The 105,634-nt window shown below is 50.1% G+C and overlaps 5 protein-coding genes across 14 annotated transcripts; 4 read left to right on the plus strand and 1 right to left on the minus strand.

The window, feature by feature from the left end:
* Positions 1-3,005: 3,005 nt before the first annotated feature.
* Positions 3,006-21,615, minus strand: CYTH4 (cytohesin 4). 6 transcript variants are annotated; one of them, XM_075155905.1, is made up of 13 exons: positions 21,212-21,245; positions 15,217-15,299; positions 12,802-12,902; positions 12,479-12,545; positions 10,021-10,139; positions 9,559-9,639; positions 8,780-8,892; positions 8,159-8,307; positions 6,377-6,488; positions 5,870-5,946; positions 5,446-5,517; positions 4,442-4,596; positions 3,006-4,113 (listed from the first exon to the last, which is right to left on the minus strand). In XM_075155905.1, exons 1-13 carry the CDS (start codon positions 21,228-21,230, stop codon positions 4,041-4,043), a joined length of 1,221 nt encoding a protein of 406 aa, XP_075012006.1. In that variant the 5' UTR covers positions 21,231-21,245; the 3' UTR covers positions 3,006-4,040. The 6 variants fall into 6 exon arrangements, 5 of the variants coding, with proteins under 5 accessions (XP_075012006.1, XP_075011958.1, XP_075011973.1 ...); XR_012674452.1 differs by lacking the exons at positions 12,479-12,545; positions 12,802-12,902 and having other exon boundaries at positions 4,209-4,596; positions 21,212-21,615; XM_075155857.1 differs by lacking the exons at positions 12,479-12,545; positions 12,802-12,902 and having other exon boundaries at positions 21,212-21,608.
* An 11,618-nt stretch (positions 21,616-33,233) lies between these two features.
* RAC2 (Rac family small GTPase 2) lies at positions 33,234-43,890 on the plus strand. Of its 3 annotated transcripts, none has more exons than XM_075155837.1 (7): positions 33,234-33,452; positions 37,206-37,277; positions 38,936-39,053; positions 40,552-40,614; positions 41,326-41,485; positions 42,747-42,881; positions 43,368-43,610. In XM_075155837.1, exons 1-6 carry the CDS (start codon positions 33,418-33,420, stop codon positions 42,875-42,877), a joined length of 579 nt encoding a protein of 192 aa, XP_075011938.1. In that variant the 5' UTR covers positions 33,234-33,417; the 3' UTR covers positions 42,878-42,881; positions 43,368-43,610. The 3 variants fall into 3 exon arrangements, with proteins under 3 accessions (XP_075011938.1, XP_075011946.1, XP_075011928.1); XM_075155845.1 differs by having other exon boundaries at positions 43,439-43,609; XM_075155827.1 differs by lacking the exon at positions 43,368-43,610 and adding an exon at positions 43,628-43,890 and having other exon boundaries at positions 33,235-33,452.
* Positions 43,891-46,385: 2,495 nt separating this feature from the next.
* Positions 46,386-56,064, plus strand: SSTR3 (somatostatin receptor 3). Of its 3 annotated transcripts, none has more exons than XR_012674449.1 (3): positions 46,386-47,165; positions 50,161-51,950; positions 52,034-52,108. XR_012674449.1 is itself a non-coding variant. In XM_075155801.1 (3 exons), the coding sequence occupies exons 2-3, from the start codon at positions 50,216-50,218 to the stop codon at positions 52,258-52,260; spliced, it is 1,311 nt and encodes a 436-aa protein (XP_075011902.1). In that variant the 5' UTR covers positions 46,386-47,165; positions 50,161-50,215; the 3' UTR covers positions 52,261-56,064. The 3 variants fall into 3 exon arrangements, 2 of the variants coding, with proteins under 2 accessions (XP_075011902.1, XP_075011912.1); XM_075155801.1 differs by having other exon boundaries at positions 50,161-51,299; positions 52,034-56,064; XM_075155811.1 differs by having other exon boundaries at positions 50,161-56,020.
* Positions 56,065-63,357: 7,293 nt separating this feature from the next.
* On the plus strand, positions 63,358-65,868 carry C1QTNF6 (C1q and TNF related 6). The gene is made up of 2 exons (XM_075160748.1): positions 63,358-63,595; positions 65,321-65,868. The coding sequence occupies exons 1-2, from the start codon at positions 63,364-63,366 to the stop codon at positions 65,866-65,868; spliced, it is 780 nt and encodes a 259-aa protein (XP_075016849.1). The 5' UTR covers positions 63,358-63,363.
* A 14,283-nt stretch (positions 65,869-80,151) lies between these two features.
* On the plus strand, positions 80,152-93,203 carry IL2RB (interleukin 2 receptor subunit beta). Its single transcript, XM_075155921.1, has 10 exons — positions 80,152-80,437; positions 81,700-81,797; positions 82,107-82,233; positions 83,746-83,851; positions 85,025-85,133; positions 86,140-86,288; positions 86,705-86,876; positions 88,701-88,797; positions 90,635-90,719; positions 92,080-93,203. The coding sequence occupies exons 2-10, from the start codon at positions 81,716-81,718 to the stop codon at positions 92,905-92,907; spliced, it is 1,755 nt and encodes a 584-aa protein (XP_075012022.1). The 5' UTR covers positions 80,152-80,437; positions 81,700-81,715; the 3' UTR covers positions 92,908-93,203.
* Positions 93,204-105,634: the final 12,431 nt, after the last annotated feature.

The raw sequence follows: 105,634 nt of genomic DNA on the forward strand, positions 1-105,634 counted from the left end.
CCTGGGCTTCCTCCAGCCCCCCAGACTGGCCCTCCTTCAGGCTGGAAACAGGAGAAGTGAGCCAGAACAAGGCACAGCAGAGAGGCCATGGTGCCTTTGAGAGCCATCCTGCCCTTTAGCTTTGAGTTCTGGACTTTCTGTGCGAAATGCGTTTTCAAAGAAAGTTTTAAGAGGGAGGAAGTGCAGCAAGGGGTCCCCCACCCTCAGGTAACAAGTTGCTTTCCAGCCACAAAAAATAAGGGATAGGAGAATGGAAGAACTGCTCCTGTTGGTCCCACAAATCTGACTGCACCATTCAAACCAGCTCCTATACAGCGGGGCTGTGCTCCTTTCCATACAAGTGACTGATCCAGAGGGTATGAAGACTGGCTCCCATCCCTCTGAGGCCCTTGTAAAGCCTTCTGTTCCTCAGGTTTATGGAACAAGCTGGCAAACCTGTTGACCCCTCTTGGTGGCAATCCCTGCACTACTGTGGAGGGGTGAGGTGTGGGGACTCACAAGGTGTATCACAGAGGGAGTTGAAAGGCTGGCAGTCCCACGCCAGATATAACCCTGTTTAGCTAGCAGAAAAGAGCTGCTTGATTTTCCCTTTGCGCCGAAGGGTGTGTGACACACAGCTGAGCAGTTTCAGGCCTGCCAGGAACAGACCATATCTCAAATGGGTGCTCCCACCCCACCACTGAGCACCACTCCCGGCCAACTCACTTGCAGAGTCTTGCCTTCCCATAGGCCTCCATTTGCTCATGAGCTCCCATCACCAAGGGCATTCACCCCCTGGAAAAAGACAGGTTCAACTCATGCCCTTTGATCGGTTCTGAATCCATAATTCGGACCAGTCTGCCTCCGTTCGTACACTGCCCTCCACCTCCCAGTTTTTCTCTACCCTTTGCTGGATACCTAAGCTGTATTGAATGAGACTGCTGGCTCTCCTCACAGCTGCTCCATCTCTGTCGCTGCAAACAATTTCTAGAAAGCCTTTTAAAAATGTATTAGCCTTCCAAAAAGGAGCTGATAAACAGGGGACAGGAGGAAGGGAAGAAGGGGGAAGGAGGCAGGATACAGTGATGTGGTCTATTCCACACATCTGCAGTATTCTCCTCCCAGCCCTTTTATTAAAATAGATGGACATTTATTATGAAAATGAATTACTGGGTGTGCGCAGGAGTCCTTAGGCAGGCAGGGAATAAGTGTCAGTGTCTTCTGCGTGTATGTCTGTGTGAGCCACATACGCTGCCTATGATGAGAAAGAGGAAAACATCTACCAGATAGCAATCTGTCAGATTTAGTACCTGAAGGGCTCTGTGTGTGTCTGTGTGTCTGTGTGTCTGCGTGTATGCATTCATGTGTGTGATGCTGCGGTTGCCCTCAGCAAAGGGAATGTGTGATGGTGGCCAGCAACACATTCCCTGGTGGTGCCATTCTGGTTGCACAAGTCGTTCCTGTCATAAATTTGCAAGGACTCCAAGCATGGCTGTCAAAGCACACAGATAGGAGTGGGTGGTCAAGTTTTATAGACCTGTCCTGAGACACCCTGGCCAATACCAAATGCATTGGTATTCAGCAGGCAGGAGGTCAGGGATACCACTCGGAGAGGGCACATGTTGCATTGCTGGTGGGCAACGTTAGGTACCATTGTGTTCACAGCACTGAGGAGATTGGGGCATGGTACAGCAAGGAGTTTGGAAACGAATTTTCTGTGCTGGAGCCAAGGAAAGGCAATGGAAACTCAAAGTTACTGTCTCTCTCCCTACCTCATTCTCTAGGAGAAAGGAAACCAGGTCGATCTCCTTCTGACTCTTGAGGTTAGTTTCTTGGATGGAAATTACACAATTGCCTGTCTCTGTGCATTGTTTTGCCCCTCACAAGTTGTCCTTCCTACCCTGTCCCCGCTAGGAATAATTCTGCTCTGCAGTGCATGGGTATCTGGGGGAAGAAGGGAGAAGAATGGACATAGGCAGCCTGAAGAGAATTGCAAGGATTTGGGATAAGGAGGGACTGGAAAGAGCTTGGATAAACCCTGCTGTCATAAGAATGATCCAGGTAAACTCTAGGGAGGGCTTACCCTGGATTCTCTCACCCAAAGCCAGATTGTGGGTAGAAGAGAGACCCCAGGCTACATTTTGATGGTTTTTGTCACACAGAGCATGAGCCTGAGGGGCACTAGAACAGACATTTCTCACCCAAATCCTAGGCTCTGGGGCATCTTTCACCAAGCAAGTGGATATTTATATTTCTCTTACATGTATTGGAGATGTTGCCAAGATAAGGGGCAATATTCTGACTTCTCCTCCCACTGCTGGACATGACCCTGCCTCCCTGCATTGAACCCAAAGCAAGAGTGAATGTGTGTGTGAGCACATGTGCTCTAGAGCAGTGGGCAGCAAACTCAGTCCGTATCACATCAGTGACAAAGAGATTCAACGCAGGAGACATTTGCAGGCGCGAGCAGAAGAAAACCTTCACGTTCCTTCTCCGGGGTGAGCGCATGCTTCAACTCCAAGATACACTCTCTGCCTCTTGAAATTAATTCAACATTCCTGTGGCTTGGGCAAAAATAACTAGAATGAATAATCGGGCTGTGCTGGCCCCGCTGCAGATTGCCTGGTAGGTAGAGCCCTCTGCAGGAAGAAAAAAGGCAAGAGACTGAGACAGCACCAGTGTTTACTAGAAGAAACCCAAAAGGTAACAGATGAAATAGCAATAGCTTATCACGTCCTTTAACCCTGCAGGTGTAATTGTCCCTAGAAAGTCTCTGGCATTTGTCTCCGTGCTGTTCCCAGCTCACAGCGTTGCAGCTGCCTGCACCTTTCCCTGGTCCCGTTCACTACTCCTCCCTCCCACGCCGCCCAAGCGCTGCCTGCCTGTGCCACGCGCTCAGCCTGCCTGCAGTTTGGGTGCAGTGCAGAGCTGCGGTGGTGCTCAGGCTGCTTTGCTAGGCGCAGGAACATGCCACTCTTACCTCACATCCTCTGCCTTTATCACTAAAACGATCATGTCACCCTGAATTTTGGGCTTGTTTCAAGCACTTTTATTTCTTTCTTTACACAAGAGACAAAAAAACCCGGACTCCAGGTGAAAGCAATGTGTGAAGATGGGAAGGTCTCTGTGTGTGTCTGTGCTTGTGTGTGTCTGCACCTTCAATTTTTCATGCCTTCTGGCTGCAGGCCTTTACATACAAAGCCCAGGCCTCTGGGATGGTACAAGGAAGCAACCTTTGCTGGGGAGCCATCAGCCAGGAGGAGAGCTAGTGTTTGGGTTTCTTCCCTAGGGTGGTCCCTGTGGTGGTCCCTGAGTCTCAAAACAGAGAGGCAAAAGACCCAGAGCCGCTTCCTTGGTCCCACAGCCCCTCTACACTCAGTTACCCCTTATCTCCCCATCCAACACCTTTAACTTTCTAAAACCTATGACTCAGTTACAGAGCAGGGACTTCCTAGGATTTCAGCCCTCATGGCTATAGGAAGAGGTAGAGGGGTCTCTTCTAAACAGAGGGCTGCTTATCTTCCCTTGGCCTCTGGTTTCACGGTGAGGTCTCAAAGTGGTCCCTTCTCCACAACCACTATACATCTGTTCGTGGAAGAGAAATCTCTGGGGCTTTTCTGCTCTGCAACTGACTGGACCATGCTTGGCTGCTCTGAGAGCACCTACATGGTTCCTCACAGAAAAATACCCAGGCCTGGTTTGATGGTGGGAGGGGCTGGAGACATTCTGAAGACATTCTTGTCTCCTCTCAGATCCTGTCCTACATGCCTGGGGCTATATAGGAGAACCCAAAGGCCAGTTGCTGTTGAGCCTTTATGTTTGGACATGGGAAACGCCATGCCCATGATTCTGACAGTCCTCACTGTATTGCACCCTGCGCCTCTGCCTTCAGTTTGGAAAGGGAAGAAGCAAATCTGGCAAGTTGTCCTGTCAGTCATCTTCCTGCCAAGTGGGAGGCAGAGGGAACCAATACTCCCAAATTTCTTCACTGGAAGAGCCCAGCATGGGAGGGAAGCTGTCCAACAGCTACATCTTCCTGCTGTCAGTGACCAGATCAGGGCTCAGTTTTTGCTGGCAATCTTTTTCTTACGGGCAGAGACCAGATCATAGAAAGGATCCTGTGTGATGCTGGTCCTGAAAACAAGAGGAAATGGGAGCAAAAGTAAGAGGTTTAATGCTGGAGAGCAGCACAGGCAACATAACTGAACTTGCACAGAGACACCACTCACCAAATTGTAGGGCTGGAGATCTGCAGACCCACAGCAGAGAATTTAGCTGTGGCTAGAGATCCTCCAGAAGGGACTTTGAAAATCTTTGAAGTCAAGAGGTGCCACAGTTGCTAGACTGCAAACATTTCTTTCCACCCCCTTTTTCAAGCTCTAGTAGCCAAATAAACTGTGTGACCATTTGTCCCTGGGGCTGAACAAAGGCAAGATCAGGCCTCCAGTTCTGGTCTCCTCACCGTATTGCCTCAATCCACTCATCACGTTCTGCTGGTGTGGCTGCTGAGATCTTGTAGGACTGATGCTTGCCTTCAACCACCTTCCCATCCCCATCTGTTTTGCAGGCTTTGATCTTCTGCCCTTTGCAGTTGGGATTGAAGAGCTCAAAGCAGTTCTGTCAGAAAGGGAATAAAATGGAGCAGTAGAGGAGGACAGGGTGGACCAAGGAGACTATGCTGCCTTCAACCGTGGGTGACGGGCTCAGAGAGCTTCCAAAGGGGAGGAGAGCATTCTGTCTCTGAAATGCAACAGAGCTTTTCTTTCCTCACCCCAAGAATCCCCCTATGAGTTAGATCTCCAGGCCACCCCTCTTAGGTAAATACACCCCTCCTGTGAAGGACTGGACACTAAGACAGGGTTTATGGAGAGATAGAGCATTAACAGTTATCAGAAAACACCTTCTGGGATCTGTCGCTCTGCTCTACTCATGAAGATCTCTCCCCTTTTTAAGTAGATGCAACACCCTCTCTTCTGCCTGCCACCACACAGGTAGAAGGCACTTTTCCCAGAGTCATGACACCCACGAAGAGTGGGTATCCACAAAAGATGCACAGACAAAGAGTGTCACTTCCTGGGCAAGTTTCCTAACACCACAGCGCTGTCTGGTCTACATGTGCTGTAACTCATTATGGAGAGTCCTGGGGAGAGAAATTGAACACACATCTCCTGGTGCAAAACAAGTAGGGAGTCAGCTGTGTGCCCTCATCTCTGCCCCCCTACACACATACACACACAAAACCATACAATACAGCCAGCCAAAGGACAGCTCTCTGGTTCACACCAGATCTTCCCTGGTAAAATACAATCATGTTTAGATACCATCATGTTTAGATGGGGAGACAAGGCAGTTTGGAATGGCACCTTCACTCTGAGAAGCATGGTAAGAGTAGGGTGTGTGCACCCTCTCTTCCCTCTGACTGCCTGAGAGCCTGCGTTGGCAGACTACCAAGCAATGGAGACTTACTGGCTTTTTGGGATCATCCACCTTCCGGACCGATAGGTTCTCCAGGGGGATAATGCCCAGAGGCTCTTTGTCCTGAAGGCAAGGAAACATGAATTAACATCCAACATGCTCCCCACATCTATGTCACTAATTAGAACCTCTCTGCTTTCCCAGACGTGTGCCTTTTTGAGGGTGACAAGGGCAGTGTAGGCCTGGGGAGACCCCCTCCATTTACACAATGGGGAGCTTAATTAACAGGAGATCACAGCAATAGCTGCGGTGTCCAGCCTCTCTCCTCCTCAAGACCAGAGGTGAGGAAACAGCATAGGAGAGAAGGGAGGTCTGAGTTCAGTCTGGGAGCATAGCGTAGAAGAGAAGAGTTGCCCCCTAGCCTCTGCTCCCACCACCCAGGACACAGTTTCCCAACTGGGAGTTAAGCCTTTACCGTGGTATATTCAAAGTAGTACAGGCAGCTATCGGTCAGAATGAACCAACGGCGTTTCCAGGTTTTCACACGTCCTCCTAAAGGCAATGAGGTTCAAAAGCCATTAGTCACACATTTTGCTGTCCTTCCCATCCCCTACCAAGCTCCAGACATGCACACACAGCTCTCCCTATAGATCAGCCCCGAGGAGGCAGCCGTGGTGCTCACTGCTGATGTGATGCCGTATGGAGGACACGCACACACAGGGAGCCAATTTTCCTCTGATGGGGCTGGGAATGGGGAGGGGTGAGGGTTATCTTTTTGAGTCCCTTTTTGAGCAGACAGAGCCTGCAGGAGCTGGGAGGAGAGAGCAGGCGGCTGGTTTCAACAGCAGGTGTCAGCCTCACCCCACCGCAGCAGACAGGGAGGGAAGGACAGCGGAGATGCTGGCGGGTTCCTGGGGGAGATTTGTGGTGGGAGGCAGGCAGGTGGGGAATTCAGAGGAGCTAGGGGAATCCTCCTCCTTACCTAGTTTCAGGAGCCAGCCCTCACGGTTAGGGTTGAAGAAAGTATGCGTGAGGTCGTTCCCATCATCCTCTGGTATGGAGAATGGCTCGTTCTTTATGCTCTCAAACAGATTCTGCCCCAGAGCATTGGTGGGGGAAAGGGAGGTGGAAAGAGAAAGAAAGAAAGACAGTTTTCCGACAAAGCTTGTACACAACTCTCCTAGTCCATCCGGTTCATCACTCTGTTTCCACAGGGGCAGGTGGGTGAATGGGGAGAGGAGCAGGCAGTGAGCACTGGGGGTACAACAGCCCTCAATCTACACCTCACAGGGTCTCAAGGGGGATCACCAGCTCTTTTCTGCACCCTGTGTCAAAAAAGAGACACAATTTGGAAAGTCACAGACTCAAAAGTGTGCACCCATATCAAGAGAGGCTGCAGTGACCAAACCCAGCACGTCACACGAGTGCCGCTGTGGGTAGTACTAGGGCACTGCAGGGGGGACACACGACACGGCAGAGACTGCAGCCCCATTTAGGCCCTGGGTTGGTGGTGCCAAACACTCTGCTGAGGACTTGTATGTAGACACCAATACACACATCTACATGACCACAAGGAGGCACATTTCATAGAACCAAGGCTTTTGCACTGAGGGACCCACAGTGTGACATTCATAACAGCAGAGAGACAGGGAGGCAGTTACTAGCTTTCAAGGGATACAAAAATGCTGCTCACATCATTGGATTTATTACACAAATCCCAAGCCAAGAAAAAAAATTAAACTACAGGCTCCCTCAAATTGCCTGAAAGAAATGACACTCTGGAGAAAAATCTAAAGCCTTTACCCTGAGGGGATGCTGCTCAGCAAACCCAAGTGTGGGATGTAGGCAGCCTCTTTGACACAAGACACAAGTTATTATTCTTCACAAGGTTGGGTGAAGCTAGACACATGTAGGCAGGCTGCCCACCTCTACCTTGCCTCATAGGGCAGGTCCCATGCCTGCCGAGCCTTTGGGAAAACGGTAGCTCCAGCTTTGCTAATGGATGCGTTCCCTGTCTTTGTCTCCCCCTCTCTGCATCTTCATCCTCTGGGATCAGAGACACCATAGACCTGCTGAGAGCTTTACAGATGCTGGAAGAGATGCTGGAAGAGACCCTGACACTCATTTGGGGCTTGTTGGTTCTACTCACTCAAAGATATATCCTGGTGTAAGAGAGGTCAGGCACTGGTGTCCTGACTGATGTGAACACTGGAGTCAGCTGAGACATTTAGGTACGAACAAGGGAAAGGGATTCATAATCTGGGCCATGGTGACATTGTCTCACACACACAGAGACACACAAGAAACAGACAGTCCCCTTGTGGGCTAGGACTTTCAAAGCTGGCCAAAAAAGTCAGGTGCCCAGCTACCTCCCACAGAGGTGGGTGCCCCATTCACACAGCCTCATACCTACACAACACAGACACCTGCAGCTCATGTCTTCCTCTCTCACACAGTTACAGTATCTGTTCCTCTCTCACATGGACACACTTAAAAGCACAAACTTTCTTAAACTAATACTGCTATTCCCTGAATGTCTCCAGCCCCGTCTCTCTTGCTCCATGTCCTCACCAACAAGCATGTTTCCATGTTTTCCAGCTTTGCTTTTGTACATACTGCCCTCTTTCCTCACACAGCTCTTCCCCTTGTATGGCAGAAGGTCAGTAGGCCTGTATTACACTGAGACCTGTGGACCTTTGCTTCTCAGTGGACCCCAAGCCAGAGGGAAAAGAGGGACTGATGAGAAAATGGGAGGTCTTCTTACCTTTAAGAGCTCTTCTGGCAGGTCCCCTCCACTGTCAATGCCTCTGTTGATGGATACAAACCTTTCAAAGGGGGGTTTGTCTTTCACATTGGGGTTGTGCAGGCTGGTGTTAAGCATGATGATAGAGAAGGAGAGTATATAACAGGTATCTGGCAATGAGAAAGAAAACCAGGACGGGTGGCACTTGTCTTAGAAGGCACCGGAGTCACCGGAGAACAGCCTCATCCCCTCCACTGTAGGAGGAAAAGGGAGATGTCCCCTCTGCTAGTAGTAAGAGGGACAGACAGGGCTAGAGGAGAGTTGATCTCTTATGATGGAGGTGATTCCGTCTCCTCAGGGTAATGGGGCAAGTTGGGTAGAACTGGTCTGATAATGGCTCTGCCAGCAGAAAAGCTTCTACAGACCCATGTCTGTCAGTGCTATCCTTGCTGCGATGAGGTATACCTCATATGGGGCTGGGAGCACTTCTTAAGTCTATTGCTGGGCTGCCTCCTTCAGCTTAAGGGGAAACACCCACACTTCCAAGTGATGCCCTCTGTGCTTTGTGAATGGAAAAGGAAGCTCCTCTCTCTAGCAAACAGTGGAGCTCAGCTTTACAGGCCTTCTTCTCCCCATAACTACCTGTGGACTGGAATACTCCGGGGTTACACCTGCAGTACCAGTTGGCAAAGGCCTCCATCATCCGGTCAATCTTCTGCGCTTCCCCAGGCAGCCGGAAGCTCCATAGGAACTGTCTATCAGGAGCAGCATGCCAGAGAGTTAGTCAGATTGGGTGCAAGCGACATTTATCCCTTCCCTCAACCCATGGGACACTATGAAAATAAAAGAAGTCATCCCATCACACTGGGGAGACAACACAGTACATGAAGCAGGAGGTCTCCTCCTCTCTAGAAATTGCCTGGGCTCATCAGCCTCAAACACGCTAAAAGGAGGAAGCAGAACTAAACATCCTGGAAATCATGGCTCCTCTTCCCTAATGAGTGCCCTGCAAGGCAGCAGAGGCCTCAAGAGAAAGAGTCTTACCAGGAGGCTGGCCTATAAGAAAACAAGATGCCCTAAGACAGTCACTTTGTCACTGACATAACGGGCACTGTGGACAGACATGTTTCCCGGTGCAAAAAATAACTTGCCCCATCCCCCTAGCCATTGAAGCCACAGTGACGCACTTTGCTTTTCCCATCTTCTCTGCGCATGGCCAGTCCAGTCAAGGGGCCATGAAAGAGATCCCCCAGAAAAAATTGTTAACATCTCACAGAGCAGCAGTCTTGGAGCCAACACAAGCAGCAAGGCCTTGGGAAGCCCCATTTCAGCCCAGCAGGGCTTCACGACCTTCCTGGGTAGTAAGACCAAGTGGCTGAGCAGGCTCCTGTCCATCCCCTGCCTCCTGCATGCTCACTCACCTCAGTGCCTGCACCAGGTTGAGGTTGGCAAACTGGTGACATGCCACAAAGGCTTGGAGGATCTGTATGTTTATGGGGTCCCTGGGAGAGGATAGAAGGAAAAGGTCAGAAGACAGCTTTGACCCTGCACAGTTTGGATGCTCCTTGGTGTGATGACATGCACCTGGCTCCATCCCAGCCTCCACTTCCCCTCTAACCAACAAGAAGCCAAGATGCACACTCTTGTCTGGGAAGACTGACCCCATTACAGGCAGGAGGAAAGGTAGCCCATACAGCCAGCCTTAGCCACACTCCAAAGACCTGCCTCGGGGTGAACTGCCCACCCAGCCCACTGCAGTTTGAGGTATGTTCAGTCTTGGCACCTGACTGAGGTCTGCCAAGGGTCATCTAAAATGGTAGTTGAGAGGGGCCAGGCAGGACAGGGCCTCCAAAGGACCTCCTCATCCTGGCTGGGTTGCTCACCTCCCACCCAAGTAATCCCCAATGGCTGTCTTGTTCAGGCCTTCACCCTTGTGGAGGAATTTGGCGATCTCCTCTAGGTCTGAGGACAATACCTGGTGCTCAATCAGGTACTGGATCCCCTGGGGAAGCAGAAACAAGACAGTGAAGTTAGGCAGCTCTGTGGGCTGATAAGAAAGTAGGACCCCAACACGCTGATATCAGGCTTCCTTGGCTTTGATGATGTTGCCTCCTCTGTTACTCCCCAGCCCCTTCATGGGAGACCACAGCCATGTTCCTACCCTTATTCCACCCCTCTTCATCTACCTTGATGTGTCAGTCCCACTTCCATTTCATCCCTAGATTTGGATTAATGTTTCACTGGGATGGAAACTCAAGCAAACAAAAAAGGGCAATGTAGGTTAAAAGTCCAAAAGGCAGGTAGATTTAAGGCAAAGTCAGAATAGTTCATTTTAACATTTTCAATCAAAATATCTCAGTGTTCTTTTCCTAAATGTCATTTTTTTCTGAATTACCTTAAAGAAAAAAATGTTTGTTTAAAAAAAGACATAATCAAAAAAAGTACTCAGACAAAAATATGGGCTTGAGACAACTCAAAATTATTTTTTTCTAAATTTTCTTCTATGCCACAGAACAGAGAAGTCTGCTATCTTCTCAGCTCCATCCTCCCCAGCCAGTAAAGATGGAGTATGATTTTTATGGAATATAGAGGGTCTGAGTTGGACTGTATGAAGAGTCAACACTCTGTTTTAGAGGGAATTTCATGATTTTCAAAGTGACAGAAAGTTGAGGTTTTGTTCAATTCTTGGCAATATCTAAGAACACTGCAACTCTCCAGACCACATTGCAATTCTCCTCACAAAATACAATAAAGGAATGAAAATTGTTTTAGATCCATCAAAATGTTCTACTTCAACAGAATCAATTCACTTTGCCTTGTAATATATAAGAAACTATTTCTAAAATGCCCCAAAGAAAAAGCAGTTTCAAAAGAAGAAATTGAAATGTTTGTGAGATTTTTCCACACTGTTTTCCTTTCTTTTTCCCCAGACGGAATTTCAGTAAGATCAATTTAATTTTGCAAAGCATTGCAGTGATGATGTGGCTCCATTTTCCAGAAGAAAATGTTTCTCCCAAAAGGTTTTGTTCAGCTGGATTCCTAATGCTTACCTCCTCTAGCCTCAGGAACTTGCCCTGAGGTCTTGGAGATAGGAACCCATTTAAAGTATCAGCACTGCATGGATGAAGTGTAACCTTAGCAAGGAGGGGCAAAGAAAGTTCCTTGCATTGCAGCACCTGTCAGCCTATGGCATGTGGCAAAAGGGAAGCAATAAACAGAGATCTGCATATGCTTATTCTAAAGTAAAAACAATATAGGCACATAACATTTTGACCAGGCTGATCAGCATTGAACTAACAAAGTTAAACTGGTTTGGGGTCAGAACTAGTTCAGGTATTTCTGCACAGCATGGCACAGTGCCACAGAGAGAGATGTCTCTGGGGCCTCAAACCAAAGTCAGACGGAAAGACAAAATGAAACCTGCTCTCACACAGACTGTAAGTACTGATATCACTGCTCTGAGACAGCTCCCACTGGCAGAGGGATGTCCAGGGAACTGGCAAGCACCCTAGCTGTGGTGCGGACACTGGGAAAAGGCATCTTGAGGGTCTCAGCAGGGCAGAGGAGGAGGCATGAAAAGTTGTCGCTCGAACCAGCAGCCATCCAAGGTTCTAGCTGTGGTTAGCTGACAATGAGCAATCGTTCAGTCGCAGCTTGTGGTTTTCCTTACAGAGCTCAAAAGAAATGGTCTGCCAGTGAGAAGGAAGGAAGAGGAAACTGTCTTTCTCACATCTTCTCTACTTAATCATGATGATTTTAGAGCTTTCTGCAGAGGGCTGAAGGCTATGGAGTCTGGACCCCACTGGTCAGAGTCCCAGAAAGTGGAAAACCTGGATTCACTCCACAATCCAACCAGTACTACCAAAACCAAAACTACTTCCAAAATGACAGAGGCAGCTTGTCCTCTTCTGTTCTACATAAGCCAAGGAACCTGACACACTCTCAAACATCTCACCTTCTTCTTACTTCATCCTCCTCCACCACACTATGGCTAATTTTTAGCCTCTTATAGGCAAGAAGAGCTGGGCTGAAGGAGATTTGGCTCTCTTAACACATTGGCAGCGTTAAACCATCCTTCCTTTATTTCTCTTAGTTTTGGGTTGCATCTGATGGGATGGCCTATAGGCACATGATGGGGGGAGACAACACAGCTTCATCATATCAGAAGACCTTATTCAGGGACAGGAAGGAGGGTGCTACTAACTGGAGCCTTAGTGAGGTAGGAAACCAGCCCCACAGTCCCATGCCATGGTTCCTTTGACATGGGTGCAAGTGGATCAGTTGCCAAGAGAAGCTCTTCCTCCCAGCTTTCTCCTCATAGGTGGAATGAGCAAATCCTACCTTTGCAGGGTCCATGTTGAATTTCTTCCGGCCCAGGGACAGAATTTTGTCCCTCTGTGATAGTTTGCTGCAAACACAAAGAAAAAGAAAAGTCAAACTTAGAATAAAGGGCCACGTTTCAATTCACTCACAAGGTAACTCAAATATCTCAAGGGCAGATGTCTGACTATCCAGGAATAAAGAGAAATCTCAGAGGAGAGAATGGTATTCCTGTCCTCATTTCCCTGTCCTTGTTGTGATCCAAATCCCATTGGTGTTCTTGTTTTCTCAACATCAAGAGAGAGACTTTGTAAACAAAGGAATACCCGTCTTGTCCCACTTGCCTGGTCTGCTCCCTGGGATTATTGTCTGCTTCTTGCCTCTCCTCTGCATTTTGGAAGCACTCAATCTCTGAAAACACTTCAGCAATCTCTTCCTTCAGCTTCTGCAAAAGAAATATCAGGAGGATGAAGGTGATGGAGGGAAAAGCAGCAGACACATATAGAGCATGTCTTTCTTCTTCCCTCAATCATAGGAAAAGGACAGGTCAGATGGTCACAACCAGCCAAGGATGTCTATGAAATGGGCACTGCTCTGGGATGACCCTGCTGGATTCCAGATGAAAACAATGGGAGAGAGGGGCAGAAGGATGTTCTCATGTCTGTTGACGATCAAGGCTGGAAAATCAAGATTAGCCAGTGTGGAGAGTGTCAGAGAACTCACCCCCGTGTTGATTTCAGTTCCTCAAACAATGTCAGATTTGAGAGTCCTTCCATCGTGCCCGTTTCCTTCTAGCTTTTACTTTGCATAGCCCTGCCACACATCCAGGAAAGAGGAAGTGGAACCAGTAACTGTGAGGTCAATATGAACCTGAAGTGGCCACATTGTGAAACACAGAAATTTTAACGTACCTATCATTCAAATACCATTGAGCAGATACCTGTCTTTAGGTGGAGAAAGAAGAGAGTAGGAGTAAAAGAAGAGTAATCACCACCAAATTTTAAAAATCAATTGTAGAATTCAGTTTCCTTTAGGCCCATGACAGACCATGGCCTTCTTGGCTGGATATTCTGCGTTACCAAGGAAATGCAGATGTCTGTATCACCTTGCTTCCATCCTGCAGTTATGGTCCTCCTCAGAGCCAGAGTGCATCAGAGCTCTCTTCCAGGAATCATCCAAATTCTTCCCCATGCAAACCAGAATAGGCAGGGGAAGAAGGTTTGTTTTATGACAGGTCTTGCCTCAACAAGGAGTGACGATGTGGCTGGATGTATACACCCAGATAGAGAAACTAAAGTTCTCCAATATCCCATAATTTAAAAGACCTTCTGTATTTCAGTTTTGCTCTTCATTCTGTTGTGCTTCATCAGTCTCCAGAGCTGGGAGTGTTCCTTACTAAACTTTAGGTATTGCACAAATGTAACAAAGCCGTGATCTTAGCTCCTAAATTTCAAATGATTATCAGTTTTGTTATTTTATTCACTGCTGCCTTTTGGCAGTGTAACTGGCAAGTCTAGACCCATGCTCTCCCCTCCTCCCTCTCCCCCCACCAGACATCCCCCCAAATCTTTGCGTTAAAGGGTATTGCTAGATACTTTCTGAAGAAATCCACCTGGGAAAATGCGTCTGGTTCTAGGTACTCTTTCACCTAAATTCATTCTGCTCCATTGGACAATGTATACCCCATTGGTTAATGGCTTTGGGATTTAGAGCATGCGTCTGTGTAGTCTAGCAGTTTTTCTCTGTCCATAGTGGGTAAAAAATGTAGTATTCCTATTCAAGTATCCTGCCTCCTACAGTGCCCATTGCCTATTCTGAAAATGGAAGAGAGAAGAACCACACATAAGCAAACCCATATGCACATACATTCATAGCCTGTTTTGCAAGAAGGGATAAGACACCATTCTGATTTGCAGCAGAGATGGTAAATCTGGAAGCCTGAGAAGCAACAGGTAGTCTGGCTTGATCCTTTACACAAGGAAACACTGCACCTATTCCCTAGGCATCTGGACATCTTCATGTTGTGGGACAATCAGTGCAAGGCCAATGATTCAGTGCAAGAAGCTCTCTCAAATGGGAGACCACATTCCATGGTGATGGAGGCAGAACAGAATAGAAAGTGCACAGCACCATGCATGACTGTGATGTGATATCACTGACTGATTTCGAATCTGTCACTTTCAGACATTTTAGGAATCAGTGGAAAAATGTTTGTGTCTGCTAAAAGAAAAGAAGAAAAGCAAGTTCAACCACGGAAACTTGTGTGGAAGGTCCTGCCATCACACCTCTCTAAAGAGACAGGATCCTGCATGGAGGACTTGTTAGAGGTCCACCAACCAAACAAAAGTTTGATAAACACAGGGGGATGCAGCAGGTAACTAGGACTGATGTGTCATTAGCAGGTAATCAGTAATTAAAAATAATCATAAAAGCTGAGCCAGATCCCTGCCAGTACAACTTAGTAAAGTCATACTCATTTCCTTAATCCTAAATATGCAATTCCAGCTCATCCCTGCTAATGATATATCCCATTAGGGTAGTTGATGACTCCTGCAGCAGAGAGTACCACAGGTTGGATGTACACTGGTGGCAAATATGCCAGGGCAGCCTGAAGTTCAGCGTTCAAGTTGGATCATGCCGGAGCAAATGTCTCCTGTGCAGGAGCACTTCTGCTTGGAAATTATGTGGAGACACTTCACTCCTTGGTGAAGACAGTTTTAAGAAGGCTAGGCAGACAGGAGGAACAGGATGGTCCTTACCTTAATGTCCTCCAAAAGCTCCTGTCTGTGCTGCCTGATTGTCTCTATTTCAGCCTGTTCAGCCTCACTCAAGTCCGTTGACCCTGGAAGAACAAAGATGCCTGTGAGAATAGTTCTGGGGCCAACATATCACAGGAGAAGATGCTTCAACCTCTCAGCACCTATCCTCTCCTAGGGTCATGCCACAGCAACTCCGATTTCTGTGTTTCAGCATTTATGTTCCCTGCTGTTGCAGCCACTGCACCTCAGCTTTGCCCTGCAAATGGTTCTCAGTCCAGAGCGAGCAGCACAGACCCATATAACCCTCCTAGCAGCCAGCCGCTGTGCTGGTAGCCCTCTGATCTAACCCTGCAGCAACCCACTCTGCCTACTCAACTGATTTTACTTGCCGCAAGCACGATGAAGGGGTCTTACCAAATGCTCTTTGGTGGTTTTTATGTCAGTCATCTTTATGTACTGAAAAACTGTGACCTAAATACTTCATCAACATCCAAATCTCTTATGAAGAGTCACTGGCTTCGTGGATTGATCCACCACAGCTAGAGTCAGAAATGGCTTAAGAGAGAGAATAGAGGTTTTTCAAGTCTGAGGGCAGGGTCTGGGGGGATGAAAGCCTTCCTGAAGAAGGAGCATATGTGGGAGGCTCTTGTTCTGTCGCCTACAGACAATGCAGAAATATGAGCAGGCTTCCTTGTAATGTACAGGAAGTTAAACAGATACCAGCAGAGCCAAGGTGACCACAAAACGATTCATAAAAGACCTAGAAGAATTGGGGTGACAGCACTGCTGCTAAATATAATCCAGGTGAAGCACAGCCTCTTCAGCAAGGAGAAAGAGGAGGCTTCAGCCCTAGAGAGGCAAAGCAGATGGTGAGCCCCAGGAAAAAAACAAGGCGCTCACACAAGGCTGAGAGCACCCGAGCTCCTGGGAGGTCACTGCAGAACTTGCAGACAGGGTCCTTGCTACACCTAAACACTGCGAGACAAAGCTTCCCCAGGAAGCCAGGTCAGGTCACTGGATGCCCCGCTCCACTGTTTCATAAGCCAAAATCCCCTGGGCCTCCTGTCTTCCTGGAAAAAGGGGAAGTGGTGCCAGTTGCCTTGGAAATTCTCTTAGGGTGGATCTCACATGCAAAACAACTGCTATAAATATGAGCAGGGAAAAAAGGGGAAGGAACCAGCCAAGACAGACAGAAGGAAAAGGGGACAAGGGCAGTCATCTCAGAGCCCATATGCTTCTTTCCTGTCATGGCCACAACAGCTCAGAGAGACCTGCCTTCCCTGATCCTAATCTTTCCCCCATCCTCCCGGATGGTTGGGTTTCCATGTGCTAAGTCTGTCCTATTACTTTTCTCAGGCTGCAGCCTCTCTCCCGTCACTCCTCCCGCTGTTTTCAGGCATTGCATTCCCTGGGGAGAGACTGCTGAGCCTCTGGGAGTAAAGCACTGGGCAAGGAGCCAGCATGAAGCCAGGGCTGGAAAGGACCCATGTCCCCTCCCAGCTCTGCAAGCAGCCCTCGTGAAGAGCTGAAAGAAGCTGACTGATTGCTGAAGCCGGTCAAGAGGGGAGGAAAACCTGTGTCACTCAGCAGCTCGCACCAGCCAAATCTGTATGTGAGGGGAAAACAAACAAACAAGCAAGCAAGTAAACAAACAAAACCCAACCAAACAAAAAGAAACAACAACAAAAAAAAACATTCAGTGGCTTTGCTGCTTGTTAGGCGGTTGCTGACTTCCCCTTGAATGTCAGCCCTGTGCCCGTGAGCGGTGCCTGGGTCTTTCAGCTTATTTTCTGTCTCCTGCCATTCTGGAGTCTGCAGGAGATGAGGCCAGCCCTTGGGCTCCCCAGCTTTATCCCTTTCACCCCTACGGGGGCTGGTAATTGTGGAATCACTGGCGTGATTCCTTGACAAATTACCACTAAACCCCTTTGTCCTGTATTTCTTTCCACAAAAGCACCATAGCAGGACATACCCAAGGAACCTTCCCTTCCCTCACCCCATCAGCAAAGTCTGTGGTGTGGCTGGTTGCTTTGCTTCAGTCATTCTGTGTCTACTGAAGCAGCCTAAAGCATTGCAAAGAGACATGAGGCTCCCAGAGGACACCATCTCACTCACACAACCCACACTAAGACTGTAAATAAATCGGTCCCCCTTCCTCCTGAACATCTGAAAACCCCAATTCCCAAGTGATTTACCTGTCCAGTTTGTCAGAATGAGAAAAGTGTGGGAAGGACTGTGTGTGTGGGGAGGGCAGGGGAGAAAAAGCATAGGAGTCATGGAGAAGAGGAGGGAATCAAGGGATAAAAAAATGGGACAGGGTGACATAGTAAGGAAAAAAATGGATGGATCAAAGTTTCAGTGCAATTTAGATTGAGCTGCAGAAAGGGTCCTTGTAAGGTTTCCTAAGTTTCCTAAACACCTTAAGTCCCTGATTGCCTTGGAAAATAATTCTGAGGTCAGTTCCTGCATGTTACTCTGATTCCCTAACAGAAGTCCTAATGCTCTGCTCAAGCCTGTTTTGAGGCCGTTCATCAATGTTATTGCACACGTTGGGGTCTACAGTTAGGGGAAGTGAACACAAAAGGCTTGTTTGAGGAACCATCCACAAAAAGGCAGCGAAAGCAGCAGATGCAGCTGGGCAAGCAGCAGATGAGATAATGAGAGCAGGCTGCTTTGCCTTTCCTTCCCTCTCCACGTTGAGAATGAGCTGAGCCGGCGGGAGAAGGACACTCCAAGTGAAGCACCACCTGGCTCGCTCCAGATGCTTGCAATGGCAGAGGGAATTCATCCCTGCACCAGGGACTGAGGAACGGCTTCAGCCTCATCAAACTCCTCAGTATCACCAAGTTCCACTTCCCTCTAGGGCTAGGTCAGGACGCAGATGAAGCATAGCCCTGGTCAGGGTTCTCTGCACAGGGGGAAATTTCACCCTGATGAAGAACACCCCACAAAAACACCCACAGGTTTCAGAGGAATGCTGTCAGCCAAACCAACGCTGAAGTCTTCCAGTTCAGACACAAGACATAAAAAACTGGCTAGCATCCTCTCCGGAGAGGACATGAAGTTGCTGCTTGGAATTTATTTTCAGAGAGCTAATGTTGAAAGGAAAGGGCATCAGCATCTCATCTGTGGGGCTTACACCTGCTCTTGAGGTTGTTTCCCCACTCTCAGGGCAGACCCAGATAGAAAGACCTGCCCATTCTTCATGAATTGCCCAGGCTTGTATTTTTAGTGCTGTCACTCAAAACAGAACACAGACTTCAATTCCAGTTGTGGTGACTTATGCCCTCAGCCTCCCCATCTGGAGGGCAGGTCGGAGTTACCCAAAAGTCTGGGTACCCATGTGGCCAGCAAAGAGTACTGTGTTTGCTGGTCTCATTTCCCATTGCAAAGGGCTGTGCAGAGCTGCCCAGGTACTAAGTGAGGCTTTCAATCCCAAGCAAAAGTATATAAATAGGGAGATAGCTTTTGGAGCACAGAGATAAGTGGGAAGTGACTACCCAGGAGAGCTGGAAGGATGGACTGCAGAAACAGTAGGGGAAGGTTATGAAGAATGACTGCAGCTGTAGCACAGTTACAGACCATCCCCATGCTACCCACCCACAGTATAACAGCAGAGATTCAGCGGGCCCTTTTGCAAGGCAATGTAGGGCTCTGAGAGTGGCTGCTAAAGGATTTGGGCACCTCCACCCACAGCAACACACAAGCAGAGCAGCCTGATGGGCACCTTCTGCCTGGATGAGGTTGTCTGGTGGAAGAATTTCACCTGAAATTCCTTTTCTTTTTTGATATGGCTGCTGTGTCATCTCCAGCACAGACCACCACCTCCCCAGCCAGGTACCAGGTTGGTACCAGGCAGATAACAGGAAGCCTTCCAGCTCCTCAATTCCCTCCAGCCCAATCTGTCTCCCTCCTGCAGCCACTCCACAGTTCTCTTCCAGCTTGTGTCAGAAGAAAATCAACATGGACTTCACACAGATTTAATTTGCACATTCCAGCTATGGGGGGAAAGGTGTGAAGAAGAATTTATGTTGTCTCCTGGTCCCCTTATCCCACATGACAACTTACAGCAACAGGATAGCTTCCAGCCACTTTTGCCTATAGCTCTCACCCCACACATCCTAGCACATGATACCATGGTACCAGTCTGCTCTCCCATGCTTCACACGAAGATTTGGCATAATGGCTCTGTGGCCTCAACCAGACAGTCACTAGAGGATCCTGAAGGAAGCTGGAAAAGGACATCCACTGCAGGGACAGCAGTCTCCCCACAGACATACGTCTCATCTGCACGCAGCTGTGGCAGACAGGTACCTAAGAGGACCATTGTATCTCCAGGTACGAGTGACTTGAGGAAAAGGTGTATGTGCACCTCTGACCTTCAGGAAAATCATGCCACAATTGAGCAACTTTAAACACATCCAGTGCTCTAAAGCTCACTGGAAAACTGCATCTGGCTGCAGCCTTGGCTCCAAAGGTAGAGCAACATGAAACAAACCCACTTTCCCACCCAGCTGTGAAGTGACAGGCTGGGACTGAGCAAAGACATCAGCCAGAACCAGCACATCTCTTCAGGCATTGCCTGTCTCCAGGCTCTGCCTCTAGCCAGAGCTGAGCAAACCCGCATTGTCCCTGATCAGGATCTCATTGTGCTATTGCAGTGTGTAACTTGTAAGACATAATTAACTCGGTAACACATAACTTGAGTGAATGACTGTGTCAGAACACCAGTTCTGAGCGCCTCAGTTTCTGTGGGAAGCACACTCCAAAATAAGTAGCAAAACATGATGTACCCCCTGTCCTCCTGCCCAGCTTGTCCTGCAGAAGCTTTGTCTACAGTTGTTTTCAGGTGGTGAGGGCTGGGTGATCTGAAGAGACCCACCTCGACCAACATTCATAGCCAGATGCTGGCAAGAGCTCAGCTCCCATAGGTCCCACCTATTTCCCTGACAAGCAAGGCTGGTATGTGATTTGAGCGTGCCCTTTCCTTGGCTACCCACCTGGGAGCTAAACAGTGCAGAACTGTTGTTGAAACTGGGCACTGCTTCTTCCCTTCACTCTGTGCTCTATAGCCTATATGCAAAAGCCTGTGAGGACAGACAGCCAGACACAGCAGGGCCATTGCAAGACAACCCTTTTTCTTCCTGGCCCTTGTTCAGCCTATTCCCGTTCGGCTCTCCCTGTCTGCTGCCTTTGCACAGACACACACTCAGAGCTTCCTCAGCCAGAGGCTAGCAATGTTCAGTCTGGCAGCATGCCTTTCCCTGCTGAATCCCAACCACTTTATCTGCCACCTGCCAAAGTAGGAAATAAAACCTGAGATCTCTCTCGGTTCCTCAGATGTGGCTTATCTCCCCGCACCCACATCTGCCTTTTGAGATTATTTCAGGACCAGGCAGGCCCACCTGCAGGTCACTTGGAGTTGGTAGAACCCTAATACAGTCATTTACCTTTAACATGGACATAAGCAAGAGAGGCCCCAGCACCAAAAGCCTTGCAAGCGTGTTGCACTCGGATACCCAACTGCATGAGAGGCTCCGCAAAGGCAAACCAGCTCCTGGGGGTTGTAGGAAAATGCCACTGAGGAGCTTGCAAGCCATTCCAGAGTTGCATGAAGAGAAGCCAAAGCTTATAGGTGCTCATCCCAAGTGTCACATATACCCTTGATACCCCTGAGTCAGTTCTCAGCTGAGCTCAGGATCACCAGCACAAGGGACCACAGCAGCAGACACTCTCAGCACAAAGGCCATTCAAATCAGTGGGAAAACTTCTCCCAATGTGAAAGGAGTTTGCTTACGGGAGAGCAAGTAAAAAGAAAACCATGACTAATGCTGAAGGCTGACAAGCAATTAACTGCACCACCAGGGATCTTCCACCATCTCATTCCTCCAGCCACCAGCCACAGCATCCACTCTAGCTGCTGGGTGTGCTCTGCCCTGTCAAACTGAGTGCACAGCCCTCACAGAAAACAAGGCAAAAGACAGTCAATGCTTACCAGCAGCACAAAAGTCCATCCTGAAGAGTGCAATATATTTTCAACAAAAGTGTTGTTCCTCCTTGCCTTCTGCTTGTTCAGATGCTTCACAGAACTGAAACAACTTGGAGCCAGTGACCAAGATCGTAGCAGCATTAGGGGGGCGGGTTGCCCTGTGACTCCGCCCTTCCTCTCCTCGTCCCTCCGACCACATCTCATGAGCTTGCATCAGTGAAGGAAACTGTATGTGCATACCGCTATGATCTAACAGGGTGTCCTGGTTTTGCTGGGATAGAGTTAATTTTCTTCATAGCAGCTAGTATGGGGCTATGGTTTGGATTTGTGTTGAAAACAGTGTTGATAATACAGAGACGTTTTCATTATTGCTGAGCAGTGCCTACACAGGGCCAAGGCCTTTTCTGCTCCTCACCCCACCCCACCAGCGAGTAGGCTGGGGGTGCACAAGAAGCTGGGAGGGGACACAGCTGGGACCACAGGGATAGCCCACACAATATGACGTCATGCTCAGCATATAAAGCTGGGGGAAGAAGGAGGAAGGGAGGGATGTTTGAAGTTATGGTGTTTGTCTTCCCAAGTAAGCATTACACGGGATGGAGCCCTGCTTTCCTGGAGATGGCTGAACACCTGCCTGCCGATGGGAAGTGTGAAGGAATTCCTTGTTTTGCTTTGCTTGCGTGCGTGGCTTTTGCTTCACCTATTAAACTGTCTTTCTCTCAACCCACGAGTTTTCTCACTTTTACTCTTCCGTTTCTCTCCCTCATGCCACTCGGGGGGAGTGAGCAAGCGGCTGTGTGGGGCTTAATTGCCAGCTGGGGTTAAACCACGACAGTCCTTTTTGGCGCCCGACGTGGGGCTCAAAGGCTTTAAGATAACGACAGGTTTGATTGGAATGTGCTAGATCGAATTTATAGCTGTTACTGCTGTTTGGCTATTAATTGGCAGGCTTCTGTGCTTGCTATGGGGCTTGCTTGCCTTACTGTATATTAGAGTCTAGTGCTCGTTAGTGGCTTTTTGCTTTTGCTGCTTGCTGTACTGCTGTACTGCTTATCATCTGACTCTCCTGTGTCTGGGATCATTTTGATAGCAGCAATGGCGATGTGCCTGGGCCGGCAGCTGGCCAGGGCATCGCTGCTGTTTCTGTGCTGCTCTACTGGGCAGGCTGGAACTCCAGCGTGAACTCGAGTCGAAGGGACTGTGACCTGTGGATGAGTCCACGTGGGAGCAAGACACCCTGAAGCATCTGTGGCCATAGGGGCTCCTTGGCTACTTCTGAAATGCAAATCCACAAATGCATTTCCATCCCAGTAGCTTTTTGGGGAATCTCTGAGCAAACATCTCTGTTTGAAGGGACTGAAATGAGCAGTGAGAGGCTGATAGTACTTTGGGCTTTTGTCTGAGATACTCTGAGGAGAGAGGGGGGGAAAAAAAGGAAGTTCTTGATTCAGAAAACCCTTCTGATTCAGGAAGTGGTTTCATTTTAAAGGAAAGATTCTTCCTGTTTTAATTATGCAGGAGGTGGGGGGGGGATGAATGCTCCAAAACTGGAGGATGGTTGATGGAGGGGAGAAGAGAGTCTTTTTCTTCTTTTCCCTCCCTCACTGCCCACTAAGTGACTTGTACTCTAAGACTTGCTCCTTTTTTTTTCTGCTAATAAACTGTTTTTCTTGGGAAGCATTGTAAGTAAGGACAGAGTGAACTGAGGAGGAATTAAGTCCTCTCTCAGCTTAGCGATATTCCTGCCGGTGGGACAGCTGGCATTAGCAGGACAGTTTTGAAGGCACTTGTGCTGCTCTGTTCACCTGCAAGGCAGAGAGGTGCTCTTTTTCCTCCATCCCCTCCACATAGCCCCAGAAGGCTGTACACTTCCCCTTGAGTTGTATTTGGTTGCCATGTGATTTATGTGGTAGATCTCTGATGTAGGCAATGTGGGAAGAAAGAAGCATGCAGGAGAGCACCAGAAGAAGTGGTGATTGAATAAATAGGTCAAGGTAAAATTCAAACCAGGTGTGATGCCCAAACAGGGCTCTTGCCTCCTGTAACAGGAGCGAAGATGTAGAGTGACAGCTCCTCTCCATGCACGAACGCTTACCTCTGAAGCACTCTACAATCTTAACTCCCTGATCTGTTGCTGTACTCACAGCAGGCCTTGAGCAGGACAGCAAAATAGGTTGTCACGGTTTAACTCCAGCCAGCAACTAAGCACCACACAGCCACTCGCTCAGTCCCAAAAGCCGCGCACGCAAGCAAAGCAAAACAAGGAATTCATTCATGACTTCCCATAGGCAGGCAGGTGTTCAGCCATCTCCAGGAAAGCAGGGCTCTGTAACATGTAATGGTTACTTGAGAAGACAAACGCCCTCCAGGGGTGTACCTGCTCTGTCGTGGCCTTATCCATGGCCAAACACTTCGAGATGCTCCAGCATGACCTCATGCACAGCCACCAATGCTTCAAGGTGTACCTGCTGCAGCATGGACTTATCCACAGCCACAGATGCTTTGAGGTGTACCTTCTTCAGTGTGGTCTTCTTCAGTGTGGCCTTCATTGGGCCACAATCCCTTCAGAGGTATACCTGCTGTGGCACAAACATAACCATGGCCACAGACACTTCAAGAGGTACCTGCTCTGGCATGGGCTTATCCATGGCCACAGACGCTTCAGGGTGTCCTGCTCCCACGTGGACTCATCCACAGGTCACAGTCCCTTCGACTCGAGTTCACACTGGAGTTCCAGCCTGTCCAGCAGAGCAGCACAGAAACAGCAGCGATGCCCTGGCCAGCTGCCAGCCCAGGCACATCGCCATTGCTGCTATCAAAATGATCCCAGACACAGGAGAGTCAGACGATAAGCAGTACAGCAAGTAGCAAAAGCAAAAAGCGGCCACTAACGAGCACTAGACTCTAATATACAGTAAGACATGCAAGCCCCATGGCAAGCACAGAAGCCTGCCGATTAATAGCTAAACAGCAGTAACAGCTATAAACTTGATCTAGCATATTCAAATCAAACCTGTCATTATCTTAAAGTCTTTGAGCCCCACGTCGGGCGCCAAAAAGGACTGTCGTGGTTTAACCCCAGCTGGCAATTAAGCCCCACACAGCCGCTTGCTCACTCCCCCCGAGTGGCATGAGGGAGAGAAACGGAAGAGTAAAAGTGAGAAAACTCGTGGGTTGAGAGGAAGACAGTTTAATAGGTGAAGCAAAAGCCACACACACAAGCAAAGCAAAACAAGGAATTCCTTCACACTTCCCATCGGCAGGCAGGTGTTCAGCCATCTCCAGGAAAGCAGGGCTCCATCCCGTGTAATGCTTACTTGGGAAGACAAACACCATAACTTCAAACATCCCTCCCTTCCTCCTTCTTCCCCCAGCTTTATATGCTGAGCATGACGTCATATTGTGTGGGCTATCCCTGTGGTCCCAGCTGTGTCCCCTCCCAGCTTCTTGTGCACCCCCAGCCTACTCGCTGGTGGGGTGGGGTGAGGAGCAGAAAAGGCCTTGGCCCTGTGTAGGCACTGCTCAGCAATAATGAAAACGTCTCTGTATTATCAACACTGTTTTCAACACAAATCCAAACCATAGCCCCATACTAGCTGCTATGAAGAAAATTAATTCTATCCCAGCAAAACCAGCACACAGGTTCAGACTTCTACCTACCACTTTTCCATGAGAAAGCAAGCTACGGTTTGCAAGAGCGTTGCATGTGTAGAAAAATAAGAAATGACCCTCTGAGTTGTTATGCAGTCAGAGCTAGCACCCCTTGTAAACTCAGTTTCTGTCTTGAGGTTCTGGGCCACGTCACAGGAGAATTCACTGCCCCACAGCCCAGCCCAGTGTCCCAATTCCTGCACAGGGGCTGGGTCCAGCGTATCACCTCCAGTCCTTCCATCATTGTTTTCCACAAAAAAATTGTTTCAGCAGTACTGCAGCTCACATCAAGCAGACACACCAACCTAAAGCACTTCCTTGGAAGACCTAATCTTGCCTGCCTCAAAGGTAGGTGACATATATAGGCAGCTTGATCAGGGCTGTTCTTACACATGTGTCTGTGGGCAAGTCAAACCACAAGCACCCTGCAAACACCAAAATGGATGCCTCTGTGCACTGCAGAAGTACTCTCAGCCACTCCAAGAGAGAGCAGTGCAAAACCTGTACCTGTGTCTCTAATCCATACTTGCTTCATCTCTTAACTCCTTGATGCTTCCTTCTCCTCACAACCTTTCTTGCCTGTCTGTTGGAATCCCTGACTGCCCTGTTTTGAGACTTTACCTACTAATTCAGTTCAATGATCACCTCCACTGCTTGCATTCTCCTGGTTCTGGTAGCCTTGCTTTTCGTTGGCCTTGATGCGCTTTAAATGCTTTCAGTTATTTCAGCCAGAGAAGTCTGAATTGGAAATGCACTGTTAAAAAACTGCATATGTCTATTTCATGTAAAAATGAAACACCTGTGAGATGTTTTCTCATGAGGGTACACAAGAAGTGATCACATAACTAAACTAAGCCTAGAGCATGTACCATTCTTTTCAAAGTGCAGGGTAAGTATGTCTCCCTCTCCAGGTCCTTAATCTCCCACTCATTCACATGGTGCACAAACTAGTTTGGTTCCAGGCTTACCCTGGAGCAAAATAACTAGTTCCTCTCTTGAGGAAACCTAGACCCAGATGAGAGGTCAGTTTGCTTGAGCATTCCAGATGGGCAATACGGATCTGTAGTGAACTTAGGTGGATACCAACACTACCCCACACAGCAATGCATCTGGAAACACCCTTAAGGTAAGTAACACATGTTCTGTGGTCATGATATGAAAATACCATGAAAGGGCTACAACATAACCCTCTCATTATTTCAAGTGAAAAAGGTGGGGAAGAACCAAAGGAAAAAGCAAAGACAGAGAGAACAAAGGAGAACAAGGGAGAACAAAAGGAAGGAAGGAAGGAAGGAGGGAAGGAAGGAAAAAAGGAAAAAAGGAAAAAAGGAAAAAAGGAGAGGAAAAAAAGGAAGGGAAAAAAGGAGAGGAAGAAAGGAGAGGATGAAAGCAGGAAAGGTAGCAAGCACAAAAGCAAGCAAGAAAAAACAAGCAAGCAAGCAAGCAAGCAAGAACACGTAAAAAATAATTATGCCCCAGAGGCATAGAAACGTCAAATGGATCCTATGGGAGGTGAGATTTAAGTGCTATACAGTGTGGTCAGAGCTAGCCCATAGCCAGTGGCTCAGAGCACATGGGTTCTCCCACTGGTGTTGTCAACAAGGCCAGCATAGATACAGCCTATGACAAATACAGACTAAGCAAGGAGAATTTGACATGCAGCAAAAATCAACTTATGCTGAAAGATACCCACATCCAGGGGACTGACTCTTATATTGGGCACTGATTCTGGCATCTTCCTCCTTCTAGAGAAACCTGTGACCTATATATTAAAAAAACCCACTATGATGACTGCAGCAACATCTGGGAAAAGAGCAACCCAGATGAAATCAAGGGCATATCTCATCAAGGAATGCACTCCTTGGAAAAGCAGGAGACTGGAGGAAGAACCAAAGAACATTTTCTAGGTGATAGAGATTATTTCAATACGGCAAAGAGTAGAGCTGGGAATGGCCACTCCTTGCTCCAAGACATAGCTGGCTCAGAGGTGCAAAGAAAGTTCTCTTAGCTGTGCAAGAAGAGGTGTCAATAAGGGAACAAGAGGACTGGGATGGAGCGGGTGTTGAGGGGCCTACATAATATCAGGGTAAGTGAAGGAGACTGGGACAGGTCAGATATGTCTTGGGTTGGGATTTGGCCCTTTTCGTCCCCTCCTATCGCTCCCCTTCACATCCATCACCCCACAGGTAAAGCAGCGCTTCTCCTGTGCCTCCAGAGCCATTGGTAACAGGGACAGGAAGAAGCAGATCCCTGGAAATCAGCGCCTCTGATACACGACTGGGGTTAGATCCAGTGATTGCTTCTGCCATTGCACATCCTTCCCAGCTGTGGTTATCTCAGGCTGGGGCTGTGCAGGCAAGAGGTGGGAGTGTGTGCAGTGGGGTCATCCAGGCTGGTCCAGCAGTTCTCACCTCATCAAGCATGGGCAGATCAATACTCCAGGCTGCTCCCTGTGCCTCCTGTGCCACGAACCATTTTTTCTCCAGGGATGCTCCCTGACTGTGCACAGAGACTTAAATTGGAGTTAGAAATATCTGTTGTTCTGGTGGTCACAAGGGAAAATATCAAACCAACAGCGTGGGTGCACTTTTCTACTGCTTGCTATGGGTTTAAAATAATTGTGTAAATAAAAAGGAAATGTAAGTATTTCCTACTACTTTCAAGGGGATAAAGGCAGTGACAAAGTGCCATGTATTTCTCTGTGCTGAACATGTCAACTGCATTCACACAACTATCCACAGAGAGACAAAGTACAGGTCTGTACAAATTCAATAGCCCCTTCAGGAGATTTAGGCTGCCATTCATGTTGGGCTTAGGGATTGCAGTATGTCAGGAGAGAGTGTAGCACTTCTTACACGGTATTGTGGGGATTACAAGCTGCACAGACAGTATTTTGATGCAAGGTAAAACAGCAATAGAAGGAAGGAAAGAAGGAAGGAAGGAAGGAAGGAAGGAAGGAAGGAAAGGAAAAGACAATAACAGGATTTTTCATATAACAATTGGAATAAAATAATTCTTGTCCAGTGTGAGGAGCAACACAGACTCTGACAGCCAGAGCAGTAGCTCAGGATGCAAATGTGCAGGCAGTAAGTAAAGCTACTAGTGCAGAGTACCTGGAATAGCCTATTCTCAACTGCTTTTACTAATTCAAGGAACTGGAATCTATTTTAAAGGCAGAAAGATGGTGATTATAAAAGGCCACAGGGAAAAAAAAAAACCTCTTAAAAAGATTACAGGAGGGTCACTTAGAACCTGATGAACTTGAATGAAGGGCCAGAGGGATTTTTTTATCGGACTCAGAAGTGCAGCAAGATTGAAGCTTTATGCCTTTAAAAAAAAATGGTAGAAGTCAAGCAAAAGATTTTACTTTGGTAGTTCAGGAAATATAATTCTTGTAAAACAGAGTAGGTATAGATTTCCTTAGTACTCTAAACACCTCTTTTCACTTCCCTGATGCAGCCTTCCTAGAAGATACCATAGCTTACCAGTAAAGATATGTATTAGATCTGGTTTTACAAAACATAGTATATCTAACATCTGATAACGTATGAAGAGCGCTAGCAGGCAGGGGAGTCAGGTCAAGCAGTTGACACTCAAGTTAGAATTTACATGTGTAATCTCTAGTCCCTGTTACCTCCCCTCTACAACAGGCAGGTGAAAAATGTTGTTGAACCATCTGAGCACCTCGTGGGAAAGGATGCACAGTCAGATATTGATCTGTATTTATCACCATTAAGTAACAGAGTGGTATCAGTGAGATGGGGGTTGTCACTGGCTGAGAACAAAATGTCTGTAAGAATGGAAACCCATATCAGAATCACCAGGGACTTGCAGAAGTACAGAGAACTAGATAAGGCCAAGCCATAAAAAACCAGTATGATTTAGAGTCTGCGAGCAACTTCTCAACTGAGGGAAGTGCAAGTGTGAATCAACCATCACAAAGAACTTGATGCCCAAAGGTCTGTGCCATGGTCTTCTGCTTACCCAGGTACGCACTGGAGAAAAGGTGGAGGAGCTGAACTTGTTCCAGTGCTCCAGATAGGAGGATGGCAGTGGACCTGCTATTTTGCCCCAAACTGGAAAGGCTGAGAGCAGTCACGCTCTGAAGATAGAGGAGCCTCCATGACACAATGTATCAGGAATGGACCACCTGCCCCTGATTGCAGTAGGGCTGGTCTCCAGAAAAGCCGGTGAGTAAGACAGGTCCAAGGCTCAGTAAACACCATTTGCAAGCTGAGTTGCTTATGAGTTACGCTGCAAATGTAGGTAGTTTGTCTTCAGTAAGGCTGGATTGGAAACTTCATTTTTTTCCTAAGCTTTTGCTTGTCAGGGTAAATTTAGGCTACAGAAGCCCTTGGTATGGCCGTGTTAGAAAACAGACGCTGTATGGAGCAACTCCACAACCTCTCTAACAGGGACTGCAGAACATCATGGCCTGAGGTGCATCATCCCACTTCAGTTGTGATCTGAGCTTTGAATTCAGGGCAGGCTTTTCAAAGAAGAGTGGCAGTCAGTGAGAAACCACAGCAGTGAAGGGAGAGGGGGGCAGCATCAGGGAGGGGTGGGAGTTTTGGAGAAGAGAAGCAGCAAAGCAAGAACTAGAAGCAGGAGGCAGATGGTACGAAGCCGGTGTGAATAGGGAAGTGGGAAGATGCAAAAGGGGAATATAGCAAGTGCGGACAATTTGCAGCCCAGCCAGGCTGAAGCAAATTACTCTCTTCCCTGGTGGAGGCCCAGCACGCACAGAAAAGATCTCATGGCCACTCAGGATCGCCTGAGCGATAGCTCACATAAAATAAATCCTATCAGGGCCCAGGGTAATGAGAATACCTGCTGTGACCATGCCCTGTGTGTGCAAAGAAATGAGCCTCACGTTCCCCCCAGGAAAGAATTCCCCCTGCTACTCTGTCTGTGCCGAAGGACAAGCCTCCTGCTCAGCTCCTGCCCTCCTGTGCAGGGCTTGAAGTGCAAACATCACTTCTGAAAGAGCCCCCTCACCCTTTTCCCATCCTCCCTGAGGGAGCAGAACCCCACAGAAAGAGGGGGAGAGATGGAGAAGTCCTCACTGCTTTGGATTCTTATGGGTGGAAAAATAGTATCGTGCCTTTCCTCCCTTGCCTGCCATCCCACATGGGTGCTGTGCAAATCCAGCACAGATGGCTCACTCGGAGGTGACCCAGCCCAGGGCCCTGGAAGTCTCTCAGAGCAAAACTGTCTCACTGAGCAATTCTTTCCCATTAGCGTCTTCCTCAAACTCAGCAACAGGAACAAGAAACCCCGGATGGGTGCCTGCCTTCCCTTAGCCCCGCTGCATATGCAGAAGGAAACTCATGTCAAGAGCACCTCTTGGTGGTGTGAGAGGACATCAAAGCAGCAACAGATCCGTATGTGCTCAGTTAGGGGTTATGGGCCTATTTCCTGCAGTTTTCTTCCCTTTCCTGCAGCACGTACAACCGAAAGATTTTAATGTAACAGGTGCCTTTTGTTCTCAGAGTTATTACAATATGTGTTATTTGAATGTAATATATCATTTTTAATAATTTAAATATGATGGGAGGAAACACCCTAAAAGCCTTTATGTAGATCCCTATCATCCCTCTACAGAGGCACTGGTGAAGAAGGGATGTTTATAGATTCACAGCACAGACGTCTGACCTGGACAAGAACTGACTACCCATAGCAGTTGCAGGCAATTATCTTCCAAAAGTAATTTGCCCAGAAGAGGGTTGGAGATATACCTTCTTGCCAGAACTTCTGCAGCTCATTTTTGGCCATACAGAACTACAGTGTCTTTGACACGGGGCTCACCTCCTCCCTGACAAATTTTAACTTGTCTTCTTCCCCACTCCCTTCCACGTTGCGAGTCCACAAGCCCATATGCCAGACTACAAGGACAAAAGCACACACAGGCATTCAGCAGGTCAGTGGTCCTTGTTTGTCTGTGCCACCAGGTCCTACTGTGCCACTGACCTGTTTTCCATCCACTCTCCCTTAGCCTGAATCCCGTCCCTAGCCCCAGCATCCTCACATGGCTGTTACTCTGTCCCAGGTAAGACTCAGCATATTCTCCAGCTCTCCCCAGGTCTTTTCCCTTCAGTCCCCATCCTTCCCACCCCAGATGTTCACTCTCTTTCTTCCCACCTTGCTTCCTCCCAGACACATAAGGGTTATTGGAAACCTTCAGAGAAAAGATCTGGTGAAAATGGAAATTAAGCTGATTCCAAATGCAGTTTCAACAATGCCCTGAAAGGGGTTAGTCTCCTGCTTGCCTGTCCCAGGCTGCCTGCCTAACCTAGAGCTCCCTGAATCCCTACGGACGCCACCAGCTCCAGCTCCGGGGCCCTCACTTGTCACCCAGATGTCTCCCGCAGAGAGCTCTCAATGTGTCCAATTGCCCAGGGAGCTGTAATGGTTATTCTCCACCCACCAGCAGCATTCTCTAGAGCCAGATATACCTGCCTTCTCTTATGACTGAGTCCCTATCTCCTGGCCCACTATATTTTGCACATCCCTGCCCCTTCCAGCTCCTGCTGCTGCTCCCACTGTAACAGCCTTTGTCACTCTCCCTTCTGTCCCTCTCTGACCTGTATTCCCACGGCCTGTTCCTGCTCTTGCTTGCAGAGGAGTCAGTGGGTTTCCTTCCTCCCCCTTGCCTGCTACCCACAGAGGGAACACCTAGTACAGCTGGTTGCTTTGTGCTCCTGAAATAGCCGCAAGAGTTGAAAACATTCCACAGATCAAGGTTTCTGGGTTGTGGCCAGCGCTGAGTGATGGATGGGAGAGGTCTCCTCCCAAGCGGGTCAGTTGCAACAGCCTCCCGTGGCTGCAGCAGCGCAAAGGTCACCAACCTTTGGAGAAACACTTTCCCTCAGAGTTCCTTCCCTCAAGAAACCTCCCAGCTGAAAACCCACTATTCTTGGTCTAACTGGCTTCCTGACAAAGTTTGGAAATTCTAATTAATTCTGTGTCACTACATCTGTTCTTCTATAAAACGCATCTCCTGCCCATCCACTCATCAGTTCAGGCTGGATCACACAGATGTGCGCTCATATGCAATTTTCCAGGCTTAGCGTTGCATAGGAGGAGAAGGAAGGAAGAGAAGGCAGACTCTCATTTCGAGAAGGGAAAGGAAGGGGTAGAGCCTCCTGGGATCTTTCTGCTCCTTGTCTCTTCTTTTTGAGGGTGATTGCTTCCTTCTTCTCCTTACTGCTTAGCGCTAAAATTCTTTTATCTTCTGAGGACAATGAGGACAGGATGAGAGAGTTGGGGTTGTTTAGCCTGGAGAAGAGAAGGCTCTGGAGAGACCTTATTGTGGCCTTTCAGTATATAATGGGGACTTATAAGAAAGATGGAGAAAGACTTTTTGCCAGGGCCTGTAGTAAGGAGCAATGGTTTTAAACCGAAAGAGGGTAGATTTAGATGGGATATGAGGAAGAAATTTTTTGCAATGAGGGTGGTGAAACACTGGAACAGGTTGCCCAGAGAGGTGGTAGATGCCCCATCCTTGGAAACATTCAAGGTCAGGTTGGACGGGGCTCTGAGCAACCTGATCTTGTTGAAGATGTCCCTGCCCACGGCAGGGGGGTTGGACTGGATGACCTTTAAAGGTCCCTTCCAACTCAAACAATTCTATGATCCTATGATTGTTTGACGAGATGGAAGAGGTCTGGCAGCAGGTCCCACTGGTTGCTTTTGCACAGAAGTAGGGGAGAGGGTGGATAGGGAGAAGCTGGTGTGCAGGGGCTCCTCTCATCCACCAGTCTTGGCTCTCATAGTACTGGCAGGGGAGAGAAAACAGTGCATTGCATCCCTTGATGCATTTGCTCCACTTCGTGATGAACACACAGGTTCTCACAATACTTCTTTGTACTGGTAATCTGGGCAGGTGGGGAAGTGCGGCAGGACCTTATCACCACAAGAGAGGAGGAATAGAGCAACCATGGGGTGGCTGCTGCTTCCTAGAGGCTACTTAACTTCCTTGTTCAGCCTTTATAGAAAACATTGTTCCTTGTGACATTTCACCATTGATACTCAGGGGCACTGGGAAGATCTGAAAAATCTCCATTGCCCACGTCAGCCCACTACTCCCATTTCAGATTCCCTTCCCTGCTTACACCTCCTCCAAAGTTTGGATGATAAAGGATGGAGGAGGAAATCCACCCCTCCACTTTCTCACCCTTCTTCTAACCCTTGTTCAGCTCCCCTGTAAAAGCAGTTTGGTGCCCCAAACCGTTCACTGGGATGGGGTGGGAAGGGAGTGGGTGAGACACGTGGGGAGAAAAAAAAAATTACAGCAGTCATCATCCCCACCATGAAGTCATGCATGCCCCGCCTTCAGCTAACGGCCTCGGCCGCAGAGCTGCTGCTGTGGTGGGAGGGGAGGAGGGACCGGAGGGTGATCGGTCGAGTAAAGTTCCCTCTTCCACTTCCTCCCTCCCTGCAACCTGCCGCTCACTGCAGCGCAAGGGCTGATACCCAGATTTGCTCGTCTCTCCCCGCTGTTTGCCTTGGCCTGACTTTCCTTTGCCCCAGGTGCTGTCCTCCGCCACGGGTCCAGAGACATGCAAGCCATCAAATGTGTCGTGGTGGGAGATGGGTAGGTACCCCGCTGGTTTGTGGTGGATGCAGGGAGGGACGGGTGGTGACGAGGGGCAAGAAAGAAGGTGGTTGCTTGGTGAAACTTCCCCAGCTTTGCTTCTGACCTCCTGCAGACTGCGTTCCCTCTCTCGCTCCCTCTTCCCTCCCCAGGGCAAGGGACCTTCCTCTGGGTTGGGTGTGGAAGAGGGAATTTTGAAGGGCATCTGCAAAAGGGGCATGGAAAGTGGAGCAGGTCTGTCCCACGCACAGGAGGTGGTGGTGTTGCTGCCAGATTCAACCTGGAGGCAGGAGTCAGATTTAAAACCTGAGAGGTGCAAGCGCACTCCTGCAGGTGAGTGGGTCCTTGAAAGCCATCTGCTCACTGGGACTGACCGGGAGAGGGCATGGCACTATGGCCCTGATGAGATATCCGCCAGTATCTCTGTGTTCAGCTTTTCTCGGCACGTTCTCTCTGTATTGGGGTGTGGGGGATACTGCTTGGCAAGGGGTTTCTGTGGGCACAGGGAGGAGGAGCTCTCTCCACTGAGATAGGCACAAGTATATGCCACTTTGGGATTGGGAGGTAACACAACCTTGCCTTCACAGCATGATGGCATCACTGCCCACGTCCCGTGATCCCTGGAAATGGCCCGATTTAAGACATCAATAAGTGAAGCAGTCAGTACTGCTGGGGGCGGGGGGGATGGGGTGGATGGGGCCTCTTCTTGCCCTGTGGGATGAGTAGATGCAGGGGAGGGAGGGGAGGAGAGTCCACATTTGGCACAGAGTAGGTTAATTCATTTCCCAGCTAGGAGCTGGCCAGACTGTTATCTGGGGCAGCTACCAGGTAGCAGATGAAGAGACATTTGCAGCAGCCCTGCTCCCCACAGTCACTTCCTCCTTCAAAACTCGCCCGGGGAAGAAGACGTCTGCAAACATAACAGTACATGTTAGACCTATTCTCAGGGGCTGGGGCAAGGGGATGGGGAGAAGGGACAAGGAAGGACAGAGCCCCAGATAAACACCGTTATCTCTAAGAAAAGTCTCCTGAAGGCTGCAAGCTAGAGCTGGATGAACAACTCCACTGGGCATTTATCTGTTGCCCTGTTAACCCCACAGTTTCCCCCTCACACATTGTACCAACTCTGTAGCCATCCCTCAAGGCAGCATTCCCCTCACATTATGGCTAACCCCACAACACATCCTGCTCTCAACCCCCCTGACCTCAACTCCTCTTAAATGTCTTCTGTCCCATCAGTTTGCTTCTCTGTACGCTGCACCTCCCCTCTCACCATCTTGCAACACAGCAGTCCTGTCATCCCCGCATCGCTTGGGGAAGAGTGGCTGGAAAGCTGCCCAGAGGAAAAGGACCTGGGGGTACTGGTTGACAGCCGGCTGAACATGAGCCGGCAGTGTGCTCAGGTGGCCAAGAAGGCCAACAGCATCCTGGCCTGTATCAGAAATAGTGTGGCCAGCAGGAATAGGGAGGTGATCGTGCCCCTGTACTCGGCACTGGTGAGGCCGCACCTCGAATATTGTGTTCAGTTTTGGGCCCCTCACTACAAGAAGGACATGGAGGTGCTGGAGCGCGTCCAGAGGAGGGCAACGAAGCTGGTGAAGGGCCTGGAGCACAAGTCTTATGAGGAGCGGCTGAGGGAACTGGGGTTGTTTAGCCTGGAGAAGAGGAGGCTGAGGGGAGACCTCATCGCGCTCTACAACTACCTGAAAGGAGGGTGTAGCGAGGTGGGTGTTGGTCTCTTCTCCCAAGTAACTAGCGATAGGACAAGAGGAAATGGCCTCAAGTTGCGCCAAGGGAGGTTTAGATTGAACATTAGGAAAAATTTCTTTACTGAAAGAGTGGTCAGGCCTTGGAACAGGCTGCCCAGGGAAGTGGTGGAGTCACCATCCCTGGAGGTATTTAAAAGACGTGTAGATGAGGCCCTTAGGGACATGGTGTAGTGGGCATGGTGGTGTTGGGTTGACGGTTGGACACGATGATCTTAGAGGTCTTTTCCAACCTGTATGATTCTATGATTCTATGATTCTATGATCTGAGCTCTTGGTTCACCACCCTTCACCTCCCTCTCAGCCATACTGGCCATGTTACCCTCCCTTGGCTCAACCTTACTGACCACAGGACCTTCTGCTTTCACTCAACTAAGCCCCTCATGTTGCCCCATAGCTGTTCTAGCCCCATAGCCCCCTCCATCACACACCACCGACCTCTTAACACTCCCTGAGTTCAGTCCCAGGAACCTGCAGGTGCCACTAACCTTACCTCTTCTCTCAATAGCTTTGTTGTAACCTTCACCCCTTCACTGACCCTTTGTGCTCCTCTCTGTTCAACCACACTAATTCAGAACCATCCCCCTTTCAATGACTGACCCATCCACAGTCCTGTAGATCTCCTGAGCCATTACTTGTAGAGCTTCATGAAGCCTCCATCGCCCTCCCTCAATATCTTTATGATAAGAGGGAAGCAAGGGAGCTGGGGAAAGAGAAGGGACTGAGAGAGGAGGATCTAAGAAAGGGAGGTGGCAGAAGGAAGAAACAAGTGTCAGAGCACATCGAAGAGCTCAGTTTCCTCCTCAGCTGCCCCACACTGCAGTGACCGAGGCAGATGCATCCTGACCAGGGCGAAGACGCCAGCTGTGCCTGTCAAGGGTACACAAAAAGGCAGGGTCGCAGCTCTGCAACAGGGGACTTTGCAGGTACAGTTGAGATGGTTGGAGCATCCCCAGCAGCGGGACTCCAGCCTTTCCCCCAGGAAAGACATTTCCCTCATCCTGTGGCTGTGCTCGTAGACTGAGGAGGAAGGTTGCTCTCACCACCTCTGTTTTACACATGCTGTAACTGAAACATGGCCAGACTTTCCCAGGCCACACAGACCTGAGAAATAGCAACCCAGCAGGAGAAGGATTCTCCTTCCCACACCTGTCCTGGCTGCTTTATCTTCTTCCAGTTTCTCTCCACTTCTTCTTTCCCTCACCACAGGCTTCACCTTGCCCACAACACCTTCTCCTCCCCTTGATAGCCTTACTGACCCCTTTCCCAGCTCCCTCACACCAATGCTTTCACCCAGTCTGGACTGTGCTGCTACCCTGACTTATTCGCGCTCCACTCTGCTGCAGCATGGGTGTGGGGGAGGCTGAGGAGAGAGGAAGCACCAGCTTCTAGCTCAGAAACACCACCAGCAGCCTCCAGCAGCCACAGGGAGAGGCACCTTGCTGGCTGCTTACGGCTCTCTCTGCGGGTGATGCTGCAGCTTACTGCAGGCAGGCAAGACTGGAAGGTGTTGTGGCTAAGTCAAGAAGTGCTATCAGCCCCTGGCCGCAGTGCCTGGAGAAGCAGGCAGGAGTGCCTGTGTTCAGGGCTGTAGCTGGCTGGGCAGCTTTGTCATGGCACTCCCGCACCGAATCAACACACCTACCCTGGCTGTGAGTGTACAGCACTGTGCACACACTGGAAAATGGGCTCTCACCTCCATCTCAGAGTGGATCCGTTTTAGCTGAGTGATCTCTGTACCAGATCATAAAAACAAGCCTTTGTGCTTGAAGACAACAAACATTTCTGGGTGACATCCTGTCTTTCTTCCTGCTGGTTGTCTAACCTATGGTTATGCGCTGCCTGGTCCTGTGGATGTGTTTCTGCTTCCAGGGGTCTCCCGACAGGGCTAGCTTAGAGGTTTGGAAGGATTGCCCCATCCCCACCTCACCCTAGCAAGACTGCCTGCACTACCATGACTTCCTGCTATTTTTAATTTCTCTTTCAGAGCTGTGGGGAAAACCTGTCTCCTTATCAGCTACACCACCAATGCCTTCCCAGGAGAATACATCCCCACTGTGTGAGTAATGCATAAACCCGTCCTGGGATGGGTGGGAGGCATGGAAAGCAGGAGGCAAAGGGGTGCAGAAACCCCTTGTTGTGCACTCTGAAGGCAGGGTTGTAATCTCCATGCCAGCAGAGGAAGGGCTGCCAAACTAGCAAAGGTGCCTCTACAGTTTGGATCTGTCACCTTTCACCAGAAGCACAAGTGGCCTTATAAAACCCTGGTATAAATGGGGTATTTGGGAGACACAAACCAACCCAAGGGTCTATCTGCCTGCTAAGTTTACAAGTAGTAGATGGGGTCCTGCTAGGCAAAACAACCAGGCACCAGGCTACAAAAATTGGGCCAGACCCAAGAAAAGGGTGTTGGATGGACAGGGGTCCCCACTTCCTCCCTTGTCCAAGGCACCTACTGTCATTGGAACAAGCACTGATAACCCTGATGGTAAGAGTGCAGGATTCAGCTCAATGCCAGAGTGGAAGCACTATGAAATCCAATGGATGTATGCGTGAGACTGGGACAGATTTGCAGACTGTTGGAATAAGGAGCAAGCTTAGGGTTTCTTTAGGTGCTTTAGCAGTCAGGTGCATTTGTCTCCCCACAGTGCATGGGGATATGTTTGGGGATGCACACCACTGGGATGTGGAGTATGACTACACGCTCCCTAAGGTGGGAAAAGAAGCTAGGCATAGTGTGTCAGACTGCCAGCTCAGGTTCAGATTCCTTGGGAAGGACAGGTGCAGGAAAACCTCAGAGCCTCACTTTTTTCTCCAGATCAATTTGCAATAGGCATTGCAAAAAACGACAGCAAGAACCCATCTTTTCTCAGAAGCTGGGTTGTGGAAGAGCACCATCCCTTCCCAGCATGTAGCCATGAAGTGGCTATGCATTTATTGTGTCACACACCACTTCTCCTCCCGTCTGGAGACGTGAAAGGGAGGCCATTTTGTGCTCCTGGACTGCATGGCTTATCTTACAACGGCGGTGTATGCCGTGAGCACATTCACAAGGTCTTTGTGTTGGTTCCTTCCTATCTCTGGTTTCCCTCACCTTAGCCTGAAAAAGAAATATACCAAAAGGAACAGGAAATAAAATTTTCTAGGACAAGGGGAGGAACATCTCTATGGATTTAATATCCTTTTTTTCCATTAAGTCTTTGCTCCCAAGCATGCAATCCTGACAGCTGTTCTCAAATATTTCATGCTGCATTGTCAAAGAGTAAGGGGACACACCTTGGCATATTGGCCTCTATTCCAGCAGGGGTGTTGAGGAGTGCAGGGCTCTGGGGAAGCTACAGAGACATGGGTTCTTCTTCTTCACTTTTAAGAAGAAAGCTGGGTTTTAAAGCACAAAAGAAAGACAGAGGCTTGGCTAGAGCAGACACAGTTGTGGGAAGGATACTGGGGAAAGAAGTGGGAAAGTGAAGGGTTTATGGTTCTGCACGCATGGTGGCAAAGGTGGAGCTGCAGCCAGACAGCTCGGTGATGGGGAGATTGATGCTGAGTGGGATGTCTGTAAGGTAGAGGTTCACAGGAAACCAGAATCACTCATGTGAGCTGAGAAGAGGAATCACCACCCTTTGCTCTGGCATGCACCTCGTGAACCCCACCTACATTACTGAAAGGGCTCCCTCTTCTCCTCTTTGAGCCATGGCCTATGTCTCTGCATTTCAGGTTCGATAACTATTCCGCCAATGTGATGGTTGACAGCAAGCCTGTCAATCTGGGGCTATGGGATACTGCTGGACAAGAGGATTATGACAGGCTGAGGCCGCTCTCTTACCCGCAGACGGTGGGTCATGCTCCATGCCCCTCCTCCCTTGTTCCTCCCTCAGATATGCCTCCGTCCCCCACTGCAAAAATCAACATTTGTCATAACACAGTGACAAGACGGTTCCCATCTCTCTCTGCCCTTTTCTGGGAATACTTCTGTTGATATACAAGTGCCTTGAAACCCTAAAGGTAATAGACTTTTAAGGGTATTTTGGACCTTTATTTAAACTTCATTAGTGAGATAACTTAGCAACAAAACAGAGATCTTCAAAGATACTTATGAGTCCAGCTGACACTGACTGTGGGACAGATGCCTTACACAGCCCTGGTAAAAAAACCTCCCATTGCAAAGCTAAAGTGGCTCAGGGAATTTAGGAGCTGAGGCAGGAGCTTCTCACACTTCTTTGAACCCCGCTATTCTGGCTTCTGCCTTTTAAAAGTGATCTGATGTGTGGACACATGCGCTTGATCTGCTGATGCCTCAACTAAGCCCAAGCCTCCCACAGAGCAAATAGAAGCCTCTCCTCAGATACTGTGTTCACCATTTTTTCACCACGTTGACAGAGGGATTTCAGGGTGTCAAGATCACCTTCCCTGGAGGATGTTGTTCCAAGCAGCCTCTTGGCAAGCTCAGAAAGACCCTGCTGCCTGAGGCGTTGGTCTGAAGGTTGCCATTGCAACCAAAAGGGCTAGGAATTGGGGGCACTACTTGTTTCAGCCAGGTTCAGCCACCTAAAAGTTGGACACCTGGTGTAAGCTGCTTGCCCAGGCTCCTTCTGCAGTCCGTGCAAGGAGGGGCATTTCTCAACAATATGTTTGCACCCACCCTGGGGCACATCCCAAGGACAGGTGGGAGAACTGTTCTCCAAGGTACTTGGATGTACTCCAAGGTCCCTGCCTCTGACAGTTGTAGAAGTATGGAAATGGATAGGGTGGGCTTGACACTCTTGTTTTAGCTAGGTGAAGTTGGATGAAAGAAGTATAACCCTGAAGAGCTGGTTTTGTTTTGTTTTATTTTGTTTTGTTGTTAATGGAAGTCTAAATTCTGCCATGCCCAGGAGAAGTGCTTATGTGGATAACCAAGACTCTGCCTCATTTGCGTCCTGCATGTGCACTTTTTGGGCTGAGCCTAGCTCTGTCTCAACAGCAGGCAAAGTTATTCTGGCCTGAAAGCTCTCTGGTGTTCTGTGAGAAATGAGCAGGATGCTGTCAGGCCATTTCCCATGAGGATGAGTGTGCCTGCCGCAAAAACCCCATCCTCATAGTTAAACGTTTGGCTCTTCTGATAATGGTGGCTATGGTTACCATGAGTCAGGGGAGCAAATATACTTCTCTCCTCTAGAGGCAATTAGCAGCAGTCAGGACTGCGTTACATTGTGAGAGACAGCTTTCCCTAGCATGACCTTGTGCTGCAGAGAGAGGATGCTACCCACCCAGCTCTGCCCTCCCCTCCCTGCCTCCTGTCATGCAATCCCATGCTCTCATCCTAACTCTGCACCATGGTTGTGTGCCTACAGGACGTCTTCCTGATCTGCTTCTCCCTTGTCAGCCCAGCATCTTATGAAAATGTCCGTGCTAAGGTGAGACAGAGTATCCTGGTCCATCAGGGGTTGAGGAGGGTGAGATTGGTGGTGGTCTTGCAAAGACAGTGACTGTGGGTGGAGACTGCTAATAGGATGTCTAGATTCAGGGAGGTAATATCTTTTTTGTGTCAGTCAGAAGGAACTAAAATATCAGCCTCCTTCAGATGTCTTTTCTGGGTCATCTCAAAGAAGGCAGCCAACCCTATTAAAGGGCTAATATTCATCTTGCTGGGCTACTCATATGTGAGACCACAGGCTTATGTTCTGATGGCATCTTTCAGCCAAGACTGTCCCAGCACAGAGACACAGGACCAGTCCATAGGATGTGAGAAGCAGGTACCCACAGCCTTTGGATGGGAAGTGAGGGAAGAAGGGAGAGATGGATGGAGAGGAGAACAACATAGTATTTCCTTCCTACCACTTTCAGGTTCCTCCCTGGGTTTCAGGGAGCCATGAAGGGTGGAGAGCAGCTTGTGCTTTTGCTTAACAGAATTTGAGTTCCATGTCAGGGATTTTGCCTGTGGACCCAGCAACAGGGGCTGGCCTGGGCCAGGCTGCAGTGCCCAACACTGGATGGAAGGGCTGTGAGGAAGGACAGGGCGTTAGCTATCTTGCTGACATTTTTTCAGGAGTGCCTCCTTCTTTCCCTTGTGCATGCCCGTACGTGTGACTTCTTCTCACATCTTTGCCATTTTGCTCCCTTGCTAGTGGTTCCCCGAGGTGCGGCACCACTGCCCTAACACGCCCATCATCCTTGTGGGCACAAAGCTGGATCTTCGTGATGACAAGGACACCATTGAGAAGCTGAAGGAGAAGAAGCTATCCCCCATTACATATCCTCAGGGCCTTGCTCTGGCCAAGGAAATTGGTATGTGCTTGGGGCAACATCTTGGACTTACTGAAAAGAGAGAAGCAGAAGATAAGGGCTTCCCCTCGACCTAATGAGGCTTTCGTAGAGGTAGCTCACAGTGGTATCTCCAAGGGACACAGGGAGACACATCAAGGGTCATGGGACATGCACTTCAGGAGGCTCAGGAAGGAGATCTGCTCCTTGAGGAAGCCTCAACCCCTCAACCCTCTGTTTTCTGCCTCTCTCTGGCCACCATCCTCCACACACACACACAAATATACCCTTGCACATTCCTCTCCCCTTTTACTCTGTTATTTCTATCTGGGCCAATATTTTTCTGTGAAAGCCACAGCTGCTCTGTGGGCAGAGGCCTCTCCTCCACATCCGGAAAGAGGCAGAAGACTGAGTTTTCTAACATCTCTCAGGAAGAGTTGCAACTGCAGCTTCCTGTCCCTGCCTCTGACTACCGGGGCTTATACGTGCAACCCCGGGTATGCGTGTCTCACCCCACCATTCATCTCAGGGACATCAGCTCCCTCCTGTATTTCGGGACAAGCACAAATGTCTGCTCCAGGGAATCTCTCTTCTCAGATGCAGCACGCAGAGGCAGCAGACAGGGTGGGAAACACAGCTTGAGGGAGAAGTTTTCAACCAGGAGTTCAGAGGAGAGGGTGTCCAGCTGGGATAACATAGCCAGTCTCACACAATGGCTCTGCTCTGGCTACAGGGGTGGAGAATAGGCAAACCCTAGTCTTGTACAGCTGACAAGCTTTGCCCTGAAGTCAAGACTGCCTGAGTGAAGTGTGTCCTGACAATGCTTAATGGCTTTGATCACCTGAGCTGTGTTTATTCAATTCAGGCAAGATCCAGGTGTCTTGCTCTTCAGCACAAGGTCTCTGAGAATTTGGGGGTACAGAGTCCCAAAAGGGAGGTGCCACGTGATTCGAGACGCCACCGGAGGTGCTCGACACTCGAAGCCTGAGGGGACTTGAGACCTCATCTCAAGACGAGACTCAGGGCGTGTTTAGGTGGTGTGTATGTGCCTCAGGACACTGTAAAATGGGCACTGAGGGAGGAGGGTGTTGTGGTTGTGAGGCAATGGGAGCCAGAAACGTACTGGTGATACAGGCACATGCATCTCTTCCTGCTTGACATGATCTGTGGTATTCCTCCTGTGTGCTTCTCTTCTCAGCACCCTCCGCAGCAGACTCCTGGGTACCCCCTCTGCCTACCCCAGTTCCATTCCTCCCCATTACAGCACCTGCTTTCCTCCCGACAGACTCCGTGAAATACCTCGAATGCTCGGCTTTGACACAGCGTGGCCTCAAGACGGTGTTTGACGAGGCCATTCGAGCAGTCCTCTGTCCGCAGCCCACCCGGACAAAGAAACGAGTATGCAGCCTCCTCTAAGCGAGTAAGTCTGAAAGGATCCCTGGGAGTGACACCAGTGGCCCTACCCTGCTCCTGAAAGGTCAGGGCCGCTGGGTTCCTATGACCTGCTGTGCCTGGTGGGATGTTTTACCCTCAGAGAGAGAGAGTGAGACAGCAGTCCTGCTTGGGGAAAGGACTGCTGGTATGATGGAGCACATGGACCCCTGAACCACTTCCCCCTCCTTGATGCCTGCCCATGGGCAGGCTTGTCCCCATCACCCGGTGCAGGCGGCCCAGGATTTTCCACCTCTGCCCTCACAGAGAACTGTCTGTCACCTTCTGCCCAGAGGGAACTGCTTCCAGGCTGCCCTGGGGATGACCTGCTGTGAGAGCTTTGAAGCCACAGGCTTTGCCTATAGGAAAAAAAAAAAAAAAGCTGTTCCTTATTCATGGCGGTTGCCCAATGGCCCTTCCTCTTACCAGGCCCTGCTCACCTCAAGGGGGTTTTTGTGTTGCTGTTCATTGGCAGGCAGCCGCTTCTCCCCCAGGACTCCTTTACGCCTCATATTGTCCCCGCTTGCCCTTCCCCTTCAACTCAAGGCAGCAGAGGGTGGAGAGAGGCTTCAGGACAAGAGGCAAAGCTTGCCAGAGCCTGAGGAGAGAGAAGAGTGAGACCTTCCTAGCTGGGACCCTGGCCCTTCGTTCTCCCACCACCACCAAAGCAGAGGGAGGGAGAACAGGAAAATATCCCAGCTGGTTTCACGAGGTCTGTCATGTTTTTGGCTACAGATCCCGGCCCCGTCCTGATGCCAGGCTCTGCCCAGCACGCAGGAGAGCGATGGCTCCAGCATCCCGGAGCTCAGTACCTTGTGGCGGTCACTGCGCTTTTTACTTCTGCTAGCTTGAAAGACTGTTGTGGGTCTGTAGCACTGGTTTGTCTGTTTGCACAACTTCCCCACACTTGCCCCACCCCAGCTGCCCCTTCCCTTCCTCACCGACCCCCGAAATTACTACGTAGTGAATAAGACCCAATAAACAGACCATAGATTCTTGCCATGTCCGTGATATGTTGCACCTCAGAGGGACACAGCCCTGAAGAAGTGAGCAACAGGACGACTGGGGTGGTGGCACCTGCCAGCTGTCCCCCTCCTTCAGCAGTGACAACCCAGGCAGCACCACGCTGAGCTTGGTACCGGGGAGCCCCAGCCGCTATAGGATGAAGAGACGAGACCTGATTCATGCACTGAGTTGTTAAGTTCTTTGCTGAGCCCCCTGCATTCCTCAGTAAAGTGCAAATATCGTGTGCCAACCAAAGGCAGCGGGGTGATTACACCTTGGCTTTTACCCCTCCTCTTCTCAGCCTCCATGTGTTCGAAGGAAAAGTTGTCTCCCCTCCGAGACACACATAGGATGAGATGCAGGCTTTGGGAGGGGACACCCGGGCCCAGACTACTCTCCATGGGGACTGCCCCTGCAGGTTGCTGGGGTCACCCTTTCTCCAAAACATTTCTGCGTTAACGCTCCTAAGTGCCTGTCACAGGCAGTCATATCGGTACCGGCGCTCACTCAGGCTGCCAGGCACAGGCAGAGCGAGAACAGGAAGGGGGAGGGCGGGGGGGTGGGGGGGGAAGCAAGGAATGAGTCACCAGTCCAGACAAATTGCCTCCAAGTCACTAAAATTAAGCTGAAGAGAGTGGTCCCAGCAGTACTATGGATCTGGCAGCTGCGAGCACCTGCCTTCCTGATGCATTGCAGGGACTTGAGAGTAAGAAGTGTTACAGGGTGGCTGCTACTGCCACTGCTTGCGGGAGGGAGGAGGGCTCAGGGTGCAATGATTGGCACTGCAAAATCCTGCAGTCCTAGGAGGGCACAGAGAAACTGTGGAGTTGAGCCAGCTTACCACTCCCCGATGCAGCACCACTTCTGAGTTTCAAAGGCTGCTTCCTGCACTGAGGAGGTGCGTGGGTAATGTCAGCAGCAACCCGCCACAGCAAAGCCCCTAAGGTAGCCTGCTGCCAGGGCTGCGAATTCAATTCATGGTCAGATCCCAGTAAGGCAGTTAATTCAGTGATGTGACCCATTACCCACTGATAATGTCCAGAGCAACCCTGGAGGACATCCTGTGGCAGCGAGCTCCACAAATGTCTGCATTGCACATGGGCTGCTGGATGAATTGCCCAAGCCCCATCCAAAGGTAATGTAAATTGTGTCAACATAAGCCCAGAAGAGCAGAAATGAAGTCTCTGGTGTGGGCATATACCTGTGGAAGGGCAAGGGACACAAAGCCCTTGAGACTGGGATCTAACCTCCCTTAAACATCCTAAACATTACTCAAACCAGTGAATTCCCAGTGGGTTATTACTTCCTCTCCAGTTTTCAAGCCTTGGCTTTTACCTTCTCAAGTCTGCCCTGTCCCCTATCACGTACAGCAATGCAGAGAGAAGAGGCTCACCATCTGCCTGAAACAAAATTCATCTATCTGCCTACCTGTGGAGGTGCACAGGCTGAGCTCTGCTTCCAACACAATTCAAGCCGTTTGCACAACCCCGTTGGAGCTGAGGCAGAAAATGGGGCAGGACTCTGAGCATTGAGGAAGCGAACCGGAGACCTGGAAGTTGTGATCCTATGACTGTGCTTATGCTAACAAGTCCTGCAAGAGGTAGCTAGCCTGGTTAGAGCTCTGCTGTTGCATGGCTCCATTTCTTCTAAGACATGAGTTTGGGGGCTCTCTGCATGGTGCTGCAGATACCTGCCCTGCCATGACAAAGATAGCCACTGGGTGCTGCCCATGCCATTCTTTCCCCAGTGAGGCCTCATTTCTCCTGTGTGTCTCCAGACGGCATTGTGGCCAAGATCTAGGCTAAGGTGTCCTGACAGCTTTGAAGCCCTGTACTGCCTTCACCTGTTCACCTTTAAACAGCACTGGCTGAACATAAAATTGCTCAAGCGGGTTTGGAAGGCCAGGTTTTAGACCCTGGCTATGTTCTGCTTGCAGAGATACTCCCTACTTCTGTTAAGGTTGGAATTGGCCCTAGGAGATCAAATACTCATAACAGCAGTGCCAAATGTCAACAGCTGGGTGACTGCACAGCACAAGGAGTCACTGAAGTTGGCTGCAGGGCAGGGAGAGGGCTGAGGACTACAAGGAAGCACTTTGTACAGGGAATGGGATGGGAAAATCCTAATTTCCTTCCTAGGAGAACTGCTCACACAAAGGAGCTTATTTTCTTGCCCTGCTCCATTTCTTCTGGGTCCACTCCTTGCAGCAGAGATGAAATCTGGTAGGAGAGTTTGGGTTTGTTGAACTGGAGCTTTTTCCCAAAGAAGGTGCAAAAGACAAGAGATTGTGCATGGAACCAGGGGAGAAAGAGAGTTGAGACAGACAGCCCCCCTTATTTGCCCATCTGCCCTCAGCTCCATCCACCTGGAGGTGCTCGTAGGGCAGAACAGAAGGGAGAAGGGATTGTGTGCTCAGTATCCACCCCGGTTTCTGAGCATCTTGCCAGCCAGAAGGCTTTGCCGTGTCCCTGCAGCTCTGAGCAGCACCGGTCCTGCCCGTAGGATCCTTGGAACAGGGAGCCCCTCTCCTGTGTGCCCATGGGAATTCACAGGGTGCTTTGCACTGCCACAACTCCTCCCGTCTAGGGGGGCCGAGCCGAGTCTCCCCCCCCTGCCACGCCACTCTCCCACCACATAGCTGCTCTCTGCATCCCTCTCTTCTTTCTCTCCCTCTCCCCTCCACGGTCCCCAGCTCCTTTTACCGCACTCCCCATTCCCCCATCCTCCCCTCCTCTGCGCTCCCTCTCTCCCCTTTCCTGCACCTCCCTCTCCCCCTTTTATTCTCCATCCCGGTCTCTCCCCCCGCTCCTCTCCGTTCTCCTGCCCTATCATCCATCCCCTCCTTCTCCTTCTCCTGCCGGTGTTTCCTTGCGTGGCGCCCATTGGCCGCCGGCATCCGTCCCCCGGTAGCCGCCGCTCCACTCCGGCTGCCCGAGCCCGGCAGACGAGCCCCCTCTCCCGCAGATGGCGAGGGGAGGGCGGGGGAGGGACCCGCCGGCGTGGGGGTGAGGGACCGCGCATCCCCGGACGGAGGCCAGCCCGGCCGGCCGGCCCCCAGCGGGCACGGGAGTGGGCCCCAGTCCCACACCAGTCACGGAGGGGGCGATGGGTGGGTCCAGGAAGAAGGACTTGCGTCTCCGGTAGTGCATGGTGGGACTCGTTCCCTCCTGGGACCGCTTTGCTCAATTGCTTTTAAGAAAGGGGAAGGGGAAAAACATGACACGGATTCTCCCGGTGAAGCAGAGGAAAATGTACATCCCAACGACACGTAAGTACCAGGCGGCTCTGCCCGCTCTTCCCAAATGTCTCCCGCGGGCATGAGTCCACGCAGAAGTTAACTCTGCAGTCCCAGAGAAGGAAACCTGCCGACCCCCCTTCGACCCTCCTCTGCCAGCCCAGCCGGGTCCCTACCAGAGAGCTCAGCCCCGAGGTGAGGCAGGGGGAGTCCTGAGCTGGAGCAGGGCCATGGGAAACAAGGTGGACAGGAGGGGAGGGTGACAAGAGGTTATTGGACTCTGTGGTCTCTCCCAGCTTCTATTCCTGTTTTGTAAACAGGTCTAAGCTCAGCTTTAACATCCACCTCCTCCTCTCATTCAATGCAGAAATATATGTATTTTTTTTTTCCTAAAGAAAGCGGTAGCACCAATTTACCCTCTTTTCCTACCTCTCTGCCTTCCTCCTGCTCTCCAGATGTGTGGACCAGATATATTCTGGCAGCACCTGTTAGGGGATCCTAAACCTCTTGCAACAGGTGCTATCCACATCAGGGACAGACCCCAGGCAGATGCCAACACACTATCAGTCTGAGGCCAAGGTTCTTCGTCAATTCCTTCCTATGTGGGTGCTGCCAAAGCAGCCAACAGAGTGAACCCAACCCAGATGAGGCACTAGTGTCCAGTGGTTATTCTGTCAAACTAGCCAGAATGTGTGATATGGCATTTGAGCTGGTACTTGACAAAGTCAGAATGGCACAGACAGACCATGTCTGCTTAAAGACAAAATTCGCCACTGCGGTTGTCTGAGCAGCAGAATGACTTTATAGTGAATGAGTGCTTTGTGTTGCATGCCTTAGCATTTTTGATAGGGCTTTTGGAGCTCTGAAGCTGGGTTTACTGCATTGCTAAACCACAGCCTGAGCAATCAGCTTTGAGGTCTGGACCCCAGACACTTCCCCAAATGCTCTTCAGCCCCAGCATGAGTGCCCCCATCCTTATTTGATATTTGTAGGGCTCTGTCTCCAAATGCTTTTTTTGGAAATTCCTTTGCATGCAGGAAGAACATCCAAAGGGATTCCTAACTATGTCCCCACCTTTTAGAGGGTCATCTTTTTAGGAACATACTGTTCTGGTCTCTGCCACCCTTTGCAGGGATCTTTGTCTCCAGAGCAGCCCCTGCCCTCCCCTTTCCTCCAACAAGTGACTTGCGTCACTGGAACAGCACTGGAAAAAAATACCAGAGGAAAGATCCTTGAGCTTAGAAATAGAGTTTCAAACCACTTCCTACTCTGCCCATTCATTGCAGCCACTCATGACGTGTGGGACAACCCAGTGCTGCAGGACCCCGAGAGATGGTCTTCTATTAGGACAATGTGTCACAGCCCAAGGGACATGCAAATAAAAAAAGTCTAAACAATTCCAGTCCTTCAAAACTCATTTAACTGTAGCAGGAAACATTTATGCAATAACCTGTAGAAATGGCCTTAAGACATAGTTGCCCAACTGTGTTTTTATGGGACCTGTCAGATGAGGTTCTTTCAGCGTAAGCTTTGATACATCTGTGGAGTCTGTTGGGTTTGCCTATCTGATATCCAAGGAATCCATCTAAAGCTTAGGTCTCCCCTAAGTTTCCAGAAGTTGGAATGACATCTACAAAAAAGAATAAAAGCTGTAATATTAAGGCATTTGTGAAGAAAATTGTCATGCTACAGAGAATCCCACCTGGGAGAAAAGTCTCTGGAGTGTTTCTGGCCCCCTGAAAGTAGTTAATATTGGAGTCCTTTCCTTTGAGCTCCCCAGTTTTCATTTCAATAACAAAGGAGCATCAGAGCCCTAAGAGATTTGTTGGGATGGGTAAGGGTGAGCCTCAGGGTCCCTGTTCTGTTCCACAAAGTTATCCTCCCTTCCAAGGAGCTAGTTCATCAACAGGATGACCCTGCCAGTCCACACCTCCAGAAAATTTTGCCAGAGCCGGAGTGATCCTGAAAGCATCACAAATCTCCCCTGCATAAGGTTTGCCAGGGTGTCTCTGGTCTGGAGTATGCCCTGGGCTCTGTATCTCACATATCTGGAGCTCTGACAAAAGACAAAAGGCAGTCTGCGCTTCCCTTATCTGTCTTTTCTCTCCCTGCAGCTTCTCACCCAGTATCAGCAGAGAGCTGGTGGCGAGTGGAGAGCTTGTTTGTTCAAGGCTCTTTCTGAGTGAGCTGAGTGCTGTTTCCATGCCAAACCCTGATGTGACGGGCAATTGGGCACCTCAGATTAGGAAGGCTGGGACACTGCTTTGGTGTTGCAAACAGCTGGGGCAGGCAGAGCCTCTTCCATTAGCAGTGTGTGGCAGGGTGCAGAAGGAGAGAGGGAAAACAAGAGAGAAAGAGACAAGAGAGATCTGGACTGATCCCTCTTGGTGTACCCAAAATAATCTCGCTCTTCCTTTACTCTCGAACTGGCATAACACAAACCAGGTACCCTCCAGCTCAGGTGCTGAGCTCAGCCTCTTGGCTTGCATTGAGAGTGGAAGTGCTTTCGTTTCTGCTGGTGGGGCTAACAATCCCACGATAACCCGGCCAGTCCAAAAAGAGCTTCAGCAGGTAGGAGGATACTCAGTGAACGGGGGAGCCAGAGTTGGAATGGCACTTTGTCGCTGGATGCTCTTCCCTCTTTTGTTCGTAAGGCACCTGCCACTCATAAATGAAAATCAGGCCCCTGGTGACTATGTCCTCAGTATTGGAGCCATTAGCAGAAAATGAGAAATTTCCCTGTCCCTATCTAGTCTGTGGTTCTTTCCCCAGAGGATCTTTCCCTAGGGGAGAGGATCCACTGGCCCACATTGAACCATGTCCCTGTTTGTTCCTCCATGCCCACTGTGCCTCCCAAGACTAGATGGAGTCCTACATCTTCCAGTGGCTGCCAGCATCCACAAACTCACCTCGACTTCCCATGCCTTGTCCATACCTACACAGAGTTAATGTGGTGATTTTATCTGTGGCTTGTTCAGCTGTCATGTCCCCCATATCAATGGCTTTTTTCTCCTCCTCTCACCTCCAGATTGCTAACTGATCCTGCAAGGACACTGCCCCCCGCCCTCTTCCCTGCCTCTGCTATGGACACTTCTGCTTTCAGCCTCCCCACGCCGGCAGTGTCGGAGGAGGGAAATGCCTCTGGCAGCTGGGCAGGCTTCACCACCCCCAACAGCTCCACCACCGCCAGCCCTGGTGTGGTTGTCAGCGGTGTCCTCATCCCCCTGGTCTACCTCATTGTCTGCGTGGTGGGGCTGGCCGGGAATTCTCTGGTCATTTATGTGGTCCTGCGGCACTCTGTGAGCGAGTCGGTGACCAACGTCTACATCTTGAACCTGGCCCTAGCTGATGAGCTCTTCATGCTGGGCCTGCCGTTCCTGGCTGCACAGAATGCCCTGTCCTACTGGCCGTTTGGGTCTTTCATGTGCCGCCTGGTGATGGCCGTGGATGCCATCAATCAGTTCACCAGCATCTTCTGCCTGACAGTGATGAGTGTTGATCGCTACCTGGCTGTGGTCCACCCAGGGAAGTCCTCCAAATGGCGGACAGCACGGGTGGCCAAGGCTGTGAGTGCAACTGTGTGGGTTCTGTCTTCGGTAGTGGTGCTGCCCGTGGTTGTCTTCTCAGATGTCCCTTTAGGGATGAGCACATGCCACATCCAGTGGCCAGAGCCTGCCTCGGTGTGGAGAGCTGGCTTCATTGTCTACACTGCCACCCTGGGCTTCTTTGGGCCACTGCTGGTGATTTGTCTCTGCTATCTTCTTATTGTTGTGAAGGTTCGTTCCTCTGGCAGGCGAGTGAGGGCTCTGTCCTCCAAGCACAAGCTTTCAGAGCGCAGAGTGACCCGCATGGTGGTGGCTGTTGTGGCTGTCTTTGTCCTTTGCTGGCTCCCCTTCTATGTCCTCAACATAATCAATGTCGTCTGCCCACTGCCAGAGGAGCCGTCTCTCTTTGGTGTCTACTTCCTCGTGGTGGTGCTGCCGTATGCCAACAGCTGTGCCAACCCTATCATCTATGGCTTCCTCTCCTACCGTTTCAAGCAGGGCTTCCGGAGGGCCATCCTCAGGCCGTCCCGCCGAGTCCAGAGCCAGGAGGTGCAAGCATGCCCCCCAGAGAAGACTGATGATGAAGGGGAAGAGGGCGAGATCAGCAAGATCACCCAGAATGGTAATGACAGGCAGGAGCACCCTCTAAGCAGTGGGGAAGGAGAAAGCAATGAGCAAAAACCACTCCCTGAGGAGCCTGTGGGATGCGAAAAGAGCAACAAGTTGCATGTCAGTTATTTATGATGTAAGGGATGGTGCAGGGGAAAGAGATTTTGGGACATGGGATCCCCTTCACCCTCTGTGCTTTTCACCTCAAAGGCAATGGGAGACATTGATACAAGGGAATATTAAAGTCCAAGACCGCTTAAAGATGAAGAGGGCTCCATGAACTTGTGGAAAAAGCAAGGCATTGTTCTTGGCTTTGGAAGGGACACCTGAGGTTTGTGTGGTACCAGGTAAAGGAAGGACTGCATTCAGGGAGAGCTGAAGAGGTGATGGGCACTGACACTATGGAGAGAGCAAGGTCAGCCCTAGATTGCATGATCCATCCTTAGATCACCCATCTGTGAAGGGCATCAGCTGCCATCTGACTGTGGCGCTTCAAGGAAGTCCTCAAATGGCATATACAACAAATAGGCATCCCAGTGCCTTGATTATCTTCCTTACAAACATGAGAAGTGGTTTCCCTAAAAGAAAAACAGGAAGGAAAAATGTCTGCAGTGAAGACATACCGGCCAGTTGAATGAATGACTGACCCTTCCCTAGCTCCCCAGTAAGTCTTGGGGACAACTTTCCTACCCGTGCTGGTCATGGTTGGAGACCACTCTGACTGCTTAAAACCTCCTTTCTTTCCAGGGCTCTCATGGACTCTGGGCAGGCTGATGAGACTTACCTGGGAGAGCAAATGGGACATTTCTTTCCTGCACCTCGCATTCTTCAGGGTTCTCCTGGTGCCTCTGCACCCTGGTGGAAGGTGTAACAAGGGTAGAGAAGAAGACAACGAGACATGGGTTGGAGGCAGCGTTTCTTACAAGCTAAAATGCCCTTTCCCTTTTCTTCTCCCTAAGCCTTATTGTAAATAAACAAAAAGCCTTTGGAGTTAAAAGGCCAACTGGGCAGAACCATTCTGTGTGTTTAGGGGAGGTGGGGGCTATAGATTTGGCTCTCCTGAGAATACACAATGTCTTTGAGATGAGTTGATCTCTGTATGGAGTAATGTTTGGCTGGTACAGGAGATCAAGGCATGTATCAGTACAGGATGGGGGCAGGGAGCAGAGGGAGGTCGGGGGATCTCCAGTGTGTGGGAGCTATAGTTGCAGGAGTCTGGGCAATACTAGGAACTGATTCGTCTTGTGGGAAATCGTAGAGTATTTGGCTCAGGATGGAGAAGAAATGATGTGTCTGCATGTGTACAAAGGTGGTTTTATGCAGAAGTTTGATGACTGGACTGTACGTGTATGAGAATGGCTGAACAGGATCAGAGATCAAGGAGTCAGGGCTGGTGGGAGATGTGCATGGGTTGGGCACTGATGCTAATCTGTGTGTGGCTGTAGGGTGTGTATAAATGTGTACAAATGTACATAAGGGGGTATGCACGTGCATAAGTATGCAAACACAGATGAGGAAGTGTGTTTATGTAATTGTGGGATGTTTAAGTGTAGATACGGTTGTGTAGGCATGCAAGTATGTATGAAAATGTGTGCACACATGTGAGTGTTTGGGTAAGAGTGTGAGAGGATGTGTGTTGCTGTGAGGGTTGGATGAGTGCTTGCTTCTGTGCACCGGTTGTTGGAGGGAAGTTGTGGGTGGGCCTGTCCGAGTGTGCAGGCTAGAGGAGCAGCAATGTATGAGGGTGAGTGGGATGAAGGTCTCTCTTTCCACTTTGGCTTCATTCCTGCAGGCTCTGCTAAATGTCTGTCCCCACACCTTGAACTTCTCCATGAATGCTGTTGCTAAGCTACAGCCACCAAGATGACTCTCATACCAGAGCCTTTAGTTATATCTGGGCACTTTTCTCCACAAATAATTCTGAGAAATGGGAAGGAGGGACCCCCCAGGAGGAGACATGCCTCCCTGAGGTCAGGAGATGTTGGAGGAGGCAGTCCATGGAGGGTCAGTGACAAGAGCTGGCTGGGTGATGGAAAGATGTCTCACAGGTCACTTGAGAGAAGGCATGAGATGTGAAGGGATGGCATGGGGTCAGGGGTGCTGGGACAGAAGACAAAAGCCCAGGACTGGGAAGCAGAACAAGCTGCAGCAGCTAAGGATGATGGGAACAGAACCACTTTATGAGGAAGCAAGAGACAAGGTCACCCAAAGGCAATGTGAGAAGAAGTGAAGGCCTGGCAGGCATCAGAGGAACTGCAGTGCAGAGCACACAAGTTCGGGAAAGGACCATCACAGAGCGTCAGGTGAGGAGACATGTCTTAGCCAGGCCAGACAGCAGAGGAAGGGTGGGAAGGGACTGCAAACATGACCAAGAAAAGACATTCAGCTGTGCTCTCAGCCACTGGTACAGCCATCACCTCCCTGACAGAGAAAATTGTCCCTATGAATCGTCCATCCTCTTGTTTCCTCTTTGAGCCTGGGATGCCGGCGCCAAGCTGTCCGTGCCTGTAGGCTCAGCCTCGGAAGCTGAGCTACCAGCGATACCACACAGCTATTGCTTAGCTCCTCTTACAAAGTGCGCTTGCTCCCCGGAGCGTGGGCAGTCAGACAGCCAGGAGTGCAGGCTCAACTCCTGGGGAAAAGAAAGTGCTTGGTAGCCAGTTTCTATCCTCTACTACCTCTTCACATCTCCTGCTCCTTCCATCCATGCATCAGCTGCCCACACTGCAGGCCCCAGTGAGAAAAGCAGCCAAACTATTCATGGGCATGGAATACGCTGTCTTTTGGACTAAAAAGCCTCTTTTTTTTTTTTTTTTTTGCTTGGGGAGCTCCCGCAGCATCCACTGGATGAAGCACAATCAAGAAATCCTAGCAGAATGAAGATGAACTGCCAAAACTCCTGCCTTCATATGGGGCAACAAACAGTAGGAAGATTAAAAGGTCTGGCTACCAGGTGATCAGATGGATGGACAACGGGAGTCTGTGTTGCTCCTCTTGCAGTGAGGAGCAGGGTAAGGTGAATGCTGGGCACCACTGGCACAGCAATCACTCTAGGACAGAGGAGAAATGGTATTAGCCGGCGAGCATGTAGTACTGTTCGTGGTGGATGACCAGGCACTGAAGAAGGCATGTGACAGTGAATGAGGACCTTGCAGGAAGCAGCTCAGATGGGTGGAGGGCAGATATAGGAAGGGTTTCCTTCTCCACAGAGTGGCTGCCCAGCTGCCGTGGGGAGATGGGGGAGTTCCCTGGCTGCCAACATGCTTAACAGAGATGCTCTCCTTCAACACTGAATTGAGCTGAGACTTCATTTCGCACGCCTTTGCAGCTCCATCTGCTGCAAGTCACCACTCAAGAAACTCCACCAACTGGTTGGCTTCCTAAAATACCTACATCTCTGAGGAGCCCAAGCCATGGGCAATGCCAGCACGAAGCAAGTGCGCCAAGGAAACATCATTTTGATACATAGAGTCTGAGCCCACTAGCAAGGCAGCTCTGCAGGGGAGCCTGCTGGGGAAAACGAAATGGGTTCCAGGGAGACCTGCAAAAAACTCGGGGGTCTTTAGTTTAAGCAGGAGTTTAAAAGAAAAGGGACACAAGTATCATATTTTTCTGTCTTGTGTTTTCTTCCCACCCCGCCCCATGCCACATCCTATTTTTCGGTGACAAATTGGGAAAAAAAATGGAGATGAACCGAAAATAAGACTGGGGAAGGGAAAAGAAATGGTATTTTTTTTCCGAAATTCATGAGGAGAAAATGAACACTACAAAATTCTGTAAACTATCTAACACCATTGATTAAAAGGCTGTTTTTCATAGGAACAGACGTTTGGAATGACGGATGGTACCTCACTGCCTCCTGATCCCCGCCCCTCTCCTCAGCTCTGTCTCCCCCCTGGTGAATCCCCAGCTTTCTCTGTGGTAATAGCATTAATCCGACTGCCCTTGTGATCTCTCTCCCTCTCCTAACGATGGTGCGGTTGACTCCGGGCAACCCAGAGGCCGTGCGCAATGGCTAAATGAAATTCTGGCCGTATTCAGGGGGGTTTGTTCCAGTCATATGTGGAAATGGATTTTTCTATTCTGTGTGCAGAGACACGGAGATAAGGGCTCCATCAAGCCCTGGGCTGCACAAAAGGTTTTATTCTCGTCACGTAGAGATCGGAGCTGCAAGACTAGAAAGGGCCACAATGATTTCAGCAGCATTGTGCAATGCCTCTTCCCAGCAAACGTTTGATCATAGATGGAGTGTTAGAGACACGGAGAGCCCATTGTGCGAGCAGCTCAGAGAGTTCGTATGCACACGTCAGAGTGCAAAAGAGCAGATATAAAGAAGCATATGTATGTGATGCATATACATGCATACAAATGAGTATTTATGTGATTGCATGAGTGTATGTGTGGGTACATGTGAATGTGTATAAATATATATACATATTCATGCCTGTGGGTGCTTTGATTCAAGATAGCTATGTGTGCATGAGACCATATGTGGCCACCCACACAAATGCACACATACCCAGACATGTACATACCTCTTGGCCTAAGCATGAACACAAGAACACAGCACATACACCTTCATACACACAGCCCAGGCATTGGGTAAAACTGGGACATGACAACTGGACCCTGCAAATGACCCTCCCCACACATGGACCCACCATACATGCACATGCCAGCACATTTCTGCCAGCCCAAAAGTAGCCTGGGGCAGCTTCGGACCCACTCAGTGTGACCCTTTTGCTCTGCAGTGGATCTTCAGGAGAGAAACTGGAAGGGCAGTGAATGGCGATCGGGGAGGGGTTCCAGCATGGAGAGGCGAGGGTGCGTTTCCAGGCTGTTACTAACACAGCCCACACTTAATGTCATTTGAAGCTGTTGTTAGGGAGCCGCTATATTTGTCATCAGCAGGGAAACACAGCAGCTCAGCTCAGGCAACAGCAAAACTGTCCAGGTCACGTTCTGCTTCAGCTATTGTACAGGACCGTGGAACAAGGGGGTGTGGGGAGGGGGCAGGAAGCATTTAATCAGTTGTTGAAATAGGGTAGCCAGTAGATAAAAGAGACAGGGAGAAACAAGAAAGGGAAACACCCTTGAAAAGATGTTCCTGGCTCTCCTGAGGATTCAATAGAGAATTGAAATGCTTTATCTGCTCGAACGAGTGGAAAATATGCAAATATTTGCTCACGAAAACTTGGTGTTCTTTGCCTTCCCAAGCATAAAATATGCAAACGCCACGCACAACGCAGCAGGCTCACTCAGATCTCACACTTACCACGTCATGCACAAACACACACACACACACACACACACCCGGCACGTCAATGCAGCCAGCTAAAGACACGCGCCTGGGCTGCAGCATGTCCTTCTATACACAACAAACAGGGCCGTGTGGGAAGGAAATATATATGCCCTGACTCACAAACTGTGCGTGCACGGACTGTGCCCCACCGCCGTTTCCTTCGGTGGTCTTTAAGCGGAGCGGCTGCTGAGCTGTCGTGCTGGTGGGAGTTTGCAGAGAGGACGAAGGAAGGTGAGCCCACCCCAGTCCCCACCTGCCACGGCCACAGGTGCCACGCATCGGCAGGACGAGCAGGCTGCCCGCCGTTTGCAGGCAGCCGGGCGGCGCCGGGCGGGGAGGAGGCGGCGCGGGGTGCGGGGTGCGGGGCGAGGGGCGCGGCGCGTCCGGCAGGGGGCAGTCGGCAGCCGCCGTGCGGGGAGCCGGGCGGGCGGGCGGGCTGCGGGCGAGCCGTGGCCGCTTGTCACACATCGGCTCTTTTCCCACCTGGAAATGTCCCGGGTTTGAGACGGGACTGTGCCCGGCGGGGATGCTGCACGAATGGCTGGTCCCAGCGCCCCTGCACGCCCCGCGGTGTGCCGACTGCAGGAACAAGGGATATCGCTGGGACTTTGGTCAGGACCCTTCTCCGACACCACTGTCTTCTTGGAAATCCCATATATTCACCATGGAGATGTGTGGGCCTGTTAGACCCTCAGAGGCATTGTAGCTACTGCCAGGCATCACACAGTTTCAGCAGAGATCTGTTGCTGTGAAAAGCATCAAACTTTACCGCATGGGTATCAAACAACGCCTATGCCCCATGACTTGATGCCAGAGCGATGACCATGCTCATGCTGGATCAAATGGCCAGACAACGCAGCAGGACTCTTGCCCTGTTGACTGGTTTTAGGACCAGACTCAGGACAGTGCTACCAAGCGATGGTGGAACCTCTCTGTTTCAAACCTGCTAGCAGGGATTTCCTTAGTGGGTAGGTTCCAGGGTGGTTCCCTTAGTGGGAAGTACCCGTCACAGATCCAAGAGTTTCTGTGAGCTCTTAAACACCAGCTTTCCCCCTCGTGCCACAAAGTGCTTGTTTCTTTGGTGAGAAAGCTCATGGGTACCTCTGAAGAAAATTTTCTTGCCCTAACCACTGTCCATCCTTCTCAGCACTACTTGTGAGTGTTGAGATGCCCCCAGTAGTGATCTAGTGTTGATAACTGCTCAGGGTAGGGCTAGGAGTGTGTGTAGGAGAGGACAGCATAGGGGTAAAAACTCCTGGGTCTACAGAGGAGTGGGTGGGAGGAGGAGGCGTATTCAGATGCAGAGAAGCAGAAGGCAGCAGCCTCAGCTGAAGATTATTTTTAAGAACTAGTTCAAACAGGCTGCAATGTCACCTGCTATCTCCCACCCAGCCAAGCTGTTGGGCCTAGATGCTCACAAGGCAGCGAAGTCTTGCTGGTTGCAATAGGGTTAGCACTTGTAGTCACATGCCAGAGTTTGGGGTGGACACTGGCACAGTTTCTTGTCACAGTGGTCTCACAGGCAGGGTCACAAGGTGGGGGTAAGAGATGGGACACTCAAGCCGGAAAAGCTACCTATGGGGAGAGGGGCAGCCTGGGTGATGCGCCTTTAGCTGCAAGGCGTGTCCAACTGACACAGCTTGTCAGCCAGACTCTGATACACCATTCAGCTGTGCCTGGCAGACATGCGGTGTCTCGGACTAGCTGTGGGGCAATGGGAAGTGAGAGACAAGCTCACGCTTTCATGCTTAGTGCCGGAGACGGCCAGGTCTAGCAACAGCTTTGCTCTAGCGATGAGTACAGGTGAACAACTCTTCCAGCTGCTCCTCAGCCACGTGGCATTTCAGCAATGCACAGCAAAAAAATGTAGCAGCTTTGCCAGGCCTTGATCTCCATGTGAGGCAGTCCAGGCCGCCGAGCAGCCCACAGCAGAAATCCCTGCTGGCAGACGTGCCCTCAAACTCAGCAGCAGCCTGCATAAAGCCAGGGAATGTGTCATTCCTGGTTCATCCAGGCCCCTCATGGGCAGAAGTTACAAGAGAAATGCAGCCACGCAGCTGACGTCCAACAGGCCTGCCCATCCTCAGAGACGTACAAGATATTCTAAGCCAGTAATTTCATACCGTGTTGGTGCTCTTGGGTAACAAGGGCTGGCTGTTACACAAGCCTCGTGCACAGCCGTGGAGTCCACAGGCTGGAAAAGATTCGTCTTAGTGTAGAATCATAGAATCATAGAATAGTTTGGGTTGGAAGGGACCTTTAAAGGTCATCTAGTCTTCCCGACTCCTTCTGCAGCCTGGCCAGAGATGACCAGTGATCCTGATAGGGCAGAGGGCTCTTACAGGGTAACCCAAGGGCACCCCAAAGTGCTGAAGCATAAAAACACACTGCCACATTTCCGTGCCTCAGGTGTCCCCCTCCCCATTTGCAGGCCCTACAGAAGGGCAAGACAAAGGTACCCAGCAGCGGTCGGGCAATGGAGAGGAGGTGAGCTGCCCATCGCTTCCCAGCTCTTGAAACACATGAGCTGTCTTTCCAAGGGTAGCAATAGCAGTAGCCAAAAGCCTGAACTTTGCTTCCAGAAGGAATCAGCTGTTGAGCTGAGCAAATCGTGATGCTGTGCGGGGTGGGTGGAAGGAGGGAGGGAGGGAGGGAGGGAAAGCCAAGCCTGACACGGGCCAGAGCAGGGGGGGAGGCACTCACAAAGGCCTCGGAGGCAGGATGGAAAAGACAGTAATTACATAAGATCACTTGGCGAGCATCTGGCTGGAGTCAGCTGGGCCCCGCCAGCCCTCCCTCCCGGTGCTGCTAACCGGGAGCAGCTGAGGATACAGATAACCCAGCGTGGGACCCCTCCGGAGGGGAGCGGAGGTAAGAGGTCCTCCGCTTCCCCTCCCGGCTTGCGGTGCTCTTGGAGAGTGGGAACAGACGGGTGAGGAAAGGGAAAGCGGCTGTGGTGGAGGAGAAGCAGCCAGGAAGGGGAAGAGAAGGGGTTGTTCCTCTTCCTCTTGGTGCAGATGATACCTTTGCTCCAGAGGTTTTGGTGAGGGAGGAGCCCTGAAGGGCGAGCATGTGGGTGTTTGTGGGTAGATGCGAGTATGTGTGCATGTAGCAGGGCAGGGGGTCCACATGTGCAGAAGGGAAGCTGAGCTGTACACAGCGGGTGGAAAGGGGAGGAAACATCAAAGTCATTTCCTTCCTTCTGTACCTGCGGTAGAGAGGGTTAACAGGATGGAGGCAGTCACTGGGGGACAGCCAGGCTTCATCCCCCTACTTTGCCCTGGGCGGGGATTGCAGGAAAAGGGAGGAAATGTAGAAGGAGGATGAAGCAGCTGCTTTTGAGCAGGGATTGTTGCAGTCCAATCTGGCCAGAGCTTCCCTGGGCTGTCTCCAAGGCAGAGCGTGCAATGAGGGAGAGGGAAGATTGTTGAGCGCACAAGATGCCTTCAGGCTTGGGTTACACTTAAAAGCATGGCTGGCACAGGGTTATTGGATAGCATTCTCAAAACTCCTATCTTTGAGCACTTGGCCATACAAGCCAAAACCTCCTGCAAATCTGGCTGCCCTGCAAAAAGTTGCTGGTACAGCCAGTTCCCTTCAGGGAGCAGGGCGATATTACCCTGGCAAAAGTGTCTTCACTGGCATAAACTGCTGCCCAGCTGGGCAATGCCACCAGTGCAAGGCTTTGTCTGCTGGCTCCCTGCGGGTCCCTATTCAGCTCAGATGAGACATTAAATACAAAGTCCTGCTCACTGCCCACTGTGGGCTTTTCTTGCAGTCAGATGAGAAAAACGCAAAGACCTCAGCTGATGACGTCCTCCACGAAGGACGTTTGCTTGGTTGTGAGCAGCTCAGGAGTGCAGATGGAAAGGTGGGATGGAAACGAGGGCAATGGCCTTCCCTGCTACCTGTTCCCCTTGGAAAGGTAGAGGAGGCCAGACATAAGGCAGAGAGCTGCAAAAGGGGGTAATGTCATGCTTGGAAATAAGCCAGGCAAGAAAACCTGAGGGAGTGAGCCACTGCAATAGCTTTGATGGGACAGAGAGGAACTCTGCCTTCACTGTCAGTCTCTGAGTTTTCATGCACCCCAGAAAATTTATTGGCTTTCAACAATAGTACTGTCAGTTGCCAAAATCCCCACCAGCAGCAAGCAGGAGTAGACCACACAACTGATCACAAAAACCCGCTTCTGTCAGCTGGCAAGGCTCCATTAGCAAGAAGTGTTGCCCTAACCCTTCCCCCTCTCATTTTCCAAGCAGGGAAACTGAGGCACAGGCAGACGTGGGAGACTTGCAATGGGTCTCATTGTGTGTCAGTGCTGGAGCCCGGCTAGGAACTCAGGAGCCCAGCAGCGAATTTCTTGGTCCTCTTCCCGCCCCGGCTGGGAGGTATGTTCGCTCCATGTTCATTGAGCTCCAGGCTGACAGGCAGCCTGAGAATATCTCCAGATCTCCCAGCCCCCCTTCCTCCCTTCCCCCCAGCTTGCAGCACATATTTTCCCAGAGTTTTCCGCTTGCTCCTCCAGTGGTGCTGGGGTCCTGCCAAACGCCAGCCACTCTCTGGGAAGCGGGGCCTCCCATTCCCAAACCAAACAAATGGGAGATGGAAAACAAAAAAAAAAAGTCCAAGCACACGTAGACACACACAAAACCCTTTTCCCCTCAGAAACCTTGGAGCCTTCTCCAGCTTCTCTTGGAAACTGCAGGAGACACAGTGCTGACTTGGCACTTCTGGCCCCCGCAGAAGAGAGCTATTGCCCATCCTTCCTTCTGCCTCCCAAAGATAGATATGTGCACCCCCACCGGGTATAAGTTCTCAAATCCAGTTTTGCTGCAGGGTAGGAACCCCAAATATCCTCTTCCCAACTGATTCTGCAGTGTAAGAAAAGTCTCCTGTCTCCCGCCCCCTGCACTTTCCCCCCGCAAAATGCCCTTCATTCCCGGATTCTGGTGCAGACACGTAGTGCTCACCCCAACAGCACAAGCATGTCAGTTTGGCGCTAGGCTCGGGGCAAAGATTGTGGCCAGGGTTTGCTCCAGATCCTCAGCTTTGCTGGCAGGCAGCTCCCCCAGCAGGGCTGTGCTTCAGGCCAGGCACACCCCTCCCTTGCGAACTGCTCAGCCGGGGACCTGACCAGGGGACATGACCGGGGCATGACACATGCCGGAGTGCAAGGCTTGGGGTTCTGCCCAGGGAGGGGGGATGACCAGAGAGGGAAAAAAATGATGCCTCTCCTAGTTGGCAGATAAGCCTGCTAGAAATATCATGCCTGGGGTGAGAGGTCGCAGTGATGTGCAGAAGAAACAGTGCAGGAGAGAATGAAAGATGAAGTTTGGGGACTGTGAGTGGGACAGGCGCAGCTGGGGAGAGAGCATGGCCGGCCAAGTGAAGGACTAATGCATGGGATGAGGGACTAATGCAGGGGAGTAAGGGCAGAGTCCTGCACCATCCCACGTGAAGGAAAGTGTCTCTTGCACCCTTGCACCCCACCTTGCCCATCCTGAGATGCTCAGGGTGGGACACTGCCCTGCTGCCTACGCACCCTTTGCACAGGGTGCAATCTGTGCTGCCTGCATTTTGCTGACCAGGGCTAGGCTGTTTGGAAGTGAAAAAGCAGAGAAAAAAAAATAACATATATAAGGAAAAGGTACTACCTAAGAAAGAGTTAAAAGGCGCCGAAACCCAAGCCGTTTGCAATGGAGAGCGCCCAAAGCCAGGGAGGGAAAAGGAGGGAGAGGAGAGGGGAGGGAGCAGGTCCAAGCCCAGCTTGCGCACCCAGTCAGCTCTCAGCAGTGCCTGTGCCAAGAGCCAGCTTTCTTAAAGCCATGGGCCCGGGGGCCGGCTTTGCAGGCGGAGGGGAGCCCTCGAGCAGGGGCTGGGAAGCACAGAGGGAAGCCCTCAGCCTCCGGGGTGAGCTGCCACGCTGCGCTGGGGTGCAGGCAGAGGGAAGGGGGGGCAGAGGCTGGAAGAGGGGCTTTCTCAGCTTGTTTGCGTGTCTGTCTTTCGTAAGCATACTTCTCTGCAGGCTGCCTGCTCCGAGCTTTGCTTCCTTCGCCTTCTGCAGCGGAGCAGCTCCCCTTTGGTCTGTCTGCAAAGGCCTGGCACTGCCTGCTGCTCTTGGAGGAGCCGGCCATCCCTTTGGGAGGGTGCTGGGGTTGCTGAGGACACAACTGAGCATTGATGGGAGGGGGCTGAGGCACAGAGAGGGATGGGATTTGGTGGGGGAGAGGAGAGGGCTGAAGTTAAGTTCCCAGTCCACAGGAGAAATGGGGTCTCTGCAGAGAAATGGGGGTCAGACTCCATCTGGGACAGGGGGGTTGTTGGGTTAGACTCCCGTAAAGTGACTGGAGGACTGGAGAAGTTTTTTACAGCCCTCGCCACAGATTCAGCAGCCTACTGGAGCATGCTTTTGCTGAAGGAGCTGTGTGGTTTGCCATGACTCCTTCCTCTATCCCAGCCTGGGGACTGAATCTTCTAGTGGCGCCAGTGGTTTGCCTAGTGAGGGTCAAGCCTTCTTCCAGGGTTAGCACCTAGTATCCATTGGTCTGGGCAGAAGGGCGTGGGGCATCCTCTTGGGTCATGTGGTTGCTACTCCGATTGCAGCCTTGAACCTCCAGGGACTTCAAACATGTAAACTCCCTCCACGGGACAATGCCATTTCACCCCACTCCTGGCTCCAGCTACAGAAAGATGTTTTGTGGTGATCTCTGCTCCATGCCCCATGTCCCTTTCTTATACCTCACTCGGGCGCTTCCTCATGTCTTCCCAGGTCACCATGGACATAATTTACCTGCGCACACCCCTGGTCTTCCTTCTTCTCCCTCTTGTTGTGCTTGGGGCACCCACTGATGAACCCGACCTCACAGAACCAGCGCCTGGTGCTTGCAAGCGCTGTTGTGACCCACTGGACTCTTCCACAGATGCCCCACCGCTCCCTCCCAGCCACCACCACTTGCCCTACCCAATGCCGGAGGTCCGTCCCTATATCAACATCACCATCCTGAAAGGTAAGTGCCCATCTTGGCCCTGAGATGCCAAGACCTGCTCAGGGACCAGTGGCACTGTGGTGGAGGTGACAGCTGGGTTGCTGGCATGCTGGTTATGCTGACAGACTGCCAGATGCCATCCTGAAGGGTATCTGCCCACAGACACTGTGCCCAGGGTTTAGATGTTTTGTGCTGTGATCAAGAGTAGCCTGGGGGGAGGGAAGTCAGTGCATCTCCGTGCTGTGCCCTCTATGTCTCAGGATGCTGCCTGCTACCAGCTCTTCCTCCCTGCTAGCACAGGAGTGGCAGCGGCAGCCTCTTGCCAAGCTGGGAGGACATCTTCCTTGCCTCAGACTTCCAGAGTCCTGTAGTGCCTGAGGGAAGGAGCAGTCTCTATCCAGCTGCAAAATAAGCAGGTTTGGAGGGTAGGCATTGGCATCTGGCAAGGCTGTGAGGAAACCTTCTCCAGCTCCATGGGTCACATGCATTTTGGAGAGGGAGGAGGGCAAGGGGAGGCAGCAGCTATTTGCAAGCACCTCCAGGCTAACTGGCAGTGACCCCCAGCTCGTTCCACCCTGCTGTGGCTGGCTTGGCTAGCAGGAAAAGCTCCCTATTTTAGATCAGCTCCTCCCTTCAGGACTCCCCTTTTAGCCTTTGCTGCGGGCAAAAGCTTGTTCCCAGCTGGATCCCGCTCCACTCACTTATTGTTGCTCTGTGGTTCCTCTGGGCTAGCTGGGCAGATGTTCCCCCTTCCCTGCCCAGCCTGGAAATAGAATCAGAGAATCATAGAATAGTTTGGGTTGGAAGGGAACTTTAAAGGTCATCTAGTCCAACCCCCCTCCAAGGAGCAGGGACATCTTCAACTAGATCAGGTTGTTCAAATAGCTGCAATCCATCAAAGCTCAGAAGTGTGCCTGGCTCAGAAGTCCCCAGGCCTGGACTAGGGGGACCTGCAATACCATGCAGGGGATGGAGAGGAGGAAAAGAACAAGGCACAAATTTGGGATGCTGACACTTGTGCTGGAGGCTGCTCTGACCCCCATCTCTTCTCTCTATACACAAAGTACACTCTGGTGCTGCTCTCTCTTTGTACTGATGTCTGCCCAAGTGTGTGACAGGCAATGCACAAACCCCAGGGTAGAACTACAGTATTAATTATACAGGATGCCCAAAGGATGCCGGTATTGTCAAAGTACCAGCCCTCTAACTTGCACTGCACCATCCATCAAGTCCAGCTTGGATCTTTTCACTCTGACCCACCTCATTGTCCCTCTCTAGTCATATTCTCCCACAGGCATTAGCACTTCTTCCTCTTCTCCAGCCGACAGCAAGAACAGTGTGCTCACTACGTGGGTCATAGGAGAGGTGTGTGGGAGGGCAGGGGCTGTGGTGGAGGTAAAGGAGTGTAGAGGAGGAAGAAGAGGTGAAGGGACCCAGTGGTACTTCGCACTGCTGGGCTCCCTCTCAGGCTGAAGTCTCCTAGGGACAGGTCCTAGTGCCTCCAGCAAGGCCATATCGAGTGGTGAGCAGGGGGTTCGTAAGAGACAAGACTCCAGTCCCACCCAGAGCTCTACTAGCTCCTTTCCCATGAAGCACAATGATATTGTGACCCTCAGGAGCATTCCTTCTTCTAGTATTGCCCCATCCTTGAGCAATCCTCTGCCTCCTCATTAGGCTTTCTCACTGCTGCTTCCACTTCTCGCTCTGGTATCACACAGGAGTTGTGTCCTCTGCTTCCTCTTGTAGGAGAGAAAGGAGACCGGGGAGAGCCTGGGATGCCAGGGAAATGGGGCAAAGAAGGACCACAAGGCGAGCGGGGTGCCCAGGGCCAGAAAGGCAGTAAAGGACAGATGGGCACAGCAGGAGATCCTTGCAAGCATCAGTACGCTGCATTCTCGGTCGGTCGCAAGAAAGCGCTGCACAGCAGCGAGGGCTTCCAGGTCTTGATCTTCGACACCGTCTTCGTCAACCTCTACAGCCACTTCGACATGTTCAATGGCAAATTCTACTGCTATGTAGGTGGACTTTACTATTTCAGCCTCAATGTCCACACCTGGAACTTCAAGGAGACCTACATGCACATCATGCACAACGAAGAAGAGGCAGTCATCTTGTATGCCCAACCCAGCGACCGCAGCATCATGCAGAGCCAGAGCCTCATGCTGGAGCTTCAGGAAAATGATGAGATCTGGGTGAGGCTCTACAAGCGGGAGCGGGAGAATGCCATTTACAGTGATGATGTTGACGTGTACATCACCTTCAACGGGTACCTGGTCAAGCCCAGCCTTGACTAACTGCCTCTCCTCCTCCTTGGGCCCTCTTTGGCCTTTTCCTTCTTCCTCTCTCTCCCTCTTTACTGCCCGCAACCACTGCAAATCACTTGGAAATGGGCCTGTCAAGTCTCAGGCACTGAGTGTGAAACTTGCCGCACTGGCTCCCACCTCACGCTCTCTTGTAGCCAGGCCTGTATCTGTTCATTTACAGCGTGACACTACCATCTCTCGCCCCCTCACCTCATGACTCCAACTTAGGTTATTGGCTTCTTCTAAATCTGCCAGCAAGCTGTGTCTGGCATTTAGGGTCCTAGAGCAGGAGGAAAGCTAAGGTGCTGCTCCTAGGGATGTCTCCCTCCCTGGGGCTTCATACACAAAGGACTCCTGTAGAAAGGGCTAGAAAGTCCTCACTGCCCAGGTGCATCTTGGCTCCTCTTCGTCCCAGAAGGGCATGGCTAGACATGCCAGTTTTGCAGCCTGCAACATGGCCATAATGTCACCTCTCACACCGGTAGTCTGGAGAGCGGACTGGGGTCTGATGGCGTCCTGTAGCACAAGGAAGATGTAGGAGCGGTGAGAGACAATACTGCCTTTCCAGAAAGGGAACTGTTGGCCTTCTGAAGTATGTCATTGGCTTTCCTTAGACACCCTTCTGGGTCACAGAATCCAGGTCGGCTGTAAAATCTAGGCCTGGTGCGATTGTTCTCTTCTGTGCCAGCTCTAGCTCTTCGAAGAGATGAAGGGCCAGACACTTAGCCAGACCCTTCAGAGGCATCTGCTCTTGAATCAGGAGAGCTCACCACTCTATTCCTACTAGGGATCATAAGTACAGAATGAGAGAGACCAAACCTCCCTCCCAAACCTCCCCTGGGGTGCTACTTGGTCTCAGTTCCCCGCTGTGGGAAGCTAGTCCAGACAATAAACCTGAATCTGCTCTCTTCTTTGGCAGAGGTGCACCCATGCCCTTCCATTGGTATCAGCAGTCGTCCCTAACACTTGCTGATGTGAGGGAAGAGTCAGGCCCTGGCTCCTGTGTGCCATTACGTTGTCCTCCTGAAGGTGGTTCTCCCACATTGGTATTGAGGGACTGCTGCTTCAGGACCTGAGCTGGAGGCTGTAAGGGTAATTGCAGTTAAATCAGTTCCAAACCTGGGCAGGTTGGCGCTTCTTTGCCTCTGTGATGGAAAAGAGATAGAGGTGAGGCTACAGTACCTCACCCCAGGGTTAAAAGCTTCCCTGCCACATGCTCTGTGCCATTTTCTGGCGATCTCATCAGAGCAACTGAGAAAAGCATGTGGCTAAAACAAACCCTCGCTGCTCTTATCAGGTTGGAGATGTCGCAGTGGGAAAGGAATGCCAGCAGTAGGGTTTTCTAGTACTATTTGTTCTGGTCTCACACTGCTCTCACTCACATCCCTCTGGGATTGCTACGGTCCTGGGGGGAGCAGGTGAGGCACTGTGGGAAACCTACTTCCACATGTTGTGATGCTCCCATAAACAGCGGTGCCAAGAATTGTCTCTTTTTTGAGTCTCAGGACAGGACAAGCAGGAGAAACTGTGTTTCTCCTCTGCCCATCACTGATAATGAAGTCTTATGCCGTCTCACAATTAGCCATGGTCTCTGCCTATAGCAACTGGGACTACCAGAACTCTCCCATAGGAGATACGCCTCGTTATACAGGACTAGGTCTGGTACACTCAGCCCGGGATGGCAAAGGCACAGGGACACAGGCTAAATATTAAAAATGAACTTGAGAGAATTGCAGGACATTTTCTCTCTTGCCCTGTTTACTTACCCTTCCTGCTTTGCTAAGGAAGCTGTACAGACTGGAAATGAGTTTCAGGCACTTTCTGCCCTGGATCCTCCCCACCACTGTCACTGAGGCAATGGCTATAAAAACAAGGTTTCGCTGAGGCAAAGCTGGGTTTTTCCCAGGGAAACATATGATGATGGGATCATGGGAACTAAAGGAGACTGTGAGTTTCTTCCCCTCCCTTAGCAGGTCAGGTGTGTGGAATTGCTCAGAGACAGGATTTCAGGCAGTAGAGAGGAAGCAGCATGCTGGGAGGTGATGCTCAGGACCGAATCCCTTTCTCTCTTCCTCAACAGGCTGCAAACCCAGATATTGTCTATTTACAGTGTATAGTGCCCCTGTGTCTCCCTGAAGAGAAGCAAGCCTCTCTAACACTGAATATCTCCAGAAACAAGCTTCCTTCTTCCTCCTTTTCTATTTGGTGTTTGAATGCCAGTGATAGGTCTCATGTGCTACCCACAAGCAGATGGTGCCTGATACACATGAGAGAGGAGGGCAGGGGGACCAAAGGGTATGTTTAACAGGCTTCTTGGTGCTAAACAAGATGGCAATCCCTTGGTGCTAAATCAGATTTCAGGAGTATTGGGTGCTTTCTGGAAGGTGTAGTAGGCTGAGTTGTAATGTACTGTGGAATTAATGGTGCTTTATGTTACAAAACCAAACAAACTTCAAGAACTTTTGTATATTTTTTTTTCAGTGGTATTAAACTTTTTTCCCTGGTTGTTTTGCACTTAGATCTGCTTTTCCTTCCCAACCTATTCCTTCTAGCTCTGGTTATTGCCGAATACTGCAATAGAAAAGACACTGACCTGAAAGAGACAGGTGAAAAATCTAACTCAGGTCTGAAACTTCCCTGGGCAATCCTTGGCAATCTTCTGTCTGTTTCCTTTGTGGAGAACCATAACTTTAAAGCTATTTACTACTTTGGCACTTCTAATTATGATGACCCTCTCCCCTCTGCTGGGAAAACTTTAAGCAAATTCAAGGAAGGATTCTTTGGAAATTACCAAAAAGACAGGACAACACAATGGGTTGTAGAATTAGGCTTCAAGGTTTAAATAATTCTGTTGAGGAAGGCTGGGCTAATGCTGGAATTCTCTTAAGGGGGATCAGACCCTTTATCCTGTGAAATTTTTAGCACATCCTTCTGTCAGCATGTGTGTTTTCTGTTTTCCCTGTGCTGTTTCTCTTTTCTCTGCCAAGAGGTAAAAGCAGGAACTATAGACATAGAAGGGACATTAAACTGTTGACTAGACACTTGTGCTTGCTAACAATGGGGAGGGTGGCAGTTCCAGAGTTAAGCTGGACACACATTTTTGGAAGACCTGTGTGTGATGGGAAAGGCTTGAGGTGCAGGTCAGAGGTGGAAGGACAAGTGGCAATTGCCCATAAAGTTGGCAAAAATGGGGAGATGTGAGCGGGGAGTGGAGACTTGGAGGCTTGAGTGGAAGATCTAGGAAGGGTAGAGTCCTAAGGACAAGGAGATGCCTACTGAGGTCTCAGTGCAGGTTGAAGAGGTAAGTGGGGTTTTTTAAATCATCTTTGGGGTTTGGACTGAGGGGACTCCTGCTGAAGTGGAGGAATGGACAAGAAAACAGAGGAGATGCCCATATAGAACCTTCTGGTTTGAGTTTAATTCATCTTCACATAGCTTCTCCTGTGGTTTGACGTGTACCAGACACTTTGTTTGGCAAGGGATGGAAAACATAATTATACGCATCCTTATAGGCCTCTTTGGTTCTGTGTCAGGCCCTGAGCTAGGGCTATATATATATCCTAGTAAATGTGATACTCTGTCAGATCAGGAGCCCAGCCTTCTTCAGGTTTTTTATTTACTTCTGAGGAAGCAGTCAGAAACATGTCCTCAGGAAGTGCAGGGCTTGTGCATGTTCCTGGCCCCTTGAGGTGAGATGCTGCTAGATTGGAGGTGCCTTTGTCACACTTACAAAAGGTGAGGAGCGAGGGAGGAGGGCGGAGCAGAAATGTGTAGCCAGACTTTCTAGAAAATTTTCCTATGATTCAATCTTTCAGCCTACCCAATTGAAGAGGAAAGTGCCACCTGAAGAGTCTCTTCAGCCAAAACCCTTGGGCCTAAGATGCATGCGTGACAAATGGAGTCTGTAGCCGGTGCCACCCATCACACCATGGATGCCCGGCTGGGGAGTTGCCATAGGTGAGGCTCAGATCAGGAAAGATGGACCCTGCAATGCTGTTGAAGGAACAAGGGCTAGACTGGGTCTAGTGGGTGCCGCCGTGCCCTGACGGCCACAAGACCTCCAATCACCTCGTTCACCCCAGGGATGGGTCCTTTTCCATGCAATGGGGCTGCCCTGTGGCATGTGAGCCTGGGGTTGGTGACAGCCAGCACCTCTCTCCTGGGCAAAGCAAGAAGCATGCCCTGGAGTGGGCAGCTACAGCACTACCCCTGGGGCCGTGCCTCTCTTTTCCCGTGAAAGGCAGGTCCAAGCTCTGCCGCAAAGGGCTCTGCAGCCACGTCTCAAGCTTGTTCAAGGTGTGTGCCAAGGGGCTGGCCCTTTAAACTGGCTTCCTGCAGGTTTGTGGTCTTGCAGGTATGAAACGGGGGGGAGTGGGAGAGGAGGTAAAGGGCAGGGTATGGTGCAGTCTCTGGGGAAGGAAGCGCATGTCGGGGCCAGCTCAGGAGAAGCTGAAGGCCCTGCGATAACTCCTTCCCCTGGGAAAGGGGAAGAGAGAAGCAGGGCAAGAAAAGGGATGTAAAAAGAGACCTTTGACACTGCTGCGGGCACTCAGATGGACACAGGTGCACGTGCCTGCACCCAAAGTGCCAGAGAGGGCAGGGGTGCAGCATGGCAGGACCTGGCTCTGCATCTCCCCTGACCCTTTGTCAAGGGTGGGCCCAGCAGACGCCAGCAGAGCCCCCACCTCCCTCCATCCTGTGCATTGCAGCTGGATGCCATCAATGGGTTGAACCTGCCCCAGATCCTCTATTTCTCACCTTCCCTTTCCCATTGCTGGCTGGAGCTGCCGTTGGGCCCAAAGGGCTGGATACAGACCCTGCCTGTGGCTGCGTGGGTGATGGGGCACAGCTGCATTGCCGAGGGCCATCGTTCCACCACCTCGCATGGCATGGCCCTCCTCTGACCACAGTGGGAAAACCGCAGTGGGAAGCCATGCTGGGCTTCAGGGGCCAGCTCGGTGCCGCACTCTTCTATGACACCCACACATGTATGCACACACACGTACCAGCCCCATATGGACATCTCTCACCCTCCTGCCAACGGAAACTGTTGCCCTTTGCAAGCCTGGCTCGCTCTGAAGGTGCTATCAGGTGGGTAGCGGAGGGCTGCGGCTGCAGGCCTCTTTGGTACAAGCACAGCTCCCTCACCTCATGACATGCCTCCCCCCTTCTCCCACAAGCCCTCTGTGATCTCTCTCCCCACAGCTCTACCACGGTGAATGCCAGGGCAGAAGGTTTAAATCAAAGGCTTCTGACAGTTTCTCAACCCACAGACCAGTCCCATCTCTGGAGTTTGTGTCACTTAACTCATAAATGGCCAGGGAACTATTGCAAAATCTCACCTTTCCCAGTCTCTGTTTGCAACAACTAAAATGGGAGGGAGCAGGATGGAGAGCTCTTGGGTTGGAGAAGCTAAGGAGTAGGGGGCTCCCCATCCACCTGGGAAAGCTGGGAATCCAGCCTCGGGTGAACGGGAGGTGGGGGGCTGAGTTGTTTCTTGATTCACTTTAACTTATTTGCATCCATGCCTTCGAGAAGCAAGGCTGACCTGCATCGACCTCAAAGCTGCTGAGGTGCCTCGACTGCCAGGGAGCCCAGGCAACGCAAACTGCAATGCACCTCTGCGGTCGGAGATGTGTCCAAGCCTCGCTGGTTGCTACTGAGGACAGTTGCAATGCTTCAAAGTAGCCAGGGGAAGGAAATGCCCAGGGAGAGGAAGGAGGACAACAGGTCTCCTGGCTAACTGACACCCATCCTGTAGGCATCATTTTCACTGTTCTGATCCCCTGCTCTAAAGTCCTGACCACTCTCCAGGTGTTTGACATAACAATGTCCTAGTGCAAGACTTGGGCAAACATCTTCCATGAGGTGCCTGAGTCTTGCTGCATTCTCCTGCTTGCCCCACACATACTTTTCTGGGCTTATGGCATTCTCCCATTTGTGTCCTCAATTTTTCCCCTGAAGTAGTGGAATGAAGCAGAGCACTAGAAAGGACTTTCCAGGCAACAAAGCCCTGTCCCCTGCAGCCACAGGCAGCAATTCAGCAGATCTTCTGGGCCAAGGGCCCACAGAATTACCATTACCACAGTCCGAAACACCTCCCAAGCCCTTGCTTTGCCTGACTCCCACTTCTTTCCACGTGGTATTCTGGTGGCATTGTTTGACTCTTTAGATGACTTATGCAGGCTTTTACAGTTGTACCATGTTTCAAGCTTGGTCCTGCAAGGCTTTGAAATGTTTTTTCGAAATTTCGTTTGTTCATGGTATGTCAGAGTCTGAAGCGCTCCCCCGACCCTAGGAGAGGCTTGCTTCTCCTCCCCCATCCCCAACCCTGCCAGCTGTGGAGGCAGAACAGCTTTGCCTTCATTGCAATGGCTAGACCAGGCAGGGACAGCAGTGTGTTGGGTCAGCCCATGACTCTCCTGTCTTGCAGGGGAGGGAGCTCTGGGGAAATGGAGAGAGGATCACTGCATTGCCTTGTCTTTGCCGCAGGGCTTTTTTTTTTCCACTCCCCCCCTCCTTTAAACTCCTGTGCCAGCCCTCCTCACCATTGCAGAGCACTGTGCAGGGAGCTCTCTGAGTGCAAAGTGCAGGGGAAGCGGTGGGAGGGTCAGGTGAGGACTGAGAAGGGCGAGAGGAAAAGGTCAGTGACGCAAGCCCAAAGCGATGGCTCTCAGCTGAGCTGCTCTGCTCTTTGTCCGTGGTGCGCTATTTCTACTCGGCAGCAATTCACACATCTGGGGACCACAACTCCTTCCACCGCCCACGCTCTTCCTCCCCCCTCACAGGGGCTGAGGCAGGGGAGGGGGGAAGGAGGGAGAGATACTGCACCAGGCTGCCAGCATAATTTCCAAGACCGAAGGGAAAAAAAACCCCGAGCAGTCCTTTTCAACAGCCACCTTCCCTCCAGGCACTGAGTATCTCTGATGAAGGAACCTGCTGCCTGCAAAGGAGGTGGGGAGAATAAGAAGAAAGGGGGGGATCCTTTCTCTTGGGGTGCAGGGAAGGTCAGCACTGGGGAATGGTACTGACACCCTCATCCTTGAAACATAAAAGCAACAGTGCAAGTTTCCCCTTAGAATTAAGCTTTCACCTGAGTAGACCATGGCTAAGGGAAGATCCTGGTCTCTGCAGACACATGTTGTCCTTGGCCTGTTTCCAGAGTAAGCATTCAAGTGGAGCCAAGCGCTTGATCCTCTCCGTGTTTCCCCACTCGGCTACAGCCGTGTATGCGTGCGTGTGTGTGTGTTTGTGTGCTCGAATGTGTGCACAGGTGCAGGCAGAGGGCATGCCACCCCAGACCTTCTCCACAGCCTGATCCCAACCGTGGGGCACGGCACCCTACCTAAAATAGCTCTCCTATCCCCGTGCTGGCTGCGAGGGTTGCAGTTGCTCTTTTGAGCTGCAGGGAGAGAGAGGATGAAGTTATGAACTGCTTCAATGCTCTGTGCCCTTTCCTGCTTCTTATGCGGGAGGTGCTGGAGCAACAGGGAATGGTGATATTCAAAAGGGCATTCCCCTCCTGTCCATGCATGCTCCTCTTAGGTACAGAAGAGGAGGAAAGTGACACCCTGGTCTTGTCTTTCTCTCAAGGAACCAAGTCCCATTTCCCCTGAGACCTCCACATCCCGTTTCCCAAATACAGGCACAGTCAATGGGGCAGATGTGGTGAGATGCGGCTTGGGCTTTGTGTTTATAGCAACGAACCTGGAATGTCTCACACATAAAGGCCTCTGTGTCACATCTCTCAGGGAGTACCTTCAGGCTCCTCAGAGGCCACAGTGGGGAAAATAGTCATTTCCACACTACTTGTTTTTTCTCCAAGTGGTGGTCTTGCAGTGTTCACCAGAATCTGGTTAGTAGTCTCCAGTAACAATCAGCCTTTCCTACTATAGCCCCCCCATCCAGAAAATGGGCTCTTCAGTTGCACACAACCATACCCAAAAACCTTGTCAAGATGCAGAGCCACTCTGCTACAGGCAGTTCACCTCAGAGGAGGGCTCCCTAGGAGGAAAAGTCCTCAGAGGAGCAAGCCCAGAGCTGAAACCCTGACAGAGGTGGGCTCTCAAGAGGGGTGAGGAGCCCTTTGGGCTGACCTGTTTCACAAGGCGGTACATCACTTGGCGGAACGAAGTGGTCTCAAGTCCTTGGGTCAGGTCATGGACCTGGACTTCACCCTTCCCTTCCATTCCTTCCATCCAGGCACACTGGTTGTGGCCATTGCCTTTCTCATCATACCTTCTGCCTCCCAAGGTGGGGAAGAAAGAATAAAGTGCTCAGGAGCAGCGATGTTAGAGGGGCAAATTGGGGGGGCTGAACCTGGGAAACCACAGAGCAGGGGAAAAGATGGCTCTCTTGACTAAGCCCAGGGAGAGACAGGAGCACCAAGCTGTGGGGAGACAGGTAGCTGCATCCAAAAAAATCATTTCTGTTCAGGCATTTTAATGACATGAAGGATAATAATTGCCATAGTCACAAATCAGTACTCCCTGGAAGAGCTTAAGGGGGAGCAGGGGGTTGGCCTTTGGATAAGCATGACATCATCAAGCATATTTTAAAACAAAATCAACAATCTAATTAACTCCCTTTCTAGAAACTGCTCAGGCACAGAGATGAAGAAAATGGAGAAGGAGCAAGGAAAGCTCTGAGCAGAATGGGGGTGGTTGTTGTCATTATTTTTTCCTCTGGAGAAGGAAGGGAAATGTGATTAAATTGGGAGCAAGCCTCGCTAATCAAAGCACTTGAGGGTTTATTCCCAAAAATCTCCTTGCAGTATCACGTCTTGCCTTCAAGCAATTTTGAATGTACAATAAATCTCTGAATTCTTCTCAATTTATTAAGTCTGGAAGCCGTCATTGCTTCATATTAGGCTTGTCAAGCATTTGCACACAAGCCCTTCTAACTTTAAATAGAGAGAGACGTAACAGATCGTCGGGCTGCAAAACAGAGCGGGGCTTTATCTTTCCAAGACCACCCAGGTAACAAGGTAATAATTTCCCTCAAGGACAAGAGCAGTCACTGGTGCTGAATAGGAAATCGGCCAGCGTTCAGCTCATTATCTTGCTCAGGCACAGGTTTTGGTGCAAGGCTGGTCTCTGAATCCAGTGCTGTCCTGCTGTAGATCATATAACTTGCACAGGCACTCCCTCTTCAATACAGGTCTGTGAGCAAGTGCCGTAGGCACTCCGGCCGTGCATCTTCAGCATTCAGCGCCAGGGGAACCCTCAGGTACTTGCATAGGCGTGTTTTAATACTAGAAGACAATAATGTCCCTATAGACCTGGGCAGTAGACACCTGCACGTAATGCAGAATCTGGTGCCTGGTCTGCAAATCTCAGTTCTTGAAGAAGATGGGAAGATGCCCTTTATGCCCCTTTCTCTGCTGTGGAAATTAAAACGCAGAGAGGATGTGAGAGCTGTACAAATATGTTGATAGTCCCACGGGTATGCCATTTCCCTTCCAGTTCACACTGGTGAGTTTTCCATCGCAGGTGTGCCAGGCTAAGACCATCTGCATACACAGACGCCACGATTTGGCTGACAGAGATCACTTGCAACACTGCTTTGGCTCAAACGCATGCTGTGCCTCACGCACTATGTCCACAGGCTCAGACTGGCCTTTCTTCATGTTGCTGAGCCCAAGGGTACTGAGGAACACAAAGTGCCAGGCCCAGGGTGAGAGACCGAGTCTTCAATGTGTGTCTCTAGGGAGGGACTCCGGGTCCAAGCAGCCCTTGCGGCACTACAAGCAGCCATCGGGGAGGCAGGCATCCACACCTAGGAGCTCTCTTAAGCCTTGAGTCTGCTGCGTGGGCTCCAGCCCTTCAGAGCAAAGTCCTGACACTGTCTAGTTCTACCCAAACATAACGAGGAGCCGGGGATCAGGTCCTGAGTGGGGACATCTCGTGACCATCCCGTGCTCGTGCTCATGAGTTCATAGCTATGTGTTCACAGCCGGGGAGGCTAAGAGTGAAACTGCTCAAAAGTGGCATGCTTCCCCTCCCACCCTTGTTTCCCCACTTCTGTGGGCCTGTGACCATCACTGGCAGGGAGTGAAAGTGAACACCTCCTCCATCCCCTCCCACCTGTGGCCCCAGACTTGCCGCGGGTGAGAGTGCCTGCAAATGCCTCAGCTTCCTACCACTTTTACCCATGTTCTGCCTGCCTAGCAGGTCTAGGGAATCCCTACTTTTGAACATTTTATGTATTTCTGTGTATAGTTGATGTCTTCTGCTTTTATCAGGCTGATCTATCAGGACATTCTCTGTGGGACAGAAGCTGGAAGGGAAGAAACGCAGGAATATGCTGTGTAGGTGGGCTTAATGCTTGCTGCCTGGCATGGTTCCCCCATTGTGGTACCTCATCCCAGAACTTAAACTCCATTGCTTAAATGCTCCTCCACTTAAACATGGTGATGGAGATTAACCTGAGGGCAGCATTTAGCCTATAGCAGCAACATCCCTAGGGATGATGGAGCAGGAGGAAAAAAAACAGCTTGGCTCTAATGTTGGCCCAAGGTTGCCATTTTGATACAAAGCAAAGCCTCTTTTAGACTGGTAATGTGAACAAATTCAATAAAGAGCTCACTGATACACCAAACAGTGGTTCCCCGCGGGGCCATTTTTACAGACTTTTTTCGGAGTAGAACCACAATTTAAGGGGAAAACAACGGCAGATGTAGAGCAACGTCGTAGTTTTGAGAAGCGCACGTATATGAATGGCAGGAAATTCAATGTAAAGGTTATAGTTAAAACAACATTATTTGGAAAGTACCAAAAATAACCTACAGAGCGTCTAGAGATCTTCACAGTGTATCCTGTCAGGAAGCGAACTTCGGTGGCCATCAAGGCATCTCTGCCCTCATCCCCTCGCCTCCCGCTGGCTCTGCACCTTTCCCACTGCTCTGCTCCAGAGCGCCAGAGCAAGATGGATCTACTGAGCCCTCCACTGAGCTCGCCCCTGGTGAGCTGGGTTTGTAAACCACAAGCAAGGCATCCCAGTTAGCCTGGAACTCCAATCCCAGCTGAGAGCCAGCAAAGGGAAGGGATGTGCCTAGCCTAACGACAGCTAATGAGTTAATGATCATGGGATAATTTCACACCACGCAGTACTTTTGCCCTTCACAATTCTTCACTCTCTGTTCTCCTCTGCCATTCTGCAGAGACTCTCAGTGGACACGCAACTGAAATCAGAAGTTTCAGCAGCGCTGCTCTTCTCTTATGAAAGCAGAGCGAGGGGAAAAAGATGAGCCTGTGCGTAAGCACCTGCCCCAGCCTTGAGGATTTTTAAAAATTAATTGCCCCTGAAACACCGATCTGGCCCAAACAGCGCCTTTAACCAAGCCTCCAATACCACAGTTTTACCTGCTGCTTTAACACTGAACAACAACGCTGACTAGTGAGTTCACCCATCTCAGTCACCATTATGGGGACAGGAAGGTAATCACAAGAACACCTCCCATGTGTCGCTGACAATGTGGTTTTGTTTGGCTTCTCACATGACAAATGGCACCATTCCTAACAATGTCACTGTAAAGGAGATAAAAAGTGCCAAATTCTCAGTAGCACAACATCCTGGGCAATCAAGTCTGAAAACTATGCTGACAGCAAGTGTATTTATCTGTATCAGATGGTGTCTGGACACAATTATGGTATCATGCCTGTGTAGCAAACCCTTTCTTACTTACACCACACAGTTGTTGCTTTAGTACATTTTAAACTGCGTTTCCAATGGAAATTAAACATGTTGAGACAGTCTGTGTCTCCACGCATTGGTGTTTGGCTGTCTGTTAGCTGATCTGTCGGACCATTCCCCCTCCCTCCACAATTTTGGAAAAGTCAATCAATTCTAGTCACACTTGACAAAGGGGTATATCTGTTACTACTGTTAAGCAAAGGTGGCTGGAGAGAGGAGAGCTGGCTCTCCATTTCGACTCTCATTGGGAAAGTCTTCAATGTGACATCAGTCCTTACTAGGTATCAAAAAATCTTCATGAGAATCTATTGTAGATACCCAGATCTAGAAAAAAACACTCTCCAGTGAATTGGCTGACCAGATAAATCCCTGTTTTCAACTGTAGCAGCCACTCCTCTTCTCTAGGGACTAACTGCATGTTAAGTTTTCTTCTTCCACTATTTCAGGTACCACAGTGCACAAGCAACCTGATCTGATTGTTACACATCGAAAAAAAGGAAAAAAGAGAAAAAAAAAAAAAAAGGGAATCAGTGGGGTTTTTTTTCCTTGATAAGCTGAACAATAAAAAATCGGTGCTTTGTGCTCTTGCTTTCCCAAAGTGATCTCTGGTCTGAAGGAAGGCGCAGGTTTCTCAGTCTGAAGGACAAATGGGAAAAATGATGTTTAACATGAATACTCCATTGCAGCTGCAGAGCTGGTGATACCAAGAAGTTACTCACAGAGCACTTCATTGCTTCAGCTGAAGACTTTTGCACCAGAGTAAGCTGCATTCATTTTAAGAGTTCCTGGGAAAGGCGGGCTGTGCCTTGATGATACATGCCATTACAGCTCCACCCTGGTGGGAGCCTCCAAGGTGCAACTATCACAGTCAGTGATTACCAGAGCAGGAGAGCACACAGCCCATCCTCTGCCCTGCTCTTCAACAGAGGCTGACTGGTCAGATTCCCCAGTTGCCCTCACAAAGGGTGGCCATAACAGGAGTCTTCAGCAAAAGCATCCAAATGACATCTCTCAGACTCTTGGTCCATGTCGTGCCTGATGGGGAAAGAGGTGTTGCACTCCAGAACGCTGGCTAAGTGAGTGCTTGATTCTGGATTAACTGCAATGCTCTCTCAGAAATGGCCATGAGGATCCACTATTGCAAACTCCTTCGAAATGGCTCCGCCCATGCCTTCAAATCACTGTTTTGCTCCAACACTATTTCATTTTGAGGTCTAATAACTTCTGAGATCCAGTCTCTGGGCTGGGCTGCCTGTGACTAAAAACTCATCCTCCTCCCACACCCTTTTTCCACTACCTGAAACCAAGATCCCTTTGTTGTTAAAGGAGGCCCCATCCTCCAGGTTTACAGAGTCCTCAAAAAGGAACTGCCTGGAGCCTTGAGATTAGCCTCTGGCAACTTCTGGTCAGCAAAACAAGCTTGCTGGACCTGAGCTTGGGCCTTGAGCTCTAGGAGAGAAAGGTGAGGAGCACAGAGCGTAGTGACCACTGTGTGTATAAAAGGAGATTGTCATCTTCTGGCCCCACACCAGCGGCCGTCTTCGTGCAGCCCAGACCAGACAGGAAACGTGATGTGCTGCACTTCAGAGAATTATATTTGTGTATGGAAAAAGAGAGGTGTGTGGGGACATGTATGCATGTGCATGCTTATCTGTGAACCGGGCAAGCGTTGGGCTGTGGATTTGCATTTGTGCATCTCTCTTGGCTTGGGAGGTGAGGGCAATGTGTGCTGGAGAAGACACCTGCCTGTGGCAAAAGGATCTTCTAAAACTAAACATTCCTGGCAAGGCCTGTGAGGGGTTATCTATCTGTGAAGATGAGGGCATGTTAAGCTTTGGAAGAAGGTGGACATATTTTTTTGCATCTCTTCTGGCCTGTTTGAATGGACAAGCTGTGCCAAACAGGCACTGCAGCTCATGCGGGTTGGTGTTGCCTCTCTGGACTGGCTGCAAAGCTCAAGTTGGAGGGTGTGATTCTTCCTTCTGTGGAGCGAGTAGGGTGCTTGGCTGGGTAGGGAGGCCGCAGGATGGGTGTTCCTGTGGTGTCACACCATCTGCAAACGTGACATTTGTGCCTCAAGCTTGCTTACACTCAACACTGCCCTCGTTCCACTCCTGCTCTGACCTAGGATGGATCTTCTGAAACTGGGGCACTGGTGGGGAGGCTGGTTTCGTTCTGGTGTTGCTTAGGTCAATGACTCGAGTTATTTTTCACGAAGTGGTCCATGGTATTTCTACTGCAGATTGACTCCTCTCCCTAGTTTCAAAGTGATCTGTGCACGTGTGCAGATCCTGAGAGCAATATGAGTGGTCTGTCTGGGTGTCTGAAAGAGGAAGCTATGGGTCTCTTGCTGGTGTCCCAAGAGGACAGGTCCTTCTCTCTCTCTCTTTTGCTTTCCAGCAATAGTTACAAACTGGTCCCAGTATATCTGAGCCCTGCAAGCTAACACCTGATCCCTCCACCCTTGTTTCTGCACCTATTGCTTTACCAGCAGGAAGTAGGACGTGGTTTGGGGCTTTTTATTCTCGGCCTCGCTAGCCTTTTCGATACTTCGGGGCCTCGTCTCAGTCTGACAAGGCAAGCAAGCGGCAGCTTCCTGTGCAAAGGTGAGAGGGAGAAGGCAGAGAGAGACTACACACACGTAAGAGGAATGGCTCCGTAGCAGAACTGCACCTCTCTCACTCCAGCAGCTGATGGCTGATGGCTGGACATGCATTGAACTAGGATATCTCTCTCCATCCCTCTCCCTTTTCCCCCTCCCTGTTCCCCTCACTGTTTGATGACCAGCACCTGCTTCCATCCAACCTCGCGATCCGGTCCCCGGGGACTCCCTTCATCTCGACTGCTGGGTGCCTGGAGCTGGAAGGTAAAGGGGGTGATGCCAGCTCTCTCCCACACGGGGGTGGCTGATCTGAAAAGCGTCTTGGAAGGAGTTTCGGTCTGACAAACTGAATCTCGCCGTTGGGGAGGGCTGAGCACATATTTATCTCTCTGTCTCTCCACAGTCCTCTCAAATCATACCCCACATCTCACAACTGTGCTGCCTGCTTTCTTTCTCTCTCTTTCTCTCCCCTTTGACTGTTAATGCATTGTCGTCATGGTTTTCTTCCTCTGAACCTAATCTTTTATCACAACGGGAATCGATATTATGCCTCATGCCAGCCCTTTATAAACCCCCTCTTCCCACTCCCCTGGCAGTCCCAGCAGGGCCCAGCAGGACTCTCTCTTGTTTTGCGCAGCTCTGCCGGGGCTCCAGGCTTGCTGAGAGGTGAGGGTGGTCCCTTCTCCTGTGGGCAGAGGCAGACCTCGAGTGGGTGCCCAGGTGGATGGGGATAGGGGGAGGCTTGGATGAGAAGCCTGTAAGCCCAGTCTGTCTAATATGGAGCATGACTGTACAGGCTTTGTAAGACAAGGAGTCTCAGTGGGTGCCACAGGTGGATGAGGGGTGCTGCAGAGTTTCCTAATTGCAAAGCCCAAATTTTCCGCTACACCTAAAAGCATGGCTCCTTCAAGGCAGTGCAGGGTCTACCTGGTGAGGATGGTGCGTGGTTTGTGCGTAATATTTTGTCATATGGTAAAGCCTTGACTTTCCAGAGCCTGCTAAATTCCTTCTCCCTGATTTCCCTCCCTGTCCCAAAAAAGCCATTCAAAATCTACCTTCTAAGCCATGAGATCTGCAACTAACTTTTGTCAGTTGCAGCCAGAGACCCCTCTTACTCAGCAAGCACCTAGCTATTTCAGCCCTAAGGCTTACCAAAAAAAGAAGCTCTTCAAAGCACAAGCCGCGTGCAACCAAGGCAGCACTCTCTACCTGAGTCAGCAAGCAGCCTGAAACAACACACGCGGACTGCTGTGCACTCACACAACATTTCCAGAAGGCATTACTCCTGCAAACAGCCTATCTGTGCTGCACTGCGAACAGTTTCAGTGCTGAGCAAAGCACCAAAGGCAGGAAAACAATGAGGTGCTGAGGGAAAAGCACAGACTCTGGAGTGGAAGGGGTATGAGTTTCTGAGCCTGGAATATTGGCGCTGGCTCTGCCCTAGGACAGTGGATGCCTCCTGTGAGATGACATCTTCCTAATTTGCATTGCTGAGCTATGTTGGGGGGGCGTCTTCTCTCTTTCAGTGTGTCACCAGTACAGATGAAGCCCTCTTTGCTGCTTCTGTGTCACCTCTGGCTGCTCAGCCTCACGCCTCTCTTGCTGGCATCAGACTCGACACAAGGTAAGAAGTGATTCCCTTCTCCCATGCCGGCTGGGCGAACAGGGAGGGGGGTCAGCCAGAGGAGTGTGTGCATTGCTGTGCAATCTCGTGCTGTAACATACAGCCAGAGAAGGTTGCAACCTTATGAGCACATCAACCTCCAAGGATATAGAGAAGTGAGTGGCTTTGCCTTTCTTACTTGGAGACAGTTATCCAGCAGAGGAGTCAGTCTGTAGTTTGGGATGGGGCAGAATTGGTGGGGGTGATGGTTAATGCCAAACATCATTTCTAATTCAGCCACTTTGCTGTCCATCTCTTCTTTGCTGGTAGGCACCTCCAGCCTAACTTGTTGGTATGACTCGCGGGCGGCTCTCTTCTGTGACTGGAACCCAGGCAGGGACCTGGATGAAGCACCATGCCAGCTGGAGATTTTATCAAAGTTAGCTTTTTGTGACAGGTGGGTGACTGGAGAGGCTGAGGAAAGCCAAGGCTTTGAATTAAAAGTGTCCTGGAAAGTTTACCACTTAACAAAAATGTAGGGTCCCCCTCCCCAGGCCAGGTGTAGTGGAGTCACAGAGCCGAGGGCTTTGTCTTGAGCTCTTTTTCTAACCCCATGTGGGCTGAGATGCTGGCTACTGCTTAGTGTTTGCCATCTGACGGTCCTAAACTGCCTAGCGCAGCCCATCTTCCAGCTCCATATCTCTGTCTGTGCTTCATTTCCAAAAAAATCCCTCTTCCTTGGTAGCCACCCTCTGGACTGAAAGGCATTTTCAATTAAAAAGGAGGATGTGTAGAGATGGGGTGGAGGAGGGTGGAATTAAAGTTATACAGAGGCCAGTTGCCCGTTGCCAGGATGAGCGGGGATGTTGCACCCTAAGTAACAATAAATGAAGGAAAATATTGTTCCCCTTATCTTCCCTGGCCTTTCATGTCTCTCAGTTCATGATGTTTTCCTCTCCCACATGTGTGTGACCAGTACCGCAGTGGGGGCTGGCTGAGTCTCTGTGGTCTCCCAGTATGACATCTTCAGCCAAGAGACTTACCAGCCTACCCCAGGGTTTCCTTGGGTGCCTGTCATAAGGAGAGGCTCAATGTGATTCTGACAGTGGGTGCGTTGCTCGTGACTGTCATAGAGACATCTCCAACGAGGTGAGATGGGCAAATATATTCTGGGGCCTGATACATGGACCTAGAAAGCCAAAACATTTATGTTGCTCCGTGGGTGTGAATCACAGAGTCTGGGGCTGGAATTTGGGCTGGATTTGGAACTGTGCCATTGCTTGACCAGGGCTTTAGGACACCACCTCTCCCAGCATCAGCAAGTCCCAGGCTTGACCTGATCTGGAGCAGACAGCTCAGTCTGATACCCCCTCAGCTGCAGCCCCATAGAGATGCTCTCCCACCCTGTCACCCCCTGTGCTATAGCTCAGCTTAGGCTCTCCAGCCGCGCCTGTCAGAGCAGAAGAGAGGTCAAGGTGTAGCGCTGCCAAGTGTGACGTACAGTCCTGGCTGACTGGGATGTGACCTGGTTCAGAAGATACATCTCACTCGGTATCTGAGACCCTACAGCACTGTCAGTGGCTTGAAGGAGACCTGTAAACCCTAGAGGCACCTGTCTTCCAAGGCCACGTTGGCGCAGGTGTGGGCAAGCATGTGTGTTTGGGCTCTGCATGCCCTCTGATATCAACAGGAAGAAGAGAAGGTTTTGTGAAGGCTTGGAAACTGGAAACCTAATGTTATCTTTGGCTTGAAATAATTGGGATGCATTGACTCTCCATGTGCCAGCACATAAAATTTGTCTGAGTTGATGTAGTAGGGAGAGAAAGTGGGATTACATCCTTGCCATAACCTGTTCAGCAAATACGGTAGGATGCAAAAATGCTTTGAAAAGCCTTTAGTGTTAGGTAAAATTTGACTAAATACAAAACAGCCTCCCCAGCTCACTGGAGTTCTCCTGCTTAAAACCCAGGTTATTTCCCTTACCTGAAAAATTCAAGGAGCACTGTGAATTATCCAAGGCAGAACACACGACGGGACTGAGGAGGTGCATCAAGACCTTCAGCAAAAACAGTAATGTGAGTAATTCATCTGCGATGTCCTGGCTAGTGATAAGATGGAAAGGATTTGTATGTGGATTTTGTGTGTATAAAGAGTGTGACGCCCAGGAGCAGTATAAAAAGCCCCAACCTAATCCCTGACTCCAGTTCTGGGGCTGGGCTTGAAGTTGTCTGCTGTTGATAATGCATTGCCCTTGTGAGTTCCCCTGCCGAGAGGATTGGCTTCATTGTGAGCTGGGCCATGCTGTCCTGACACATGCAGAAGAGGTGCAGGACAGACAGATCACATGCAGTGTCCCATGTCTCAATTACCTGGGTTTGGCCCTAATCCCTTCCTCTGAGGAGGGATGGACATCACCACCAGCTCTGAGGTCACCTCTATGACCTCATTTTCCTTGAAGAAGTCAGTACCATTTTTCAGATCATTAACTACTGTGAAGCCTGGTTAGATGTGTCAAATGCAAGATGCAACAGCAACACATCACTGGAGCTAATGGTGATGCAAATCCTCTAGCTATTATTCTTTATTTAAATCTGTCTTTTTTAGACTCATTATGTACTTCCTTCAGTCATATCCAGAATTACTGTATGAGCTAATATGAGCTAATATGAGCAAATATGAGCTAATCCTCCTTCTCAATAAAGTCACAACCAGTTCTAACGACAGACAAGCTTTCTTACATTTGCACATCACGTGCAAAGACAAATTGCAGGGTTGGTAAACAGCTCCAAAATCTTTTCTTTCCAATCAAGCTGATTTCCCTATAGCTTATTTAATAATGTATGGTGTATGTGGCCCTTTACTATCATTGCATTTCAAGGGTAATATTTAATACTAATGTCGTCTCAATCTTACCAATGAACACAAAATGTTTTAGTAAAAATATTTCTCCTCAATAAATGTCATAGAAAGTAACATTTTTCCTGCTTACTCAGCACATACAGCAATCCTAGCAAACTAGCATATCACAATATTTTGTGCCCTTCTCACCAATGAACAAAAAAAATCCAACTACATCAAGTACAAATCTTTGGTTCCTCACTGACCACTGAGGCTATGCTTTTCAGCCACAAATATCATGCATATTTATTGTCAAGTATTCCTAAACCTCTTATACATAGACAATGCTTAGAAATATGAATGCTTATCGATGAGGCTTCGGTGTCACTAATGGTAAATTTTCCTTGCAGACTCAATGTTTCACTACTGCAGACCGTCTAACCATGTCTGTCCATTGCCAGATTGGAGAGAATAGATCTATACCTGTGCGAATAGAAGATTTTAGACCACTTGCAAATAGTGAGTTCTCATCTGTCTTGCAGTCTCTGAAGCTTCCCCGTGAAATGATAGCTAATTTCTCTTAATTTCTCTTCCCTATCCACCCCTATGCAACACCCATAACTGATTTTAGACTTGCCTCTTTTCCTTGTCCCCTACTACAACTAGCACAGATGAACCACGTTGACTCCTGCCACTCGCACCTCTCACGTGCAATGTCATGCCAGCCACTTCCTGTCCTGTCCTGTATCTGGGACACTGTTGAATGAGAGTGCTTTGCACGAGTTCTGGCTTCAAACAGGCAATGACAGCTCAGCTGACCTCCTGAAAAACGCATGCTGCGAGAAGGAGGGAAAGTCTTGCTGCTTTTCCCCTGCCCCTCTTACCAGATACGTGCTTCCACTCTCCTTTAAGCCAGCTTTGGCATGCATCAGTCTTTGTGGAAAGGATTCAACTCACTAATCCAGCAGAAAAACATCTGGTTGGATCATTTTTTTGTTGGATGTGTGAGTGTACCTGGCTCAAGGAGAGGTCCAATAGAGCTGCTGCAAGGTGAGGCGTAGGAAGGCATGGCTGGAGTCAGGGGTTGGGAAGGATCAGCCCAGACAGTCTGTGTAACTCCATTCTCTGTGGCTGTAGCTCTCTGAAAGAGCAGCTGGGAAGCAGCTGTCACCCCAACCATGCTCCATTCCTGTCCATACAATTGCCTTGTGGATCACCCCTACAAGGAGGGTGATGGCCGTGCTCAGGAGGCATGGCCGTGTGGGACTGATTGCACTGACTGCAGGGGCCACTCTCACAGGCTCACAGGAGGAGCTGCCTTTAACGTAGTCCAGAGACAACAGTGACGGTGGAGAAGAAGGAGGAACAGAGATGGGGAACTCACTAACGATCTCACGTGGCCGTGGCTGGCTGGAGTCTGTGAGCACAGCCAAGACACCAACCCTGCTGCGATGGGGTTTGTGGTGGAGTCCTGCTATGGGCAGACAGTGTGGAGGTATCAGCCCTGCTCCTTCTCTCTTTCCAGTAAAGCTGAGGCCTCCGGGAAATCTTCAGCTGGTTAGCAAAACTGAAAACACCTACAACTTAACGTGGAGCCTGAATATTTCCTCTCATTATTTGGATGGGGAGCGAGAATACCAAGTGCGGTACCGAACTACGAGTCAGTCCTGGGAGGTGAGTACGGAGTGGGGCACTGGGACCTGTCACCATACGAATTCTGGTCTTCTTTACGTCACCCAGGACTTGCTCCTGGGCCTCCCCTCAGGACAAAACCAGTTTTGGTGAAGCTGGAGAGCAGATGACACCTCCCACCCTCTTACCTGTGTCACCTGCTGCCAGTGTTTGGTGATGACATGGAGGCAGACGGGAATCCTATTTTACTTAGTGCTGTCACAAAGAAATCCAGATAGCTCCAGGACAGACCCGAAAGGGATAAAAAAAACAAAGTGAAGAAAGCTTTTCCTCCAGGGTGAACGAGCAGTGCACAAGGTGTAGGGCTCTGAGGTACTCTGTGAGGGCCTTGGAAGAGATGGGTATGTGAGGCGGTAAGCCAGGGTGTTGATGATGCTCTAATTTTGCCTTACTCCCAGGAGGCCAGGAACTTCACCATTGTGCAGGACCAGATGTGGGTGGTGTTTGAAAGCCTCTCCCCCGACTTCAAATACGAGGCAGCTGTCCGTGCAAGGCCGAGTGCCTCAAGTACCTACAAAGGCGTGTGGAGTGACTGGAGCGAGACAATACTGTGGAGGACACATGCTGACCGTAAGGATCAGAGTCGGGCAGTCTGGCTTGGAGGGGGAAAAGGGGACTCAGGGAAAACAAAGTAGAAGGGCCAAGCCGGCTGAGAAGCTGGACGAAGATGAATAGGGAGGATTGTGTTAATCAAAGAGCAATAGAAAGGTCAGAAACGATCTGTCTCTCCGAATCTGTTAGGTCAGGCTGGCTCAACAAGGCTTAAGGGCAAAGACCCCCTGACCCCAAAAGATCCCCTCTGACTTCCAGAAGCCAGGTAAAATCCACAAGATGTAAATCAGGGAGTGCTTCCCTAGAGCAGTAAGGCCAGATGTCGGACCTGCAGAAGCAGTGGCCAGGACTGGCATTTTCCCAGGTGCTCCTGTGACCTAGGAACATAAATCCAGCTTTCTAAAATGGCCCAGTTCATTGGAGCTATTGATCAGTGAAATGCAGTGAAAGAGAGCACTCAGCTCTTGAACCAACGGAGACCTGAGCCTAGGAAGCGAAGTCTCACGGAGAACGAAAGAGACTTGCATGCATGTAAGTCCCTTCCAAAAAGGTCTGCCGAGACTTGCATCAGTCATTACCATGAACCACAGCACAGAGGACACCTCCAGCCTTGAAAGATAGTGCCCTGAGCAAGTGAGTCATTGGCTGTGGTCTCTGTAATTTCTTTTCCAAAAAATAAGCAGATAGAGGTTATTCCTTCTCATGTCGCCCCCACTCTGCCCCTGCTTAGCCCCTCCCTGTTGTGCCTGATGCTGGTATAAACAGAGGAGCTATGTTTAGAAAGGGCACTGTGTTGCTGTGGCGATCAAATTTTGACAGCGTGTGATGTCAATGAATAGGATACAGCCGCAACCAGTTGTCATAGCAACCAAGACCCAAAGATAACCAGGGTACCAGAGGCAGAGGAGACAAAGTAATCTGAGTAGCATCTCAAGGACAGGCAAAGAAAGAATGTCCTAAAAATGTCTCCTTCCTTATTTTATTTTTCTCTGCTCTCTCACAACTACTACAGAAGAGCTCTGCAGACCCAGACCAAGGGCTACTAGGGATAGAGGGAGATGGGGATGGCAGGCAGAGGAGACAGGCACCAGAATAGCAAGACCAAGCAAAAGTGCACTGGGGAGATGTGTGTGAAAGAGACAAATTAAGAAAAGTTTGAGATAATGCCAGACAAGCCTGAGGAGTGCTGGCAGCACTGGCAATGTGGGAACTCAGTCTCTTTCTCCTAACCCTACAACCCAAGTACCAAAATCATCATGTGGTGGAAAGCTGTAACCTTCTTAGCCTCCTAAAGGTTTCCTAACCTCTCCAAAGAAAGAAGCCAGTACTTTGACCTCTAACCTTCTCCATCCTTGGTCCTGCTGCCTTCTCAAAGACCCATGAATCCTATGACTCTATCTCCCCCACTGACTGATAATGGTGTTTCAAGTGCCCAATCCCACTTACGTTGATTTTAGGACTCTCTGCTTTCCTTTGCAACCAAACAGACAGGTTGATGGATGCTTCAACCAGTAGACTATGTCACTTCATCTTTGGCAACCCCCAGCTGTGGTGCTGTTATGAACAGGGAGTTCAAGCTCTTCAGCACAAATTACCTATTAAGCCATGCCAAACAGACTCTGAAACCCATCTCAGCTCAAGGGCATCCTACACAACACAGCAGAACTCATTTATCTGACCTGTATATTATAATTTAATATAATATTATATATTATATTATACAAAATTATAATAAAGGCCCACTTTGATCAGCCTGAACAGCCATGCAAGGGATACAGCTCCTACCTCCAGAATCATGGCTAAATTTTCACAGCAACTTCCTCATTCTCTCTCACCTTGCAGAAACATCTCGGACAGTCTTGCCGGCTCTTATAGTGAGCACTTGCATCTTCGTGATCATTGGGACTGCCTTCCTTATTAACTTACGGACTCTGAAATGGTAAATGAGAATCAAGTTTTCCTCTCTGTTCCTCTCCCGTATCTTGTGTGTCTTCTCAAAACCAGGGTTATTTTTCAGTTGGCATTACTCAGGATAGGGAGTGACTTAAAAATATGGTTTATAGCCCAATCTTTTGAGGCTGACATTTGGCTGAGGAGATATATCATCACCCAAGATAATGTGATTTCACCACCGTCATTGTATTGTGCCACGCTCCTGTGACCTGGTGCCGTGCCCTGGCTGAATTAAAAACAGCTGCCTCAGCACTTCAGTTGCCCATGGGTTAGAGTGCTCTTCCCTGGCAGGGATGCATCAAAATCACCTCTTAAAAAGCAGGTCAGTGGGTTGAGCACTCTCTAGTAGAGAGGACTAAGCAAGCTTAGGTACCACTACCTTCTTACTTACTTAAACACTCCAGCAAGAGCTCAGACAGGACATAGTGACATCTGGTCTGTAGCCAAAACTCCCGAGTGAGGAGTACAATTCTTCCTCTCCCTGGTCTGTGCAGCCCTGAAGTGTCTCATCACATGCTGGTAAACATCTACATGATGCTTTAAAGGTCTCTTTGCCAGCATTTCTACCCAGACACTGCTTTTATTCAGGACTGAAAGTGTCTCACAAGGTTACCCCCTGCAATAACACGGAGAGTACCTGTCAACATGGCGAGGTTAGAAATGGCCTCACGTTTTCTCATCTTGGGACAGGGACAGAGAAGCAGGGTGCTGATGTTCATGGCAGGGAGCAGGGAGAAATGTTCTCACAGACGAGGCAGCAGAGGCTGGGATGGTGTCTCTGTAAGGAAAGAAGAAGAAGCATATTGAAGGAAGATGGCTACTGAAAAAGTCACTGATCACTGTGTTTTACCTTGAGTCATAACACAAAGGTGAGGGAGTGTTAGCTATATGGCACAGAGAGTGATAAAAAGGCCTTCTTTCTCCACAGAGTATAATTAACCTGGGGGAATTGGATAGAGGATAATGCTGAGGTAAGATCCAAGGAAGGATTAGACATGCGTGAATAAAAATAGCATCTGCAGTGATGTGAGGTAGTTTATATGCAAGAACTAGCACATTCTGATGCTTCAGAGAGTACACTGATTGCCTCCAGAGGTCAGGAGGGTCTTTCCTCAGAGCATCCCACAGCAAAGCTTCAGCAAAGAGCTGACAGGACCAGCCGACATCTCTGAGGGACTGAGGAGCAGATTACATCACTTCATGCTGCTTTAGGTTGACAACACACTGGTTCCAGTAAAGTAGAGGCCACTGTGCGGACACAAGGCGTGCTCAGACGGCTTGCATGGCCAGTGTGTCCTAGCTATACCATGCAGTGTTCTGCTAACAGGATGGGCAGTTGTGGCATAGCTTTGCCAGCGATGGTCCCGTTCAGGCCATGTGGTCCTCTGAGTCATTGTTGTGACAGCAAAGCAAAAAGGGGGCAACTCACAGCAGCTGGACCTTGGAAACAAGGGAGACCTTCCTAGCTTGTCACCAAGGCAGGAGGGGAGGGGGGCAAGAGGAGAGGTTAAGGTGACCAGCCAAGGCAGGGAAGAAACCAGTGAACTGTTGGTTGGTTGTGCTTCCCCAGAGAAAAGGCTGAGAGGAGTGTATTTTCCAATGCCAGGTTTAACTGCCTCATCTCCATATCTCTCATCCCTCAGCTACTGCGTTTCAGGCCACTCAAGAACAAGGCAAGCCCTCAGGCTTGTTCTTACTTTACCTCTCCCCTGTGCCAGGGTAGTACCCATGAGCTGTGATGCTCTCTCCTACCCCCACCACAGTGCCGGATCGGTCAGGTTCAGGCCTTGCTTCATTCCTCCTTCTCTTTTTCTTTTCTCAAGGTTTAAGAAGATCCTGAAGATTCACATCCCAGACCCCGAGAAGTTCTTTCCCCCACTCGTTTCTGTTCACGGAGGTGACATTCAGGTACGGGACTGGGGATGGAGCCAACTGGGTTATGAGGGAGAAATGAGGGAAAGGAGGGTCCAGCTGCACATGCCTAGGACAGACACGCAGTTGTCGGATCTACATGTGCACACACAACACGTGCCTGTAGCACCAGCTGCTGGGTTCTCCCCTCGAGTTTTATTTTCTGACCTTCTAAAACCTGACACTCGGCTGAGGCATCTCTAATTACAGAACCGAGAAACGGCAAACCATGCAAACCTCAGCACCCTGCTCCCCTAATGGGGAGCCTGAGAGAAAACAAGGGACCTGCGGGAGGGAGGTCTTTCAGATCCCCTTGCACCCCACTTCAGTCCCTCCCTGCCTGCCCTAGGCTGCCCAGCTCTTTCCCAGATTTCTTGCTGTGATTCCCTCCTCCTGGCTGTGGGCCTTTCCTCTGCTCCTAATGTGAATTGCCATCATGCTGGATGGCACTTAGCTGTTTTCTGCATTCTTCTTGTCTCTTTCCCTTCTTTCTGCACACCCACTTTCTCCTTTCCCCTAATCTCTCCGTGAGTATGGGCAGCTGCAAGGAGACAATTACCATTCTGTGCAGTATTAAAGGGAGAGTCAGATGCAAGACGTGGGAGGTGATCCCAAGGGGCATCTCACTTTAAGAAGGGTGGAAACAAACTGCAGAGAGTCCAGAAGACAGCAAAGCTTTGGAAAAGCCTGAGTGCAAAAAGCCTTAGAAAGCTTAAACTACAGGGGAAGAGTGTGGAGTAGGGGGGTGGGGGTGTGCAGCAGGCACTGAAAACACTTTCTCAGTGCAGAAAGAACTAGAAAAATTGGCAATGAAGTTGGATGTTATCAAAACCAGTTTATTTTTAAGGATAACGATGCACTGCAGGATGTCACTCATGGTGAGCGTGGAAATCTAGGTACAAGGGGCCTGGAAGAGCACTTTAGACAAGAAGTCTGCATAGGGCCATGTAGATGTATCAGAAATTGCTTCAGCACCTAGGAATAGATTGCATGAGACGCATCCCAGTACTGCTTTTCAGGTTTCCTCCTTCACTTCGTCTTATGGTCTTGTAGGTTTTTTTCTTCCTTTCACTTTAATCCTCCATCCTCTGCTCCCCGCTCCAGAAATCTCAAAACATAGGCTTGCAAGATCTGCTCTTGATTTCAAAGTGACAGAAAGATATATTCTCTCTGAAAATCCTGCAGATGAGACATCATGAATGTGAATTTCCCTCCTCACCACCTCCAGCAACTCTTGCTCTGACAGAGAAAAGGCCACTTGATTGCTGTGGCCGCTCAGGAGAAGAAACCTCTGGTTCCTCACTGAGTGTTATACTTCGGGTGTAACAGTCTCTCTCCTGTGTTTCTTCCCCATCAGAAATGGCTCTCCTCCCCATTCTCCACATCTTCCTACTGTGTGAACAGAACAACCCCAGAGATCTCCATGCTCGAGGTGATGCAGAAGAATGACCAGGAATCCCAGTTTCTACTTTCCAAGGGAACCCTGACTCCTGATCCTCCCTCAGAAACCAGTGGGCACTCTGTATCCAGCTGCTTCACCAACCAAGGCTACTTTTTCTTCCACCTTCCCAACTCCTTTGAGATCGAGGCCTGTCAAGTCTACTTCACCTATGAGCCTTTCACCCAGGAGGGCAGTGGTAGCGAGGATGGCGAGTCTTACCATGCTCTCCCCTCCCCAGACCTCTGCACACTGGCAGAGGACATGCCCGTGTTGTCCCACAACTTCCTTCACTGTATCAAGGTGACCCGGGGCTTCCAGAACAGCTCCTTCATGGAAGAAACAGAAGGTGAAGCCCAACAGGCCATGGCTATTTCTGGGGCTCTCCGGTCAAGTGAAGGCACCTCACCAACACCAGTTCTGAAACAGGATGAGAAGGTGATGGACAAAGCAGCTTTGCAACCTGCTGAGGCCCTGTGCCAGCTGGACACTGACTTTCCTGACCCACCAGACCTGCATGACAGCGATACTATCGATGTGACAGAGGGGAGTGGGAAGGCAGGCCCTCCAATTGACCCCTGTACACCAGCAGCACATGCTACCTCTTCTTCCTCTCAGCCTCCAACTCTAAGGCAAACCCAGGATGAGGATCCATGCAGAACAGCCTTCTCCAGCCAGGTCCCAAACACTGGTGCTTATCTTTCTCTGAGGGACCTCCAAAGCCAGTATAGCCATTGCTCTGTCTAGGATCTGCCTGGAGGAAACCCATAGGTGGGAAAGGCCTCCTCTGCCGGAAAGGTTAGATGGACAGTTTTTCTATTCAGGACATGAACATGACTTCAGCACCAAAACCATTGGGACTCTTCTATAATGAGGCTGGAGAACATAGTTACTCTAGAGGCCTGCAAAACCAGAAAAGGGATAGGGTGGACAAGGTGTAAATTGTCCACCCATACCGATGTATGGGTATGTCCTGGTTCCGGCTGGGACAGAGTTAACTTTCTTCCCAGTAGCTTGGGGGGTGTGCTGTGTTTTGGGTTTGGTATGAGGAGCGTTGATGGCCCATTGATGCTTTGGTTGTTGCTGGGTGGTGCTTGCACCGGGGACTTTTTATTTCTCTTTTCGGCCTCCCATGCCCTGCCACGTGCAGAAGAAGCTGTGTGGGGGTGGAGCATAGCTGGGGTGGTTGACCCAGCTGGCCAATGGGGTATTCTATACCATGTGACATCATGCTCAGTATAAAAACCAGGGGCGTGGGGCGGCTCACCCCCCGTTCGTGACACGCAGTCAGCAGTTGGTGAGCATAGAATCATAGAATCGTTGAGGTTGGAAAAGATCTCTAAGATCATCAAGTCCAACCATCAACTCAACACCACCATGCCCACTAAACCATGTCCCTATGGTGAGCGGTTGCATTGTGCATCACCTGCTTTGTATATTCTGTTGTTATTGTTGTTGTTATTGTTATTATTACTGTTCTACTTCATTTTATTTCAATTATTAAAGTGTTTTTATCTCAACCCGCGAGTTTTCCTACTTGTGCCCTCCCGATTCTCTCCCCCATCCCACCGGAGCAGGGGGGTGAGTGAGCGGCTACGTGGGGTTTAGCTGCTGGCTAGGGTTAAACCACAACAGTCCTTTTTGGCACCCAATGTGGGGCACGAAGAGTTGAGATAACAACAGATTAACTAGAGCATATTAAGGAATTTATATCTGTTAACAGTTGCTGGTCACAATATTGATTCATCTGTTCTCGATATTAATTTATCTGATCTGCACCACCGTCTTGTTTTTACTGTACCTGTTAAAGATTGGAGTTGGGTTTTGTAGTCTGCTGTGCTCTGCAGTGATTAATGATGTTTTGCCTGGGAGATTTGTTATTAAAATGCTGGCATTGGGGGTTATTTGGGATTTGGGATTTGTAATGAAGCTGTACTGTATTTCGGGTACCACCTCATGGAGACCATTAGCAATTATACCTTTCCCTCTGAGAGATTTTTTATGGAGGAAATAGAGAATGGCACCCTCATACCTTCCTCTACGATGTCGTCTCCTTGTTAAGATAACTTGTCAGTACCTTGAACATCCCTGGGTTGTTAAGATGCATCTATTAGTATTCCTTGGGAATATTGTTTCAGTTTTATCCAAGGTTAATAAGCAATTTAAGAATGCCATCCAGAGATCTGCCCCAAGGCTGAATAGCATGGGCAAATGCCTAGGACGGTGGGCACCCCCAGTGTTTTGGAACTTCACCCCTGAACAAGTGCAGAATCCTGAATAATTAGTAGAATATTTGGGAAAAGTATGCTGTCACCCTGGACATTCTAGGGAGACACAAATCACTGCAATGTGCTGGGGCCTGGCCCATGCTTACCGAGCCCTGTTTAACACCACTCAGAACCCCCAAGGGGAAGAAAAGGTCTCTGCATCTGATGACAAAACAACGGGCTCTGTGGCTACCCCCCCACCACGGCAAGCACAGCAGCTATTCCGCCCCCTGCGACAGGGAACCAACCCATGCCGGTATCAGTCGCCCCTATACAAAAAAGAAAATACGCAAGGAAATCAGCTCGTTTAGTAAGGGATGAAGATGAACCAGGGCCATCATGAGAACAGGACGAGGAAGAGGCAGAACCCGTAAATGAGATGGTAACTGCCCGATCCCTGTCCCTGGGTGAGCTGCGAGATATGCGAAAAGACTTCAGTCGTCGTCCAGGCGCGCACATTGTCATCTGGCTGCTCCGATGGTGGGATAATGGGGCCAGTAGCCTGGAATTAGGGTGTAGGGAAGCCAAGGAGCTGGGATCCCTTTCTAGGCAAGGGGGCATTGACAAAGCCATTGGCCAAGGGGCACAAGTCCTCAGCCTCTGGAGGCGACTTCCCGTCAGGCGTGAAGGAAAAGTATCCCTTTAAGGAAGACGTCATATGTCACCCAGGCAAGTGGACCACCATGGAGAGAGGTATCCAGTACCAGAGGGAATTAGCCGTGCTGGAAGTGATTTATGATGACCTGAACAACGAGCAGTTACCCAAAGACCCAGATGAAGTCAAATGTACCCGACCCATGTGGCGGAAGTTTGTACGGAGTGCACCAGCATCACACACAAACTCACTGGCAATCATGACCTGGAAAGATGGAGAGGAACAAACGGTGGGTGAATTGGCTGGCCAACTCCCGCAGTACGAAGAAAGTCTCTCTTCCTCCCTACGGGCCTGTGTCTCTGCTGTGGAGAAACTGTCTCAGGAGGTCCAGCAATTCAAAGAGGATATGTCCTGCTCCCCACCTGCATGGACCAGTGTCTCAGCCGTTAGGAGTAAACGTCCCTCTGCTCAAGAGAGGAGATATTGCGATTACACGCCCTGGAGCATCCTGTGGTTTTACCTGCATGACCACGGAGAAGACATGAGGAAGTGGGATGGAAAATCTACCTCGACTCTAGAGGCACGGGTACGTGAGTTGCAAGCAAAAACAACCACAAAAGGTGGTCCTTCCAGGAAAACTGCTACTCCAGTCTCCAGCGAGCAGTTTTCCAGACAGAGTAGAAGGGCTGATTCTACTTCCGACCTTAATAAAGGGACTTCTGATTCATACTTACAAGAAGTGGGTAGTGAATACGATGACCAGGACTAGAGGCGCCCTGCCTCCAGCTAGGTGGAGGAAAGGGACAACTGGGTTTACTGGACTGTGTGGATTCGATGGCCTGGCACATCAGACCCACAGGAATGTAAGGCTCTCGTAGAAACCGGTGCACAGTGTACCCTGATGCCATCAAGCTATAAAGGGGCAGAACCCATTTGTATTTCTGGGGTGACAGGGGGATCCCAAGAGTTAACTGTATTGGAGGCCAAAGTGAGCCTAACCGGGAATGAGTGGCAGAAGCACCCCATTGTGACCGGCCCAGAGGCTCCATGCGTCCTTGGCATAGACTACCTCAGGAGAGGGTATTTCAAGGATCCAAAAGTATACCTGTGGGCTTTTGGTATAGCTGCCCTGGAGACGAAGGAAATTAAACAGCTGTGCACCTTGCCTGGTCTCTCGGAGGACCCTTCTGTTGTGGGGTTGCTGAGGGTCAAAGAAGAACAGGTGCCGATCGCTACCACAATGGTGCACTGGCGGCAATATCTGATTCCCATCCATGAGCTGATTTGTAGACTGGAGAGCCAAGGAGTGATCAGCAAGACTCGCTCACCCTTTAACAGTCCCATGGCCAGTGTGAAAGTCCAATGGAGAGTGGAGACTAACAGTAGACTATCGTGGCCTGAACGAAGTCACGCCACCACTGAGTGCTACCGTGCCGGACATGCTAGAACTTCAATACGACCTGGAGTCAAAGGCAGCCAGGTGGTACGCCACAACTGATATCGCTAATGCATTCTTCTCAATCCCTTTGGCGGCAGAGTGCAGGCCACAGTTTGCTTTCACTTGGAGGGGCGTCCAGTACACCTAGAACCGACTGCCCCAAGGGTGGAAACACAGCCCTAACATTTGCCATGGACTGATCCACACCGCACTGGAACAGGGTGAGGCTCCCGAACACCTGCAATACATTGATGACATCATTGTATGGGGCAACACAGCAGAAGAAGTTTTTGAGAAAGGGGAGAGAATAGTCCAAATCCTTCTGAAGGCCGGTTTTGCCATAAAACAAAGTAAGGTCAAGGGACCTGCACAGGAGATCCAGTTTTTAGGAATAAAATGGCAAGATGGACGTCGTCAGATCCCAACAGATGTGATCAACAAAATAACAGCCATGTCCCCACCAACTAGCAAAAAGGAAACACAAGTCGTCTTAGGCGTTGTGGGCTTTTGGAGAATGCATATTCCAAATCACAGTCAGATCGTAAGCTCTCTCTATCACGTGACCAGGAAGAAGAACGACTTCAGATGGGGCCCTGAGCAACGACAAGCCTTTGAACAAATTAAACGGGAGATAGTTCAGGCAGTAGCCCTTGGGCCAGTCCGGGCAGGACAAGATGTAAAAAATATGCTCTACACCACAGCCGGGGAGAATGGCCCTACCTGGAGCCTCTGGCAGAAAGCACCAGGGGAGACTCGAGGTCGTCCCTTAGGGTTCTGGAGTAGGGGATACAGAGGATCCGAGGCCCGCTACACTCCCACTGAGAAGGAGATATTGGCAGCATATGAAGGGGTTCGAGCTGCTTCGGAAGTGGTTGGTACTGAAGCACAGCTCCTCCTGGCACCCCGACTGCCGGTGCTGGGCTGGATGTTCAAAGGGAGCTTCCCCTCTACACATCATGCAACCGATGCTACGTGGAGTAAGTGGGTCGCGCTGATCACACAATGGGCCCGAATAGGAAACCCCAGACACCCAGGAATCTTGGAGGTGATCACAAACTGGCCAGAAGGCAAAGATTTTGGAATATGCTCAGAGGAGGACGTGACACGTGCTGAAGAGGCCCCACTATATAACAAACTACCAGAAAATGAGAAGCAATATGCCCTGTTCACTAATGGAACCTGTCATCTTGTGGGAAAACATCGGAGATGGAAGGCTGCGGTATGGAGTCCTATACGACAAGTAGCAGAAACTGCTGAAGGAGAAGGTGAATCGAGTCAGTTTGCAAAGGTGAAAGCCATCCAGTTGGCCTTGGGCATTGCCGAACGAGAAAAATGGCCAGTGCTTTATCTCTGTACTGACTCATGGATGGTGGCAAATGCCCTGTGGGGGTGGTTGCAGCAATGGAAGCAGAACAACTGGCAGCGCAGAGGTAAACCCATCTGGGCTGCCGCGTTGTGGCAAGATATTGCTGCCCAGGTAGAGAACCTGGTTGTAAAAGTACATCACGTAAATGCTCACGTACCCAAGAGTCGGGCCACAGAAGTACATCAAAACAACCAGCAGGTAGACCAGTCTGCTAAGATCGAAGTAGCTCAGGTGAATGTGGACTGGCAACATAAGGATGAATTATTTATAGCTCAGTGGGCCCATGACGCCTCAGGCCACAAAGGAAGAGATGCCACATATAGATGGGCTCGTGACTGAAGGGTGGACTTGACCATGGATACTATTGCACAGGTTATCCATGAATGTGAAACATGCGCTGTAATTAAGCAAGCCAAGCAAGTAAGGCCTCTTTGGTATGGAAGATGATGGTTGAAATATAAATATGGGGAGGCTTGGCAGGTTGATTATATCACATTCCCACAAACCCGTCAAGGCAAGCGCTATGTGCTCACCATGGTGGAAGTAACCACAGGATGGCTGGAAACATATCCCATGCCCCATGCCACCACCCGGAACACCATCCTGGGCCTTGAATAACAAGTGTTATGGTGACATGGCACCCCAGAAAGAATTGAGTCAGACAACGGGACTCACTTCCTAAACACCCTCATAGACACCTGGGCCAAAGAGCACGGCATTGAGTGGGTCTATCACATCCCCTACCACGCACCAGCCTCCGGAAAAATTGAACAATACAATGGACTGCTAAAGACTACACTGAGAGCAATGGGTGGTGGGACATTCAAGCATTGGGACACACATTTAGCAAAAGCCACCTGGTTAGTCAACACTAGGGGATCTGTCACTCGAGCTGGCCCTGCCCAATCAAAACCCTTATGTACTGTAGAGGGGGATAGAGCCTCTGTCGTGCACTTAAGAAATATGCTGGGGAAGACAGTCTGGGTTATTCCTGCCTCTGGAAAGGGAAAACCCATTCGTGGGATTGCTTTTGCTCAAGGACCTGGGTGAACTTGGTGGGTAATGCGAAAGGATGGGGAAGTCCAGTGTGTACCTCAAGGGCATTTAATTTTGGGTGAAAATAGCCAATGAACTGGATTGTGTGATTTTAATTACTATATAACACTGTATGTCATCACTTCTACGGTTACTCTATGTCATATCAACGGTATTGCAGTAAGAATCACCCAGATTAATGAAGAATGAACTCTGATGACACCGAGCAAAGTGCAACAATGATAGAACCGGATGAGCACAGTGATAATGGAACCAGAACTGGCCTCAGCATGCACCAGTCCAACACCACACACCATCTCTTCGGCCCTGAAAGACTGTTATGACAGGTAGAACCCGAAGTCATGGACTAAATGAACTCAACAGACATTTTAGAGGGATGGCCCATGGACTAAGGGAATGATATCTCTGTGTGTATATATCAAAAGGCAGGAAAAGTGGTGATGATTAATTGGAATGTATTGGAAAATGTGAGACCTGGGCATGATGTAGATGGTTGTCGTGGTTTAACCTGCCAAAATCAGGACAATGGTATAGAATAAGGGGTGGATACTGTCCTGGTTCCGGCTGGGACAGAGTTAACTTTCTTCCCAGTAGCTTGGGGGGTGTGCTGTGTTTTGGGTTTGGTATAAGAGGAGCGTTGATGGCCCATTGATGCTTTGGTTGTTGCTGGGTGGTGCTTGCACCGGGGACTTTTTGTTTCTCTTTTCGGCCTCCCATGCCCTGCCACGTGCAGAAGAAGCTGTGTGGGGGTGGAGCATAGCTGGGGTGGTTGACCCAGCTGGCCAATGGGGTATTCTATACCATGTGACATCATGCTCAGTATAAAAACCAGGGGTGTGGGGGGGCTCACCCCCTGTTCGTGACACGCGGTCAGCGGTCGGTGAGCGGTTGCATTGTGCATCACCTGCTTTGTATATTCTGTTATTGTTGTTGTTATTGTTATTATTACTGTTCTACTTCATTTTATTTCAATTATTAAACTGTTTTTGTCTCAACCCGCAAGTTTTCCTACTTGTGCCCTCCTGATTCTCTCCCCCATCCCACCAGAGCGGGGGGGTGAGTGGCAGCTGCGTGGGGTTTAGCTGCTGGCTGGGGTTAAACCACAACAGGGTAGCAGTAGTTCCCAAGGTAAAGTGTTAGTGAAACAGACCGCTGGAAATGAGAGGACATTTTGCATGGAGAACTGGGCTAGTGGACAGTAAAGCAACACATGGAGAATGTCAAAGGAGCATTAAAGCTGTTCAGTGGCTACTCCATCACAGCTAATGGAGACGTAGTAGCCTGATTCTTAGGCATACAGGCCAACAGGAACTCACCTTCATAACTGAACCTGTTTCTCTGCTATTACTGGATCCGATGGCATAGAAACCCCTTCTCACACTGTTCAAGTGCCATCCCGAACCTCACCAGCTTGTTTTTTCCTTCCCAGCTCCCAGTAGGAGGCTGTGCCAGCACTTCCATGCTCTGCATCTTGGTGTAAAATAGCACTCAGCTTTGAGGCTGAGCAGGCACATGGTCCATTTGCCTCGTCCCATCCTAAAAACCTCTAATGGGAGCGAGAAATGCCTGAAGAGGTGGATATGAAATTTTGTACAAGGGACAGTAGCACTGCCAGTCAACGCTGGGGCCGATGATGAAGTGGATGAAGACATCTCCTCCTGACTGACCAAGGGTGTAATTTTTTCTGCAATGTCCCCACTTCAGGTTTTAATCAGAGATTATATTCTGAGCTACTCAGTCCAGCTTTAGACTCGAGTCTCTAAGGTCAGCTCAGAGCCACAACTGTGTCAGCTGTCTAAGCAGTGCAGCATAAAAGAAATCCCCATTATTGGGTTAAAAATACTGGGGAAATCCCCTCCTCCCCCTTCTTTCCCCCAGGTCTGATGATGGCAGTAAAAAGAATGCGCACAATTTCCCATTCTTGCTGCAATATTTTTCATGAAATCGAAAGCCTCTCTGCCCTGCTGGCAAAATACAGTTATTTGACTATGATAAGCTGATTGCAGAATAGTTCATCCCACATCCTGTATTAGTGGAAAACATCGCAACGGTGTTGCCCATTCCTTCCATTGCTCGAGGGAAACCATTGCCTAATTAGCAGCAAAGATGTGGTGAATGAGCCCAGAAAACTAACCCACGAATTAGCACCTTTGCTGAAAAGAAAACCTCAATCCACTCACAAAGACTGGGGATAGCAAAGACTACTTTTTTTCTTTCTTTTTCCTCTGCGTTTGCTGATCTGGGTTGAGAAAAAGCAGCACACCACAGAAGAAAAGTGGCAAGGCAAAGGAAGACAAGCTGTTCTGGTTACATCCATCCCTGCATTCAACATCTATACTGTCTGTCCTCTTTCTTGCCATATTTCTGGACTATTCAGCAGTGGGAAAATACCAGCCTTGTGCTAAAGATCTTTCTTCTAAGAGTTTTTATATCAAAAAGGTCAAGGATATCAAACTTATTGGTACTTCTGTCATGCCTGTGAGTATCACCCAGAACTAATTCTTCCCTACCTCTGTCCGTACAAGCGTTAAGCTTCCCCTTTGTCACAGTCCCACACTGTTACCTGACCTTGTGTTGTGCAGCCTGAAAGTCATTATGAGTCCCAGCTATGGGGTCACCCACTGGCTTGGATTTCACTTCAAAAGAGCTGCTCAAAGGAGTTGAACCTGCCTACAACTGAGAGGCTGGGGGAGCTATACCTCTCCTCTCATCAGCTTCTTCACCACCTGCATCAAGACGCAGACTACTCCGTTGTCTCCAGGAGACGGCAGGTGAAGACGACCCACACCTTCCCAGCAAACGGCTTGCCCAGCTGTTTGCTGTACTTTGAGAATCTTCCCAGATGGACTGCAAAAAAAGACACTGAATCCCTTGCCCCTGATGGGCAATTTGCTATTTTACATGGGCCAAGGATCCTAGTTGTACTGATGGTTATCCTGTCCCAACGTAGATCTTCATAAGCATCTCAATTATTCTTGCTGCTAAGATGAGTACAAAAGCAAAACTTTGCCTCTTTGTAAATAAAAGAAATATTAAGGAATCTACAGTGTTTTTCTGTCCTTTGGGGTGGGAGGAAAAGATTAACAGCTTTTCTAAATCGGGGAGTAGGCAAAGCTTTGCTCGGACCAATATACCTTTAGCCCTCCTTCCTACTCCCCTTCCGCAAGGGACTTAGCCACCTAAAACAGAAAGCAGAGTTGGAAGTGATTCTGCTGCAAGCCCCTGAGGACCATCCTGCTGGTTTGGTATTTTTCCCCCCTTTTTGAAAATGCTGACAGCTTTCTTGCTGGCAAGTTGTTAGCAGTGCATTCGCAGCCACGCCGGGTGTGAATGTGTGACACACTGCGGCAGGAAGTGCTCAACATCAGATCTGGTGATAACCGGACTTTTCTTCCAGGAAGACAAGATCATGTGGTCTCATATGTGAGTAACCCAGGTTGTCAATACCAAAGGCATAACACTCTCAGTGATACGGGGCCCTTTCTCTGCTGGGTCCCCAAGACCTCTTTGGAAATGTCACATGGGGAGCGGTCCCCTCTCAAGCTGATGTGAACTCACAGTGTGTGGTTCGCGAAACCACAGAAAGATGCTACAATGGAGTCCATCAGTACCAGAGGCAAACCAAAGCCGAACACCAGCGCCGTGTGGAAAATATTGAGCTAACAGCCACAGACATGAGTCCTCTCTTTATCTTAAGCCCGGAGACAGCAGAGATAGCTGTCACATCTCTCATCTCCCTGTTTCCAAGATACCTTGTTTGTAAATAGGCAACATCACTCTCAGCCTCCTCCCACATCCCTTCCTTTTTTTTTACTGTGGAGAAGTGGAAAGTAAAGGGTACTTGCAGCAAAGGAATTCCTCTGAAGTAAAATCTGATCAAGGTTTTGGGTCCTTGGTTGATTCAAAAGCCTGCGGTGATAGATGTGGTATGCTTGCTTAGATAGATCAGATTGAGATTCTATATTTTTTGTTCTGCTGAAAACACGAGAGAAGGAGGATGCTTCTTTCCAGGAAAGGTGGATGCAAAAAGTAAGGTCTCTGGCATCAGGAAATACCCTCAGCTGCGTTCTGACCCACTGTGGCAAGCCCTTATAGCATAAGCTTGGGAAAACCATATACGTATACATGTAGGCCTAAAGATACCGCTAGACCCCAGTTATCTAGGGAAATTTGGGCTGAAAGTAACTTTTAAAAGTGAGATCTGGTCTCTCAAATATCTCAAGCAGTTCTAAAAGCATTTCTTATGCCATTGCATGCCTCAGTTTCCTATATGTACAGCAACGAGTTAGTTGGGAAAACCACACTGACACATTCCCAGTCAAACACTGCAGCTTTTCATCCACATATAACATTTATCTGCTACAATCCACCACGAGGCAACTACAGCAATGGCTTTTGGTCTTCATGCAGTCCCAGATTAAACCTGAACCAGTGGCAGGGCTGAAAATAGTTATCGCTGCCCAGCTGCCAAAATGAGCCCAAATGAGCCCTGGCCCAAATGAGCTCAGCCCCAGGTCAATGCCACTGGCTGGAGCTCAGCCCCAGGTCAAGAGTCGTCCATGTCCCCATCCCCCCACCATTTATTGACAGAATAACTCTATTTGCTCTGCTCTAGCTGGAGCGTAGTTGCTTTTTGTGAAAAACAAAGGGGCACACACAGAGCTGTGGAGCTGTAAGCAGAAGGTGGTGCGGGCAAGGTAGGTGAGGAGGACCTGAGGCTAGAAGAAAAGCAGATGCTGCAGGAGGGAGCGAGTTGTGGTGCAACGGAGTGCTGCGTGGAGCCCAGCATCAGGAGACTGGGCAGCAAGAAGCACAAGAAGACCAGAGGGGGTCTTGCAGGTGGGGACTGAGAGACGCTGTGCTTTCATCTGCGTGACCACTGTGGTAACTGGACCCGCTGTCTACTGCCATCTTCCCTCCTTCAAGCGATCTACACCTGCCAGCCAGCGTCTGCTCCATCTCTGTGCTGGGGAGCACACACCCTGCATTTTGCCTCTCCCTCCAATGGGACCAAGGAGGGTAGCTAAGAAATACATCAGTTGCTCAGCAACTTCTTGTCCCTCGAGGAGGACAACGTAAGCTATCTGCACCAGCCTCCTGGGTTGTTCTTCTCTGCACAGCTGGAGGTGCTCCTACCCTGACTTTTTCCAGGCTTCAACTGCTCAGCCTGTGGATCTTGTCCCCCTGCAAGCCTCTGAAACCTCCATTTCAGAAAAGAAAAAAGCCATTGCACGGGGTGTGCTGACCCATCGCGGCAGGACGGTGCAGGACAAAGGCCGAGCTGAAGGGACATGGCATCACGTTATTGATCACTGAGGAGACCTTGAGCTTGGGTAAATAGACGTCCTCCTCTCTCCCCCCGTCCTCTCTATGCGTGTGTGAGCTGGCTTGCGTAGGGGGTGTGGGCCAGGCCGCACAGGCGGCAGCAGGTTTCAAAGGTAGGTCTGCAGCTCTGGGGGAAACCCCGGTGCCTACCATCAAATCTTATAACAAAGAGGCTCTTCTACTGCTGCTTCCTGCCCTCTTCCCCCCCCCCCCGCTCCCCGCGGTTCTTTGCTTGTGCCTGCTGTTTCTGAAATGATGCTGTGATAGCGGAGAAGTGCCCTTGCTCTCCTGGACCACCCCACCCGGTTCCCTGGGGAGGAGATGACCCCCAGGGGTTGCACAGAAAGGTGGCCCACGAGAAGCAAGGGAGAGCACTCTATGCTGGGCCTGTTTGTACCGCATGCCTCTCTGGAAGGGTGCCTTACAGCAAGCAGATGTACGGCTGATTGCCCGAGTGCCGATGTTCACCAAGCTGGGCTTAATGTTTCAGGGTGAGTTACCTGGTGCTTACGTTCTGCGAGCATGTTTCAGTGTTGCTAGACAGCCTGGAGGGCTCAGGGCTCAGTAACTGTGGGAAAGCAAGGAGACTGAGAAGACCACTCACCCCTATCGTGTGAACACTCCAGGGTATCCATGCGGGCTAAAATGGGCGTGAGGCCAGCCATCTCTTCCCACATCTGCAGCAAGTCCCTCCTGTGCATTCATGCCCGCACAGTCACACGCACCACTGGGCGCCAAGATGACTCACAGACACGTAGACATGGCACAGGTATTCCCCAAGACCTCTGTGCCCTCCCACGTGGATGCATTCACATCCCTTTCCTCTCCAGCCACAGAAACACAGAAAGCCTTTGGGGGCAGCCGTGCACTGGGTGATGGCAGAGGAAAGGAGAAGGAGGGTGGGTGAGATAGATAACCAAGATTAACGTGGCTCTCCTGGGCAATGGTATTTCTCACCCTCAGAGGCTAGGGCTGACAGAAGAGGTGCTGGTTAGGACAAAGCAAAAGGAGCAGCCTGGGGTAGATGAGGGGCAAAGGAAGCCAGAAGGTGTCCCCTGACACAAGCAGAGGGTGGTGGAGGGCTGAACATTGTTCAGGTGCTCTCTCCTCACTAGCTCAGCTAGTAAGTCAGTGCCAGCTTGGGCTTAGCCCTGGGACACATGGTCTGGTGGCAACGGCAAGGTTTGCTTACTTTTAGGGACCGAGAGCAAAATGGCACAGCAGGCAACATGCAACTTCAGGCTCCCAGGCTGGGCTGTTGTGCACAACTTCTGTGTGCATTTGAGGTCATGGATTTTCTTTTGCATTGATTTCTAGGTCAATAAAATACCAGTTTTAAAACCATTCGCAGCCTGGAAGGACAACACTTTTGTCTCTGGACAAATTAATTACTGTACTCATTTGTACTTCATTTGGCAGAAGCAAAA

Source organism: Calonectris borealis, chromosome 1 (assembly GCF_964195595.1).
Source record: "Calonectris borealis chromosome 1, bCalBor7.hap1.2, whole genome shotgun sequence".
In the NCBI taxonomy this organism is placed as follows: Eukaryota; Metazoa; Chordata; class Aves; order Procellariiformes; family Procellariidae; genus Calonectris; species Calonectris borealis.

What these genes read in the sequence shown, in the direction of transcription:
- CYTH4 (XM_075155905.1), bottom strand. An exon ending in TCAACATGGACCCTGCAAAG is followed by an intron (nt 10,140 to 12,478) that starts GTAGGATTTGCT and finishes CTGCTTCCCCAG; the next exon opens with GGGATCCAGTACCTGATTGA. An exon ending in GAGTGGATTGAGGCAATACG is followed by an intron (nt 4,114 to 4,441) that starts GTGAGGAGACCA and finishes TCTTGTTTTCAG; the next exon opens with GACCAGCATCACACAGGATC.
- RAC2 (XM_075155837.1), top strand. Translation starts at nt 33,418, where the DNA reads ATGCAAGCCATCAAATGTGTCGTGGTGGGAGATGG. An exon ending in TGTGTCGTGGTGGGAGATGG is followed by an intron (nt 33,453 to 37,205) that starts GTAGGTACCCCG and finishes TTTCTCTTTCAG; the next exon opens with AGCTGTGGGGAAAACCTGTC. An exon ending in GGAGAATACATCCCCACTGT is followed by an intron (nt 37,278 to 38,935) that starts GTGAGTAATGCA and finishes TCTGCATTTCAG; the next exon opens with GTTCGATAACTATTCCGCCA.
- SSTR3 (XM_075155801.1), top strand. Translation starts at nt 50,216, where the DNA reads ATGGACACTTCTGCTTTCAGCCTCCCCACGCCGGCAGTGTCGGAGGAG. An exon ending in CAGCAAGATCACCCAGAATG is followed by an intron (nt 51,300 to 52,033) that starts GTAATGACAGGC and finishes CTTTCTTTCCAG; the next exon opens with GGCTCTCATGGACTCTGGGC.
- IL2RB (XM_075155921.1), top strand. Translation starts at nt 81,716, where the DNA reads ATGAAGCCCTCTTTGCTGCTTCTGTGTCACCTCTGGCTGCTCAGCCTC. An exon ending in TTTTAGACCACTTGCAAATA is followed by an intron (nt 85,134 to 86,139) that starts GTGAGTTCTCAT and finishes CTCTCTTTCCAG; the next exon opens with TAAAGCTGAGGCCTCCGGGA. An exon ending in AACTTACGGACTCTGAAATG is followed by an intron (nt 88,798 to 90,634) that starts GTAAATGAGAAT and finishes TCTTTTCTCAAG; the next exon opens with GTTTAAGAAGATCCTGAAGA.
- C1QTNF6 (XM_075160748.1), top strand. Translation starts at nt 63,364, where the DNA reads ATGGACATAATTTACCTGCGCACACCCCTGGTCTTCCTTCTTCTCCCT. An exon ending in CAACATCACCATCCTGAAAG is followed by an intron (nt 63,596 to 65,320) that starts GTAAGTGCCCAT and finishes TTCCTCTTGTAG; the next exon opens with GAGAGAAAGGAGACCGGGGA.